This window comes from Anas acuta, chromosome 2 (assembly GCF_963932015.1).
Source record: "Anas acuta chromosome 2, bAnaAcu1.1, whole genome shotgun sequence".
NCBI lineage: Eukaryota > Metazoa > Chordata > Aves > Anseriformes > Anatidae > Anas > Anas acuta.
The window spans coordinates 69516057-69660235 of NC_088980.1; the positions used below are offsets into that span (position 1 = coordinate 69516057).

General features: G+C 41.9%; 1 protein-coding gene across 3 annotated transcripts; it reads left to right on the forward strand.

The window, feature by feature from the left end:
* The first annotated feature begins 39948 nt into the window (after positions 1-39948).
* On the forward strand, positions 39949-105431 carry F13A1 (coagulation factor XIII A chain). 3 transcript variants are annotated; one of them, XM_068670798.1, is made up of 15 exons: positions 39949-40071; positions 44166-44317; positions 50510-50698; positions 61560-61811; positions 68311-68429; positions 74052-74159; positions 76373-76547; positions 83033-83171; positions 89845-89948; positions 90783-90871; positions 91821-91974; positions 92571-92858; positions 96532-96692; positions 99077-99213; positions 103164-105431. In XM_068670798.1, the coding sequence occupies exons 2-15, from the start codon at positions 44167-44169 to the stop codon at positions 103306-103308; spliced, it is 2211 nt and encodes a 736-aa protein (XP_068526899.1). In that variant the 5' UTR covers positions 39949-40071; position 44166; the 3' UTR covers positions 103309-105431. The 3 variants fall into 3 exon arrangements, with proteins under 3 accessions (XP_068526899.1, XP_068526898.1, XP_068526900.1); XM_068670797.1 differs by lacking the exon at positions 39949-40071 and adding an exon at positions 43139-43269; XM_068670799.1 differs by lacking the exon at positions 39949-40071 and having other exon boundaries at positions 44159-44317.
* The last annotated feature ends 38748 nt before the right edge of the window (positions 105432-144179 follow it).

The following is a 144179-nucleotide window of genomic DNA, read 5'->3' on the forward strand; positions in this document are numbered from 1 at the left end:
ATAAATCTTAGTTGTGTAGCTTTTCTGAATTTTAGGCCTTTTAAACATATTTGATGAGTGGTACCTTATGCCATGTAGGAACAACAAAGGACTCTTCAAAACGATAACAACAAATACTGCCAACTTGAGGCCAAAAATCTTTAACACTCTCATTTCTTGCTCAGTATGTGCTTCACCTGCCATCAGCCACTGCAAGTGGCGGGCATCTTGATTTAGTCATTGAAGTAGATGTGCTTTCTGGAGGTCACTGGGGATTTCTGTTCTGTCATTTAGTTCAGAGAGGAGAAAAAAAAAAATGTAGCTGGGTTGTGAGTTCTTTAGATTAATGCTTGTATGTACCCCTTGGGTAATATAGCCCTACATTCAGGTTCTTCAGTTATGTTGGTTTTAGTGCCCAGAATTTGAGGACTCCAGATTTTTTCAAGGATTCTAAGTGGTTTTGTAGCCTCGTTGAATCAAAAGCAATTGCAACAGAGAAATGAGCTACAATAGTTCCAACAAGACTGCAGACTGTGTAGAAACCTGGAACCACGTCCCCTGCAGATGTGCAGAACCAGTGCTGTTGTTCAAAGTTTTGCCCATGTATGTTAGACTCACAGTGCTTGTCTCATGTTCTGTATTGGTATATGCTTCTTGGACAGCTCTGTCCTCGGCCCAAGCTGCCAAGTACACAACAAGAATAGCCACAATCATCTATTGTGAATTTGTTTTCTCATATCAAAACTGCTACAATAGAAATAGGTCATTCACCTCTGATCAGGAACCAAGGCTGACCATAACGACCTGCAGACTTGATTCTTATTTGTACATAGACCCATTTCTATTCACCTGGCGTGTCATCATCAACTTACAAGGCCTTTTGCCTTGCAAGAACGCTACAATTGGTTTTGACATACATAAGAATCAGGAGCCAAGTATCTCAGAGTGCTGAATGATTTATGACCATACTTTTAATTAAAGGACAAATGACCATAGCACCATTTTTCTAATGCCCTTGCCTTGCCTTGCCTTGCCTTGCCTTGCCTTGTCTTGCCTTGCCTTGCCTTGCCTTGCCTTGCCTGGAGTAAAATGGTGAACAAAGCAATGTCTGGGGGTACATCCACATAAATAAGGGCTGGCAGCCTCAGTTTCTTTTGTCACACTCTGAGAACTCTGCAGGTTCCCCAGTGTTTCATATCCAGCCAACTTGGAGCATGGGCAGTGAGAAGTTTGAGTTTGCAGCAGTGTGTATGTGAGTCCTTCTGCATTTCCCAGTTAATGCCATAGCCTGTGTGTCTATTGCAAAGCAGCTGTCAAGCACTCAGAAGTGACTAATTCTACCAGTGAAGCTCCTGACTGCCCAGAACATGTCTTTTGTTCTTAACCATAGCTTCTTGAAGTTCTGGAAGATTCCACTATCTTCATGCAAGACTGTATTGACCATTACAGCTTGTGTAAGACATGTTGAATCATACTGTACAAACTGTCCTTGGTCATGCATGCACTTAGCTGTTCTCTGAACAACCTTCTACTTCCATCAGAAGTTCCTCAGAAGTGTTTTTAAGGTTGTTTCCATCAAGCAGGGCTCCAGGCTCACTTCTATACTCCCAGCTCTTCCTAGAAATACCTGCTATATAAATATATTTATGCTAAATTAGTTTGTGGCCTGGGTTCTCTAATTCTTAGTATCTTTCCATGTGAGACCAGCATTTTTTGACTCAGTTTGGTCCATTACTGATAGAAGATAAGAATTAACATGCTAATGTGAAACATCTCTGTACAAGGACTAGTACAGTCCCCACGCTTCAAACTAGTATAATTGGTTTATATTTTTGTAGAAATGTCTGTTCAAAATTTTGGTGAGCCTTACTTCCTCCTTAGTACATTTATGGTTTTTTTACTATCACCTTAAAAATTCCCATTTCATAGTGGGTAAAAATCTGTGCCCTTGAAATTTAGATTTTGTATAGAAATATCTTTTTTTAAAAAAAAAATAAAGTATACAAAATACTTTTTCTGAAATCGTTTCTGACCGTCTTTGTTCCCTTCTAAATATGAATAGGGAAATTCATGTGCTTTGATTAAGAGTTGTGAATACGGTACTAGGATGAGGCTAAATCTGGCATGGAAACCCATTTCAGTAAAAGCATAAGAAAAAGTGTATTACACTCAGCTCCTGGCCAGGAAATAATGTCTCTGTGTCTTTGCAGAGAGCTCCCTTTTCAGCCTGTAGACTATACTTTCAGATGTTAATAATGACTCTTTAATATTTTTGGCTGAGAAGGGGAGACATTAATATTCTTCCAGAGAGCTCACAACAGTGACTGTAAATTACATGATACTCTGGAAACACAGAGGGAGGTGTTTCCTTCCTTGGACAGTTTAATACCAGGCCTTCATCCCATGATGTATTACCTGTATTTAGCTTGCATTTTGAGTAATACTGTGCCAAATAATGGCATTGTGGAAGCTGCAGTGCCGCTCCTACAGGACAGAGGGCTGGCAGGAGTGTCTGTCCATGCAGGTGAGCTGTCCTTTGTGGCCTGTGGCTTATCCTCCATAAGAGCTATGAGACGTACAGTCTGGGCTAAAATTTTCGAAGTCTTTCTAGGGATTTACCTGCTGTTTTTTAATGGGATTTATGAGGATTAAATCCCTGTCAGTCTTGAAAATATTTTCTCTAATGCCCTTTATTCAGTGCCATGTCAGAAGTTTTGAGAAGTTTCTTTTCCTTCATCTGGGGCCCTTGTTTTGGGCGTGAGATGTTATTATTGGCAGTTTAGTGCTTTTTCTAATTAATCATAGTATCAGATTAAACACTTTGATGACATTAAAGGAGGCCAATGCCCAGACATCCTGGCTTCAAAGTAAGGGGAGAACAGTATGTTCATCTGGAATGTGTTTTACTGGGGACCGTTCTAGGAATTGTGTTTCACTTAACAATAATGAATTGCAATGACTGTTACTTAATCAGGACAAATTAAGATACATTTACATAATGAGAATACGTTCAGCTGGAGCCAAGTCATTAAGTAGTGCTTAAACTCATATTACAGTCTAAATTTTTGGAAGTTTCTGAGTAAATACAAAATGAAGATGCAAGGTAGCAAATGTAATTTTTAATTTTTTTATTTTTATTTTTAATTTTTTATTTTATTTTGTGCCATGTTCTATAGCTCCTAACAACTATTTAGACCAAGTTTTTTAATAGCTTTTTTTTTTTTTTTTTTTTTTTTCCAGTTGTTAAAATGTAATAATTGACAGTTCATCCAGGTGGCTTGGTTCAGAGGATTTAATTTTATTGTTATTAGGTAAAAATACATTTTTTTTCATGTGATTTTTTAAGTGCAATGTCTTCCTCCATTAGTGTTTTTTCTGCACATTCTTGCACAAGCTGCAAAATTGTAGTGTTTGACTTCGGTCACCTGGTTACTGCAGGCATAGACTAGAGCAGCATGCAAATGCAGGAGGCAACTTTCTCAGGTGATGCCCCATGTTCAGTCTGCAGAAACACCAAATCTAGACTTTTTCTGGGATTCATTTCTGAGGTGGATGGGGAGGAACCTCCATGGGTGTGGAAATAGAGGCACCAGAGTTCTGGATTTGGGGAAAAACAAACAAAACAAAACCTAAGAGAAATGGAACAGATGATGTAGCGTAGTGTATTTTCTTGCAGAGCAGGAACAGAGGTTAGGACCTTCCCTATTGGTACTCATGTATTTCCAAGATCTCAGCATCCTGCTAAACCTATAGGGACAAGGAGGAGGCCTGAATGATGAATTCAGTCAGCTTTGTTACCAGTCTGATTGCCATCCGAATGTTGCCAAATAAAAACGGTATCTTCCTGACAAGAAATCAGCTACTGCCTGAAACCTCTGACTCTGAGGAAAAGAGAAACCTACAAGCTGCATGTACTTGCTGAGGTAAGAGAAGAGCTGATGGGCAAAGTCCATGTGATAAAATGAAGTCAAAGAAAGGTTACTGCAAAAAGTCTAACTTTATCCAGACCTGTGATATGTCTTAAGCATGTTAAAAGGTAACAGATAGTCTTAAGATAACAAACAGTTTTGTCCACAAGTATTTTCTCATTGATATTTAGGATCAGGTGCATAGGTTGGTCATGAATGAGAACTAGGAGACATTGTTTAGAAGATTATATATGTACTTATAGGAAAAGAGCCAAAGTTTCTGTCACCTTAGTTATGTTTTGAAGTCACACATGTACTGCTCTGTTCAACTCTGAAATATCTGTCTCATTTGGCTCATCTTACTTAATTAGGTAGCCTTTACATTGCCCTCAGAAGGTCTCTGGTTTGGTTTTACAAATCAAAAATTTGGTAGCTTAGATAGATGGGAGACAGTTGTCACGTCCTTGTATGTCAGTGAGGGCTTGTAAGCACTTACTCTTCTTATCTTCTACATGGTGCTGTGATAAGGGAAAAAAGGATTTGTCAAGCATCTTCATGGGTGTCATATCTGAAGTCAGTAGCATTCCTGTTTTTATTTACTGTGATGTAATGCTATAAAGCCACCCCCAGCTCCAAGAGTAAAAAAGAAAAAGAAAAAAAAAAGAGCTGGTGCTTTGCCATTTCTTCCCCCCCACCTGCAGGGCTGGGCTGAGTTTCCTCGAGGTCTGGGAGGATACACATAGGACGATTTTCTCAGCCTTGCTGCAGTGTGGTGTCTCAGCTGGCAGAGCATCATATAGCCATGAGGCAGCAAGCCAGGTCTGGGGATTTTCATATGTATGTGTCCCTTCTCAGCTTGTGCATTCATTTATGCATGCAGAGGAACCGCAGCCAAGTGCTGCACAGCGGGTGGATGCGGGGGCTCTCTGGGAGGTGGTGGAGGAAGCTGACAAGGAGCCCAGGCACGGCTCTGAGTGTATGCCAGAAGGTAGGCCAGGTTTTACACCTGTGGCTAATTAATTAGTGAGGCCAATAAATAAATAAATGACTTCCAGCACTGCTTTTCCAGCTATGCTGTGATGAGCGGTGGCTGGTTTCCTGCATTAACTTTTTTTTCCACCATCTAGACTCTCTGCTGTGCTGCTTGAGTCAGGGACAGGGAGCAGGGTGGCAGTTCAGTGTCCCAGTTAATTGTGTTTTAAATGTAGCATGGAGAGAAGTTTTTACCTGTCTGAATACCTTAGCTGCTTCCTGGGCCAGCTCCCTAAGATTGGGGAATTTATCTTGCTTAACACATGTGGAATGTTGCACGTAGCTTGAAATGGAGACTCTTATTTCTCCTTGACTGGAAATCTCTTTAAAACCTCAGCACACCCACACACTGAAGGTCGGTCTCATTTGATGCATACCCAAGATCTCCCTGGGTGGTACAACACACTGCTGCCTCTGCACAGCTTTTCCTTTAATCTGCTGTGCTGGACTTTTTTTGGCAGTAAGGCTATTGCAGTCACTCAGAAACACTTTATTTCTTTAAGAAACAGATAAAGGGTGAATTTTTAAAAAGGACATACTCTCTTTCTTTCTAAACAAACATGGGTTTGGGGCCTTACTGTGAATCTGTAGCCTTTGCTAAAGTTTATGTTGATATGATAGATGTATGAAGAGAGGTTTTCCTTTCTGAAGCACAGACTGTCTTCTGACTCTAATATGGTAAGTGTCAAGTCCTTTTTAAAATCACATTTTGGTTATCCAGCCTACTTAACAAAAATGGCATAATGTTGAAATATAGTAAAGGCAAACTATTTTATAGCCATCATAATGGAGGACACTTTGCACTGTAATAATATGAAGATTCCTAGTTAGTGGCATTGGTATCTTCAGGGCTGAATTATAGACTCTTTTCATAATACCTTCAACAAGTGGGTGAAGTGCAGGGGAATGCCTTCATTTTTGGGGAATTGCTTACCAACCCTCTTTGCTGGAGAAGGATGATCTTAACACCTGCTGTTTTGACTCAGTTTCATGGCTCAGTTCTCCATGTTGCCATCTCTGTGTTGGTGTCTGTTTTGGCACTATTAGCTGAGATAAATATGTTATGGAAGAGTGAAAAGAAAAATGCTGGGTGAAAGTGCATCAAGTTTTTAAAGCAAGTAAATCATGGAGAAGAGAGTTACAGAAGACAGAGGTGAGCAGAATGGATCAGCACTGTAAAAACATGATTCATTTGGGGATTTTGTGAGGTCTCTGGGGTCCACTAGATTCTGACCACACATCAGTTTTTCTACATTGGTCCTTCACACGTCATGCTAAAGTCAGCTAATGACTTAAAGACTTAAGAGGACTCTACTAAAATGAAGCTTAAATATAAGAGGTTATAAAAAGAGGAATTTCTTTCCTACAGGATAATAGGATCTCCTTCTTTTGGATCCAAATCTACTTGAGGTCAAACCAATCACAAAGCCAGGTCTCATTCTCAAGGTGTCTACTTACCAGGAATCAATGATGTAAATTTCCTTGATCTGAAACTTTCTTGAAACCTGAGGCCTGTGCCAAGGTCTTTGTTGTATTCTAGGAGGTTTCTAGAGTGTGTGAAAGATGATTTAGTGACACAGCTGGTGAGCAAGCCACCTAGGGACAGTGTCCCACTGGACATTTTGCTTGTAAATAGAGAAGGGCTTATGGGTAATGTGAAGGTTGGAGGCCATCTTGTGCACAGTGATAACAAATTAGTAGAGTTTGTAATTCTTGGAAAAGTAAGGAGGGGGATTAGCAGAACTGCCACCCTGGGCTTCCAGAGGGCAGACTTTGGCCTGTTAAGAAGACTAACTCGTGGAGTCCCTTAGGAGTTAGTCCCAAAGGGCAAAGAAGTCTAGGAAGTCTGTACACTCTTCTAGAAAGAAATCCTAAAGGCACAGGAACAGGCCATCCCCACATGCTGAAAGATGAGCCAGTACAGAAGAAGACTGGCCTGGATGAACTCATATAGAAAAAGAGGATTTATGACCTTTGGAAGAAGGGGTGAGTCACTCAGTAGGGCTATAAAGATGTTGTGAGGCTGTGCAGGAGCAAAATTAGAAGGGCCAAAGCCCAGCTTGAGCTCAGTCTGACTATTGCTGTTAAAGACAATAATACGTGTTTTTTATAAATGAATAAACAAGAAAAGGAGGACTAAGGAGAATCAGCCTTTGTTGGATGTGGAGGGAAACAGAGAGAACAGAGATGAAGAAAAGGCTAAGGTACTTAATGCCTTCTTTGCCTCAGTCTTTAGCAGTCAGACCAGTTGTTCTCTGGGTACTCAGTCCCTTGAGCTGGTAGATAGGGATAGGGAGCAGAATGAAGCCCTCATAATCCATGAGGAAATGGTTAATGACCTGCTACTCAGATGTACACATGTCTAGGGGGCCAGATGGGATCAACCTGAGGGTACCGAGGGAGCTGGTGGAAGTGCTCACCAAGCCACTTTCCATCATTTATCAGTAGTCCTGGCTATCAGGGGAGGTCCCAGTCAACTGGTAGCTGGCAAATGTGATGTCTGTCTACAAGAACAGACAGAAGGAGGATCCAGGAAACTACAGGCTTGTTAGTCTGACCTCAGTGCTGGTAAAGCTCATGGAGCAGATTGTCTTGAGTGCCATCACACAGCACGCACAGGACAACCAGGTGATTAGGCCCAGTCAGCATGGGTGTATCAAAGGCAGATCCTGCTTGATGAACCTTATCTCTTTCTATGACAAGGTGACACACTCAATGGATAAGGGAAAGGCTATGGATGTGGTCTACCTAGATTTCAGTAAGGCTTTTGACATCATTTCCCACAGCATTCTCCTGAAGAAGCTGGCTGTTCAATGTCTGGATGGGTGTATGCTTTGTTGGGTTAAATCTGGTTGTGTGGCCAGGCCCAGTGAGTTGTGGTGAATGGAGTTAAATCCAGCTGGAGGCCGGTCACTAGTGGTGTCCCCCAGGGCCAGTTCTCCTTAATATCTTTATCAATGATCTGGACATGGGATTGAATGCAGACTCAGTAAATCTGTAGATGACACCAAGTTAGGCACTAGTGTTGATCTGCTTGAGGGTAGGAGAGCTCTGCAGAGGGATCTAGATAGGCTGAACCAATGGGTCGAGACCAACTGTATGAAGTTTAGCAAGGCCAAGTGCCAGATCCTGCACTTGGTGCACAACAACCCCATGTAATGCTACAGGATGGGGCAAGAGTAGCAAGAAATGTGCCCATGGGAAAGGGACCTGGGGATATTGGTCGATAGCTGGCTGAACATGAGTTAGCAGTGTACTCGAGTGGCTGAGAAGGCCAACAGCAACCTGGCTTGTGTAAGAAACAGTGTGGCCAGCAGGACCAGGGAAGTGAGTGTTCCCTTGTACTTGCTCTGGTGAGACCACACCTCGAATGCTGTGTTCAGTTTTGGACCCCCCACCACAAGAAAGACATTGAGGTGCTGGAGTGTGTCTGAAGAAGGGCAACAAAGCCAGTGAAGGGTCTAGAAAATGTCTTATGAGGAGTGGCTGAGGGAACTGGGGTTGTTCAGCTTGGAGAAAAGGAGGCTCAGAGATCTTGTTGCATTCAACAGTTACCTCAATTACCTTAAAGGAGGCTGTAGTGAGGTGGGGATTGGGCTCTTCTCCCAAGCGCCAAGTGATGAGGGGAAATGACCTCAAATTGTGCCATGGGAGGTTTAAGGTTGGGTTTTAGGAGAAATTTCTTTACTGAAAGGGTTGTGCAGCATTGGAATAGGCTGCCCAGGGAAGTGGTTGAGTCACCATCCCCGGAGGTCTTCAAGACGTGTAGATTTAGAACTTGGTATCACGGTTTAGTGGTGAACTTAAGTACTAGGTTAAAGTCTGGACTAGATTATTTTAGAAGATTTTTCCAGCCTGAATGATTCTATGACTCCTTTCCAACAAACTGTATTGGAAATCTTTGAGTCATATTTGTACTTAGAATTGATTGAATGTTTAGATACATTATGACTGGACAAAATATTGAAATCTGTGTGTGACACTAAAGTGCTTGTGAAGGAGACCTATGGTAAAGTTTCTATTCTAGTGTTCTTTCATGTTCTGGGTGACATCTGAAAATCAGCAGATAGCTGCTGCTCTGGAAGTCAAGAAATCTCAAGTGAGAAACACGGATGACAATATTGTCAGAATTGGCATTTTCCCATGATTTTTTTTTTTTAATGACCAGTTTTGTACATTCAGATAACAAGTTGCTGTTCTGTGCAACTTCTTGTTGATCTCTACTATGAATAGCTTGTAGAGAGCACTGGACATGCACCAGAATACAAGTAACAGTTCTAGGGGATTAGAAATGCAAGGATGGATCAGAATGCTTTTGGAACAAGTTAGAGGCAATAACCTGTACTTATTCCATAGCAGAGCTTTGTGATCCCAACATTATCTCACCTCTGAAAACAAGTAAAAATTACCGTGCTTCTGATTCTCTTGTTCTACCATGGCAAAATGTCTGTAAGTAGTGCAAGTCATGGAAGGTCTGAATGTATCTTCAAACAATACGATGCATCATTGCTCTATGGAATAGCCATGATTCAATCATGTCTGGTTTCTAATTCAAGTCTCAGATCTTTTAAAGATGCTGGCATTATTGTAGATGAAGGTTATAAATCATTTTGAGAGGAGCAGACTTAAGATAGAGACATTTTCTCTGAGGAGACAAATTTAGAAATATAAAATTGATAAACAGCAATCAGTATATCTGAAATATCTGAGCATATCCTGTTCAATTTCCTCTTCTTGCATAAGCGTAGTCAAGAGCATTTATGGTTTTTCCAGAGTGGTATATGTAGGTTAGAAAGCAGCCTTAGGCCAATTATTAGTGTGATAGTAACGTAATAGCCTGAAGTCCTGATGCTGACCATTGAAGTGTTTCTTCAAACTTTTCTTTTTGAACAGGGATGACTATAATGGTAGTAACAATCACACTTGAGGTTCACATGAGAAAGATATGTCTGTCTAATAGGTCAAATCTTAGTTCTCTTAAATACACAGTCACTGGGTAAATTTTTTGTTATAACCTGTTAGTGAGAGCCTCCAGATTATTCAAATTGTGCTTGTTAAGGCTGGCCTTGTAGTGCTTGGTCCCTAGCTGACCAAATGCTCTTGCTAATGGAAACTGTTGTCTTTAAAGAAATTGCATCTCTTGGCCTTTTAGTGAAGAAAGTAACAGACTTCAAAGATTAAACAAAAAATGTAGCTGTCACAATGAGTGAGGTTGTGTTGCTTAATATTACAGTGTTCCACAGCTGGAGAAAAATGACTGTCATGGATTGCTGAAAGAAGAAAAAACAACCTTCTACCACCTCTTCTGACTGATAAGTCATTTTATAAAAATCTCACGCAGGCAGAGAAGTTGTTCGGTTCTAAAAGCTGAAAGAAAATAAGGTGGAGGTGAACAAACTAGCTTAGGTTTTCTGGAATTCTGAGGAAACATTTGTGTCTTAAACATTAATTTTTAAGCACCATTTGTCAAAATCTCTTTGTGCAGCTCTCCATTACTTACTTGATAAATCTATTACTGATGTTGTTATGCCTGACAAGAGCAAAGGTACCACTGCGCAATTCAGATTTCTGCTCGAGCTGGTGACAATGTGACAGTAACCACAGCAGACTTCCCAAAACTTTACTAACACTGTGCAATTACAAAAATGTTGGTCTTTTTTCACAAGCCACTGTACTTCCAGGAGCAGTTAAAAGTTTAACCTCAGCCACATCATGTGAGGCTGGTGTTAGCTCAGGAATTAAGTCTCCTTATGTCCATGCCTCCCTCCTTTTACCCTCCACACTGAGTGCTATCTGGCGACTCTATTTGTTCCCTTGATTCATGCTCTTATTGTCAGCAGGTTCTAGGTCTTTTTCCTAGAACATCCTTATTCATATAGTCACTGCTTCATATTTGTCTTCATATATGTCACTGCTTTCCTTCATGTCAATACAAACCCTTGGCTCTAATTTCATGCCACATGTTAGAGCTCTCTCATGTCTCTGTGTTTGTACCAGTTGAAGTTGTGCCATGCACTTGTGCTTTAATACACATGCTGTTACAGGGCAGAACTTTTATTGGCCTATCTTATATTAAGGAGCTATTTCTAGTCATGGTCTACATGGGCAGACTTACAGAGAATTTGAAAAAGCATTTGACAGCGTGAATTGAAAATATTTCATGCTATTTCATGCAGCATGTTGGAGTATAGATTAAAAGAAAAGAAAAAAGGTTATTTTAAAATGTTTTACTTTCTAGATATCTTCACACATTTACATTGAGGAACAGTCTAAAAACTTAACTGTCTCTCTTTAAAAACTTCATTTTGAATTTGAAAACTATTAAAAACTATCCCTGTTTTCCCTTCCTTTTTTCCTGCTCACTCCTCTTTATACATACACGTGTTCCAAAAGCATACACATATATCAAAATGATAAATGGAAAAATAAGCACAAATAATTTTTTCTTAACAGTTGCCTTCCTCCCTCTCCCCCGCCCCCTCCCCCACAAAAAATAGCAGCTATTTGACAGTATTTTCTGCAAATTGAATAGTTGAAGGGATAAAGTTGGGTTGTGGTATCTTTGGGTTTATACTATTACTTTTGTTGGCAATTAATATATAAAATTCAGTTACCTTCAGTAGGCCTTGTAATTATTTTCAATTCCTCAACTATTTTTATATTGACTATTTATTTTGTGCCAAAATAAATAGTCAATATAGTAGTTAGCTACTATCCAATATCTCATCTAAATATTACCTGATCTTATTAAATAATAATATAAAAAAAAGCAAAGTAGATATTCAAAACTTTAAAACCTGGTTTCTTAGGAAATGAAATGTTGGTTCTGTGGGAAACTATTATTTCGAATGTATTTGTTCAAATTTCAAAGGGAGAACTGAATATTTTATATTTCTTGAAAAAAATTACTCAGGTTTGAAGAAAGGGCTATGAAAGTATCTAGATTAGTGAATACCAAACATTTCCTTTTTTAAAAAACAAACAAACAAAACAGTGGTTTTGCTCATTGTATATGTAGTTACTGTTATGTTTTAGCAAGATATCTGTAATATTAAGTGTATGTTAATGGAGTGTCCTAAAAGAGGCTTGTTAAATTAAAACTCTGTACCCAGTTCTCCAGTGCACTTTTTCAGGATGAATTTTTATAAAAACAGCATGGGCTGGTTTAGGACTAGATGTCAGTCATCAGTGACAGAAAAAGGGCCTTTCACAGATGAATGGCATCTGGGAAAATTCTGTTGCTTGTAGAGGAGGGGTGAGCAGCTGGCCTCAGCCCTGAAGATCAGGAAGGAATTTATCACATACACATGGTCTCATAAGATGGTATTCAAAATTACATGTTCATCCTAAAGTAAAAGAGAGATGTTTCAGTAGTGTGCTAAAGAAATACTCCAGCTTTTCCTACTGTAGACTACGTGTAAATCACCACTTTATTATTTCAGTGTGTCTTTTGAAATTTCTCTGTTCAGATTATCTTGCAGTTGGGAATTCACATGTGCCTGCAACCCTCCAGAGGAGAAAGCGATTTAAAGGCTCTTCTTAGATTATGATGGGAAGTGGAGAACCAGACTTCAGGCACAAACTGGAGAGGACTTTGGGGCCAGTGTGACATCCTTTGAGATAGTTGCAGCTCAAAAGACCGTTGAAATGAGCAGAGTCAGAGTTTGACTAGACACTGAGAAAGAGTAGCTCAGGTCAGTTAATCTATCATATTACAAATGGGGATCTATATGGTGTGATACTGTTTCTCTGCCTGCTCTCAAATTGTGCAATTGAAGGGATAAAGTCTTCGAATATGTCCTTGCCTGAATAGTAGCTGTTCTGATTTGCTCAGTGCTCTTGATGTAGGACTCAGGAAACTACCCCAGAAAAAAACATGGACACAGTGAGAGAAATATTTATGTTATGTATCAGCTTATAGAGCTCACAAGAGTAGTATTTTGGGAGGAATAGGAAATGTATGGAGAGAGAAACCAAGCTGTTCAAGGGTATGAACCAGTTTCTGTCCAAGCAGCACCTAAATAGATTTGGACTCTTCAACCTGTTAGTGCCATGACAGACATTGATAAAATCATGAGTCTGATCTCCAAAACCAGCATGTGACTTCAGATTTATTATTCTTAGTTGCCATCTAGACACCCCAAAACCTGAGGAAGTTTCCTTTGCTTTATATACAACTTTTGTGACATTTCTGAGCCACAGCAGAAGGTGATTACTTTGCAGACATTTAGAAAATCATGCTGGAAGGGGATGCATGAAATAGAAATATTCAAAACTACATGGGAAACGGAGCCGATACCGGTTGGAATAACCAGTATACTCAAACGGATGAACTGAAATCACAGGCAATATGTTCACTACCACCTTTCCATTCCAAAGAGAATTTCAGTGTCAAAGTGGTGATATTTCAGTACGTCACTGATATAGCAAAAATAAGGAAAGAGAACTGTAATTGTTGAAAAAGACATTTCTTGTAAGTTAAAACAACAACAACAGCAACAACAAACACATCTCACACTTTTTTGGAAATGATCCCCTCCATCTTTTTTCCCCCTTTCATCATACTCACACATACTTGTAATCTCCTTCCCCCAAATCCTAAAGGGCAAAGCCCTCAATGGGTGGTTAAGAAATTAAAAAGTCAGTCCAGCTACACAAGAGAGGATATTAACTGATGTCAAAGTTCTTGTTTGGCATCCCTGCAAGGGTACAGGGTTGATGTATTTCTGGAAGATACCTCTGTGTTTTTCCTTTAACCTGACTTCTGAGAACTCTCCTCTCTGACTTCTGAGAACTCTTGTGTAATTGCTCATTTCACAAATCTCTAGCTGTACCAGAAAAAAATGTTGCCCTGAGGTCAAGATTCAGTTGTGTTGTGTCATCATTGAAGCCTGTTCTCATTTTTGGTTCTGGCAGGCTGGCTACCTGGCTACATTGAAGGTGATCAGTATGACCTCCAGTCCAGTTGTGGAGACGTAGACAGAACATCCACAAGCTGAACTGGATCATTTGAATGCAAATCTGAATATAATAAATACATGTTTGTGGCTTCTTACACTGATCTTGGAAATGTAATAGAAATTTCCGCTGAAAATTTCAGCTGATTCATAATGGTTATTGCTGTGGCTAACCAGGTTTGGACTGGGTCTGCTCACTGAATTTGTTGATCCCTTGAGCAAGAAGCCTTGCAGTAGAAACAAGCAGAAAGCAGAACAATTCTAATGGAATTTCCACTTAGAAAATTTCATCTGAGCAACAGTCCCACTTGCCATTTCCTTCCATCATATTTGATGGCACCCAGCACTTTGTACAGTCTGATCAGGTAACCATGGATTTCCTCATGGCTTTAAAAGAAAGCACCAGCCAAAGTTTTACTCCAGAAGTAGCCATGCAGCTCAGAGGGTAAAATTAACTAATTAATGATCTTAACTAATGATCTAAATGAAGTTATTCTTTTGATACTGTTGTTATTGGTCCTGTGTTGGTGACACAGACATTTGCTGTGAATAAAGTGACTCAACTCCTTCCATACTCAAAATCAGAATCAGAGCTCTGCATGTGCCCTGAAGTGCTAGAGTTCTGATGTGTCTCAAAGAACCCAGGGCAACAGGAAGGGAGAACTCCTGAATAATTCAGCAGTGAGGAAATCTTCCTCTTATCATAAAATTTTCTTTACTTAGCACTCTAGAACACGTTCTGTCTTATGTTAAGAGTTAGAGGCAGGTTCATGTCTATTTTTTAAGTCAACTTTTAAATAGAACGTAATTTATGTTTCCAAGTGTGGGGATACAGAAAGTGTGTTGCTTATGAGACATGTTTGTCCTAAGTCCCATCCTTGAGATGTTAGTCACATGGATTAATTCACAGGGACTTTTCTCCTCTGAGAGTAATGGACCATATCACAGTGAAATGCAAGCAGCTAGAGTTACATTTGATTTTTATCAAGTATATTTGAATGATCTTTCTTACCTTGGCAACAGCATCAGTGCTCCCTGTCAGTCCTTCCAAAAGCAGTTTCTCCTGTTGTAGTTTCATGGCTCTTTTAATTGCAAATTAGGCTAAGCCAGATTCTTACCCAGCTTTCATTTAGGAAAAAACTCCCACAGAAATGTCTTTGGGAACTTGTGTAAGTGAGGGTTCAGTAAAAATGTAAACCAAAAGATTTGGTCTGGTTAAAGAGCTATAGGCAACTGAAATTTTTGTAGGAAGGTGTCTGCTCTCTTTGGGTGTTCAGTTGAGTGTACCCTGCACACTGAGCACCATCACATGGGCATTTCTTTGGAGGACTCGTAAGGAGAAGCTGAGATGTGGCCACTGTGTGTTAGTCACTAGCATGTTCACATGTGATCTGTATTGAAATAATTTTGATACTTGCAGTACTTTTGTCCTGCACATGTATGTGCCAAAAAACATGCTCACAGTAACTCAGAGACTGCATGGTGCTGTGGTTGGTAAAGGTTTATACACATTATTTGGCTGCAGCTTTGCTAATCATACTTGTAAGCCATGTTAATCTTCCTAGAACATACCTCAGTAGAAAGAATCAAGAAATATTTTAGACATATTTGTGAAATATATAGTGCAGCTGCTTTTATCTATTTATAAAGACAGATGCTTTGGTTAGAGCTCAGGTTATTTTTAGTTAAAAGGTGACCATAAAATTGCAGCAAAAGTTAAATAACCTCAAGACACTAAATGCAAAGTCTTGGAACTTTCTGGGGCTTCAACTAAGTCCTTTCTGTTCCCTGGAAAAAACAGTAATTCCCCATATCCTTTGTCACAGAGCTCCTATTTTGGTTTTGGCAGAATAGGAGAAGATAAAACAGTGACAATGTCCTGAGACTTGGTTTGGAGTGTAGGCAGCTCATTTAGGGCAGGAAGGAGAGGAGTGTTACGAGGTAGGTTGATTTATAAACTGCTGGTATTTGGAGTTACCTGTAGGATTGGGACGTGTTATCCTATAAATCACAGAGAGATGGATGACTAGATAGAGGACAGAGGAAGCTGCAAGAGAGACTCAATTATTAAGAATCTCTACAATTTATTGTGTTGTGATCACAGCTAACCCAATGGACATCACCTTCACATGGTAGCACAGGTCATGTAATATATAACTGGAAGGTTCCTGCAAATCTGCAAGGGACTGTTGCTGACCTTATTCCGATTTGATTTACAAATGTTTTCTCAAGAAAAGGAAGTAAAGGCCTTTTTTTTTTTTCTGTTGCAAAATATTTTAGGAAAACATGTGGGGCAAATAATATTTTCTTTATTGTTCTGTAACATTACTTTCTTCTCTCTCTCTCTCTCTCTCTCTTTTTTTTTTTTTAATCAATATGATGTTTTTGATTGTTGTGAAGAAAGGGTCTTATTCTGGAAAAGCTCAGATCAATATGCTTCACTCTCCTTTTAAAATTTAATTTCAAATAGGCTGCTGCTTCTTCAGGGTTAGCATTTTCATCCACAACTTTTCTGTCTACAGGTCTTTGAAACAGGTGGGAATTTGTCTCTCACAACTTTTGACTTAATATTGATGTTGTGACTTGGAATGAGAACTCCAGGAGAGAGCAAGACAAGGTGTCTGGCTATTGTTGGCTGGGCAGCCTTTTTGGCCTGTGAGTCTCAGCTCTCCTGAGCCATGTGGACTTGGGCTTGATGCTAGCTTGTCGGGAAACCTGTGACCTTCCTGCACCTTCTCATCCTCTCAAAGAAAGCTCGGGAGGAGTAATAGGTGGGGAACGAGAGTAGGAAATTTTTGAAGGGCACAAACATGTGTCCTCGATTCCACTGCCTTTTGGTGAAAAGTATGTCCAACTGCTGTTTCTAAGCTCATAATACTTTTTCCAGGAAATAATGGCCTTACAGGAAATCTTTTTATTTTTATTATCATTATTATTATTTTTTTTTTATGCCTGCCTGTATATCTTTGTGGTGGAAAACTTTGTTTAGCGGTCAGTTGACAAACTGAAATGTTTCACAGAATCAGGTATAGGCTCCATTGACATTTTCATTCCAGATCTATTATATTCCATTCAATTTTGTGGAAGTCAAAAAGATAATGATTTTATCCAAACAGTCCAGTTAGGCTTTCTGAAAATCATTCACATGAAATATTTACAGGGGACTTTGTTTCATGAAATATTTGTAAGTTTGTAAGTTATTTGAAAGTTTTAAACCACTTTAAAAGTGGTTTAAAAGCATTTGTTTTATTTTTCCTTGATTCAAAATTCAAAATCTAAATACCAGTAACCTGGCATTTATTGCATGGTGGAAAATTCATCTTTTAATTTACTATATTTGTAATGTGGAAATTTCCTGGCTTTTTTTTTTTTTTTTTTTTTTTAATAATGGTGCTCCCTCCAGCTAAGTGACAACATTCCATCCTTCGTTTTCAGATTGTAAGGAATATTAATTGAATGTGATACCCTTCTTGACCTCCTGATTATGCGTAGTTAAACAGCAGTGTTGTTTTGCCCTGGACTTGAATACGTTTTAATTCTAGATAAAATAAGTCATTCTACATGGTGATACATAAATATTTGTATTCTATAGGTGTTAATAATACTGAAATACTAAAAAGCAGAGCTGTGTAATTACATGCACTTATCCTGCACCATTAAATACTTGATTTCTACTCAGTCTGAAACCTGCTAAGTCTCTGAAGAATCCATGAATATCCAGAGCACGAGCTAGGAATGGAAATGTCATACTGCTGAAAAGGAGAGATTACCAGCATTACAACATCCTGTACAGCTTTTGCTTCTCACTAGAAGATTCTGAAATGAAGAACTGTTTTAGCTTTCTTTTTGTTGTTGTTGTCATTGTTTTTGTATGTGTATTGCCCTCTTGCTCCTAAGATCTGTGGAGAAGGTAAGATATACAGTATGTTGCAGAAATCATCCCAGTAAAACAGAGATGATACACTAAAAAGCCTCCTTAGCACAGTTCTTCCAGTTACATATCTGGATTGTGCATACAAATTGGAGGGCAGCTGAAAAATTTTTGTTTTAGATACCTTTCCTAATGGATTGCATTTCTGATGTGCAACAAAGTCAGAAATGACAAACTGATTCGCAGTTAAAATTTTCAGTGGTTCTTGGTCCTATGATTCTCATGCATATGGTCAGGTTCTGCCCTTTGTTTTACTGTTGCCTTCCACAGCACATCAGTGAGGTGCCCAAGGTGGCCTTCCTTTTGCTCACCTTGAGTGAAAGCATGATTTATCTAGCAACCATGTATGGTAAGTCAGCCTAGCACTGGTTCATTATTTCAGTACTTACTTTGTCCCTGCTGGCATGGATAGTCTGACAACATATTTTGGTGGTCTGTCATACTGACTGTTTTTCATGTTTGCTCAGCTGGCTAGGTATTTATTGATTTGTATGGTGTTTGTCACAACAGCAGGGAAAAATATTTTGAGCTGTGTTTTGGACAATGTCTGCCTGAAAAGCTGCAAAAATTGGCAAGGGAAATTTAAAGACCTGAAATGACTTTTAAATCTGTTATCCAGATATATCCTAAATTGAAGGAATATCTTTTTATTTAGACTTGTGCAGTAATGAGAGCAGCTGTAATTCTTTTGTGTCCATAAGTAGGACTCACTGCCAGTAAAGGTATTCAGTCCGTGACTTAACTGTATGTTGCTTAGGTTGAACTCAGAAGGAAGAAGATAAAGGAAAAATGAGACTAAAGATGTGTCTATCAGTAAAGTCTTCAAGGCTCTCATTTACATTTTTGTTAAGAATGGGACTGCTAATGATAATGGGCATACAGAGAAGAATCAAGGGAAGGAGGTGAGGGGGGTGGGGGAAAGAATATAAGAGATTATTAAGAAGAACCTGGCTTGAGAAAAGGTGAATTTGTTGTCTTATGAAAGAGACAATCTTTTCACTGGATGAAGATTATATATATAAATATATGGTTTTGAAGACTGGGGTGGGGAAACTGAGGATCATCTAGATTTATCTCTTTTTATTAATGTTATGTGTTTGTAAGCATAGAGATTTCTTTCTTATAGTAGACATACCGTATTACTTAGAAAATGATCAAGAAAGTATTCCCTGCATACAGAAAACACCGGCTTTCCAAACTCCTCGAGATTCACTTGATGGGGAGAGAGAATCAACTGGTGCTGTAATGACTTCCTGAATCTTAAAAAAAAAAAAAAAAAAAAAAAAAGTGGAAGGGCATAGTGAATAAAGGAAGAGATGTTCATAAATCCAAGGTGTCCTTGAGGAAAACAAGGCTTCTAAGGCTTAGAAGATAAAGCAGCAAGCTCTGAGACTCATGGGGGCAGAAATAATGGCAAACAGGAAAAGAATTAAAAGGCTTCAATCATTAGTAGTTTCAAAGGAACCGTTTCCTTTGTTTTCCTTGACTTAAATGGACACTGATGTGGATACTGGAGAACTAGGCTTAACCTTGATGCAGAGTCTGAAAAGAAGTTTGAAAAAAAATATCTGGGGCTGTTGACCCAAATGATAACCTTGCTCTGAGCATGAAGCTGCACAGAACTGATGTCAGCCCAGAGACCAATGCTGAATATGCCCTTATAGTCCTCACAACCTTCTGCTGACACCAGAAAAAAACATCTGCCACCCCTCAGTTTGAAAGTGATAGCGGAAAGGAGAGAACATCTGGGCTTCCAGAGGACTGAAGTGCTTGATCAGTCCCGGTCCGTTTTTCTTTATTACCCATGCTGTAAGGGTGACTGTCAAACTGTAGTCATCTGAACATTTGACATCTCATCTTAGAATTTGCAGTCTAGTCTCCTGCTCTCTCAAAGGTGATGCATTCCCACCTCCCCAGCATCCCTGAACAAGGTGGGTTGAAGGGCTGTCTGGAGCTGTCCATCTCCATTTACTGCTGAGAAAGCACAGACAACTGACATAGGTAATGCCAAACCTGGAACCTGCCACCTGGAACATGCTGGGCTGCCATTTGATTCACTTTATTTTCTTGGAGGTGGAGGATGTGCAAAGCCTGTTGAAAAATACACACATTCCAGAGGTTAGCTAACATTTTAGTGTCCTTTAATTATTTATTGTTATTGTTATTATTTCTGAATATATCTACCTTGTTATGCTACAAACAGAGAGAGGTATCCATAATTCTCAACCAGTGAGGTGGAGTAGGCACAGGATTTTCAGAGTTTATACGATATTAAAATGGCCCATTGGAAGGCTATGTTTTGGATAGCTAGTCGTTTCCATCCTAATTTGGAAAGAGCTTCCCAGTAGCTCTGATTGCTCTGGTCCAAAGCTACTCCTTCACACCAGAACTGAGATGGATGGTGATCCAATGTCAGATGCATCTGTGTGAGTTGGAAAAAGTAGGTGAGGGTGATTTGGGTATAGTGATCCCTGAATGCTAATGAAAAGAAAAACATATTTGGCATCATTACAAGTCAGGGACTCTGAGGATTTCAATATTGTGTCCTTTTTTATGACAATAATAAATTTGTCAGTTAGGTAGGGAAACATTGTGAAAAATGAATATCTTTTACTGCATTCAGAGCTGTTGCTCTAAATCCAGCAAGATAATGGCCAATAAAACTTTGAGCTGGGAGGTAGAGTTCTGCATTGCTAAAGCCTTCATTATGTGTGGCTTTAGAGAATGTACACATGTGCCAGAGTGTCTCATTGTTCTTTTGCTGTTTTATTATTTTGTCAGTATCAAGTGGCTCTGATTCCAACTATGAAATGCAAGTTTACCTCCTATTGATCCTGCTGTCTGTGTATAGGTCCTTAGCAGCTTTGCAGAAAGCTGTTAAGAGCAGTTAGCTTTTATTTGCAGCTGAACCATACTGTAGTTTGTTCCCTACTGAAATACATAGCACCTCAGTACACATGCGCTTGATTAAATCTTTCTTTTCGTTTTGTAGAGGGTTGTAACTGAGATCCCCCAATGGTAGTTTCTGTTGTGGGCCCATAGGATAGCCAACTGTAGTTTGACCTGTCAAGATTGCTCTTGTTTTTCAGTGTAGAGCAGATTCCTCATCAGTTGTTAGGCTGTGAAACTCACCACTAGGTTACCTGCTCCAGCTTCCTGAATTTGGTTTCCTTTAAAAGTTTGACAAATCCAGTAACTTCTTGTCTGATGAAAGTGTGTATGTGGTCAGGCCTGAGTAAAACTAGCTCTTCTATAAGTGAGATCAGTTTTCAGCACTCAGAGAAAGTACTCCATCTCATGAGAAGCAAGCATCTGGGTCTGTAGGTACCTCACATCACCAATCCACTTGTTGGTTCTTTCAGTATTATAAATCCAGTTCACAGTGATGACACTTCCCCTGTGGTGTCTTTTTTTTTTTTTTTTCAACTGGTGTACAACTAATATATATATACATATATATATATATATATATATAGTAGCACCATTCCTCAGGTCCTCAGAGGGAGGGGGTTACGTACACAACAATGGTTTCACACTGCATTGAAATACTGCAGCTTTTAGGGTGGGATATGTAGGATCTTTTTGTAGTGCAACCAGTGCTATGTCAGGAAAAATGTAGCTCCTCAGGCTGGAGCAGAGCTAATAGGAAAGGGCACATGATTGCATAAAAACCCTTCCCAAACCAACCATGGAGTATTTTAAAACTGAAGAATGGTGTGATACCCTTTAAATGAATGAAGAAGTCACTGGTTTAGCATAAACCATACAATGTTCTAGCAAGACTAAGGATCTTATGCAAAACTATGATGATTGTTTGTTAGTGCAGCAGTATTGATACATCCCATCAGAGGGATTCCGTAAAGGAATGTGTCATGTGGGAAAAAAAATCTTGGTGAAATGATGCTTGTAGAAAACATTGAGCCTTTGCTCAATGAGCTTTTGCATTGAGCTTTTGACTGCTTACAAAGCATATTAAGAATAAGACTTTACAATTTATAACACTGTACTGGCAGGAGTGTGGCAGGGAAGCTGGGGATGGGTGGACTCCTGCCATTCTCTTCTCCAAAGAACACTTTTCTGGGAGGCCAGCAATATACTAGTTGTATGTCCCCTCCTTGAGTAAGGAAAGCCCAGTACTGGTAGTGCCTCTGTCAGAGGATCAGAAAAAGGAAATTGTTATTGTCTGCGACCTCTTTCCTGTCTCTATCACCTTGTCTATAGTAGGTAGTCTCAGCACAGCATTATAACATGCATCTGTCTGAGACAGTGTTACAGGAGTGCTGTACCAAAAGTGTAGGGAGATTTGTGGATCCCCACAGCAAGATACAGCACAGACATGCCACTGAGAAAACTCTTCCTGAGGTCGCCTGGCCAGATTTTGCTACTGGTCATACACACTGGGAGAAATGCTGTAGTCTTCAGCAATGTAGTGTCTCTTGGAAGCATACAGGCAATGGTGGAGGACCAGACTTTTCTTTTAGTCTAAGGAGTCAGAGGCAAATGCAGCCAGAGGATTATAAAGGAGAGAACTGAAATTCAGATTCAGAGGATTATTTTTTTTGGTTTGGTTTGGTTTAGAGACAGACATTAAGGTTTTGAAGACAGTGGAGGAATTTATTATATCTGGCAGTCAGATGCACTCAAGTTTACTGTGGTTAATTTTATATAAATAAAATACATACCAAAATCACTTAAAACAGAACAAAGTTTCATCCTTCCTTGTCAGTGCATTTGTAAACAATACAGTATTAAAAAATATACTTCTAAATGTGTGTTACTGTTTCCACTGTAAGGATGAGCAAACATTTGCACCCATGGGGAGCAGTGTTCCACTAAATATTTGGCAATTAGCTGCAAACAGCAGAAAGAGATCCAGATGGTTCCCTGATGTCCACGTGCTTTTGATAACCCAGTGCTCTCTTTCTCCGCCGCAGCCAGGGAACCTCCTTCCTTTAACTTCTGCTCCCTCTCCCAGGGCTGGCTGACAGACTACAAACTGCCTTTTCCAAGCATCCCCTTCAACTCATCCTGTCTTTGCCAAAATTCTGGTAATTCCTCTCAGGCTAAGAGTTGTCAAACTCCATCTTGTCTCTCCTCACCCCACCATCCCGCTCCCCTGCCATACGCCTTTCTATGGACAAACACAGGAGGTTAAATGCCTTCAGTTGCTTGCTAGCGTGGCTTGCCATGTTGTACAGCCCAACTCGGAATACAGCATCTGTAGACAACTGCCACTGAAACTCTGTCAGATGATTTTGGCAAAGAAGTAAATGGGAAGGCTGGGTTTGAGCATGAGAGTCTTAAAGCTTCTGTGCTGGTCTCCAAATTGTTGTACATTTCTCAGGTTCTGGGGCCAGAGCACTTGAAAGGGGGTTTTGTGTGGGGTGGGTAGACTTGGGTCTACGTCAGTTCACAGGAGGGAGACAAAAGATAGAGAGGGCCTCAGCTGGGGGCATATGTCCTCCACAACTCAGCATGGGTTAATTCTTTCCTGATGTGAGGTGAAATGTTCAGCCCCTCTTTTCTCTTTTTGGAATGCTTTGCCCACTGCTAATTTTCATCTCAGGCATAAAAGACCCCTTTGTGTTCAAATGAAAAACATAAAGCCTCACTCCAGAGGCAATTAAAAAATGAACAGACAAAATATTATAATATACTGAAAGATACTCAAATGTTTTTTAACTTTTTCCAGAAAAATATGCCTGCAGGTCTGTGGACCATTGCAGAGATGAGTCTAGAGGGATTTCATCCATCAAACAGAACAATAAAATGACTTTTGATCTTTATGAAAGTGGTGAAAGAGTGGAAATAAAAAAGGAAGGAAAAGGAGCAGCATAGAAGGTAAGAAATAGTGGAGAATACACCAGGAATTCCTGCAATATTTTACGCTTAAAATATGCACACTTAGGTTGTGAACTGCTTCACAATTGTTAGAGAACCTTTCTCAAAATGTCCTGAAATGTCAGGGGCCCGAGAAACTAATTTCTTTTTGGACTGGAATCTGGCAATAGAGAAAACCCAATAGAAATGCCCGTAGGAATGTTTTAAAGAAATAGCGGACACATAATGCAAAGCACTGGTACTACAGATGCCATTCAGGCATCTCCAGGTATGGTTCAAATGTCCAAAGGCTGCCTGAGATTGAAAATGGCAATGAGAAATTTTGTGCCAGAGCAGATATCTCATGTACTGTGACAAGGTTGATAGAAATGCAGTCTTCTGCTCAGACCCAATTCAGATCAAACTTGTACTGTCTGATGGTGGAGAGATCCAGAATGTGTGGCTGATGTGGGAGATTCTATTCTAGCCCTCCCAGTGCTGAATATCCTAGTTCTATGTCACATAGAACAGGCAATAGAATAGGAAGATAGGGCTGATGTGTCCACATCTGCCCCCTGAAAGTTGTTTATCTGGCCTAGGGGAAGTTTCTGAAAGTTTTGCTTCATGCTTCTCTTATGGCCAAACTGCACTGCAGAAAATCAATTTATTAAAACACGACAGAAGTGGGAGGGTAGGGCGAGGCACTGGGATGGGGTATGTTTCTCTTGAAATAAGGTAATTCAGTTGGGTTATGGTGGGACTCTTCCATGGAAAATTAGTCCTGAACAGGATCTTTAGAGAACATTAAACCATCTTTCCTTTGGAAGGAAAGTGCAACTATATCAACATCATCCCTGACAGATGTGTCTAACCCCTTCTCAAAGGTATCCAGAGATGGAGGCTCTGAGTTGGGGCCTCAAAGATTAAATAAGCATTAACATGCTGGAGCTATGAGCAGCTGCGATTACTAGAATTAAGCCTGTATTCTAAAGAGCTGGAAAAATTAATCATCATTTAAAAATATCGGTGTGTAGGCTAATTAGCCAAGTCGCAAAGCTAATTCAAAAGTAAGCTCTGGGGAAAGGTGAGGCGGTAAATATCCTGGTCGTGCTTTTTTTGCAAAATTAAGCTCTCTCTGTCTTTTTTTGATACTGATTTGATTAAACATATGTAAACATCTTAATACCTTTTAGTGTGGGGAAAGAGAGAGGAAAACAGTCAGAATGGAAGGCATTCGGTGGAGAGTTAGAAGTAAGTTACGTTTTGTTTTCATTTCATGTGGGGTGGAGTTGAGCAGGTGGTGTGTGTGTGATAAGATGGTACCTAGTGATGTCTCTCCAACTTCTTACCTGCAGTGACTTGGGAGCCACTATGTTCCTGTTTACGGGTTTGCAAAAACTGCTGCTGAAAATCTATATTTATTACTAACTAAAGTTTATCTTGTTTTAATAGCTGGCCAACTGTTTTTGTCTCATTTGTGCTTACTATGGCCTTCTTTTAGCATCTTTTCTGTCCAAAATTGCTGAGGGATGTATGAGGAAAATTATCTGTGAACTGTTGTCTTGGCTTCAGAACTGGGTCATGAGTTAGTGTCTGAGAATTTGGTCCTTAAAACAAAGCTGTCAGCAGGAATCATTGAAATTGCTCAGAAATACACTGTTTAAAAATTCTGTTTGTTTTTACCTGGACAGCTTCTTATCCAGCTCTGTGGGGATTTGATTCAAAGTCCAGTACAGCCAAAATAGACCACTGTTCTTCCTTCAGTAAGGCTGGGATTTGGACATGAGTTACACTTGTGTTATAGTACAGGCTTAGTTCTCTAACGTACCCTCATCTCTCTCTGAAATTTTGCTCTAGAGCCAATGTAGTTAAGGCTACACAGTTTTGAGCTGAGTGCATCCTTTACAGATATAAATCCCTTTTCTAAAATGGGAAAAAGAGAAGTATATTGTGACTGACAGCTCAATCTGAGCTTTGCATCTAAGCAAAACTCCAGTCCGCGTGCAAGGCAGGAAGTGAATGGCAGAGCTTCAGAAATAGAACAGAAACCCACATTCTCCTTGCAAATGCACAGTTCATGGCTCCCGCAGGGGCTGTAGCTCAGCCCCCTGCAGCAGAGGCAGCAACGCGAGTGTGGAATAACACGTTACAGCTATGCTATAATATATATTCACAATAGGGCTGCGTTACAGCAGGTAGGAAGCTTGTAACTGCTTGGAATGTCTGTCAGAAGGTTGCCTTAATGTAGGGTGTTTGCTTGGAAATGGAGCTGAATGCGACAGAGCGGGAACTTGAAGGCACAGTCTGGTCCTGTGAAGCTGCAGCTAGGTTGGGCTTGGTGCACGCAAAGGGGAGGTGAGCCAATATGCAACACCTTCAGCTGAGCGTGAGAAGAAAGACCTGGCATTTATAACTAATGAGAGGAAGGCAAAGTAGCTCCAGGCAGTCTGGGTTCCATCCAGCACAGTCTGCCTTGCTTTGGTGTTGTTTCTGTTACAATGGGACTTGGTTTAAATTAGGGTAAATATGGGCAGTGAAATCCAACTCTTAACATAACCCAGAAAGGGCTTCAGAAGACCTAGCATGCTTTTTCTCAATTCCCAGGGTTGTCACTTTGTTTCCTTGCAGAATTCTGTTATTTATACAAAAAATACACACACACAATACACACAAACACATGCCTGCAGATTACTGGGTAGTGGTGGTATCTCATTATGGGATATGGCATGGAAAGGGCCAAGGTGAAAGTAAACCTGCTGCAAAATCCTGCCCTCTGCATGCCATGTTAAGGAAATGGGCTGGGTTGTGCCCTGCCATGAGGTGGTGGTGTGGAGGCTGCAGCTGTGGGAGGCCTGCTGGCATCGTGTCGCAAGGAGCTGTGGCATGGTTTTCTCTTTCCTCAGTGCTGCTGATCCTGCTTTCTGTCACAGGGCTACATGCAGCTCTTTTGGGGCTGGCCTCAGGTTTGGACAAGTACAAGCACCATGTCTTTGTTCATCCACTGTCCAAGATCCAAGTCATCCCCAAAATGCAACGCAGAGGGTGGCATAGGCACATAGTGGTGTCATCTCAGTCTGTCACTTGTAGGGATCAGTGGGAAGACACAGTCTGAGTGCCCTCACCAAACCATTGATGCTGGGAAAGGATTGGAGGGATGGAAGGAAGCTGTATCCTAATTCCACCTGTGTGTCACTGGCTTTTTTTTTTTTTCTCACCTCAATGCAGTTTGCTGCAACAGCAGGCTGCAGGGTCTACCAGGGACTATGTAGAGAGTGCTAAGACTACAGAGGGTTGTTTTTTGCTTTTTTTTTTTGGAATGCATGAGTTTCTAGCACTTGCTGAAAACTTGAAGTCATAAAATCCTGAAATGTCTAGAGAAACAGTCAGAAACGAAAGGCACAGGCACATTCACGCATTGGTATTCTGTCATCACGTTTGACGCAGTTCCTAGTAAATGTGTGTAAGTCTATGTGTAAATATATACACATCTGTTTGTTGAGCATTTTCTCTACTTACTACTCTTAGATTTTCTTATTAGCATGAATAGAATGTATAGTTTCATATCACCTGTATTTGCAACCCATTGTGAAAAAAGAAGTTTTGTGGTAGCTGCTGTTAGTGCATCTGAAGAACAGATATCCGAATCAGGTTTATTCAGATACTTCAAACACATTTGGTTGCAATTACGGGATTTGTAAACCTCTGGAATGTCACTTTTTATTTGCCTGAATGCAAAATAAACAATCCCCTTGTTTGTTCCCACCTCAAAAAAATAATAACCTGTAAATTGTTCTAAACACTGGAAAACACCCGTAGGATATGCAAAATGGAAAAACAGAATTGTCAGCTTTCCTGAATGATTAATCCTGGATTTTAAACTAGACAAACAAAATCTCATTTCAAACATAATCATTTTCAGAAAATCATGACTAAATGAGAGGACAGCTTTCCATTGTCCCAGATTATTTTGTTTTCATCTATACTGCATGGTATCCTTTGCCATGATTAATCCCAAAAGAGAATGCAGTGTGAAGCAGGTTATGGGAAACCGGTCTAATGAAAGAAGGCTTGCAGCTCTTAAAAACACAGCCATTCTCAGGATGCTACCATTTGCTGTTCAAACAGAGTGAAAGGGACAAGCGCAGGATGCTCAGGTGCTCAGCTGATGGAGACCCCCCATCAGCTCCTCCTTGTGTGCTGTGCGCTGCTGCCATGCAACGGCAGAGCTTTAGGTTTGGGGATGGTGGTGATGGTGGTGCTGCCACCCTTATTATGGTAGAGCTGTGCAAGGATGTGCTTGGGCTACAAATGGGAATTGCTTGCCCTCAGCCATTTCCATCAGTAGGAGAAGTTTTGTACTTGTTTTCTTACTGCGTGTAACAGTTTTCTCCGTCAACAGTTTCATTGATCAAGGTATAAATGAAGGTAGGGAGCTGACATTTGCTGTCCTCTCCTTAGAGAGAGGAATGCTGGCACTGCAACCTCACAAATGAAAAAAATAGATGAAATCACATTGTTCCCATTCTGCAGAGCAGTCAGTAACCTTTCTAAGGGGGAAGGAGGTAGCTTTTAAAAATTACGTTCCTTGGGAATTACAGATACAACTACTATTAATGTTAGCAGCGATTTTTCTGAGCAAGTGTGTACCTTCCTAAAAACGTAACTCTGGCAAGTGGAAGTTCCCACTGTGCAAATTGATCCCAAGGAGATGGAGGACAATGGGGCTGGGGGTGGTTCCACTTCTAGAACAAAGGCTAGACCCAGCTCTGTTAACAATAAAGGAATATCTGCACGTTTTCATTTTTAAATGCTCTTAGAATGAAATGCGGATTTCAAGGGGTATATATATATTCAGTGCAAAGAATAAAAGGCTATTCACCAATGTTTTAATATTATTCTGCAATAAAATAACACTTTCCAGAGCCAGTCATGACTTTAAGCCAGATCATGGCTAAAAATATTAAGGGAAGGATCACCACAGCAACAATCACATTGCTCCCCTTCTGCAGAGGAAGTGAAAAAAAAAAAAAAAAAACCACAAACTTTGCCAACCTGAATAAATTATCCAGATTATCAGAACTCTAAGGAAAGCTGTACATAATCAGCTTTGTGTGCGTGTGTCTGTGAGTGTGTGCACATGTGTTAACTGGAGTGCAGCCTGTTAACTATGTATGTGAAAGGGAAGAGCTCCAAAAACAAGCCCAAGAGAAAAAAGTTACCTTGGTTGTATCCAGTGTGAAGCTAGGAAATGGCTGCTTTGCTCACACAGGTTTGGGAGCACAGACATGTTTTTGCTCCAGTCTGGCAGCTGTTCTTCTGTGTTGGGTATGGTTTGCTTTGCTGAAAATCATCTCATTAGCCAGGGAGGGAAGAACAGGAATGGAAAGGTGGTGGGTAGGAGCAGTGTGGTCACTGCTAGACTTGAAGCACCTTGTGCAGAGGGCTGAACTGGAAGATGCCTCTCACCAGGCTGCAGGTATGGTCACTGGAGGAAAGGTGGCTTTTTCAGGGTCAGGCCAGAGCAAGGATTGACGTAGAGTAATGATAGTGATGCCAAGATCCTTGGCAATCTCAGAATGCATCAAAGACTCCGAAATAACATTAGAGAACCCAAAAGTGTGGGACTTTGAAGCATAGACAAGCAGGGTTTGGTAGGTTTTTCAAAGTCCTGTTTCTCCTGGTGTTAGGAAGAACATTTGTTTTGCTGTGCTGGTCCTGTACTAAACCCTGGATTGTCAACAGGCCAGCAGCTGCCATCATTTTCTGGCTTGGGTTTCTTCTAAAAACGTGCCTCAGTTTTTCCAGAACCACACATTTTAAAGAAATGGGGTGTAACTAAGCATGATCTCTGTCTTTGGCCTTTTATATTGTTCAGACTCATAGATGTTTTGCAAAGGAGGTGTGTGCTGCTGCTGAACAAATTTAAGCCTGCTGCTAACAGACTTGATTTTCTTAATTCTGTTTTGTGCAGGCTGGTGCAGACTTGAGCTTGGCTAGAGGAGCTAAGCAATGCCAGCCGTATTCCAGCACCATTTGGAGTACCTAATGAATGATGAGTCCAGTTGGTACTGTAACTGATGTTTGCTGTAAAGAGTGATTTATGACAAAGTTGGTTACTCTGTAATATTCTTTTTTTAAAATGCAAATTTTAAAATTTTCTTGCAAATTAATTTGAAGAACCCTATGGACACATCTACTGTATGGTCTCTTCAGTGTCATTTGCTATCTGCCACCTTGCTGTTCCCACTGTGGCTCCAGCACTGGCAGCCTGCTGAACTGTGGAGACTTGCCACATGGCACATGCTTTTGGGTAGGATTTTGTCCTGGCTCACAGTGACACTGAACTATTTGCAGTGGGAGAAAGCTAACAGCAGCAGTTGAAGTTCATGAATCCTCTGCCACCCTTGAACAAGGACAGGAATCCCAGAGCTCAGGGTGTTTTCATGGAGGCCTGCTGCAGTCTTGATGTGTGAGTGACTGGATGAGATGAAAGCACATCTGGATGGGCCGAGGAATACATATGCACAAGGATTTATTTTTATTTATTTATTTACTTATTTGTATTATATTTAATTTGCTGCTTGTACATTAGGATTTTTCCCTATCTTTTTGTTTGTTTGGTTGGTTGGTTGGTTGTTTTTTTTTAAGGTTCATTTGTTTTTCTGAGTAAGGAAAGATATGAATGGTGCAGACGGTTAGATGAATGTCTACTAGGATTCTGTTATTGTGTGCTGGATCTTTAAAAATAAAGTGCTCCCCAGGCTGCTGTCTAGGAGGGATTGCTATGCATCAGTGCAAGATGGCCCTTACAGTGAGTTACTCACTTGTTTCTCTCTTGTGTAGTTGTTATTTCTCCCCTTGTTTGATTTAATTTGAAATAAAAGCCATTGTGTTTGTAGGAAATTTTGATTTAGGTGTTCACAAAATGGAACAGGATTAGGTCTGTGGAAAAGATCAATGAGGAAATCTTAAAAGAACAGCATGCTGCTTCAACCACCACCCCATTGAAGCAAGGTCTGGGCAAGGTGTCTTCTGTGTACCACCCTGATTTCCCATTCACGATGTAGATTCTGGACTAAACAATAATCCATGTTGATTTTCTTTCACCTTGAAACTCCTTCCTTCTGAACTAAGGTCTGTATAGAATTATAGAATCATCTAGGTTGGAAAAGACCTTTAACACCTTGGTCTAGAAAGCTGCATGGATTCCCAGTTCCAAACCTCATGTCTGGGTTCCTAATAGTGAGATGACATCTAAGAAGCCACTGGTGTCTTTCATCCAGTTTCACTAGAGATGAAAGGCTCAAATATTAGGGATTTATCTAGACCACCTGTGGGTAAGATGCTTCTACAGAACATGTATTTTTGTCAGTTTGCTCGTATTATGGTTTGGGAACGAGACTCAGCAGCCACTAAGCTGAACTCAGCCTCATGGGGTGCCTTCCCAGGGGCTATTTTATTCTCTCTGTTGTACCTTCCTGTAAAATATGATGAGAAATCAATAATGAATAAGAGGTCCCTAATCTCCATGGATACTTCTCTCTGCATGGTGTCAAAATATGAGTTTGCTGTTTATTTTCTCATATTATGTATATCATTAATTTACTTAGAAAGAGGAGGGTAAAGAAGGAGGCTATTTGGGATTGAGCAGCAATTTGATGATGGTTCACAGCTGGACTACTGGGATGCCTCTGGAGGCCTGTCCCATACCTGCATCCCTGAGCTTCTCCTCATCTCTCACACTTTGTTCTGTGCTCGCAGTAGGGACTTGGGTGAACGCAGCCGCTGCAGCTGCTCATAGACCAAAAGGTGACCTTTTGAGTAGCTGTGGTATGATGCATTATTTAGTGCATTTCTGGCTAAAATGGAAATGAAATTACTTCATATGCAGAATGATTCGTTTATCCTTTCACTTAGATGTGCAATGCTGTGGTGTGCACAATATTCCTTGTGGTTTCTTCTGGGTAAAGCTTTGACAGGACAGCTACGGCACTTGGAAAAAATGGTTGCTACCTAAAAGGACTGTAATATCCAAATGTAGTGAACTTTAGTTTACAGGCAAAAAGTTTGCAAAACCCAACTTATGTTTAAATGATGTGTAGGAGTGAAAGCTTCTTGATGAAATGCATGTCTCTAGACTGTCAGCTGATACTGGTAAGTATCATAACCAGCTGTTAATTCAACACGAAGTACTTTATTTCTTTCAGTTAATCTAGAGTCTCTTGGAAGATGCCATAATAGGGCATTCATTACAGGGATGCTTAATGAATAGAACATTTATCTTTTGTGTAGATAGAGTCTTCAACAGCTGCCTCTCAATGATCTGTGATAGCCAGCCAGTGACTATGTAGGCACTCTGTATTTGAGGGATGGAAGGGAGGAAGGCAGATGGGAACATTTTTTGGTGTCTAACTTTAAACTTCTTATATGGTCTTCCAGACAGAGAATCAAAGAAGCTGTGGCTGGAGCCTACTTCTGCCGACTGTGAATGAAAACTGCAGTATTCTCTGCTGCAAGTCCATCTACTCTTGAGCCTTTAAAAAGATCTATCTAATAGTTTGTTTCCCTTGGAGTTTCCAATGACATTTATGAAGGTTTGAAAGCAGTAGATAAGTAGCTCTTATCACATGCTTCCAATAAGAGAGCTGGATCATCAAGGTAAAAACTTTTGATTTGAGAATGGCCAGTTTTCGCTGGGAGTTGAGCATATGAAGGAAACTGGGGGAAAATCCAGTGTTTTGCAGTGATTTCTCTGAGCTCAACAAGCACTGAAACATGTGATGCAGGAGAAATCTGCACAAATGAAGAAGTGCCCATGAAACTATGCTGTCTCTTCAGAGATCCCTGTAGTAAAAATTATCCACACACAAAAAAAGATACTTCTTTCTGTAGGATTATTTTATTAGGACAAGATTAGGTGGTGTTAGACAAGTAAACAGGTATTTCTTAAATGACTACACGTGTTTTAATTGCCTGTTTGGCATTGTCTTAGTAATTGCAACAAACAGCACAAGATTACAAAAAATGAGCACCTGTCTACTCAGGAGATAAGCTACCTTTAAAAAGAAAGAAATAAAACACATCTGTAATTTCTAGGACCCAAATTAATTGAAATGACCATGATAGTAGAAGCATAAACACCTGATGAGCTTTTGAGACACTTCTTTGGCATGTTCTTAGTGACTCTGTGCTCTTATTTTCAACCACAGTGTCTGCTCATCCTATTACAGCATCCTTCAAACCATCCTTCTCTGAAGAATCCAGTCTGGGAGGAAAGCTGAGCACAAGCTGGTAAGCATTTGCTGCAAGGAGTTCTAAGTGCTGTGGGATTTAGTCAAACAGCAAAGTACAAGCTTCTACTATGACTCATCTGGTGTAAAACTAGTGCTAAGTATTGTACATAATTAAGACAACATTATTACAGTGAGATTGCACTTCTTTTTTTGGCACGGCTAAAGTCTTGAAAAGGTGTAATGTTTTCAGCCTTCAGAGCTGTGAAGAAGATGAAGAGTTCTGATGGGTGTTCATTCTGAAAGATAGCATAGCTACAGTGAGCTTAGATCATAAATTGCGTTATTTCTGAAGGTCTCCATGTATATTTCAGTCTTCTTCATGAAAGGCTGTGCTTTTGTGAGAATAAACACAAACCTTAAAGTAGTATTCATCAGATAAGACTTGCAACAATGGTCTCTATAGACGTTCCAAGGGTTTGCTATTTTTTATGCCCACAAATCACATATTTTATTTTGGGACACATTTCTTAAAGAAGTGCTATTGGTATTTCAAGTAACAGACACAAAAAGTTATATTTGCCATCACATGCATCAGAGAATGTTGGCAGCAGTGGTGTCAGAGAGCCATAGATTCACTGTTTGAACACCAGCTCTCATCAGGTACAGAACAGAATTATTAGTCAGCCAGTGGCCCTACAAATGGGAAAGGTTAAACAAACAGCTCATAAGAATTTGCCTACTTGACACAAATTTTTCCTTCAAAGGTCCACGAATGAACTTTTTTTACTTTTTATTTGTTATTTTTTATGAGTGCATGGTCTTGATTAAAATTTATTGTTCAGTGATGCAAACAAATTCAGCTTATTGGTTGCTCAAAAGCCACTTACACAGTTTACTTGCTTCTCACTATCCCTAACTAGTAACTGCTCTTTATGATTTCATGATATTGTTTCTGTTCATTGATTAGCTGTCTGACTTGTAAACAGGAGGTGGGAAATCAGACTACAAAATGGTGACACGGACCATTTTAAGGGATAGAATTTTGAATAAATCTATTTCCATCTGTGTTTTCTGCTGGATTCCTTTGAAGCATGTTTGTGCTCTTGAAAATACATTGGCTTCTGCTTCATCCTAACATTGCCATCACTTTTCTCATAATTTCCCAATATCTTTTTGTGTGAGTTGAACAAACTAAAATTTTTCATGGGTCTGTTGATTAAGAATTCTAGGGTATCTTTCTGAGAAAATAATTGTTTAATATAAAACTGATAGATCAACTTCCGTTTTGTTTGCACAGCTCTTTTCCATATGACTTTCCAATCTATTAGTAAAGCAAATGCTCGAAATGCAATCAACCATTGATGTTTTGAAAGGAAATCAAAAACAAAGTAAGGGTTGAAGAAAAAAATAAAGTTGAAGAAAATGGCTTGAAAAGTAAAGAGTGAAAGATTATATAATTGCAATGATAGCTTCAAAAGTTTGTGAAGATTACAGCTGAGAGAGAGATGGGCCAGAGAAAGCTCTGTAGCTACAGAAGGAATGTCAAGAAGATAATCTGTTTAAGGATCTTCATCCTAGCATGCATTCTTGCAGGCTTACAGCTTAAAACTTTGAGGAGGTTGATCTTGGGGGGACACACAACCAGCAGTGGAATCCTGGGAGAAGAGGGACAAACCTCAATTAAAGAGCACACTTGTTGACTGTGGTTATTATCTTGGACTTTGCACTGCTTTGACAGAATTTACAGAGCTTCTGGACAGAAGAAAGAAATACTAGGCAGACCTACTCCTTATACACTTACTCCAGTGTTATAACATCAGCTGAGCTGTGAGGGACCCTGCTGTGAGTGCTGGAGCTTCCTACATGATGCAGTGTCTCTCAGCTACTCAGGCTTTTATCTTAACTTCAACCATGAGCTCACTGTGAACACAAAGTGAAAAGTTATTTGTATTCCACTGTGCATGTTGACAGTAATTTTGTGGATGCAGCACAGCACTATAGAAAGAGACAGGTATGTGGAGAGCTTGGAAGGCATTAATTTCTTCTTACGTTCTCCTTTTCAAACCACACTGCAAAAGGTTACAGTGGGAATAACAAAAGAAAAATCTTGCAGACTTCACAAAAACCAAAGCCTACAGCTTGTGCTGGATGGGTATATTTGGCACACATCTGTGATTATGAAATGACTTTTAAATTGCTTTTGAAATTTATCTGGATAATGATTCATCCTTTCAATTTCCTTTCTCCCTCCAGAACATCCGCCATTAACAAACCAACCAGTTGTGATGTTGTACAATCCACATTTGAACCTACTTCTCAAAACATTACACACTTCCTTAAATAAGCAATTACTCGGCTCATTTGCACAAAGATATGGTCAGTCTTGGGACTGAAAGATGAATCAACAACCCTTTTTGGCAACCATCTTTGAAACAAATCAAGAAACAGTTGCACTAGAGACTTGCTGAAGTGGGCAGAAATGCAACAACAACAGGCAGCTTAAGTGTTTCTGTACACAGATATTGTACAGCCTTGATTGAGCTGAGCACATCACAGAATTTAGGCATATGCCTGAAGATGGAATTACTTACAAGCTTGAAGTTAAGATGTGCTTAAGTGTTTTGTTGTGTATGGGCCTACACTACATCTGTGTTTGTATTAACAGGAAAAGCTGTTCTACAAGACATTTGGGCATTTTAAAATGTATTTTTGTTCTGAACTGGAACAGGAAGTTTTACCCTGACATGAAATTTAGGAAATCTTTAATTCTAGAAATCTTGTAATTGAGCATACTTGAAACATTGTGTTTCAGTAATATTGAAATGCTTTGTGACATGAAGATTGAAATATTACATGACCACATATGGTACTAAATTAATGAGAACCAACTGTCAACCAAGCATGCCGGGATTGTCTGGGTTGTGTATAACCCGCGCCCTGGATGCAGGAAGTGCTCTAGCTTTTTAGCTGAGGTGCAGTGCTTCATTAACACTGTTCAGCCTAGCACCACAACAAGGATATTCATCTAGGCATGATGCAGATCTGGAACTGCTACTCCCTACTCTGCCCCAGTGCTCCATGTAGGGACATTTCAAGTGTCCTGCACCAGGTCTTTGACATGAGTGCTCCAGGGACACAGAACACAAGATTCCCTGTGTTTGTGCTATAGCTGCTTTGGGTCTTCATTTTCTTTTCAGCTCTGGCCTGGCTGTATCCAAGATGACTCCACACAGTCCAGGAGCCATGGCAGTTTGGGCATAGCACAAATGGTTGACCTTCATTTGTATCTGGTGCTGTATGTGACAAATTAACCCTTCTGGAGTGGAGGCTACAGTTCTGTAGGAGCCAGGATGAGTAAAGGACTGAGTTGCAGCTACTGGACTCAAGCTGTTTTTTTGCAGAGACTTCTGAGGTTCCCTTCCCTGTGCTCCCCAAGACTGTCCTGACATCATAGTACCCAATACCTGGGGGACTGCAGCCTGGCTGCAAACTCAGAAATTAATAAAATAGCCAAATCAAAGTTAAGCAGGTTTTGGTAATTTCTCACAATCTGTTTTTCCATAATCAATAATCATTTTCTCATGAAATGTTTCAGTGTTGTGAAATCAGTGTTTAGTAGAAGGAGACCATTGTTCTAGAAAAAAAATCATACAGCTTTAGGAGTACACAGAAAATCATAGAATCACTGACTCATTTAGGTTGGAAGGGACAATTAAAGACCATCTAGCCCACCACCCCTGCCATGGTTGGAGACATCTTTCACTAGATCAGGTTGCCCAAAGCCCCATGTCCAATGTGACCTTCAACACTTTCAGTGAAGGGACACCCAAAATTTCTTTGGGCAACTGTTTCAGTGTCTCACTACCCTCATAGTAAAGAATGTATTTCTTATGTGTAATCTAAATCAACCCTCTTTCATTTTAAAACCATTACCCCTTGTCCCATCACCACAGGCCCTTGTAAAGAGTCTCTCTACATCTTTTGCATTAGCACCCTTTAAGTACTGAAAGACTTCAATAAGGTCTCCATGGAGCCTTCTTTTCTCCTGCTCTCTCAGCCTTCCTTTGTAGGAGAGGTGCTCCAGCCTTCTGGTCATTTTCTTGGCTCTCCTCTGGATCCACTCTAACAGGTCCATGTCTTTCTTGTTGGGATCTCCAGACCGGAACGCAGTACTCCAGGTGGGATTTCACAGTCACAGAGTGGAAGGGGAGAACCACCTTCCTCAATGTGCTGGCTATGCTTCTTTTTATGCAGTTTACAGTTGGCTTTCAGGGCTGGAAGTGTACACTGTGAGCTCATGTCTAGTTTTTCATCCACCAGTAACCCCAAGTCCTTCTCTGCAGGGCTGCTCTGAATCCATTCATCCCCCAGTCTGTACTGATACTGGGAATTACCCCAATCCAGGACTTTGCACTGGGCTTTGTTGAACTTTGTGAGATTCATGCAAATCCATTTCTCAAGCCTGTCCAGGTCCCTCTGGATGACATCCCTTTCTTCTATTGTATCAACTTCACCACTCAGCTTGGTGTCATCTGCAAATTTGCTCAGTGTGCACTCAATCCCAAATTGTTAACAAAGATATTAAACAGTGCCAGTCCCAGTACAAACCCTTGAGGGACACCACTTGTCACCAGCCTACACCTGGACACTGAGCTGTTGAATGCAACTCTCTGGATGTGGTCATCCAGACGGTTCCTTCTCCACCAAAGAGTCCATCCCTCAGATCTATTTCTTTCCAATTTAGAGACAAATATGTTGTGTTAAACCATGTCAAAGGACTTAGAAAAGTCCAGGTAGATGATATCTGTTGCTCTTCCTTTGTCCACTGATGTAATCATCATAGAAAGCAACTAGCATGATTTGCCCTTGGAGAAGCAAGTTGGGCATCTTGAATCACCTCCTTGTCCTGCATGTGCCTTGACATTGCATCCAGGAGGATCTATTCCATGACCTGTTCCACAGATCCTCCTTTTAAAAAATGGGAGTGGTGTTTCCCTTTTTCCAGTTACCAGTGACTTCACCTGGCTGCCATATGACTTTTCAAATGTGTTGGAGAGAGACTTGGCAACTCCATCAGCCAGTTTTCTCATTCCCCTGGGATGCATGGCATCTGGCCCCAGAGACTTATGCACGTTTACTTTCATCAGGTGGTCCTGAACTTGCTCTTCACTTACAGTGGGAGGGACTTTGCTCCCCAAATCCCCGCCTTGAGGTTCAGGAACTTGAGAGAAAAAGAAAGTAAGACAAAGTCTGGTGATTATATTGTTTGCTCTCCCTGTCTCTAGATGTGATAGCTGTTTGAAAGAGAGTAGATACCTGCCAACAGTCTGTGAAAGGGGATCACACAAATCATCAGTTTCCCCTGGTCTTCAAGTTCTTGTTCCTTTTCTTAGTCTCATTACCTTATAGACCAAGTAGAATTGGTCCCTAGTGCAAGAGCTTTTCTTTGGGAACATGGGATTGAAAACACAAAGTGATACTGAGCCGGTTGTTTAACATCTTTCATGTTTAGCATCTTTCTTTGCCCCAGACATATGGTGAGTATGGTGAAATTTGTTCAGACAGATATTTTAGCTGAAATAGCTTTCCCTCCATAAGTCGATGGGTAGTCATGGCTTTGCTTTGATATCCTATCCTTTTCTTTGGAGCAGAAATATTAATCTAAGGGCTGCAGCCTTTGTATCTCTGTTAGCTTCTGTGTCAACTGGCCACAGCAGAGAAGATGTCTGCTCCCATTTTTGAGAGATGTTCCTTCATCCTTTAGGGCCTCAGCTTCAGCAAAACATAAAACAGTCAACTTAGTTGGAGCCCATGAAGATCATCTCTTATGAAAGACCTCTTTGCCCTAGCTTGTCTTCTGTCTTGCTCTTTCTTTAAGAAACTAAGGCAAGCCCTAATACCAAACCAACTGAATGCTTTGTATTCAGATGTTAGTAGGAATAGGAGTTGGAACCTGTACTGCATGTTCCTAACAATGTGATTCTTTTTCATATTTTGTTGCAGTTATTACATTTACATTTATGTTTCGGTCTGTGGAAGAGAGAAACCTTCACAGATGAGCACAAAAACACTAAACTCATGAGCTGGTATGTACTTTAGTGTGATCTGATACTTATTGTAGGAAAATATTTTACATAATTGGCAGTGGCAGCCACATATTCTGAGAGAAAAAAAAAAAAAAAAGAAGTGTTTTGAACTGTATACCATGTATCACTGTTAATGATTTTGAGCAGTATCTCAAAAGGATAATTTAGCACTTAAAAGTCATGCCTCAAAACCAAGATAAAATCCTTTTCTTTTTCCATGTCAAGGCTAGGATTCATTTCACCTCACTATAGACATTGTCAGTATAGTCCTACCGCATATGGTAGGACCCATCACCTCAGGCTCCCTTTGCAGTCAATACAAGGAACAGGCACTTTTAGGCCATGATTCATCTGACCTATTTACATGTCTGCTGTAGGAGGAGATGAATCATTGCCTAGAGTAAATCTCTGTGGAGGATAAAGGGAGCCTAAGATGGCCAGCTCAGATGTAGATGCTTGTATGGATCTACAGTTTGAATTTAGGCTTGCAGTTTGGAACATTTTTTTATTTTTTTTTCAGAGTAGAGTTAAATTTCCTAAGCCACATTTTCCTAACAGAATGTGTGTATGAATATATAGATATGTATATATATTTTTTCCTGCAACAGAAACATTTGCAACAATATCATTTGAAAACTGGCCCTATATCCCCTGCTCCAAATGTTCCACCATCTGAAAAGCTGCCATTTTATCTCTCCCTGCCTCTGCCCCTCTTTCACACATACAGTCATGTATACACATGCCATGTTTCAGAGCTGGGCCTTCTGAATTTTTCAGCATTAACTCAAAATATACTTCTCCATGAGTGGTAGCCAGAGCTGTTACACACAGGCAGATATATTAGCTGTTTTTGGTTTTTAAGAAATCGAAAGCAAAATATGGAAACAAAACCACCAAATGAACATTTCTGACATTTGCTTCTGTTTAAAAATATCATTTTTTATTCGTATTTTCTTCTAGTGTCTGCTCTACTCTGCCTGCAGGCTTGGTAAAGCAAAGCATCATAGGAAGAGAGACATCAATTTCTGGGAGACAACTGATGATGTGGAGGGGGGGGAAGACAGACTTGATTTTCTAAGAAACTGTGCACAATCAGAAATAAAGCTTTGAGAAGACAGGAGAGAGGTAAGGGTATATTGCATGTAGAAAATTAAAGTAGAGAGTGTCTGGTTTATTGGAATAAGGATGATGTCTTTCCAGGGATGATTATGCACATGCTGTAGTTTAATGTCTCAATGCATCTGAATTCCCATCTAGACTTCAAATGGGCACAAGGGTAATATTAAAACAAAAACAAGAACGGAAAAAAAGGAAGACATGCTTGCAGAGCATTACAATGCTTAGCTGCTGCTGAGGAGTGCTCAGTGTAGCTAAAATAGTGGTAGGCAAAATATCCCTACTATCCAGCCGTTGGCACACAGCACAGCAAGCCATTTACATGAGCACCTGGCTGATCAGTTTGCTTGTGACAGTTCTTGGCACATCCTCTTCTCTGGTTTGGCTTCTCTAAAGCTTTATTGACTCTTGTGTTTTGTGGGATTTTCCCCCAAAACCTGTGTCTGGCATGGGGGTACTTGAAACAGCAACGCTGACTCTGATGATAACAGGAAACTGAATTTTGGATAACCTTCCACAGTGCAAGCTTTCCAGTCATTTAAGGGCTTTTCTGTGGTGATTAGGAAGAAGGGTTCTGTCATCCATCATCCAGGGTCCATTGCAGACAGTGAGAAGAGCATCCACAACTGCAAAGGTCTTGGGCAAAGGCCACGAGTGTTTGAAGGCTGTTTCTGAGAAATGGGCATGGACTCAACTCTTCTGCAGTGCAGAAGTAGCTTCATAAGGAAGGAGTGCTCTTTCACCGGTCATTCCAGAGCATCATTCATTAAATATAAGGCCCTACAGGAAAAACAGGCCTTTGTGTTCTCCGTTCCCCTCTTGCAGCAGCCCTGACGTCAGTAGTTTCGAACCATGGAAGTTAAATTAAGGCCAGTACAGTCCAATAGGCAAGGGAGAGCAAATGCTAGGAAGTCAAGGTAATGAGAAAATACCTGCCATCTGGAGCTGTCATAGGCACGAATTTACATCACTCCCCACAAAATAAATAAATTACAGCCTATAGAACATTACTCTCCCTGGACACAGAGCCCCGCTTCTGCTGCTGCTGCCAAAAATTTTGGTCTCCCTGCTTTCCCAGTGATCATCAGCTTCTTTCAAAAGCTCCAGAGAGACCTGGAGGGGCTCAGGGAGACATCTGCAACCGCTGGCTGCTTAAGCACAACGGCTGGGCTGGGATTGTTCGGCTGCATCCACTCGCTGCCTTTCTCGCTCTGACTGAAAGTTTTCCTCCCAGCTCTGACAGCACCGCAGCCACTCGGGGAAGCACATGACTGCCTCGGGAGATGGTGTTTCTTATTTGTGTTGCAGACCTCCAGCAGGCATGGCACCGAGGCAATATTTACATCAGTTTCTGTAACGTCATCACAGCAGCTGCAGTTTTGGGAACTGAAGCACTGGCTGGAAGTGGAAGGAGAGGCACAAGCACGCCACACAGAAATCAGACTGGAAAAACAGAAATTCAGCAACCAGCCTCCTCCCCCAGAAAGCTCATTGTGTTCCTGGGTGCCGGGGGCACTGCTTGCCCACCAGATGGTTACTGCAAGGACCATCTGCATAGAAGTGAGCCCGTGGAAATTGCAGTTCAGGATGACAACAGGACCGGGTCTCTCCCCATGGGGTGTCTGCACCCTTGGAGGAGCACAGCAGGAGAAGTGGAGTCTCCAGGCAAGGTTGCTTTCTGTGCTGTATGCCTAACAGCCTGCTGGAGGAACTGGGGGAGAGATTGAGCTCTTTGGCTATCAGACAGTGTAGCTCAATGCTCACGTGCAGATAGTGAAGCTGGCTCCAAAACCACTGCAGTCTGGTGCTGAGCCTTGGCAATCAGACCTAGCAGGCTCGCTAGCCTGGCTGCAACAGCGTACTTGTGCAGCAGTGCTGCTTCCAGGTCCCCTGTGGGCATCTCTGCCTTGTGCTGTGCCATGCATCTGTCCTGGCTTGTGTGGTCTCTACTAGGAAATTCACAGGGAGCTCCGATGGGGTCTTCTTTCAGATTTTTTATCTGTTGTTTCCCATTACAGGAATGCCATTCAATGCTCGCCTCTTCTGTCTCCTGGCTTGATTTCAGTGGCAGTAAATGAGCAGAGGTTTGAGGCTTCACTGATGTTATGTGTCTGGAAGCCATAGCTGGCTGAAAAAGGATGGAGTCCCATGCTGTGTCTCCTCACTCCTTCATCTGTAACTGAGGCAAATAAGTGCCCATGGCTACTCATGAATGTGTAAGAGGGGCTCTCCTCTGCCTGGTTTGTGTATATACCTCCATGTTCCTAGTAGACTTGTGCCTCTGCTACCAAGCAGCAACAGCTAACAGAGCAGTGGGCCTGAATTCTTCCTGGTGGACCTCTTTTATTCCATGCAGTTCCAGTGGTTTGTGGAGCTACATCTGACAGAGGATGTGTCAGACAGTCCCCCATTATGTTAGAGTTTAGTGGAACTGAACAAAGTTGGCACAGAGCTAAAATGCTTACCCCAGGTACTGCTCCAGACACAGTTTGTTAGGTTATATTATCATGTGTAAGAGCAGGAGGTCATCTGCCCCAGACAGAGCTGGTTGGTGCCAAGTGCCTTCACTCTCCTGAGCTGCACATGGGTTCAGGGAAGAGGTCCCTTCTGCTGAGCCACCAATGAGCTCTACATGCCCGTGTGCCCCAGAGTCCTCTGAAAGGACTACTGTGAGGCACCAGGCAGAGGAACCATCACTGTGTCTACTTTAAAATACTCTGAAAATGAACATCTAAAGTTGCAGTACAGGCACCCCAAGATAGAGATACCATTAAAGATTGGCAACTTGGTGAGTATGGCTTCTTGGTCTGTGTCCCACAGAAAATCCCTTCCAGTCTCACACTTCATATGCTCTTGTGCCTTGAGAAACTCTACTCTGTCTCTCTAAGAACTGAAACTACAGTGACCAAGCTGTTTCCTTAGCCCGAGTGCTCTGAAATGCTCCTGATGAGTGGGGTTGGGGTAAGATAGGCAGAGAGAGGGAGGGAGGAAGCAAAGATGTGCCAGCAGTGGTGGCAGATCCTCGGAGGTGGTGTGGGGAGGGCTTGGCAACACTGTCAGCACTGTCCTATTGCAACAGGAGGGAGGAGGATATACAGAGGTTACTTAAAAGCCCTCAGCTTTTTCCAAGCTTCTATTTCACGTCAGAAAATCTGCAAAGGAGAAGACAAAAAAAAAAAAAAAAAAAAAAGACTATCTGAAAAGAAGGTACTCTTGCTAACTAGGAAACTTCCTTTAAGAGCTTGCTGCTATTAAATAATTGCTGTATTTTGAATTGGTGTTTTCAGGAGCTTTGGGAAGGAGCTATGTTCTCAGCCATGAATATTTTCTTAGATGGCTGGCACGGCTTTTTCATTGCTACATGCTCACACTGAAATAGATGTGAAAGCAGTTTTGACTAGCTCAAAAAGAAGTCTCTGATCAACCTACATCTGAGATTTCCCTTAAGGTTGTTAGTGGGAGAGAAATAACTGGATAAGTGCTTTTTTTCTTTCATTTTTTTTCTCTCTCTTTCTCAAAAGTGGATTCTCTGTATGCAGAAGTTAGCCTTTAGGGTGTTTATGTGCATAGAGACAAAAATACAATATTCCAGTAATCATCCACAGACTGTTGTGGGCTGTAGTGTTTAGGATGATTGCAATATAACTTAGAATGTAATTTTTATTAGGGGTAGGTGGTGTGTGATGTATTTCCTGGGAATATAATTTGCAATTTAGGACGCAATAATGTTGTTTTGGAGGGCAGGAAAGCCGATGATTTTCCACATTTTTACCTGGATTTCCCAAATGTTTTTAATGCCTTGCTTCTCTTAGACAAATACTTCACTGTAAGGCTTTCCTTTCTTCCTTCCACCCCCTTCTTCTCTTATTCATGTGTTTTCACAAACACAAAATGCTTTCCAATCCTTAGAGAGCTGTACTCCATCATTAGACTGATGTTTTTTGCCTCTCAGTTTTTATTTATGTGATTCTAAAAATGTGTAGCTCACTGGCACCCCACACTGTTTCTGGTTTCTCCCATCTTACATGTGCCATGCTGTCTCATATTTGCTTTCTCCTTGCACTCTTTCTTTCTTACATGATATTACAACATTTTTAATACAGGATGTCTGAACCAACAAGCACCGACAAAGAGAAGAAAAAACCTCCATTGAATGGGAGAAGAGCCCTCCCATCAAACAACTCCAATGCTGAAGAAAATGAGGTCCCTGAAATGGATGCTTTTGGATTGATACCTAGAGGATTTAATCCAAAAGGTACAGTGTACAATTAAGACATAAATCTACTTTTACGTCTTCCATTCTTACCTCTGTCTAGGTCTGTGAATCACAACCTGAACACTTCTTGCATAGTATTGTAATCTGAGTCCTACATACTTCTACAGTTTTTTACATGTTTTGATCTCAGATAGTTTATTGCTGCCCAAGAAAAAAAAAAAAAAAAAAAAAGAAAAGTAAAAACACCTGTCTGTGTGGAAATGTTACCTTAAGTGATGGGCAGGGAAAATTAGGCATGGAGAAGTTGAGCGATTGGTTTTCAGCTTGAACTTTGGGAGTGGTTAAAAGGCAAGAATAGGTTTTCCCAGTTTGATTATAATCACAGAGTAAATTTAGGAGGAATTCCTCTTGTCTTTTAAATTTGTGGGTGACAGTTCAAGGGCTGGGCTCGGTGAAGGCTCCACTTTGCAGAGCTTGCAGCAGGGTGTCATTGAACATCTGTAGTTGGAGAATACAAATATGAATGTAGTTTCCTAACCAAAGTCATCATTACCTGTCACTGCTGCCAGTAAACGTGGTCCTGTCACTGTTCCTCCTAACTCTTGGCCAGCCCCTTTCCTCCAAGAAATTGGTGGTGAAGCAGGTCAGGACACTGGGTTAAAACCAGGCATTTTTGACAGGAGAAGATGTAGAATAGAAAGTTTAATTTAGTAGGGTCTGGTTCCAGTTTCACCTGGCTCATCTGTTGGCTTCAGGCATGGCTGTGGCAGCACTGGGGTGAAGGGAGCAGCAGGAGCTTCGCCTTTTAATGGCTCTTCTGGTTTGTACAGTCTTGAACTGACTGTGAAGCTGCTGCACAATGTTTTTGCTAGATGTTCTAGATGTTCATCTCACTCATAAAAATGACTAAGGGTATAAAAGGAATCCACAAATTGTTAATAATACTCCTGTGAAAAGCGTCTCAGTTTTTTGGTTGGGATAACAAAACAGTATCATTCGAGGGATAGGCAAATCAGAATGCATTATCGATGCCAAATTTTTTGAGTGAAACTGAAAAAACATAAATAATATTTGGTTTAGAAGAAAATACAATTGGCTTCTGAATGAATCACCAAGCAAATTATATTAATGTTTGGCCTGTTTGAGGTTAACAGCAGAACCTATTGAACGTGGCCACTAATAGTAGCAAGAGGTAATAATACTTAGTACTCATATGGGACTTTTCATCAAAGGTTAAAAGAGTGCTTAATAAATGTAGACAAGCATTAAGTGCTACATTTTACACATTGGGAAACAGGCAAAGAGATTTTCAGTGACAAGGACAGAATTTTATTAAAAATCATTATTTCTGTAATTCTAATAATATGCCTTAAGCACATGTCCCTCCACTTTATTACACGCACATATCTTTAAAAACCATTTCTTTAGAAAAATGCCTAAGCAAACCAACTGGCATGTTAAGACTGTAGAAACTTTGCTTGAACTTCTTCAAACAACCCTGTAGCTCTGGGGAAAGTAAGGGTGTTTAAAGTGTCAAATGTAATGTAAGGTCTTGACTGGGTATCCTATCAAGCCCATTATTCTCACCGTGGCTGGAGATGTGTAAGGGTGTGTGGTACCTTGGAAGGAATGCAGCTTATAGCTAAAACCCACCAGTACCAGGGGAAAGATTCATATTGCTTTTTGATGTGCTTTATATGAGGCTCTGAAAGATGTGTGGTGCTGGTACACAGGAGCCTCTTGCTTCTCAGAAATGCAATGGAAACAGGAATGTGAGGTCAAGCGTGTTGAGGCAGAAGCCTGCCATGTGCTTAAGGTGATTCTTAAGGTCAGGTAGGTGAGAAAAACAGCCCTTGTCCAAAGCAAGAGTTTGTGTGGGCATAGGATCAGCTTGACTATGGGACTGGTATGGCTGAAAAAAAAAAAGAAAGTTTGAGCATAATGGCAAAATTCACTGTATGGATGGATCAGCTCTGCTATGCAGTCCAGCACTGCGATGCTTGTAGCAATAACATGCAAGGGATGACCTGAATGGGGGGGAAAGGGAAGAGAATGAGCCATAGCAGCATTCCTGTTTCACTGCACATCAGCTGTGATCTACTCCTGTGATGCCAGCTGATGTATGTGTGGTCCTGGACACACCATTTTGGGATAGGATGTTTAAGTTGCCTGTCAGAGCACGTTAAAGGTTTATAGCCAAATGCTTTCCACACGCAGCTCAGACTGGGATTTGCGTTCAGGAGCTGAACCTGCCCAGAGTACTTGCAGCACTCGGGGATAAAGTGAGTCTGCAGGCAGAGCTGGAGCAGCAGGGCACAGCAGGGCAAGGCATGTCCTTGCAGAGGATTGCTTGTGCCACTTCCTTTCCCTTCTCCTTCTATACTTCTTACTTCTGGGTTGTCCAAGCCTTTTGTAGTGATTCTCATATCTCCTTTCCCTAACACCCTGATAAAAGCAGGCAAATGCTTTTATCTCAGCTTTTACAAGTAAGGTGTTTTATAATCTTTGGGGTAGGATGAGACATCTGCTGTAAACATTTAAATGTTGGTGTCTTCAGCTGTGTCAGATGACAGCCAACACACAGGCAGCCCAGGTGAAGGTGAGGACATAGTTTGACTGGACATCATGCCCTGGTATTGCTTCCAGGGTACCTTTCTCTCAGCTCCACTGGCTGCAGCAACCAGATCTCACTGGTTTATGTATCAGGCTCACATCATTCAGATGCCTAAATTTAAAGGACTCAGTCTTGAGCTGAATCCTGCCCTTGATCTGTGCGGTGTAGGTGTCTACAGCTGAGCTAGTCACCCTTGTTTCCCTTGACAGCCAACAGAGAGAAACAGGCATTTTTAGGGTGTGATTCATTTGACCTATTTTAGCTACTACTCTAGGATGAGGTAAACGCCGAGCTTGACTAGCTCTCTGCTGACACCCACTTCTACGCCGCTGAATCACAGCCGGGGCGACTGGTGGAGGCTGCAGGGACAGCTGTCTTCCCAGCCAGGTCAGTGGGCTGCCTGCTGCAGGCTGCTTGCTGCAGGCTTCCTTAGCAAAGAGCCTGTGTCTGTGAGGACGCCTGTGCTGCTTCCTCCCCCTGGCTCTTCCTAGCCAGCTCATCTCACCACATCGTGTTATGAGTGGGCCTGACACGTACAGCCTGCTCGGTGGGAGGACACAGCCTTGCGGCCGCACGGCCCACAACCTCCACATGCGCCCACCTTTGCAAAGTTTAGGGACTCACCGAGGAATCGTGCTTCTCCTGATAGCAGAGTGATGGACACCTCCTTTGGAAACTCCTACTGCTTGGTCTGTAATCCAGAGCCCTTTCTCTCTGGGTCTCCAAGAAACCCTGATGTTTGAAGGCTATTCTTGGTATAGAAAAGCAGCTCAGGCTTGTGCTCATTTTTTTCCATGCAAATTTAACATTACAAAAGCTTTAAAAAATATTAGTCTGCTGCATCTTTTGCAGGAAGCTTACTTGCATGAAATAGTGGATGAGGCTGTGAGCAAACCATCACAGTCTGGATTTCAAAAGGAGCCTTCGATGGCTGCCTACTCCTCACAAACAGATGAGCAGTGAAGCACACAGTGCCTGGACCCTTCCTTTAGATGACATCTCCCCTCCTGGTGATGATGTTCATGCATCCCATTACCCTGCTCACATTTTGTCCTCTGTAATTATCATTACTGTAATTAACACAGGCTCAGTCACAGGTCATCTTCATTTGGCGAGCTCAGAGAAGTTCATTTTAACACTGAGAGTAGGAGTGAAATGTGTTTTATGCAGATGTGCATGGCTGTGTTTTGACAGGAGCCTTGTAAAGTCCTGGGAAAAATGAAGCAAACGCTGAGCTGACACCCTGGGGTGACTTAGCTTTGTAGTTCCTTGAAGGGGCAAACTTGCAAACGAAGGGCAGGGTCTTTTGTTTCAGAACACAAGATGAAAACACAACAAATGTTCAAAAGAATTTTTATGCCTCCCTGGAAGCGAGAAGAATCTGAGCCAAACTTACTGATAGTTTCACTTCTCACAGAGCTGCAATATGAAACTTTTACATAGAATGTTTTCAGGGTGGGGTTGGGAGAGAAAACAGGAGAGACTTCCCCCTGCCCTGTCTTCACAGCCCTCCAGGAAATTTGTGCCTCACATAATTTAATTATGAGCTTTGTCAGCATTATTATGAGGGAACACGGGTAAGTTTTGCAGGGAGGGAGGCAAAGACGTTCCCCATTTCATAGAGGGTCAATGAGAGTGATTTCTGAGCAAAAAGCATTTACAGTTTCACACAAGAACCATCTCTATTACTTTAGCCAGCACTAAAGCCAGTGGGGATCTACAAAAGTTACTCCAGAAGCCTAGAGAATTGAGCAGAGAATAACAATAACATTGCCATGGGACTTTAAGCCTGTCTCAGCCTTTCTGCAGATGAGGTTGACAGGAGGCAAATGGTTTTTGCTTCAGTTCTATAGAGCTTTTCCATGAAAGGATCTTTATCTTGGCATGTCCTCGGGCAGTTTCCTTTCCTTTTGTTTCCCACAGGGCAGGTTATGAGCAGCTGGCGGTGACAATGCACCAGAGGGACCAGATCCTGCTGCCCATATTTACCTCCTTTCCAACAGCTGTCACCCAGAGCCCAGGCTGGGTGACTCGGCTGGGGCAAGAGAAGAACCACTCTGCTGCCCAGGGCATTGCTGCCCATGCACTCCACTAATGTTTTGAACACATGCCTGCAGAAGGACAGGGCTAATGCCCACGCTACTGCAGCCTGGAGGCTACACACCAGATAGGCAGCGGCTCTACTGCTTGCCCAGAGCCTGCCTGCCTGCTGTGTCTTCCTGCCTCCAGGGAAAAGCTGTGCACAAAGCCATTTTCTGAGGTTCTGTGAAATGGGCCATGTTTAGCTCTCAGCAGTTTGGATATCCGACTCATTCGCTGAGTGCATCATTCCTGCTCACAGTGTACTCAGTAGCAGGCCAAATTAGCTACCATTGTGAGTACACACAGCTCTACCAGCTGCTGTAAGTGTGCACCTCTTTTTGCCAGGCATGAGTTTGGCTCTGTAGCATCAGTATAAAATGCAGAAATTAGCTAGTTTCTAACTGTCAGCACCTGGAAATGCAAGCCGAGAGCTGCAAATCAACCTTCACTCTTCTGTCTCTCTCTCTGTGGCAATAATGGTCCTCCTGGCAGAGTTCTCCTGCTTATCTATCCAAACATGTAGGAAAAATGATGTCCAGTTCATTTTGATGTGCTTGCTCACTGTTTGCTGGAACTGGCTGTGAAACTAGCGAATACATACAACTTAAATGTGTGCATGGAAAGAGCTGTTGTGTGAGAAACCTCCCAGTGCGAAGATTCCCAGTGTAGTAGTCATGCAGCTGGTGGTGACTGCCAGTGCCTTTGGCTATCCCAGTGCCTCTTCACACTGGTCATTAGCTGAGCAGGCTAACTTCTGGCATCTATAACCCTTCAGATAGCTCTGATTTGAAGGGAGTGAGGCGTGTACTTTGCCTGTGCACGTTATAGATACCCACTGCTGTTAGCCTATAACTTTATACTGTAATTATATACTGTAATGTCGTATTGAGTTTTCATAAAAGATGCTAATAGCAGTGGAGGTGTTCTGAGAAGCTGAGTCTAGACACATACAGTACACTAAAGCCTTATTTAATACAGACATCCAAGCTCTCATCTGCATGTAAGATCATTAACTGCCTCTCATGCTCTGCAGCACTTGGTAGCAGTCATACTTTATAAACATTAATGTATTTAGGCATAAAAAAAAAAAAAAGAAGTGAATTTTGTGTTTTACAAATGGAGAGCTGCAAGAAGGGAGACATGAAGCCACAGCTGTCAAAGGCCCACTCATTATACTGGCAAACTAGTGTCAGTGAGGTGCAGACTCTCAGAAAGCTGATGCCAAAGGAAAGACAGAGCACAGCTCTCCCTGGGTGCATTCAGCTTTCACCCCATAGGAACCTGCACTTTCCACAATTGCTTTCATCAGTCACTAGAAGCCTTACAGCCTCTGCAACAACAGCAGGTGGACGGAGAAGTTTCAGTCCATAAAACCCTGCTTGGACAGGAAGGTGTGAGCCTCAAACAGATCCAACGTGCTCCACTTGCTGTTGTTTCTCAATGAGGCAGTGCTGGGGAAGTGAAGGACAGGGCCTTTAGTGATGGTGATATCAAGACTGTGACTTTTCTCTCTGCTCATTTGTATGCCTCTGCAGATTACCTGCGTGTTGTGGACATTCATATGTTCAAGGAACCCTATGAGATTAACAAGCAGCAGCACCATACTGACAAGTACTACAACCCCAAACTGATAGTGCGTCGAGGGCAGCCTTTCCAAATCCAGATCGACTTCAACCGACCCTACAAGCCAGAGACAGACCAATTCTGGCTGGAGTATTTGATAGGTAAGTCCCTGGCAAAAGCTGTTTTTTCAGCAAAGTAAGTCTGAAGAGCCTCTTATTAACAGGAACACATCAGTACTTAATGTCTAGGTCTTTTCCGGTTATGATTGATAAACCATAAAAATATGGTTAATCAAAGGCAAAGAAATGTTTTTCTAAACAGGCTGTGAACCCTTGATCAAGAAAGAATCAACTGAATTACTTCTGAGAGAAGCAGGAGCAGTATTTTGGGGCTTTTTGTTTAGCAAGAAGCTGTACTTTATTGAGCTTTCAAAGATATCTGTGTAATATCATATGGCAATGCTGAAAGGTAGGTGGAACAGGAAACATCTATCATTACTGTTTTGGAGATGCAGGGAGGAGGAGTCTCTTGTTTGAGGTGGGAGAGATGCTGTGTATGAACTGAGATAACAAAATGTTGAATACACAACAGGGAAAAATTAAGCAGTGTGGAAGAACTGAAGGCCTTATCATTTCATGGCCTACATTTGGAGCCAACCTGCTAACCAGGGAAAAGATTTAGAGATTGTAGCATTAGACCAGAAACCTGCTTGGGATCATATCAGACACCTTCTTGATTTACTTCAAAAAGAGCCAAGAAAACATTTTTTTTTCTTCTTACCAGGAGATCTTCCTCAGAGATCTAGATCCTAATGTACCCGTAGGCTTATAGAAGGTATAGGACTACACTTATAGGACTAAGGGCATAACCTAGCTAGAGAAGGGGAAAAGTATTTGATAGGCTGTGGCTTATTGCAGTGCTCCGAAGATGGCCCCACAAAATGCTGTTCCAGACATCACAGTTCTGGGAAAGCCCTGGTTTCATCCAGAATGATCTGTGAGTTTCTGTGTCAAGACATCAGTGTTCCAACTATAAACTCTTAAAAATAGGTTTGAATTGATGTTGCAATTTACTTTCCTGAGAGATACAGTTCCAAAATTTGTAACATCGATTTTTTTTTCTACCACTGAGTTATGATGATGTGGACATTTATTAGATTTGTTGCCTTTTAAAGCTAGATGGGCGTTTATCTCTTAAACATATGTGCAGAGAAAAGGTTACTGTCTGCACTTTTTTTTTTTTTTTTCTCCATGGGTCTCTTCTTTCTAACTTAAATTAGGGTTGGGAGGCATGTTATGACAGTCCAGTGAGTGATTGGCTGAACAGCCACAAACGCCTTTAAAAATTTAATATGCATAAATATCATTAGTTCTTTTGGGATTTAATTAAATTCAAGACTGTTCCCTTAATCTTTATATGTTTAAAACAAACAGCTGTAGCAAGAAGTGGAAAATGGAACATTTGTTTTTTATTGCATTGTGTGCTGTTTGCGTTTGTTTTAATCCGATATTCTATATTGGAAGAAGAAATTTAACATTTCTTTCGATGTTGCACAGTCCACTTAAGACAAGCTATTTGTTTATTTTTGTGTTGCTCTTTCCTAACACACTTTTGTCTGCAGTTTTACCCTGAATCTCTAAACCTGAATAAAAAAACCTGCATCCTCAGCCACATCAGGAATAGCATTAAACACAGCCTTAGCCAGGACAGATTTTGCAACAAACTCAGTAATGAATGATGATTTTGGAGCCAGCCCTGGGTGTGTAGTTGAATTCTCTTTCCCTCCTCATTCTTCACTGTTACTCTCTCTTCTGTGAAATGGGAACAGCAGCACTGATGTCCCATGTGTGGTGACAGGAAATCATCTGAAAAGTGCTGCATAATCAGGCTACAATACAGTACTATTGCCCTCTCCTGTTTTTTAAGTGTCTGCTTCTGTGAGCACCACTGCCCTCTTGCTGGAAGGAATTTAGCTCACAGATATTCAACTAGGAGTTGAGATGTTCAAGCTCCTCTTCTAGGAATCAGTTAATATGTAGTGTTCCATGATTGCTTCTCTTTATGCACATGTGGTCAAAATACAGTGCATCTGTCCTCAGAGGCTAGTAACAGAAAGCAAAATAACATTCCTGCAATGAGAAGGAGATTTAGGGTGCTGCAATCACTTCATCCAGAGGTGATCTGTTTGACTCTTGCTACCTCTCCTTCTAGTGGCAAGTCCAATGTTTAGTGCCCTTATGGGGAGAAGGAGGAGATTTCTCATGCTTAGGAATGGGCGCTGAATGCTGAAGGTTTCAGTGCTGTGCTGTCAGATCATTGCACAGAGATGTGCCTCGTTTATACCCAGTATTGTTTGTCTGCCTGAAGAGTGGGCATTCACCTGCCATAATGTCAGTTGCCTGAAAACTAGCACCCAGTCCAGAAACATTGCCTAGGCTGCCTTTGTAAGCAGAGGAAGCAATCAGGCACCTCCAGGTGGCAGTTTAGCCCTGCTGTCTTGAAACGGGAGGAATTCTCTTCTGGATATTTTGTCTTCCTGTGTTGACTCTACTCCACAGACTAGATTTTGGTCTTAAGATCACTAAAGACAGGGGAGGTGAATCCTACCCTTCCGTACAATCAGGCAGAAGCTACACCTAAGGAATGGCTCAGACAACAGCCTTACAGTAGATGCAGCTTGAATGTTTTTTCAAAGAAGTCACGGAGATGCCTGCTCGAAAGTACTGAGTTTGAGAGTTAAAGTGATGGACATGAAGAAGTACTGGCAGGCTGTTGTAAAATCAGCTTTCCAAGGAGCTCTTGGTGTGCCTGAGCAGTGGATTGCAAACCGTACAGCAGAACTGTAGAATATCTAGGTTGGAGAGACCTCTGGAGGTCTCATGTCCAAGCCTTTGCTCAAAGCAGGTCCAGCTTGCTCAGGCTGCTCAGGGCCTTGCCCTGGGGGCAGTTTTTTTGTATACCAAGGGTGAAGAGATTACCCCTGGCAATGTGGACCAGACTGTCCATGAGATGTAGGATCTTTGGTGTGTTTCAATGTGTTTTAAGGTACAAAGAAACTTTTGGTAGGGACAGCTAGCGCTGGCTCCCAGGGAATTTGGCTGGAGCTGAGAAAACATCTGTTTTAGCTGGGCTGTGCCTGCAGCAAGTACTGTTTATACAAAGTTATTCAGAAATTATTAGTCCCCAGCCCTTGAAGTTTCCCAGCACTGACATTAATCCATCACAGAATTGTTATCCATTGAAGACTAATTTTGCTCCTGAAAAAATACAATGATGGTAATGGCTTGGTACTCTGTGTATGCAGAGCTTTTCTATTTCCTTTATTCCCTAAAATTTAGTTTTTACATCTCTCTCTCTTTTTTTTTTTTTTTTTTTTTTTTTTTTTTGTTCCTAATTTTGCTTCCTTTGCATCATTAAAAAGATGATTAATGAAGCAAGTAGAGACTGCTTAATCCTTCTAATAGATAATGAATGAAGGGTACCTGGGACAAATTCTTCTTGCGTCATATGAAATTGGGTCCCAAACACTCACAGAACAATCTTTAGTATAATTTTTTTTAATCCACAGTCCATATAAAAACCATTCACACAGAGACTAGAATTCATAGGATTAAATTTACAGACAAATATATGTGTGTAAATATATAAATACTTCACCCAATCTCTTGAAAGAAATTTTGACTGACTTCCTTCGGGGAGGATTCCTTAAAACTAAAGTCCTTTTTGCCTTAACAGACTGTTTTCCATAGAGTAATCATCAGTGAAACTGGCTGAAGTGCTAACATGTGAATTACTGTAATTCAGTTTCTCATATAATGCTTCATTAAATGAGGACTGTAAATGTCTGCCAAAGTATAGAAAAAAAATGAGTGTACCAAAAATCCACATGGAAAAATATCCACATATAAAGAGCGATGGGATATTATCCCAGTTCTTTCGCTGGATTGCAGCCCTGCTTCAGTACCAGTGGTTTGGGAGCTGCTCCATCACCACATATTTCCTTTCTTGCAGTCTGCTTCCTGGCTTTAATGAGAAGAAAGGTGAACATTACCTCTTGGGAAATACTCATTTTATTGGCCTGGGGATGAGATAAAAGAGCCATTCAATTTGAACAATTTTGGTTTGCTTGGAGACCTGGGGAATCCAGAGGAGCCAATGAATCCTTCACCCATCTTGATCCCTCCCAGCTCCCACCCGCATGGTGACTGGCTACTTTGTGCAGCTCTTGGTTGTACACTGTGCAGGGTTCAGCCTGTCTGAGCATGGCACACCTGGGGCAGCCAGCCTGGCATGAGTGCTGCAGTTTCCACAATCATTGCTGCACTGGCAGTGACTTCTCTGAAAAGCAGATGTATGATTAGATGGGCTTATACAGCCTTCAATCTTGCTTTTAATAGTAGTTTCCTGTACAAGGTTGTAAATCCTAGAGAGCTTGATGAGTTTATATGGTACATCCTTACTCTAATGATACATTTCCCCACACCCTCATAAATTGTTGTCTATTTGCATTTTCCTTAAATGGCTTCATAAATCCATATATATTGGTCTAGTCCTAAATATTATTATGAACCTTTTATTCACTGGCATACTCCTCAAATAATCATAGATCCCAGTCCTCTAAGCTACTATCACCTTTCCACACATTTGGGCACCCACGTACCTGCCCGTATATACTTCTCAGGCTATAAATCATCAGCTTCTGGACTGAGATGAGACTGGAGATGTACTGTTCCTTTTTCTACAATCCCAGGCCAGGTCCATAGGACTAGCTATAAACAGATGAAAATAGCTAAGAATAAAAGATGTTAGAGCTGATCCCATATTTAGGTGACACCAAATTCCCGCCTATAGTCAGAAGCACATTTGAGTTCAACTGAGTAACCAGGGGTACAATGATGATCACCTCAGAATCAATGGTACCCTATTTTCCTGTTTAACAGAAAACAACAAAAAAAGAATAGATATAGAAAATTAGATGATGTGAACACAGAGACTGCTGCCTTTCTCACATTGACTTCTGTTTTCTCAAGATGGCCCCATTTTGAGGAAGAAAGAGTAATTTATTAGCAGTGGAGCACAATTCCTAGCAATTGATTCCAGGGAGAGAAAAGACCTGTTTGTCAGCTCTTAGCAAAGAAAAACAAAACTCTCCGCTTGTTGAGTGAAGGCATTAGGGTATTTCTTTTCTCCCCTCTGGAATTCCCATCCCGGTCCTGGAGGAGCAGAGAGGAGGGAGTTCCTTGAGATGCTCCATGAATTTTCTATTTCAAAGGGATCTTCATTCTGCTCTTCTTTTGCACTGCTGCAGCAATATCAAGTGGCATTTAAAAATCTAGCTGTATTTTTCAATGCTTTTTAATAGCTAAGGCACATGACTCCAATGTGTGTTTTACAACTGTAAAGTACTCTTAACATACACTCCTGGGACAAAGTGGTCAGATGTTAAGGATTCCTATCTGGAGCCATAAGCAAAAATTATTTGAAGATATTTAAATTTCCTATGTTTCCAAGTTTGTATGCAGCACTTATGAAGGCAATGGGATTTGATGATGGAAGGGAACCAGATGCAATTATTAAAGCAGTGACTTAGAGACACTGCTGTTTGTTTGTTTGTTTTGTTGTTTTTGTGTGTGTGTGTGTTTTATTTTTATTTCATTTTTATTTTTATTTTTATTTAAAAAATTATGTATAAGTTTATCGTTCTTGCTTGTTATTTGGGATTATTTTTTTTTATTACAGCATCTCTTTTCTTTCTTTTTTCATTTTTTCCTTTCTTCTTCCCTGTCATCCCACTGCCTTCTTTCTCCTCTCTCTTTTTTTTTTTATCTTTTTCTCTCCCTCCTTCTCCTTCTCCTTCCTTTCCTTCTTGTTCTTCTTTACTGTATTTTCAAGCTCCAATATATTTATCAACCTGTCACAATTATTTTATTTCCAGAGCTGGCAATGAGATAGATTTGCTGCTGTTTGTGTTGAAAAATGTATCTAGATAAAACAAACGAAGCTATCAGGGTAATTGTTAACCTTACTGTATATGATGTATTTCCCAAAAGGAGACAGATTCTTCAACTCCTTTAAAAGACAATCTTCTAACGAGGGTCCCTAAAAAGGCTGTTGAGAAGTAGTTTGTTCACCTCCCTTTCTTTTGATGTAATCTTCTTCCATCAAGAAGGAAAAGTCCCCTGACACTAACTATATCTCTCATCTCTGTGCTACCAAGTTTTCTCTCCTCCCTGCCTTCAGTAAATCAGCCACAGACTTGTGTAGGGCCTGAGAGCACCCGTCAGTCCCTCCACAGGCTGTGCTAATATCTAGGAGCTATTAAGTGCACACACACACATACGTGGCCACTGGGAATCGAGGGAAAAAATAAACTCAGTGGAGACAGGAGCTTCCAGGTGGCTGGGCAAGAGAGGAGGAAGAGAGTCAATCGAGTAAGCCCTGGTCTCCTGTTAGTAACTTGGAAGGAAGAGCAGCAGTGGGACTTGGCAGACTTGGGGAGCTGGAGGAGGAGCGCTTGTGTTTTGCCGACTGAACTTGCTGTACCTCTCTCTCGCTCTCCCTCTGTTGCTGTAAATCCCTCTCTGGTGCAGCAGTGTTATCCAGAATTAAACACAGCTTGTCTCCGTGCCTGACAGGCCCAGGAGCTGACATGCTAAGGAGCTGAGGCATATGTTAAGGATAACTCATTTTGAGTGCATGTGTGTGTAGCCACAGTCCTGTTTTAAATGGCTTATTCTTCCACTGCTGCATAAATAGACTTTGGCAGGTTTTAACAAACAGTGCACTCTTCTTTTTGCACCTGTAAAGTGTGCATTGGGAGTGGGGAGGATAATCCCATACATGCCTACAACCACACATGCCTCAGTAATAGTACATTTCACCATACAGACCTTGGCTCACATGCTTATTTACTTTTAAAGCCTGGTGATGCAGCACTGAGAGAGACCAGTGCTCCTTCAGTAGTGATAGCACCTATTTTGCTCCTCTTTTCATGCATGCCTGGAAACCCCAGGAGGTGCAGAGCTGAGCTGAACTGCGACTGAAGTGAGTAGGAGCTTTAGGAGCCAAGCTTGGATAGCTACAGGAACCAAGGTGGGATAAGAAAGGAGGAAAGAAGAACCAAAGGCCTGTGAACTGTGCAGCAAGAGAAATCGATATGTTTGTGTCATTAAAGCTTCTGTAAAAAGGAGCTTTCTGTAGAAGCAGAACAGGTTTCTGGCAGTATCATGGCTCAGTACCTACCTCTGCAATGAAATGCAGAGAGCTGGAGGCCCCTGAAAGAGGGTCACTGTGAATTCTCTGCTGCCCTGTCCTGCCTTCAAGGCAGGACAGTCAGCAGCTGTCATTCAGTACTGGATATCTTCCAAGCTGTAAAAGGAGCCTATAAAAAAGGCACACTATGCCTGACAGTAATAGTGCAGCAACCTCCGGGCTTTCTGAATTTTCAGACTGAGTTTTCCCGTTTCTGTGTACTGTTAGAGAGAAGAGACAGGGACATCCCAATGGCATCGTATCATACAACAACTTCGTCTTTCACAATTTGCTGTGAGATGTCCTCATGTGAGGGCCAGGGCCTCCTACACCCAAAACACACGTGAGCACCAGGGAGTGAGGCAACCATGGAGAACTGGCTGCAGAGCACGGTATAGGCTGCCAACTCCTGGAGCAAATCTGAGGGATGCTGAGCCAGCTGATGCTGCTGGCAGAAACGCCCTCCTGTCAGCATAAGTAGAGTTTATCCTCACTACATGGCTCCTGGTCCTGACATGCACCCAAACACACCCTCCTGCCTCTCTGTGGGTTGGGTTAGCATGAGATCCTTTAGGGAGTACTCTGCCAGGCATTCACAGGCTTTTGGTAATGAGTATTTGGATGTCATTGAATCTCATTCCTTAGAGACTCTTAACCAGAGAGTGGAATCACCACTGCACATTATCCGTTCTGTGAAAGGCCTGACATCACAGATATTCCAGCTATGAGCCAAAGTTGGCCCTTCTTTGACATTGCAGTCAAAAATGTGTGCTCAAGATGTAGATAGATTCCAATGGCCAAGTCGACTTGAGACAACTTCCCTACAGTGTTGATAAACATAGTACTAAACCTACACAGGGATGTTTTTGCCAGCAACCTCGGCATGTAATGCCAAAGATACTCAGCTTCATAGTCCTCTAGTATCAAGACAACAGATGTGTGTATATGAGACTAGTGTGGCTGGTGCTGTCAGGTGTCTAGATGTGTGATTACAAATCAGCTCTACAAGCTCCTTTCAGAAGTAACAATTCCCTTGCTCTTCCATTTGCATTTTGGTATTCATTTCAGAAGATGAGGGAAGCTGTCTTCTTCTCAAAGAAAATGTTGGAAATTGCTCATTATGCTCTTGAGGGCTCTGCCCGTCTTCCCAGCCTTCCTCCTGGCTTCAGGCTTTATGCAACTGTTAGCAAGCACCCAAACCCTGCCTGCCAGCAGCAAATAATATTTGCTTATATATACTGTTTGTAACACCTGCAAATCATCCTGACTTCTAGGATATCCCTTCCCTGGCATCCCTGCTAGGGTTGCAGGCGATATCCTAGAGCACCTTCTCTTGAAGGACAGTGCAGTGGCCTCTCTTACTGCAGAGGTGCAGCTATGGGGTGCAAGCATGGATGCTGGGCTGAAAGGACATTGCATACTCCTCAGCAGCAGCTACAGGTGCTCCCTTGCCAAGCATCAGATAGATAAGGGTGTCTTGTAGCTTTGCATAAGAGAGGGACTATTGTTGTTTTGAAGGGTAAATGGGGTTTCTCATGTAGGGGCTTTAGAAAAGTGAGGATGCCAGAGGCTTGGTACCTTGCTAAGCCACCTATGAAGTGCAGGTGAGGAGGTTTCCATAAAGATGCATTACAAAGACCTCATGGCCCCTTTGGGATACTGTCTGGTTCCTATGGGCAGATTTACTGGGGAGAGATTCTGCAACTTCCCCATTACCAGCACACGTGGGACACGATGTGTTGGTGTGGAGCCCCTGCTACAGCACACCTCCTTCTGTCCCCAGTAGGGACAGAGGCTGACAGTGTCATTTCCTAAACATGCTAAAATACTGATCTCTCCCTTCCTCCCACCTGTCTGAAAGAGGAAAATAAGGTGTTTTAAAAAGTACACTTGTTAATGGTTTTAGAGGGTGTCAGTTCAATTACTTGGTTTGCTCTGCAGCTTTGTTAGAGTGGACTGCTTATAAAAAATAAATTAAAAGAAAAACAACAACAATTATGTCAAATCTAGAAGCAAAACATCAACTGTAGAGGCAAGCTGGGTCATACCCAGTTCCACTACAAAGAATAAGAATGTGCTCAGCTCTCAGATCACAATTGTTAGCAGACGCAAGACTCTCTGTTACCTCTGTAGGCTCTTCTCTCTAGACTGTCTTTCCTTTGATGGCTTATTTTTGAAGTGTCCTGTGCTTTATCTTCTAGTGTTTTCTATTGATTTTGCTCTCTTATTCTACTCCTTCTTTCTTCTGTAGGTCTCTTGCCTCTGTTGCATCCCTCACTGATCTGAGTAGGTTTCATGGGTTACAGCATCCCTGGCCTTCAGAGAAACTGGGCTATTTATTTGTACTGAAAATCTGTAAAATGGAAGTTTATGTGTACTGAATAATATTTTGGATGAAGTGCAGTAGGCCCAGATTTCTTAGAAACACAGAGTTCATGGCAGCTCACAAGTTTCAAATTCAAAGCTGGAGTTGCCCTTTTCCAAAATGTAGCAGTGTTCAGTTCTGTATTTATCTCTACATCAACTGTGTAAAAGTAAGCAAACAAGAAAATCAAAGTCCCTTTGCATTTAATTTTGAAGCTCTTAAATAACGCCTATGAAAAATAGAGAAGTCTGTCTCTCTACTTTCGTGCTTTTTGCTACTATATCTGTGAATGAGAGTATAACTTTAAGCCTAAAACCTGAAATGAAGAATAGATATGAGAATGATTTAAGGAATTGAGTCTTCTCACAAGTATCTTTTTGTCTACACTACTGGTTGGATTCCAGATAAAATTTGGCTCTGCCTCCGGCTCAAGGGCTGTAATCCTTCCCACCTAACTTGAATTCTGGCAGTGTACATGCTTGCACATAGTTTATCCATCTAGATGCTTTTTATACTTGGCAAGTAAAATAATCTTCTCTGGGGCATGATTTGTTTTGATATGAGGCAGAACATCATGCACAGTACTTTGGAGGTGTGTCGTGCTTTGGGGTCCATTGCTTGCAGAGAAAATTTGGCTATGCAGTCCAGATGCATTCATCCATACTCTGGATATCCAGAGTCAGTTCCCACTGCAGGGGCTTGCAAGAACTGAGCACTGGGCATCCACTGGCAGACAGACTTGTACATGTATTTGTATGAGTTGGACTTGATGATCCTTAAGGGTCCCTTCCAACTCAGGATATTCTATGATTCTATGATTCTATGTATTTCCTCTGCCTCATCTGCGTGGGTATGTGTGAAAGAGCCACTGCTTGTTGGTGCTGTAGTGCAGTGAGAAAAGGAGGGCTCTGCTCTGCTACAGAGCCCCAAAGCCAACATCTGTGCCCCAGTAGGGCACTTGCACATTAGCAAAGAGGGTGGTGGGTGCATCTGAACTTTGGAAGGAACTCTTATTCATGCTTACCAATGACATGGCTAACTCCAAGGCTGGAGTACAGCTCACTGTGCTAGGATAAACAGTTTTGAGCCAGGAAAGCCTAGAACAGCCCCTGCTCTTGTTGCCACAGGGACACTCCTGGCAGTGCCCAAGCCAGATGGACTGAAGCTTTCTGGAGCAAGATGGGAGGGGGTGCCTGCATAGGTTGCCTGTTGGGAGGCAATGTGTGTGCTTGGGTGGCAGCAACACCAGGCACTGTGTGAAGCTCTAATGGAGGTAGGTGGTCTCTGCCCGCTAACATTTGCCATCTCTGCTGAAAATAGACAAAGGGACAGAGGACTGTTGTTTTGAGAGTGCCTTTGTTTCCCAAGGTGAACCATTTCATAGAGTTAACCCCCTGTCTCTCCAGGTCGCTACCCACAGCCAAACAAAGGCACCTACATCCCGATCCTTGTAGGTGATGTTCTGAAGCCTGGGGAATGGGGAGCCAAGATTATCCACAAGGAAAACAATTCCATTCGCCTGTCCATCATGTCCTCTGCCACCTGCATTGTTGGGAAATTTCGCCTATATGTTGCTATCTGGACTCCTTTTGGCATCATCCGGACGCACAGAAACTCGGCAACTGACACTTACATACTATTCAACCCGTGGTGCCAACGTAAGTAGCTTATCATTGTCAAAGATTCACACTTTCTGCTACCAGGCTCATTGGTTTGTGGGAAGGGGTGGTCTGAGAAGGGGAACTTGCAGCCAAGGTTGTTGGAGACCAGGCAGTTTGGATGTGGAAAGGGTACAGTTAAGCTTACCTAGCTCTGCCAAGAGGCAAGTCATGCAGGCTTGGGGGCAGCTCTGTTGTTTTATGAGGCTAAGTCTGTTTTTACCCATGTAAGTAACATTTCTCATAGTAAACACATCCCAAGGCATTGCTCTGACTTCAATAAATAAGCATCAGTGTGAGCCTTCTGCCTTCCTTTGTGTGCCTTAAAATGACAAGTCAATACAGACATGTTTTTGTCCAGAATTTGGCATGGGGTGGGATGTGGCAGAGTCCCGTACTCAACTGTTGAGTTACATTGCTGGTTGCAGAAACTCAGTGGGAGCTGCTGCTCCTGCACAGGTCAGATGCACTCAGTCTGCTGTAGCATGACTGGTGGCACCTTGCTGTTACACAAAATTTGAGCTTATAACTTCCCCTTAGTGGTGACTAATTACCAGCAACCCTGTCCCCTGTGAGGAAAATAATATTTTGCGAATGAGCCTTTTTTTTTTTCTTTTCTTTTTATAATCCAATGGGTTAAACAACTTTTTTTTTTTTCTCCTCTAATCTCCCTGGATCACAGGTAAAATCAGTCCTTCTGCTGACAGAAATGCACTTTACCCAATGAACTCAGCATGTCTTTTTAAAGAGAAAGCAAAGAGGACTGGTGAAGTTTGGCTCACCAGCCTTCTGACAGACTGTAGCACTGTGCCTCAGCTTCTGATTCTCATAAGGCTCCAAGTCTGCCGCATATATTGCAATATATTTAGGCCACCAGCTAACTTTAATATCCTCCTGCCATCCTTCCTTCATCTTTCAATGTTTTTACCAGAGTATTTTTATCAAATAATCCCATGCCAAACAAGGGCCGTCTTACTGTGTGACGAGTAAGTTTAGCATTATTAATGGAGCCCATTATTCAGCTGCACTACTGTCAGTACCTAGAATGATTTGTGCTGAGTTCATTACTTGCCCCTGGTCCAAGGGAATATAAGCAATGATTAGCTTATGCATTATTTAGGAAGATATATGTTAATGCTGAGTAAAGCAGAGTTAGTTAAGCAGGAACAGGAGGGAAGGGCAGGGCCTAAGGCCCCACGACACCATGAGGGACTTTTGAATGCAGTGTAGAGGTAGGTGCCTTAGAGAAGCATGGTCAGAATTTATTCTGGAAGGAGAGAGAGTGGGTTACAGAAGGAGTCAAAGGTGAGTGAGCAAATGTGACCCACTGATGAGCAGACAAAGCTGCTCAACATTTGTAAAGTCACCATTAGCCTGTCACAGCTCCAGCTAGGGAGGTGTGATTCTCCACTCTAAAGTAAAGCATCCCTTGGTTTTAGTCCTGTTGTCCCAACAACCAATGTGTAGCCAGCATGGTGACGATGCAGTGGGTCAGCACCTCTTTAGAAAGGGATAAAACATAGAGAAAAAGCTTCTCAACTTCCCTCATGACTCACATACAATCAGCTAGGAGTGTATGCAGCCATAAACTGGAGAGAAAATGTAATGTGGGGGGCTTGGCTGCCCCACTGTGGTGTGATGGGGACCACACAGGCCGATTCAAGGTGCAAGGCAAGGAGTAAGAAGGGGAAAATCAATCTCCTCTTCATACCTCCTTCCTCCATCTCTGTGTACCCACAGCACGAGGGCTTTGCTCTCTGTGCACTCCTTCCCTCACACCTGAGCTGAATGGGGCCAAAAGCGAGCAAGATGAAAACCAAAGCATGTGAGCAAACCTGCAGAGTTCCAGATATGCAGCAGCAGCTGTTATCAAGGCTGACAGGGAAGCTCTGGTGCAAGAAAGCAAAGGAGAGTCTCTGGGCAGCAAGAACCTGCTGTGAGGGTCACCCCCAGAGGATCATGCCTTTGTCCCTGCTTACATATCCAAGTGTGCCTTCAAGTCCTGGCCCTTGCTGGATATTGTAGGATTTATTTTCTGCATATTTCATTTGGATGAAGATTTACTTTCATTTCTTGCCCCTGCTTTCACTCCTAGGTAGTTTGGACTAATTGGCTCCTGTACCTGCCTTTTCCTCATTGCGTTAGAAAAGCAGGCACAGTGTTTCTCCATGCCCCATCCCCTGGCTGGGAAAGATTGTGCAGTGGAATGACAAAAGGGTATAAAAACTCAGGCAGTTAAAGTGCACAGAAAACAATAGTTTGAAAATCTCCTAGACTTGTTTGCTGGGTTAATAGCTAAGCAGAAGAGTCTGAGTGAAAAGCCTCATTAAAAAGAGAGAAGGCTGATGCCAGGAACGAATGGGGATTGTTATCGCAGGGAGCAGAGTACAGGCTCCATCAGTGTCTAGCACAGCTCTCCGACTCATCATTTTAGAGAAACATCAATGTGTCTGTATGAGCTTTTCTTTAAGTCATAGGCATTTGTGCCCTTTCTTATTACTTCTTTTTTCACTGTAGTTCAGTTTTGACATATTTTCCCAGGCAGGGATGCATTTTTTTTTCTGCTGTTTCAGAACAAGTCAGCATACTTTACCAGTAAAGCTACAGAGTAGCTTCTGTATTTTGCTTCCAAAACCATCAGATGCTTTCATATGATTTAATCCCCTTAGCTACATTTAAGGCTCATCACTAAGAATAGACATGCAGATGTGGGGCCTGATCCTGGAAAATGATATACATCAACGCCAAACATTTGGGAATTCAGCAAGCAAGTGGACTGAGATTTCAGATGCTCAGGTGAAAATTGTGCCAGTTAATAAGCAAGGTAAAGCCTGTGAAGAGAGGCAGCATTATCTCTTCAGCCAGCTGACATAGCTGGGAAAAAAAAAAAAAATATGCTTTTGGGCATGCAGAGCCCTCTTCAGTTATGAAATAGGAGATACAAATGGTAAGTCATTAAGGATAACTTCTTGGAGTTTAACTTCACTCTTAGCAATATCAGACTACATGAAAGCAAAGAATGGCTCCTTTGATCTGTGAGCTCTTTCCAAGGAGGTGCTGAGCCCAGTGACTTTCTGATTTATGAACACTCAGTGCCTATCAAGAAAAGACCTTGCATGGCCTCTTGTGGCTCTCACAGGTGGAGATGCCTAGGGTATGTGAAACTTGCAGACTCCACAGGCCAAGGGTATGTATTCCATTCACCCAAATTTTCTGCAAAGTGTTTTAGATATAATCAATTAAATATATTGCATCTTTAGTGACTCAGTTGCATATTTCTTCTGCTCATGTCCTTCAAGTGTTCTAATACAGTTTGAGGATTAGTAACATGTGGTTGACTTTGGTCTCCTCTTATGTGTTATATGGCATCCAAATTTGGCCAAGTTAACATTTTTTGGTGTTTGTAGCCATATCTTAAGTTTTACGTTTTGTATCAGAGATTCCATATGACTAAAATTCACAAAGAGCTTCATATCTCTGCTACATCCATGTAGGCAAGCACTGGCAGTTGCAGGGCAGCACACTGAACTTGGTTCTGAGTGAAGTGGATTTTGCAGATATCTGTTTTTAGCTCTTGAAGCTCTGTGTTTGCCACAGCACTGTACTCCTCCCAGCAAGAGCCTTTCCAAGTTCCCACGATGAAGGGAGGCTGGGCGCTGAGGGCAAGCCTCCACCTCCACCCATCTGCTGTGCTGCTGCGCTCAGCGGTCACTGTGTATGGGAAGAAATGGCATTTCCAACTCCAGCTGGTTGCTGTGCTGGGGCAGGGGTTCCTCAGGTGCCCTGGTACTGGGCAGGAACCTCCCATGCCCATTCACTTTCCCAAAGGGACAGGACTTCTCTGCACTTCTTCCACTTTTCACAGGGAGCCCATGTTCTGTGGGATACCTCACCTGCAGGCTTCGTGTGAAGTGTATTTTCACCTTATCCATCTTCAAACAGAGAAGCATACAAGCTGATTTGCTTCTTTGTAGCACTGCTGGTATCTTAGTAGTTTCCCAGGATAAAAAGTGAGGAGAAAAGCCTTAAACTGCTAGAGAAAAAGAACAAACAAACCCAGAACATTTCCTTGGAATTCTTCTGTTTGTCAGATGTGAGCCTCCACTTGCACCAAATAATTAGGAGTTGTACTATGTAGAGCACGCTTAGCATCAAAGTAGTCACAAATGCCTTGTATTTTCTTCTAAACAGTCTCAAGGGTAGTGAAAGCTGTCAAAAATCAAAGCATCTGGCTTCTCTGTGAAACAGAGGCCCTTTTTACTTTATCAAAAAATACAAATATTTAAAAATAATTGACAGAGAAGTTAATCAATTTTCATCTGATTTAGCAAAGATCATGCAGTCTTGAAATAACATAAGCGTCTCAATTGATATCAACCAGATCAATATTGATATTTATAATCCCTGAAAGAAAACAACAGCTGTCAAGAAAGCATGTGCACACACTCCACTGAATACATAACTGTTCAGAAGGTGTGGGTTCGCCTCCTTGAAATGCATCCTTTGTACTGTTTGTACACATGTGCTTCAATAAAACCCAAAGCTCAGGGAGTCAATACATATAATCGCTCAATCAGCAAATCAAGCAGATCCATCCTAATGAAACAGAGCCTGCGTGATCTGTGACATCTGCAACATTTTTGGTAGGATGTTGTGCAAAACTCATTTAGAGCTGGGAGCTGGACCTCAATAAAATCATGTGATATGTGGTTTCTGAAGTATGCAAGCCCCTTCTGGCATTAATGACTGCAGCTTTTTTGATTCGCTGTCAGGTTTTTTAACACTCTCTGTCACCTTGTAGGCTCTCAATGTAAACCTGTGATCTGCTTTGTGCCTGGGTGCAGGCTGACTCGGTCGTAGGCAGTACCTGGCTTATAAACAACCCTTGTTATGACCCAGCCCTTAGAAGCCACATGGGTAGCACCATGCCGCTGCATGAAGGGTCTCAGACCTGCCTGCCTTAGGGAAAAGCAGATAAAACCTGCTGCTTTTCCGTCTACTCTGATTTTGATGTAGCCTGCAGAGCTTGTACAGCAGCCCTGTCGAAAGCATAATGGCAAGCACTGATCTCCTCGAATGCATAAAAACCTTCCTACATTTAACACCTGCTTCCATATCATTCCTTGCACACCAATGTAAAGGTCACAATGTTATGTATCTACATGTAATCCCTTCTGTATGTATAGAAACATGGATATAAATATATCTTCACATAAAATAAAAATTCCAACAGCGTCAGGTGTACAGACTGGCAAAACCCTTCACTTAACTGAAGTTGGTGTGAGTTTTGCCATTGATTTTTCAGAAGGCTCAGATTTTAGTGATTTTCTGCTGAATTGCAGTTTTATGGCAAGTGAAGAAGCTTTAGATGAGGTTTTGAAGGAATTACAAATCTGATTTGCATTTCAGAAAAATACAACAAATCAGTAGGCTTTTAAATGTGGAATGATCATATAGTAATTTGTAGCGAGATCCTGAAGAAATCTACTGCAGCAGTGGTCAGTGGTAGTTTTGCATTTGCATGTATCATGCTATTGTAGGTTATTGCTTCCCTTTAACTTGCTCTCTGGTGCAACATTACTGAATTCTTCTAATTAATTAATTCCCAGACCATTAAATGTTAAGTGGTATCTCTGAGTCACGAAATACTAGCACTGGCACGGGAAAGAAATCCTCAGCTGTTCTAGCACCACAGAATCCCTGTTTCATACCTGCCTGTGAGCATCTGAACAGTTTCACATAATTCATGTAAATTCAATAATTTACATACATTAAGAATGGGTTATTTAAGGATGTGAATACCCTTTTCAGGATGAGGTTCCACACGTACACTTTGGAATGATGTAAGACCAATCTAGGATGTACACTTTGTTTATGTTTTAATGAAGACCTCTTCCAATTGCCTGCAGTTTTCACTTGCACATTCAGATTTCTCCTCATATTGGCTGGTCAGTCTAGTTACATGGGGGCGGCACACCGCAGTCAATATCTTATGTACAGAAAAAGTAATCACACCCTTCTGTTAATACTCTATAAATACTATACTCCATTTTTTTTTAATGCACTACAGATTTTTCTTTAGATCTCTTGACTTGAACTGTTTTCCATTAACATTAATAGGTTTGAAATTGTTCTTTGATCTGTTTGTACAGATGCAGAATTGCATCACGGTGCTCGAACTTTTAAATTAGTGGTACACAGTAATCTTGGAATTCTTGATAAGATGTGACATTTTAATCATACTTTGCAGATCTCGAGAAAACAGGCAAGAGCTGTCAGCAGTTTTGCATCTCGCGTGCTTTTAAGTTGTATTATCCTATTTCTAACTGGGGTCACTATCTCCTTATATTTGTGCTCTGCTGAAGCAAGTGATGCTTTGTTTGATGGATGATGGGCACTTCTCATCAAATATGACTGCATTGTATGCTAAGATTTTTTATCTGCCCTATATAGAAACTAAGTGGCTGTGTTAATGCTTGTTTTGGATAAATTGATGCAGAGGATGCCGTGTATCTGGATGACGAGAAGGAAAGGGAAGAATATGTCCTGAATGATGTTGGTATTGTTTTCCATGGAGACATTGACGAAATAAAATTAAGAAGCTGGAGTTACGGTCAGGTGAGCTATTTAGACTTTCTCTGGCTGCTCCCAATAGCAAATAGCAAATGAATTTAATTGACAACAGACAGTGGCAGAGACTGTGGGCTCTTGCTCTGTTGCGCATTATTGGTCTCTACTTCAGAAACACAAGAGGCATACATTTAAAATTGTATGAAGCAGGTGTATACCTAATTCAAAAAAGCAACATTATAATAGCTAATATTTAAAGGTCCTGTTTTAGGAACACATTTAAGATACTAAGAGGCTGCCTGTTGAAAGTTACAATCATTAGCTGAGATTTTTACTACACAGCAGCATTTCTGCTGCTACATTACTGCTACTTCAAGATCAAACTGATTTAGGGAAAGAGATTTTTTTACTTATTTATTTAGCAAGAGGTTGCATTCCTTTTTGACTCTTCCTTTCAGTTCTAGCAACTTGGTGAAAATAATTATCATCTTATTGGGGGTCAGCTTTTCATAGATTTCCTATTTTCTGGGTTTGATCCCAGAGTTTTAAATTTCCTCATCACAGTGACAAGTGCATATCTTCTCCCTTTGCTGCCTGGACTTGACAACACTGGTCTCCAGTGGCTTCTTGCAGCCTTTGAGAAGCACAGTCCTGGCTGGCTGGTGTGTGGTGTTGATGTGCCTTCAATAACATCAACCCCTTATTGCTTGCCTGTTTTACCTCACCCTATTTGTAATCACTAGCCAGCCTGAAGATCACTGTGGGATTTGTGGGATTAAAGAGTTAAGTTGTTGTGTGAGAAAAGGAAAAACTCATTCAACAGCAACATCAAAATTAGCAAAACTAACCCTAACTGTCACCCAAGGAGACTCCAATGGACAGTTATTGGACATGGCTCACCTCACCTCCTGTTTTTTCACAACAGCACAATTAAGAAAGTATTGAAGTACTTCCTTCATGCCACAGTGATGGATCCATTCAGTTTTTTGCTGCCCCTCCCTGGTGCAGCCTTGCAGAAGGGAACCTTCTTGCTTTGCTTTCTGTCCCTCAGCTGAAGCTTTAACTGGATGGATTGACAGTGTGCTTGCCGTAGAGAGCTCTTTGAAGTCACATCTCTTGTTTCCTTGTTTAAGGGTTTCATCTTTTTTTTTTTTTTTTTTTTTTTTTTTTTTTTTCCTGCCGAAGCACTGCCTTAGGAAGCTTCTGTCTTTTCACCTTTCCTTTGGTTGTCTCAGCACCATTGTTTGTAGGGTCTAAAAGTGATCCTGTCTGAGCTAAAGATAGTCCTCAAATAAAGTAAGGGGGAGGTAATTCCATAAGCGGAGTGCACTTCTGAGAGAGATATGTGGAACCAGATCCCGAGGCCAAAGCTGGGTGTGCGTTTAAGTTGACCAAAAATGCCCCCTCCTGGCCCTTCCTTCCCCCTGCAAGTGTTTGTGCAGCCGTGCAATGAATCAGACTGGAAAGCTGATCTAGCTGAACATGCATCTCCTTTATTTTTTATTTTTTCCCTTGGGTTATTTTTCAGGCTTGCTCTGTTCCTAGATGTGGGATTCACTCTGTGACAGATGTAGGGGAGGGAGAAAGGGGAATGAGTGGCTGGAGATGGAAGCCAGCTTCAACCGACTGCTGGATTTATGTCCTAAGATGCTGAATTTATGGCCTATAGTGGTTTGGCCTGAGGTGCTTATATTCTGCAAATCTGGCACCTTTCTGACACAAACACCAGCCTCCCTTGAGAAACTGCATTATTTATTTGGTTTTGCTAGGAGGCAGCTCTGTCTGGGAGATTAGGGCTGTTCCATATCCCTTTGTCATGTGCTTTCCTTCCACTGCTGAACTGGAACTGGAGAGCTTGACTTCCACCCTGTGTTGTGGTGCACCTTTTGTTATCCCCTGTCCATGTGAAAGCTGAATTTGGCAGGTGAATCAAAGGGGGCCAAGCCCAGGGTTTTCCTGGAGCCCATCATTTTTTATAGAGGAGTAACAAACATCTTAAAGTTGAAAGCAATGGAAAAATATTCTCCTGGTTCAGTGAGATGGAGGATATGATGTTCCTGATCTTACCCTTCCAATTCCCCACCACTAAATATGTGTGCCTTTCTCATTTTCAGTAATCCTGGATGTTAAGACTAAAAGCATAGCTCTGAGTGAATGAAAGTACTAGCAGTGAATCCTATATTATGGGTATATCCTACATATATGCATTTTGTATAGATGATATATGGCCCTGTACAACAGTCTCAGTAAAAAGTGCATGGCCACATACAGTCATAGAGGTGTAAGGTATATGGTCTTACACAAAACTACAGATAGAATTGTGCATAGTAAAGTAACATTCTTAGCCTAAAAAAAAAATAAATAATAAATGCTTTGAACACTGACAGCTGAAAGTTTTAACTCCAGTTGTAAATCAAAAAGGAGCTTGCAGTTCAAAACTGGGTTACTAGTGGGAGATAATTCTCCCAGCTGCTGTCTTTAATGAGCAACATCAACTTGAGAGGAGGAAAGGCAAGAAAAATGGACCCAGGAAGGAAAAAACAACAGACCAGTTGAAACATGGCTGTAATGAATGAGGATGGAAGTGTTCCTTGTAACATGGCTGTGATTCCTTTCTTCTGAGAATGTGCAAATTGCCAGTCACTAAGAAAAGCCCAAAGGGGATTCAGGACAAATTTGGCTTTTGAAGAAATCTAGGCACATAGGAACTCTGTAGTTGAGAAATGGAAGTTGGATGCTATATTGATCTTTTAACACAGTTAAAACACAGTGAAAGATGTAAAATAAAACAGGTGGGCATGGTGTTGTCATTGCCATCTTGAGCTGGCTCGTGTCTACATGTTGAGCCACATTAGCATTGTAATGTGTACATTACAGTGTAAATATAATTTTATGGCATGTGAATTTGGTAAGATCAGACCACAAGCAACTGTGGGAAATGGCACTGACTTAATTCAGCCAGTGCAAAAGGTGATGCAGCCCCTCTTACTTGGACTTAAATAGTTTTAAAGGTTGTCTCTCACAAGCCAGTTAGCATGAAAAGATAGGGCCTGCTGAAAACCAGTCTCACTAAACGCAATGCTCTATAATGCAATGTGTGTGTGCAGACAGAGCCTCTTTGCCCGTTTGCTTTCCTACCTCTTGTCTTCCTTCTGCAGTCTTCCTCAGGTGGCTCTGCCAAACTTTGTTTGCCCTGAATTTGGTTTATTCCCATTGCTGCTTGTGTAAGCAGGCAGTGCCCATTCCGAGCCCAAGTTTGCTGATCTGTTCTGGCTGCTTACTGCTGCTCTGGTTCCTTTGACATTTCAGCCTTACAAGTGTTATATTTCTGTTCTGCTTCCCTCTAGATAGCATCTTCATGCCAAGATTGAGAGCAGGAGACTGATTTAGTTTGATTTAGTGCTTTTAAATCAATGGACAGTGAAGGATGGTGAAACTGGCTTTAGCCCATGTTATTGTACTCTGCATCCTATGCTGATGCAATATAGTGTAAGGGAGCATGTATGATACTGCGAGGCAACTTTACAGCTTGTCCTGTGACCCTCCCCCTGTTAATGCAGTTATTTCACAGTCATTTATATAATTGTATAAATGCCAAGGTGGAAGGTAACAACTCTGTTGGCAGTTCCTTTCCTCTTTAGTCTTTGGGTATATGCTGGCAAGATTGACAGTGTCTCATAAACTGTAGATGAGAGAGATTTAATTTGCAAGCTAAACTTCTTATTGATTTAACTCAGCTCTTAGGCACTGCTGATGACTTGAAGAGCAGAAAGCTCTTTTTGATCCTGGTGGAAGTAATAAATCATTGGACCAGGACAGAAGAAAAATGAATTTGAAGCAGGAAGGACCACTATGAGGACCCAGTGTTTACACTGGGAGGATTCTCCTTGGGAAGGAGGGTCTCCATAGCACAGCCATTCACCTGACTTGATTTACAGCACATACCACTGGAGCAGAATGGAGAGCCTAGTTGCAATTTTTCAGCCTCCCAGGAATGATACAATATTAGGAGTATGTCCCTGGGAACCACTGCCCACTCCCAACCCCCCCCCCTCCCCCCCCCATTTCCTTGCTCGCCTGAACACCATGAATTCAGTTTTGCTCACTAAGACTACCAGGTGCTCTTAAGCAGCAAATGTCTGCTCCAGAGAAAGCAATTCAGTGACAGTGTGCATGGCAAAGTCCAGGAGCAGGATGGTGTGCTTCCTTGGAGGATTTTTGCTGAAAAGGATCCATACCGCAGCAGTTGGCAGAACAATGGGAGATAGACAGGCAAAAAAGAAGAGGACTTTCCTTGGGCAGGAGATGGCTGAGTGATTAAGGTGCTTCTTCCTTCACACAGAGGCATAGAGATGCCCCTGCGTGAAGGGGCTTATGCCAGAGCTCAGCTGCTGAGCTGCTGTCTATAAGAGAGAGGCCAAAGGGTACATGGGCTCTCCAGGATGGCACCCCCATCCATCCCATCTCTTCTGCAGCACTGACAGCAGTCTTATTTCTTCCAGACTTTCTTTTCAGCTCTCTGGCCTCATGCTTCCTCCTCTTTTGCCTCTCCCAGGGCTGCCAAGGCAGCAACCTGGCCTGGGCATTTGATTGCTTTTGGCAGGAGACACAACTCATATCACCCTCATCTTCTGAGGAACCTTAAGTCAAGCTGGAGACAGTTGCAGCTGTAGTTGCAGCTCAGCCCAAGAGCAAAAATCCTGTTTGCATGAACCACATCCCTAAGAATGCAAACATAGAACATAAACATAGAACATGGCAACGGGACAAGCTGAGTGGAGTTTCTCTTACAGACTTGAATGCTAATATAGTATTGTGTTTTCAGTGAATCTGGAAGACTTTTTCTTTTTTTTTTTTTAATAATGCATGTTTCCTTGTCCCCTACCATTTTCTGGGGGACAGAAGCATTTTCCTTTGCTATGCAGTTTCTCCTAAGAAAAATGAAATATATCACAGGGCAGGTTCTGTGACAAATGGTTTTTGGTCTCTTTAGGCACCTCTGCCCTCAATTCATTCCCATGCTTGTTCATGCTGGATCGAAGAAACAGTACCTTTCTACTCTATTTTTGAAGAAGACTACTTTAGGTCACTTGGTATTTTTGATATCTAAGTTTCATAGACCCAGATTAATCAATATAATCAGCTTTTGGCTTGATAATTTTAAACATATTTAATATCTTACTTTAAAATTTAAGTGTTTTCAAATTAACTTTGGCAAACAGTTTATTGGTCAACAGTATTGTACTGGCTATGTCAGAGAAGTCCTGAAATTAACAGGTCTGGAATCTGTGAAGGACATGGAGTCCTTAGTGAGCAGACTAGCTTCTTGTAGTTATTATAATAATACCTTCCTATTATATACTTGTTAGCACTTAAAATTTTATGTCCTGTCAGAAAGGCTATGTTGTCATTTTAACCTTCTAGAAACCAGACTGAGATTGAATTGAAAATGACACACTCTTTTCCCTTAAAGTATCTCACATTTTTTGCTGTACATGGACAATTATTCTAGAAGAAAACTTGTATTTTTAAACACAGACCTTTGACCTGACCAGATAATTTTGAAATTGATCAGCTATTATAATAATGAAAAATAGCCTTGTGTTTGCTTTCCAGAATAAAAGTGACTCAATTTTTCCTCTGTTTCTCTTTATCTTTCCTTTCATCTAGTTTGAAGAAAACATTCTGGATGCGTGCCTTTTCCTGATGGACAAGGCAGAACTGGAGCTGTCTGGGCGTGGAAACCCAATCAAAATCTGCCGTGTTGCTTCTGCAGTGGTATGCAATTGATGCCCAAGAAGTGTCAGAAGTGACTCTTTAATCAAAGCCATGCTGGTTTAACTGGCCCTTGTGCCCTCGTGTGCTCACTCTGACAGGTGTCAGATCAATTCTCCATCCTGACCTCTGGGTCTGGCATTTTATTTCACTCCACTAAAGGTGAAATATTTATGTCAGTTCATCATCTTTTTCCTGAGAGTGGTACCTCACTGGAGAGAAGGCCACTTTTAGGCATTGCACTTTCAGGCATGCTAGCATTTCTTGTGGCACTGTGCTCATTTTCTGGTAGCTGAAATAACTGAGAAAGTTATTTCTTCCATGGATGTTGAAGCAGCATACTGGATAGAATTTGAGATGAGGAATTGAGAGACTTTACATGGATTCCAACAGTGTCTGCAGTGGTGGGTGTCTCAACTCAACCAGGATGTGAAAAGCAAAGGCTGAGTTTTTGCCTCTGCCTTCTGGAGATCTGAACTGATGCCCTCTGCTTCCCAGAATAGTAAGCTGGTAATTGAGCCAGTATTATTAGGTGTTCTTCCAGGCCAGCTGCTAAAGTAGTGTCTCCACAAAAGATGGTCACTGAAGATGAATGATCCTTTAACCCACTTATTACAGCATTTTGAAATATGAATTGAAGTGGGATGTCCACCCTCTCATTTAATGCCACATGCTGATTTTTGCATATCACAAGTTAAGTAGAATAGCTTCAGCAAGAAAGATTGAGAGTACCGTCACTTCTCTTTGTCTTTTAGCCTTCTGGTTATTTCTTTCACAATAGATACTAGAAATGTAGTTTCAGGCCTCTTGGGACAGAAGTAAGAATGGATTAATGCAACCTGGATTGCTGCATTAGCCACTGGGCTAGTAGATGCAAAAGGTTCATTATGCAGAGCCCCTGGAAGCCCTCTGGGCAGAAGACCACAATGCTGATGAACCCAAAAGGGTCTTAAATACGACTTAGGTTTTGAGCTACTCAGCCACTTTAGGTAGGTGGAGAAGTTTGCTATTGGAAATCCAGGAGTAAGTGGACTTCGGGTATCTGCAGGATTAGGCTATAGCTACGTGGGAGTTTTGGCCCTCTGAATTCTGGACCTCAGTAAGAAGTGGCTAAGACGTGCTGAAGTCTCACCTGTGTTCCTTACTCTCATTCTTGCTCAAGATGTGGCATTTTAGAGCTGAGCTTATCTAGGGATGTGCCCCCATGCTGGGATCCTTCTGAGGCTTGCTGAAGTTGCAGAGCAAGCAGAGTTGCTCCTCTCTTCCTCTCTTTGCAGCCAGATCAAAACACTGTCCTGTCCTTGAAGTGCCTCTTTTCCTGGCATGTTTCCCACAACAGTGAGATGGGCACAACCCCTTAACCCTTTGGTTATGACTCTGAATACTTATCTTCATTCAGTTCTAAGGTTCACAGGAAGTCGATTTTCTAATTATAAAACAGTAGTTAATCCAGCCAAAAGCTTTCAAATGAGAATTGTGATTTATTTGGCTGGCATGTAGCTGTTCCACATTAACATAATTAAAAGGTACAGAGCGAATGAGCTTTTTGCACAGCCTCAACTGGTTTGGTTTAAATTGCAGCTAGGAGATGTATTGCTCGTTAATGTCTATCAGTATAGCCATTAGTCAGCAAAACTCCGCACTTTTGTGTAATCTTACCAACAGAAAACCTACACAGCAAATTCCTTCTTGTTTTCATGTGTGCTGGACCGAAGAAATTAGTTTCCACTCTAAAAATAACAGTGGACTGATTCTCCTCCCAATCCACTGTGAGTTGGAAGTGATTTTATTAAAATATCTGGGCTGATACGGACAGGAAAACAGATGATGTTAAGAAAGAATCCAGCTTGATATTTCTGAAGCTTGTTTAGCAGTTTGTAACTGATCATGTTACTAAAAATACATAGCAGTGAGCATGTTTAATGTTAATAAAACTTACTAAATTAGCAACATGAATACTCGCTGTGATGATTTAATTTCACTGTGTTTTTAAGTGTCTGACCTTGATTCAAAATTGTTTAGTGATGGAGAATCTACTACAGCCCTTAGCAAGATTGTTCTGTTCATTTCCTACCTTCATAATTAAACATTTCTCTTATTTCTAGACTAAACTCAGCTATATTCAGTCTCTCACATCCTATCTTTGTCTGCTAGCTTAAAGAGTTCTTTATTGCTCAGTATCTGTCGTCCCTAACATTCATTTTCTCTATCTTTAGATCAATTCCAGGGATGATAATGGTGTTATTGCTGGATCCTGGGACAATACCTACACTTACGGGGTTGCACCTTCAGCCTGGACAGGAAGTGTGGACATCCTCTTGGAATATTACAGTTCTAAGCAGCCAGTGCGATATGGCCAATGCTGGGTCTTTGCTGGTGTCTTCAACACATGTAAGTATCAGTGAGAAAAGCTGCACACTGCTATGCAAATCTTACAGAACAGCATGAGCTTTTAGGTTAAACTAGCTAAAACACTGTGGCTCTGTGATGTACAGGAGTAAATAGTAGAGATACTTAAAAATACATGGCTAAGATAGATGCACTTTACATACATGTAAATACCTGGCATTTCCTTCAGTTTGGCTGCACCTTCACAATGATATATTAACTATTTACTTGTACAGTAAAATATATTAATTGAGTCACAGAGGGTAAGTTTGGGAGAGAGAAAGGTAGTCTTTTGGCATGCTCCCCATCTCTGTTAGGAAATCTGAGATGAATAGGGAGGCTTGTTATCTAAGTCTGCAGCATGTAGCTATTACCCAGTATGGGGTATGTGATGGTGTATCTACTCCATAAGAGTTAAAAATTTACTTATCAAGAACTGTTCCTAGTAAGACATGTGCAGTGTCCTAGCACCTATCTACTGAGCACTATTAATACTTTCTATGGAATTTGTAAGCCAGAGTTATCAGGAAAATGTTGTCCTGGTTTGTGAATTGTCTAGCACTACAAGGTTAAGTCTTAACACACTTGCTCAAACTTAGAGCAAGTGTTTTCCAATGTTTCAGCAAAAGAGACATATCAGATTTGAAAACCATGTAGGGAAAACATTGATGGATTGATCCTTTTTTTTTCTTTTCTTTTTCTTTTTCTTTTTCTTTTTCTTTTTCTTTTTCTTTTTCTTTTTCTTTTTCTTTTTCTTTTTCTTTTTCTTTTTCTTTTTCTTTTTCTTTTTCTTTTTCTTTTTCTTTTTCTTTCTCTTTTTCTTTTTCTTTCTCTTTCTCTTTCTCTTTCTCTTTCTCTTTCTCTTTCTCTTTCTCTTTCTCTTTCTCTTTCTCTTTCTCTTTCTCTTTCTCTTTCTCTTTCTCTTTCTCTTTCTCTTTCTCTTTTTCTTTCTCTTTCTCTTTCTCTTTCTCTTTCTCTTTCTCTTTCTCTTTCTCTTTTTTCTTTTTTCTTTTTTTTTTTTTCTGTCTAGCACTTGCTAACAGCATCATCTCAAGTGGAAACTCCTAAAACACTGGAACATGCCAGAGTGTAATAGTGGTCAAGAAAGATGCTGGTAGTGTAAAAGATGTACTTTGTATGGATAATTGGGACCAAGCATTGGAAACAATGCTTGTGTCAAGCGCCCTTTGCCAATATAGAGCCAGTCACATAGTTCTTATGCTCATGGCACCAGCCAGTAGAAGTTGAACACAAACTAAAAGTGAGAGTCTGGCTTAAGCCCGGAGGGTCTCCCCTACAGGCACCTACAGCTCATGCATATAAGTATCAAACTGGAGTAGGGACCAGATCAGCCTAGGACCAGGGGGACACAATGGGTATTTTTGCAGGCTTGGGCTCTACTTTGCATCAAGTACTTTTCAGCAACAGATGAAGATCTAAGCTTTGCTTCTTGTATTTTAGATGTGAAGATGAAATTGCAGAAAAACTCTCCATGAAACCTTTCCCCTTTTCATCTCTCTCAATATTGCCACATGTTGCTATCCCCAGGAGTAGCATTGTACTTTTCTTTACATTATTCTTCTAACAAAAATGAAAGATGTTAATGTCCCATCTTTTGCAGCAAATGTGAAAATTACATAATTAACATGTTACAAGACTGGCTCTTCACCCTCAAGCAGCCCTGAGTGTCTCTGTGTTTTCATTTTATTTTTGCCTGTCCCTCATACATATATTTCATTCGGTGCATAATTTTCCTCCAATCTGGTTAACAGAATTTCATAGCTCAGTTACCTGGGGTAGTTCAAGAGCTCTTCAAAACAGTAAGGACCTCAGAAATAAAGCACCGTTCTGACAACCCAGCCTTCTGCTAGCACATGCTTCTTACAGCTATAGGAGAATTTCAAGTTTCAGGTTTCTCTGCTTTTCTTTCAGATATCTAGAGAGGTTCATGCTTTATTTTGGGGAGTATCTGGCTCTATCCTTGGACACATGAAATAATTCATTTTATTTCTGGTGCCATGGGAAAATCAGCAATCATGCACATCCACAGAACCTGAGAGATGTCTACTTCCTTTATTGCCTGAGGTCATACGGTCTGCCCTTGATACTCCCGAGTCTCTGCACAACACAATGAGTTCAGAAAAGGCCCTTACAAATGTTTCTTATAGATGCAGTTCATCATAGTGTCTTCCACAGTCTACTTTCTCTTCTCTACCAGTGCCTCTTCTGGCTTTTTTCTAGATCACAAACACATGTATGGGTTCTCAGACTTTCTCCCTGCACTGGGTGTGAATCACTGCTTCACGGTATTTTGCCTGTAGGGCACTGTGAAACTGGGGCAATGCCACAGAGGCCTGGAGCCTACTGTATTAAACGAAGAGGCATATCTATCTGAGGCAAAATTAGGATCCGTCTGCTGGCTAATTTACTCAAGTCAGAGATCTGGGACTTTGTACTGTAAGGCTTGTTGATGAGTAAAGTTTGGTGAGCATTATGAAATTAAAACACTGTCCAGTGGCTCATCTGATATGTAGCCATTTACATGTCCAGCTACTGAACACTCCACAGAGAGGACAGCAAAAGCCTGAACAAGCATGTTGAACTTGAAGTATTGTTCTGAGTTGTGTTTTGAGTCATTCTCAGCTGCCAATGTTTTATCATTGTGACCAGTCCAGCTTTCCAAGGTTACTATATTTTACACTCTGGATAGTCTTCTGTTAAAAATGCTAAAACATTCTGAAAAATGGTCATTAATCTTGAAATTGTCAGACAAATTATTTTCAATGAGCCCTGATGGCTCATGTGGTGGAAGCCTGGGAGGACACTTGAATTAAGTTTAATCAATAGGTACATATGGTATTGGATGCATCCAGGTAATTTGTCATCCAGTAACTTGAAATGAATGTGCAGTGCTACTCTGTATGGAGAGTCACGGTAGTGACACTAATGAATATACAAAACCAAGCAGTAGCAGAAAGGGTTGTTCAACACTGCAGCATTGGAACTATTTTAAAATAAGATTTTAACCTAAATGTTTTCCTTAAAAAAAAAAAAAAAAAAAAAAAAAAAAAAAAACTCTGTTTTCTGCAGAACCATGTTGTTGGCTCCTAAATCAGAAAACAGGTTTCTTGGCTGATCAAGAGGTGCTCTGCAGAACAAGTTCAGTCACACTCTGATATCCAGTTGGAGGGAAAGAGGTTTTTAGTTCCTCATTATCTTGCCCCTTTTGCTCCCACTTAAAATAAAACCCAGTTGGGTGTTTCACTGTGGCTCTTGTTGTCCTGGCAGGCTAGGACACAAGACCAACCTTGCTTGCTTGATCTCTCTCTGCTGATCAGACACCCTGACTGCTGTTTCTGGCTTTGCTAAAGCTTTTTTAAACAAAAGTTTCCCCCATTTAGCGCTTCAGTCTCCTTCCTTGTACTCATTTCAATGCTGTTGTGTTACTGAGAGGTTGAGGAATATCTAATGACTCCCACCAGAGGACCTCTTCTCAGCTGAAGCTCCTAAACCCCCTCGTGAATCAAGCATATGGTTTATAAAAGGGTGTACTGCAGGGCATAGAGATAACTCAAAGAGCCAGCCCCAGAAAAGGGGCCCTCAGCCCCCCAGCTCTCCTCCTTCTTCCATGTGAGGGCATCTTCCAGGCCGCTCCCAACACAGCCACCTTTGGCCATGTGCGGGCCACTCCATCCCAGAGGCTTGCTGAGGTCACAGTGGCCACCACTGCCCCGACTTTGCCCCAGGCTCTATAAAACAGGACCCCTGCAGCTGGCCCACCACTTGCTCAGCTACTCAGTCATCTGAGAGCCAGTGTACGCGGCAGTAAGAAGGCTAGAGAAAAGAGCAAGGCGAGCGGCAGCCCTCCTCAGTGTGAGGACAGCGATGGGGTCTGAGGAAGCACCGAGAAGGAAGGCAGCTAACAAGAAGTGTCATGGGCAGAGGGAAAGCGCCTGCGGCACAAAAGACACCAGTGCCCGAGGGACCTCTGGCGCCCAGCCCACAGACAAATATAAGCAATATCATTGGCACCGCAATGACGTGGGGAACAGGCCAGCCCCTCAAAAATACAGTGGCAGAGGGGCTGGGCCTAACCATTGGTGCAGTGGTGGTGTGGAGCAAAGGCAGGAGTGTCAGGCAGACAGCCGTGGGGAGCAGAGGTGTGCGTATCATCTGGAACACAGTGTGGGACCCTGCTATGGCTGTAAAACAGATAGCAGTGTTGAATCCATGCATGGAAATCAAGCAGACAGTGGCATGGGACCTAAATGAGGAACTCGATGACCCCCTGGTTCGGCACTCTGGCCTGAGAACATTCTGGATGGAAGGCATCCCGTTTGGGCAGTCCCAGGCAAGGGCTGGCTTGTCCTTCTGCCCAACACTGTGGAGTCCATGGAGCTGGGTCCACAAGAAGAGGTGGAGGAACTGATGGAAGTGGATCCACCTCAGCCAGATCAGACCTGGGGCTACCACAGAATGTCTTTGCTCTGTGCCATCAATGCACACCAACCACATCGCAGCAGGGCCCGGCGAGCTCCCTACTCGTCGTCAGTCAGGCTCCATCCCAAGCATTAGCTTGGAGCCCCAAACACCATGGACGTCCTGCAGGCTTTCCTGCAAGACGTCCCAGCAATAAACCACTCTTGCCAATTCTCAGGGTTTGTGTGAGTGCTTCTTTCCCATCCCCCAGCCCTTGTGCCCGAGGTAGCATCCCTTCTGCACAGAGCCTCGAGGAACAGCACAAGAGAGGACCCAGCTTCCTTCGCACTGCTGCACTGGGGTGACAGGAGGAGTCCCCGAGGGCCACCATGCACCTTTAACATTTGTGAAAATAGACTGAGGGGTGAAAATAGTGTGTAAGCAATTATAGGTGGCTAATTTCTTATATTAGGAGTGAGTTTCTGTATCTGAGTAATTTGTAATGACAGACATGGAGAAAGCTGAGGTATTCAGCAACTTCTTTGCCTCCATCTGCACTGGTAAACGGGCTTCCCAAGTCTTTCATTTCCCTGAACACGTATGTAGATGGAGGCTGGGGGAGCAAAGTCGCACCCACTGTAAATGAAGAGCAGAGTAGATTCGACACCACCTGGTGAATCTAAACAGGTACAAGACTATGGGACCTGATGACATAAATCCTAGGGTCCTGAGGGAACTGGCTGATGTAGTTGCCAAGCCTCTCTACTTCATAGCTGAAAAGTCCTGGCATTCAGGCGATGTCCCTGGTGAGTGGAAAAATGGAAACATCATGCCCCTACTCTTCAACAATTAAAACAAAGAATTGAACAAAGAGCACTACTCTTCAACAATTAAAACAATTAGGAGACATTTCTTCTCAGAAGGAGTGGTCTGGCATTGGGACAGGTTGCCCAGGGAGGTGGTGGAGGCACCTCCCTTGAATGTCCCTGGGGGCATTCAAGGAAAGGTTGGATCTGGTGCACAGGTTCAGTGGGTGACATTGGTGGTAGGGGGATGATTGGACCAGATGATCTTGAAGGTCTTTTCCAACCTTAATTTTTCTATGATTCTATGATTCTAACTTTTTTTTGGATGAAAGTCATCTTTCATCTGAACAAGCTGAGATGATATGTCACTCTGCAGCCCCACTTTCTCCGTGAGGCTGCGCCCCATGTCTGTTCCTATCTGCCAGGGTGCACCATAAAACAAGTCTAATGATGCACTGCTGTACTTCAGATATAGCTGTAGCTTTTCCACATACCCCAACTTTACCACTTGGCAACTGGGGAAAAGAGTCATCAGCTACTTAGGGGTAGAAGGCTTTTTTTTTTTTGCTTTTTTTTTTTTAATCCACCTTTTAAGATCTTCTGTGGGAAGGGACTGTTGATTCCAAAGTACTACAGGATACTATTACTTAGCAATCAATAAAAATTCTGTAATGCATTTTGTTCAGACTCTGACGTTTCACTTGCAAATAATGCAGCTTTCTCCCCTTGTTAGCAATCAGTTTCTGCTTTATTCTTTGTATTCTCCAGATCCCTTCTGATAACAGATGTCAAACAGGGAAACTCCAAGTCAGCCACAAGGAGACATTTTCAATTCATCTTCGTTTCAGCACAGTCTCTCCTGATTCTCCTGGTTTACTGATAATATATTCTGTATGTCTTGGAATCTCAAAATTATTTTTCTTCATACCACATTTGATCATGTAGTAGACCTATTGCATCCAGATTTGCCCTGAAAAGCTGCAGAGTTGTCAGTATGCAGGGCTATTTGAAAAAAATTAGTAACTGGGTGCTTAAGTTATAGTGATTGTATAACTACCTATCTTTGCTCATCATTCTGGGGTCAAATAAAATATTTAAAATATTCTATATAAAGCTATATAGGAGGAATAATTTGGGTTGATTTAACTGAGTTTTCCTATTTTATTTCAGTTATTAATAAGTTCTCTCTACTTATCCTGTCATCCGTGAGCACAGGATTTGCTCCTCATATTTGTCCTCATTACATTTCTCTGTTTGCCACAGTTCTGAGGTGCTTGGGGATACCTGCAAGACTCATTACCAACTATTCTTCTGCCCATGACAACAATGCAAATTTACAGTTGGACTTCTTTCTGGATGACGAAGGGCAAGTGGATGCCAAATTGACAAAAGACTCCATCTGGTGAGTTCTCCTGGCAAATACCTGTAATGTGTCAACCATATATGTAGTAAAAAAAAAAAAAAAAAAGTGTGTGAGAGGAGAGAGGGAGAGAAAAAATATTTGTGATTTATTTATTTCACTTTTCATTAAAGACCACTGCTAGCTTACAGAAAATAGAATGAATACACTGTTGTTAGGCAGATGAATGTGAAGTGCTTGTCATATAAAGAGATAAGCCCTAGGGTATCTGTGAGATCACTACTAATATTACCATTCAGTAGTGCACATTTAACCACAATGAAGGAAACTTGAAATGACTTTGTGCTCCTTAAGGACAGGCTGGTCCTCAAAATGGAAAGGAGCACTTCCATCGGTCCTGAGCCAGCTACAAAGAGATACCTCACTATCTATGGTAAAGCACACTTCTTGTTCTGCTTCCACCCAGTTGTCATATTTTTCAAATAAATCCCATTATTTAAATCCAAATTCAGTTGAAAAAGAAACAAGCCAAGCTATCACACAAGTTACTGAAATGCTACCACCAGATTTATAAAAAGAAAACTCCCTGGGAACAAGAAAAATAATCTACATACAATTTTGGAGAAGGAAGTCCTCTACCTTTCTCCTCAAACTCTTACTGTCTCTTGTCTGACAGGAGAAGCGTAGCACATATTGATTATATGCTCTGTTCAGTAAAAATTATGTGAGGGTTATTGGGCCTCAAGCCTTTCCTCCTCAGAGTGAAGCAGTGAATGTGACCCCTGTATATATTGCTATATTCAGGAGATACTTGTCCTATTCAGTGTTAATTTACTTGATTTGTGTCAATGATATCTTCACCTCATCAGCATAGCTACTCATCAGCTTGTTTCATTAACAACTTAATCCCTGGAAGTCTTTATATTAAAACTGTAATAAATCCATTCTGTAGTGGATGAAATGACTGAACTTGTTGCTGTAACTAAGTAATTTCCATAATCTGTTACCAAAATGCAATCTAAGGTTCATTTACATCTGTAGCCTATATCACACCATCACTGGAAATAGGGGAGACTGGAAGAGACCTCTGAAAGTCATTTCATCCAGTACTCTGCTCAAAGCAAGGTCTGCTCGAGCAGTTTCCACCTGGGTTTTGAAAACCTGCAAGGATGGGCACTCCATCCATGGGGCAACCCATGCCAGTGTTCAAATATTCACAGTAAAAATGTTTCCTTATGTTCAGACAAAATTTCCTGTGCATTACTTCTTGTCTTGCCTTTGGGGCCACTGAGAATAGTCTGTTTTTGTCTTCCGCCCCAGCACCCTCTCTTTCTAATCAGTTACTTATATTTGATTAGAGCCATATTATACCTGATTAGAAGGTCCAACTATCATTGAAACTTTCCATCTCCAGGCCAAACAGTGCCAGCCCTCTAAGCCTCTTCTGATATACAACTTCTGATGTATCAGCCATTCTTCTCAGTTTTCTGTATCTGCAAACCTGCTGAAGGTGCAGCTGGTGCCATAATCCAGGCCATTAATGAAGATGTTGAACACTATTGGACCCAGCATTGACCCTAGTGACACAGCTAGTGACTAGCCCCAGGCAGATTTCATGCCATTGATCACAACCCTCTGAACCCAGCAGTTTTCAGTACACCACACCTCATTGTCCACTTGTCTAGTCTATACTTCAGTAGTTTGTCCACGAGGATGTTACAGAAAACAGTGCTAAAGACCAAACAAATGAACAAACAAAAAATAACCAACAACTATTGGTTGGCCTCCCCTTGCCCAGTCAGTCATTTTATCACAGAAGGCAATCAGGTTGGTTAGACATGGCTTCCCCCTTGTAAATGCATGCTGACTACTGCCAATCATCATGTCCTTACTATTTTTTAAAACATTTTCCAGAAGAATTTGCTCTATCACCTTTCCAGGGATCAAGGGGCTTATACATCTGTAGTTCCCTGGATGCTGATGTTTCTCTTTCTTGAAGAAAAGAGTGCTATTTACTTTCTTAAGGTCCTCAGGAACCAATCACCAAGACATTTCAAAGGCAAATATGAGTGGCCTCCCAGTGCCACCAGACAGCTCCCTCAGAACTTGTGGGTTCATCCCATCAGGTCAATTGGACTTGTGTGTATACACAGAATTTGTCTGAATATTCCCTAACTTGATTCTTTACTTTTTATAGTGACAGTGATATAGCAGTGGAACAGATTGCCCAGAGAGACCGTGTTTACTTCTCCAGAGAAATAGTTTACAAGAGTTTTTTTTGTCCAGAGTTTACTTCTCTGGAGATATTCAAGACCTGCCTGAATCTTTAATATTCAAGATCCCGTGCAATATGCTTTAGGTGACCCTGCTTGAGCAAGGAGGGTGGACTAGTTGATCTACAGAGGTCCTTTTCAACCTTAACCATTCTGTGATCCTCCTCAATGGCTGATAGAGGATCATTGCACTAGACTTTCCACAGTGGGTTCAAATGCCTATTATTCCTGAAGGCAAATCTTAGCAGTAACTAAGAAAAAAAAATACATTGAGTACTTTGACTTTTCTTAGTCCACTGTCACCAGGTCTGCTACCTCATTCAACAGTGGACCCAAGTTTTCTTTAGTCTTCCCTTTGTTACCAATGCACTTGCCTTTCTTGTTGCCCTTCACATCTGTTTGATTTGACATACTCTGATTTGTGCTTTGTTGTTCCTAAACTTGTCTCTGCATGCTTAGACAGTGTTTCTACGTTACTTCTGGGTAACTAGTCCCTGATTCCGCTCATGCACTCTCTTTTTATGTTTAAGTTTAGTTCAGACCACCTTGCAGGCCTCATGCTACTTTTGGTTGATTTCCTGCACATGGAGGTTGACCAGTCTTAAACTTGGAAGAGGTGATCCTTGAAAACAAATGAGCTCTCTTGGACCCGTCTTCTATTCAGGACTGCCTCCCATGGGATTCTTCCAAGCAGGACCATAAACAGGCCAAAATCTGCTCTCTTGAAGTCCAGGTTTGTGGTCCTGCTGTCTTGTCTGACTTGTTCATTCCTCTCCAGATCCTTAGGGGTTCCCAGCCTGCTAAGCTCTATTTGATCTGTGTGGCAGCAGGACCTCAGTATTTCTCATGGGGCTGGTCCTCCTATGGCTCAAAGAGCTGTAAAGGAACGGCCAATCATTTAAAATCACACCTGCCTAAAAATGATGTGAAACAAGATTCAATGATTCACCATTCAGACTGTATACACCCAGTAATGGATCACTGCCATGCTTCAGACTTTCACTATCTTACCTCCTCTTCTTCTTCCCTTCTCCTAACTGATTAATGAAACAACTCTGATCCACTTTTGACATTTCCTTGTCCTTCCCTACCTCTCCTTTTCCTAGCTTTTTTTCCAAGGCTTCTGAATTCAGTCCTGTATTTTTCTATTCTTTTGGGCAGGAACAAAGTCATCCTTGTTCCACTGAAATCCATATACAACTTCACACCAGCATTTTGTCCTCCCATCCTCCATTTTTTTTTTCTTCTGTGATTACTTTTTGAACTGCCTTGTTCATTCCTTTTTATCCTCATGATGCATTTATTAGTACATGGTGCACATAACCCTTTGGGCATAATTTAATATATTACATACCTCTTTTCATTTCTCCTCTGTGTCCTTTCTCTTCATTACTCTGTAACACTCCATGGTTGCCCACATGCAGACTCTTATATGGCTCGTGTCTTAACCTTGATTTTATTTTTAATGTCTCTTTTACTTTTTTTTTTTATTATTGTTAAGAAGACAAGGTCAAGGGATTCATAATGATTTTTTTAATGGATTTCTCACTTTTATTTATAATCTCTTGCAATCTGGAAACAAAACTCTTTTTCTTTATTAATATATCATTTCTATTGCTTTGTACTGCTGTAGTTAATCTGTCTTCAGGTTTTAAATACTCTCAGACTTCAGGAGCACTTGGAGCCAGAATTTTCAGTCCAATCCATCTCTGAGTGTGGGGCTCCCTCTGAATGCTATCTGACATTTATTTATTTTTATTAAAGAGCATTTTTTCCCTTGGGATAGGAAACAATGACAACAACAAAACACAAATACAGAATTACACAGACTTTGCAAAAAGTTATTTTTATAAAGCTGGCCAGATTTGGGCCCATCAGTACTGCTTCTGTCCCCTTACTTTGTTCTCCTTGTCTTTCTTAATGATGATAGAAAGACACTTAAAGAATATTTCTCTTGGATGGAAATCAAGACTCACTCCTACTGTGAAGTTCAAACAGACCAACATCAGTACCTCAGAAGTCACCCAGCCCCATGTGTATTCACCCATGTCCTGTGAGAGAGCCTTTCTGAAATCTCTGCTTTCCCATTCATTTCCAACTCACTTTTCTCTTAAAGTCTAGCTCAATCCCAATGCCCAAGCTTATTAGCTGATGAAAGGGCAACAACTGTTTCCAGCATGTGGCTGCCTCATAAGCAATACCAAGTACCCTTCTTAAATTGTCTTCCAGGCATAAAACCCACCCGGTCATCTTTTATTAATTTCCCCATTGCTTTGTTTAGTCTATTCGTAATTATCTCTGTAAATATTTAATGGTCACTACATTGATCTGTATAGCCATTCTTGCTTTCTTTAATGTCTCAGGATTGCTGTAGAATACAAGAACTACAGGTTCAGTTTAACAAATTATGGCTTCAGAGCCAGATCCTCAGCTGTGCTCATTTCTGCCAAAGTGAATTTTCTGCTACATTTTGGAGAGGGAAATATTCCCCTCATCCTCCTTTCCTTAATGTTTGTGCTTTACAAACAGTGCATTTCTGTCCATTCACATTCAATAACCTGATGTGTATTTGTTATTTGCGTGGCAGCAGACCTAGAAGGATTGCTGTCCTGTCGCACTCAAAACTACACCAATAGAAACCAGTGAGAAAGGCCCAATCCCCTAGGGAGAATATAGAATGATAAGATACTGCATTATCTAATTACAGAATTGAAGCAGAGTTGCTTTTTTTTTTTTTTTTCCACAGTGTTATTCTCCCCACCTCTCCTACCCCCCACCTTGTTTTTATCATCTTTCCCTCCTGTCTGCTCTTCAGGTTGTTCTTTTGCAGAACATAAAGCCAATGACACATCTAAGTTTGATTCAAAGTGAACCAGTGAGTGCTTCAGGGCAGGTATTGTCTTTCTCACATGCTGGCATAACAGCTTTCAAAAACCCACCTACCATAAAGTGCATCCCCATCCTCTGGTAGCCCTCAGCTAAGCTCTGTGAGCATGATTCAGCATTGACTACTCTCAGCAGCATCAAAAATTCTCTGAGTGTGCGTCATTTTCCTTGAATAATTCTTTTTTCTGTAGTGGTGCTTCATTAACTCTCTTAACTGACAAGTTTTACCCTGATCCAAGCTTTCATTTCCACTTTGAAAAGTCTTGTTAGACAAGCTTCAGATCCTTCTGACTCTGCTTTGTGGCTGGTTTTCACCTATTATTAATGAAATGGTCAGAGATTAACAATCCCCATTTCTGTTGCTAATATCATTGCATGTACTAGGGGCTGTATCAGCAGCTACACAGATGTAATTTTATTCATATCTGCTGTAGGAGATGTATAATTTGCAAGCAAAATTGCCCCTTTCTCTATTTCTTCCTTCTCTTTTTTTTTTTTTTTTTCCCTGCAGTAATGAAATTAAAACACTTTGCTGGCTTTACTGCAAGACCCTCTTTGTACATCGCTTTTCTTCTTTGCTCATGCTCTCCCTTGAGCATGGGTAACATTGCAGGAAGAGAGTGACAAGATTTGTCCTGTCCATTTATCTTTGAAATATTCTGGGCAGACTGGGATGACGCTGTAGTGTGTTTTTTTCTTTTGCTGAGCATCCTATCAGATGAAGGCATTTATAGACTGAGTGCATAGATTAATCACTCCGATAAATACACCTTCCAGCAGTACTGTCCTGGTCTCTAAAGGTTTTTTGAACACCTGGTCCATGATAGTAACAGGTGGGTGTTATGGAAAGCTGTGCATTCTAGATCTGCCCTCTTTAATTGGTGTGAAAGACTGGGGAGGCCTTATAAGAAATCCACAATGAGTGTAGTTTTATGAAGCCTGTGTGAGGTCCTTTTCTCAAACAACATGGAAACCAGTTGAGCATGTTTGTTATCAACCATGAAAACAAAGTTACACACTATACTGTTGAGTTGATCCTAAAATCTCTTCAGTGAAGGTACCAAAGCTTTAGTCTTACTAGTTACAAAGCAGAACAAACTTCAATGGCTTGAAGAAGATTCAAAGATTGATTTGGAGAGCAAGTTGAAGTAGAGGTGGCCTCCATAGATAGAAAAGATTATAGCCATCTCACAACTCCATTTTTAGGGACATCTGGCTGGAAAGGGATTGTAGTGTGTGTAGTTCTTCATATACCCCAACAACCTCCAAGCACTGGAATATTTTCTCAGAGATATATGCATTCAGCACACAATAGAAGAACAAAAAGTCTTCTTCAACTTACATTCAAGGATCTATAATGAAGGATTTTCATGATTTAACTGAGAGATCTCAAACTGTTAGACTTAAAAATATATTATTTAAAAAGAGCAGACTTTTTCACATCTAAATTGGCACATGTTGCTATTGAAGCAATGGCAGATCATAAAGACACAGGTTTATTTTGGTGTGTATGTTTCTTTCCAATAATTTAATATCTTGGTCTCATCTCTTATAAGGAACTATCATTGCTGGAATGAAGCTTGGATGACCAGACCTGATCTTCCTGTTGGTTTTGGAGGATGGCAGGCTGTTGATGGGACACCCCAAGAAACCAGTGATGGTAATATTGCTTGAGATCCTCCTTAGCACTCTTTCCAACACTTGGGTTCTTTGTGGCAAATGATGAGGTGACAATAGCTGACCCAGTGCCAGTATGTTGCCTGTGACAAACTTTTAACCAGATAACCACACTCAACTTCACTTAGGGTTTTCTCCTGAATTGTTTTGAGCTCTAAAATAGATCTGTCCTTATTACAACACTGCTCATGACACACGTGCACAAAATCTTACATGAGAAGCGTCCTGCTTTGTACAGAAGAGATGTAGTTCCATTGCTGAAAGATGGCTTTCAAATTTTTAGAGAACCTATACAGGAGCCTAATCAAATGAGTTCTCTTTCATTATATATCAGCCAGTTTCTGCATCCCATGTTAAACTGCCTGAGCAGGCCGTGGGCAGGAGAGAAAAAGTGAAAAGCCACTGCTGTTTCTTCCCAGTCTTTAATTTTCCAGTTCTTGAAAGACATCTTTAGCAGATATGAAGTGAGATATTTCTCTGTCTATAGATTAACTGATCTCTCCCAATATTATTTGCTATAACCAAAATCAGCTTTAGCTTCATTTAAAGTACTTGAGACTTACAGTGCGCTTCATGATGTCACTAAGGTACCGAGTCATTATATAGTTTCAGACTTAAGTCTGTGTTGTTTAGAGGGCTGGCAACAGAAATGAAGCTTTTCACTTCTTGGTCAGGAATCCCAGTAAACTATTGAAAGTGTTCACCAAAACCCAAGGATTCTTTTTCTTTGAGAAAGGATAATATTTTTACTTTTTTTTTTTTTTTTTAATTATAAAAATAACTTTATCTTTCTTTCCCCCCTGCGCTCCCCCACCAGGTATGTACAGATGTGGCCCAGCTTCAGTTCAAGCCATTAAACATGGTCACGTTTGCTTCCAATTTGATGCTCCTTTTGTCTTTGCTGAGGTATGTACTTGAAAAATTTTAGTTCATTGAGTGGTATCAGTGGGACAATAGGTGAGACAGAAGATAGGCTCCACTGCAATTTGTGGATTGAGAAGTTACTTGATATATGAACCACGTTTAAAATAAATCTCATAACTATATTTTTACATGCAGGCCAGTAGGTGTGATATATCTCTAATGAACAACAGAGATTTCTCTAATCTCTGCTCACCAATGTAGTAAGCAGAAAAAGCTGTTCCGATCAAATTTCAGGCTGTGGTCTTCTATCCTTCCCAGATTCCAGATGTGCTGGGAAATGAGTCACTAGGTTTAGCTGCTCATCTTCATCCTTTGGGAGTTGTGACCTCCTTCTCAGGCTTGCCAGAAAACCTGGTTATGTTAAGGCTTCCTTGCTTATTTCAGCCAAAATTTGGTGACTTTAAAGAGGTCCTTGTTCACCACGTTTCTTTTGGCTGCAGTGTATAGATCTGAGGCAGTTTGGTAGATCTGAGAAGAGTATATTTCCATGAACAGTGAGAGAGCCTGGCCTGGTGTTTTAACCTCTTGCACCACCAGAGTTGGTGTGCCCAGAACTGCAACAGACGTAGAGCAACTCTCTAACTGAATTGTATATAGCTTTGGACAGAAGAGAATAAGGATATTTTATCTATGAACTGTTCCCCTCTGGCATAAAGCTTTTTGATGCAAGGAATATGTAATCATGATCCCCAGGTCCAAATGGTATCTCTGCAGCCTACTCAGGTTTACACAGGCTATTGTTCTGGAGTTACAAATACTAAAATGCATCTAGTCATTATTGTAGCATATGCCTAATTTTAAACATGGGATTTCAGAGTGAATAATTAGTGGGTCTTCAAGTTGATATTTCATGGTTTTGGTGGGAGTCAGAATGGCTTCCCTGCTTTCTATACTTCCATGCATCTCAATCCTTTTTGGTTTAATTTTGTAGGTGAATAGTGATGTTGTTTACTCAAGAAGGGAAAAAAATGGAGCCCAAATTATAGAAAAAATTGACACGACCCATATTGGGAAGTTGATTGTGACCAAAGGAGTCGGGACTGATGAAATGGTAGAGATTACTGAGGAGTACAAGTTCCAAGAAGGTAACCTGAAATGGAGTGGGAGCATACCAACAGAGATTTACCTCAATCAGATCTTGAACTGTAAATTTACAGACCTCTGGTACTGAGGTTGCTGCATGGAAAGCTGCTGACTTGCCCTCTGGAACTCTTTTTTTTTTTTCTAGCTTCACCCGAGCAACACTGCAGATGCCTTGAGAAGAGCACAAACCTTGTTTGCTAGTCAGAAATGCTTCAGACTGAGTAAGCTGTAGTGAAAACAAAGGGCAATCATGAGGTAGCTTGAGCATACAAAACAATTTAAGGCTTTCCGTACAGCTGTTTAGACATCTCTTACTCAGGCCTGAGACAAAAAATGTCAGATGCTTGCATGAAGTAAATCAGTGTAGTTCCATTATTATCAATTAAGCTGCATCAGTTTCTTGGATATAGCTTGAATCTTTAAGACCCATCTTGCTTGGAAGTTGTGAAGTTCTCCTAATACTAACTTTACCACAAGAACATTCACTGTCCTCATCCATTCATTTCAACTACCAAAAGGTGTGGGAAATGAATCCTTGTGAGTGGACTAATGCACTACTCCTGCTTCTCTTCTTAATTTGTTTTTCTTTTGTTTCTAGGTTCAGAGGAGGAAAGACTGGCTCTGGAGACTGCTGTTATGTATGGTGTTAAAAAGCAAAGTACCCAAGATGACATGTATCAGCCACAAAAGGATGTTGAGATGGATTTCCAAGTGCAAAAGGCAGTCCTTGGCAGTGACTTTAAAGTCACTATAACATTCAGGAACAAGAGCCGCAACTCCTACACTGCTACTACATACCTTTCAGGCAACATAGTGTTTTATACAGGAGTCACAAAGAATGAGTTCAAGAAGCACTCTTTCACTGTGAAACTGGAACCCCTTATGTGTAAGGCTCACATAGTTGTTTTCAAATCTGCTAGCTTTATTCATCTATGTCACTTTCACTAGTGTCTTTCTATCCATGGATAGAACCAATTCTAGTATCTAGGGGTAGGATACACTATCGGGTATCAGGAAGCCCTGCTTCCAGCTCTGGCCCTGATAGCAGGGTCATTTAGAGATGAGGCTGTTTTCTTCAGGCTGTTGCTCTTTGCATAATGCTCTCCTACACTGAGCTGCATGTCTGAGTTGTTCCAAATGTCCATCTGGCTTTGGAGGACAGGGTCGTTCAGGATTTGTATATTTACAACAATCTAAAACGTGTATCTGTAACTGGATTAAGCCACTATACATCACATCAGGGGTATTTGTCAGCTGCACACGCACCCTGAAGTTAGGTGAGTTCTTTCCATATGCAGCAGTTGCTTTTCCCCGTGCCCTCTGGACTGTTGAAGGAAGATCTTGCCTCCTTCTTCTCATGAGAAAAACAGTTCCTGGCAGCCTGGCTCACATGGCTTAGGGAAGGAGTTTGCACTGCTTAAAGTAGGGAAGAGGGATGTTCTGCTTTTTTATTTTGGATGTAACCAACCTATTTCATGGCAGCCATGGCAGCCCCATTTGGAAAACAGTAAGTACTGAGGATCTGCTGTTCTCCACAACTATGGAGCAGGCTGGTGTCAGAGCCCTGGCTTCTCCAGCAGCAAGTGATTGCCAATCTCTTGTTCTTCTGACAGGCCCGTGCTATTGGGTCGGTGCCTCCAGCTCAGCAAAATTAATAAAAGCATGCCCTTAAGCAAGCTAATTGAGAGGCTTAGAATCCTCCACTTGAGTTCTCTACTGAGAAAGTCAAGAGCAATGACTTTGCCTTCTTGATGCTGCTACTGGGCAAATGCAATCTCTGCTGAGCACAGCAGGAGTAGCAAAACGTCAGGAGCCCATAGGGTGGGCCACCTGGTCTGGATTTGGTGCTGGATCACAGCACCTCTGGCTGACCTCTGAGCTTCCTCACCTGTCCTGTCTATCTGTCCCAGCTCAGGAGGCTCTGTGAGTCCTTTCACCTCAAAGAGGCCCAGTTTCATCTCAGTGAGATGCCTCTGAGCCCCTCTGCTTTCTCCCTCACTTTAAGTGTTTTCTAAAACTGCACATTTTGATTTGGAGTTTATTAATCTCCATAAGCTAGGTGTCCATTTATAGGGATCTGCACGTGAAGGTTAATAAAAATTCCACCTCCAGTCTACCTCAAAGCTCTGACTGCTACTTGCTGTCAGGTTCTTTCTAACTCCTCCAACTCACTTGCAGGTAGTTTGGAAACGGTCTGTCTTTGTGCTCTTGCACTAAAGGTCTCTGTAAGCTATTATCACCTGAAATAGAGCTTTTGTAGTGTTTTGAGGTTCATCTGTCTCCTCTGTGCAAGAAGTGAAATGAATAGGTGATATTTTAGGCATCACTGAGCCTCATCATTCATTTTTTCTAAGTAAATAGTTTCTGAAAAGCTTTTTGAATCTGTGCTGTAAACTCTAAATTGACCGATAGTGAGTGAACACAGACCAGAGAGATGCACCTAAGAGACTAGGACATGACTTTTGTTTTTGTTTTTATTTTTATTTTGTATGTATAGAGAAGTGTGTCCCCATCACTGTCTCTGGCCAATGTGACATTTTAAGGTATTAAACCATCTTTCTACCACCTTTCAAAGTGGAAATTAACATATAGCTGAACTACAGTCATCAACTTGCACAGCACTTTGTCCAGCAACAGGACAAAAAGATCCCTCACAAGTTATCTCTGACGGTGCTACATAAAACTCAAACATGTATTCTTTTGCATTTGCATTGGAAAGGAGTGTGCAGGCAGGAATTGTGTCAGAGCAGATGGGCAGTGTGAAGGGTGGCAGTGTGATCATTTGCAGCTGTGTGAGAACAGTCTGTCAGAGGAGTTGTGGTAGGATACCTCCTGAGGCACTCGAGCAGAATTTGTAGGCTTCATTCATGGCACTAAGGGTAAATGTATCTGGAGGTATCAAACTATTACAATATAATAAAGAAGTGTTAAAGGCATTCTTCCAGACTGTGCTACTGAAAGAATGAAGCAAACTAAGTTTTCAAACAGGAAGTGAATGCACGATTTTCAGAATAATGATTAAAGAAACTGTGTGGGTTGAAAACATCTTTGAGGATTTGAATAGCTTAAACCTTCCAGTGCCTTCAAAGGTGCTCTCACATCTATTCAGTTATATTTAGTTTTCTCTTTTTTTTATTTTGAGAGGCTGTAAGGCAGCTTGGTGTTGTGTCTCCCCTGGCTTTCCCAGGTGCAATGAGAGGTACTGGCAACTTACCAACACAGCCAGTGCTAAGGAAATGGAAGTCTATTATTCTTTTATTTTTCTTTCTTTCTTTCTTTCTTTCTTTCTTTCTTTCTTTCTTTCTGCAAGAATTAAATTTAAACAGAAATATTTCTTTCCTTCCACTGTAAATTCCACTTAGGTTGTAACTAATTTATTTATTTATTTACATGGATGAAAAATACCTTGCCTCATTTATAATTTACGATTTGTGGCATTATGGGAAATTGTTTTAAAAGAGATACAGAGTGATAGGGAGGGAGGGGGAGCACATCAAGCAAATTTAAAGCTGGCCTGGTAAATCCAGGTCAGGTGGTTACCTAGGGAATAGCTTTGAAACCAAATCAAGGAACTGTTTTTGATGTAAGTGGATCAAAAGAGTGAAAAGGGGTGAATGTGATTTACCCAATTGAGTTCAATTATCTCAGTGTGTACAGTGTATGTCACAAATACAATACAAATAACAGATAACAGTAATAATCATAGTTAACAGGTGGGAGATCTTGGTATGTTTACTAGGGTTATAATGAATGTTTATAGAGGCAAGAGCTCCAGATCTATATATTCTGCCTGGTCACTTAGTTAGCAGATCTGCTTCTTTGCATCACATTCTCACACCATTGTTGGCCTGGGAATTGCAGTTCAATATGGTTAGAATTAATGATTCCCTGCATCTCAACCATCTAGCCCAGGGGGACTTGTTCCTTCCAATAATTATTGTCAGGGAGCACATGAGAGCTCTCTGGAGGGTGTGCTGGCGACAGGAGGCCCTGCCTGCTAAATGTTGCAGGCAAGCCCTGTGTAGGACAAAGGTAGTTATCCAGACATCCTGGAGAGCTAGGTAGTCTCCCAGGTAGTCTGCACATCCCTAAATGGCTGCTCTGGTGGCATTCCTGGTGGCATCTCTCTGCTGGGAAGAGAGGCAGAGAAAGTACAGGAATAAAGTGAAAAAGCAAAAATATACAAGGACAGTGCTTAAAAACTGTTTTAGACCTTTGTGTCCAGCAGCTAATTATTGCCAGTGTTGCTTATCACTTACTTTGTGGTGGTGCCTGGGAACCTTCCAAAGTGGCCTGGGCCTGCAGTGACGGGCAAAGGGCAGAGGCTGTACACAAACCTAGCTGCTGCCTCAGGGAGCAGCCTAATTGCAAAGAGAACAAAAACAAGAGAGGGAATGATGAGGTAAAGAAATGAAGGTAGTTTGGGCAAGAGAAGAAAAGTCCTTCTTTGGTGCTGGACCACCTTTCTCCGAGATACTCATGTAACTGCCATGAGAGGAGGAGCAATTAGCCATTAGATTGCTTCAGATGCATTTTTTTCTTTTCTTTTTCTCCCCTAGCTAGTGCTTTCGATGTTATCATCACATCAAGCGAATACCTGAGTGATCTGCTGGACCAAGCCTCCTTTCATTTCTTTGTGACAGCACGGATCAATGAAACAGGGAAGATCCTGGCCGCCCAGAAGGCAACGGTCCTCGAAATTCCTTCCCTGCGGATCAAGGTATCTCATGGCTGTGGCTTCTGGGATAGGGGACTGTGTTTTTGCCTTCAGTTACCACCTGGAGTGTATGAGGGTGTATGTTAGCCTGAGTAGTCTACATTAAAGACTGAGGCTGACAGCGTCACCTATAATAGAGAGCTAAAGTGATCTCAGTGGAGGAAGGAGGTGAAAAGATCTGAGAAAGTTGGAGGAACTCAAAACATGGAAGAGAGATTACTCAGTCAAGTCCCTGAAGTCTTTGACAACTTGAAAAGTCTGTTATATTTAAAGCAATGCAGTACAGATACCTCTTGCTGAAAAATGAAGGGCACTACTGCTGAGGAGAATTTGCTTGGCTTGTGCAAGTTTTGTGGAAGCTTCCTCCAAAATTGAGTGTGTAACATCTTTTGGAATGATACTTTCATGATATTCCTTTCTGCCACTCTGTGAATGCACTGTTAGTGGAGTTTCAAGTATTTCTGCAGTTGGTGGCATGGTAACTCTGAAATTACAGAAATGTGGTGATTCTGATAGGACAAGGACCCTGTGTTGTATAGCAAAGACTGCAAGAAGTCTAGCTGAGTTCTCAGTTCATAACTGGGCATCCAAATAGAATGCCTTATTTTCAACAGTGATAAGCCTTCATCTGCTCTGAATCATGTCATTTGGGTCATTTTTTTACCTGCTAGTACAAAAAATTAATAATATCAGAACACCTGTTCAGGAAACTTTTTATAAACATGAGTGCAGATCCCTAAAACTCAAGACCTTGAAATGAATCTAAGTTTATACAGCTTTTGTCTCCCATATATTTATTTGAAACAGTGTTCAGGTTTCCATATAGTAATATATATAAAAACTACAAGCGAAGTTTGAAAAAAAAAATATTTGTTCTGTTTCTTGGTCTGCAGAAATGATCTGATCAGATTATTGGCATTTTCAAATACAAGTTTTCGTTTAACTGAGCATTCCAGAAAGGAGGTGAACAAGATAGATAAATGCTATCTTCAATACCCATCTTCAATAACCAAATGTTAAAAGTAGAAAGTTCTTTCAATTCATTATGTAAACAGAACATCTTATACAGGATCCTCAGTTTCAGCTTCAGAACAGTTTATCCTCCCTGCTTTTATGAGGAAAGGATGCTTAGTATATGCAGTAACCATGTCTTCTAGTAAAACTCTGTTTCTTCTCTGCTTCTTTGTGTTGTGTGAATACAATCTGAAATTTTAATAGATGGATTTTTTTAAGCATGCTTGTGTGTGCATGTGTGTATACATATGTATTTATATAAGAAACTTTGCTTTATTGCTTCATAAAGAAATCTGAGGAAACTATCTTCCTAGGTCTCTTCTCAGATTTCTTCATTGGGCATGTTTGTCAGATTGGAGTTCTTAATGTGAAAGTAAGGGAGAAGATTGAAAAGAGTATTTCCTCTTGTGTCTTCAGATACAGCTTTGATCTTTCTCTGGTGGTCTGAAAAGATTGTCAGAGTTAGCAGTTCAGGAAATTACACCTTATAATTTAGCTTGATATTAGGTTACAAAAATAAGTTCGGCAAATACAGGTCATGCTCTCAGTTGCATATATGGGAATTCAGGAAGATTTTGAATCCACCCCATGTATCAGTGATCTTCACATATCTAAATGGGCAATTGAAATAAGGAAGATATAAGGCTCCTAATGGGCTAGAACTTCTGAATATACCACTTTTTTTTTTTTTTTTTTAAACTCACATGGCTAAAAGCTATTGAGAGTTTAGCTGGGAGTGTCTCATCTGTTGCTCCAGTCAGTATTATTGGTATTTGTTATGGAACAATCCCTTAGACCAGAGCCTTTCCAGCTTTTGCAACTGTGAGACTCTGTAAGCATTCGCAGGAGGGATGAAGACCCCAGGATAGTGCTTTAATTTGATTGCAAAGATACTTCTTTACCTTAGCTACCTTTCTCAAGGCCCTTTAAAGTCTTTCATGGACCAGCTGGGATCTACCAGCCGTAAGATGAAAACCCCTGCCTGAGCCATGTCCTTTAGGGCTGGCAGAGGGCCTAGGGAGGGGTAAGAATAAGAGAGAGGCCCTGCTCAGCCAGCCTCTCCCTCGGTTGAACCCTCAGCCACAGGACTCTGCAAGCAGATTTGTGTTTTTCCTCTGGAAACAAGAGCCTGCCCCTTGACCTGTCCTTGCAGGGAAATTGCAATGGGTAGAAACACCTGTAGTGGTAGAGCCTATGGGCCCATCCAATTTTCTTCTAACTAGACTTTCTCTGCCTCGTGCTGTTTTGCTACATGCTTCGTTCCCCCTCCTTTTTTTTCCTTGCAGGTACTGTGTATTTAACCCCACTTATTTCACCACAATACATTTTATTATTATCAGCTTGTGGAGCTTTATCTTTCCCTTGTTGTGCAGACTCAAGGTGAGATGGTAGCTGATAAAGAAATGTCTGTGATTGTGGAGTTCACCAATCCTCTGAAAAAAACCCTGGAGGACGTCACGCTCCGCCTCGAGGGACCTGGAGTGCTGAAGACAATGAAAAAGGAGTTCAGGTAGGGAAGCAAGCACAGCTGGCTGGGAGTTCATCACCTTCTTGCTTATAGGAGACAGCTTACAAGAGACGCTTAACTAATGCAGTGCTGAGTAATGCAGACACTCTCCTTACTTTAAAATTCAATCCACAGGGGAGCCATAGGTCTCAACAGTCAGAAGGAGTCAAGTTGTCCCTTGTGCAATGAGGGGCAGTGATAGCATTTCATCTGTTCAGTACTGGTGTTGGAGAGCAGTGTCGTGGTTGTGGGTAGCTGCTAATGCAGACAGAGTTTATGTTTTCACTGTATTACATAATTTTTGGTGCTTGACAATATTACCTATGAGCTGCTAACACAGAAAGAAAGAAAGAAAGACAGATTTATCCTACACATGAAGTGTTTACTGCCACTCACTCAGTATGTGTAAATCAAGTCCAGTGCTGCTTTTCAAATAGGGCTTTTCTTCACTCGTGTTAATCATGATTATACAAGATGTACAGGTACCTCAGATGATCTTTGCAAGCTTATGTCAAGACACAAAATGTGTGTTGGATAGAGAAGAGTTTGCTGTGATAGCTGTAGCAGGTCTGCAAGCACTTTTTCCCAAGCCTAAGGAAAAGGAAAGTCTGTCAGCTGCCTTCATTATACACAATTGCACTTCATGCTGACAAAGGGGTACTCCTATGATGAACAAGTAGTTCTCTATACCCTCTTTCCATTTAAGTTCAGTGTTATAAGCTTGGCATTAGCCAGTTCCAGGATGTATAACTGGGATCGTTGGAAAACTTTGCAGCCATTGCTTATTCTTGGACAGCTGAAGTGATGCTATCTATCATTACCTGTGCTGATGGTCCCCAGGTGTGTGCAAAAGGAGTTTGAAAAATTGCCTGTGCTTCAGCAGCTGCATAATTTGTCAGTATTATCTGCAGCCAGTAGGGGAGGTCTGAGCCTGATGGCACCTGGGCCAGGAATAAAGAGATCAAAACCAGTCTCCAGAGTGGAGCTGGACAGAAAAATGACTGTGGAAGGACATCATACTGCGCTTGCTTTGTGCACGTGGTATGTCACAGATGCTGCTGAACATGACTCAGCACGGTCCACCTGAGTTACACAAGTTGCAGCAGTAGCCCTCATTGCTGCACAGATGTGCCAGCCTCCCCTGTTGTTCTGCATCCTTCTTGTTCCAAAAGATGCAGTGGGCTGTTCTCACCTTCAAGGATGCAGGAAATGTCAGGTGCATCAAAGGCACAGAAATTAGGGAGAAACATGACTCATGGAACAAACGTCATTTTCCCTCAAGTCACCATGTTTTCCCCTTTGTAGTAGTGCCCTTGGCATCATTTAAAATGGAAATGGATCAGCTTAGTCATTTTAAAATCTGTGATGTACCTTCTCTGAGATGAATGAAGGCTGCAGGTTATACACACAGAGGACAGAACAGGGAACAGTTGTAGTTTATTTAAATAATAATCACATTTGCCTCCATGCATTCGGAGTGATAAATGGCTCCGGTGTGTGATGGCTCAGCATATTACACAGAACCATTCATCACTGAATTCTCTCCCAGGAAAATCAGATTAGGGTGGCTTTACTATACTTGCAAAGAGAATTAAACCTATTCTAGGCTTTTCCCTTCTACTTCTTCCATGTCTGTCATGGAATGTCATATATGGGATGTATCTCTTGCAATTGTTTGTGGGTATGCAACTCTTGACTTCACTGTATTTTTAAAGTAGCTTTTCTATATCATATGGACAATTACATAAAATAGGGATGTGTGATCCAGCTGATACAACTTTATACTAGGAATTAAGTGGCCTGGGGGCTTCTGCCTTGACTATTTACAAGGACTGTATATATAGTGATATTTAGCTATCAGCTGGAGGCAGATGAAGAACACAACTTACAGAAAAGCCTGTGGCAACAGCAGTCTCTACATGAGGCACGGTCTTTACATGACAGATGAGAATTAATCAGGCAGTGATGGATATCGTTAAAAGGATTTTAGGCAAGCAAGCATTCACAATAGATTGTAAGTCACTTTGAGTGTTTCTACATATCAGACCTCAGCTAATATTAGAGAGAAGCAAGTTGTTTTATAAGTAGGACAGTAGAGAAATGGGAAAAGGTAGATTTGTTTCCCAGCACAGCTGTTGTCTTCCTGCAGATATATATATGTGTGTGTGTATATATATATATATATGTAACATATATACACATGTATATATGTTACATATATATATATATACACACATATATATATATGTACACATATATATATCTGCAGAGATAATAGAACTGTAAGTCAGAGACAATAGCACTGCTCCCACTGGGGCACTGGGAAGATGTGGTCTGGAAACCTCCAGCCTTAGAGAATCTGGCCCCCAGGTGCTCAGGAAGGTAGACTGAACCTTGCTGCATGGGAAAACTTCTAATACCTTCATCACTTTCTGTACAGATCATCCCTTGCAGATCATTCGCATAAATTCTAAATTAAAAATGGTATTTAACCTTGCACAACAATTGAAGTCATTGCTTTATCATACTATCATTTTAGTGGGCATCTGATAAAGCAGGCCAGCTGAGGGGAACAGAATATATCTCATTAAGAACAGAGATAAAAAGAGGGGAGGCATTTGCTAGAAGCAGTCTGCACATGCAGACTAAAAATGTGAGCTTCCTCTGCTTTTTCTTTTCTAAAACTGGCTACGTGCCCAAGGATACCTATGACTGTATATGCAAAATGCAATGTAGTGCCACGTAGAAATACCCATGCTAACCTCTAAGGAGTTAGAATGCCTCTTATTTTAGCAGGGACAGACATGCACTGAAACAAATACACAGGTGGGAGGATCCCAGGCTTGCTCATTTAGAGTTAATAGGTCTCCTTATCTTGTGGCAACTTGTGCTAAGTCTGAGCAGTCCTTTCTGTTCTGATCCTGGCATAGGACAGGACATCTAATAGCCAAATCCTACAAGATGAGAATTTGCAACTGTGACTAAAGTTTAGGCTTACTTTACTCTCACTTTATTTAGCCGTTTAGAGTACCATACCCATGTGAGATGAAAACATTGGCTCAATTCATAATCCTCTTACTTAATGTTGAGGAAAAGAACATTCATTTTTATAGCTAGCTCCCCACTACACTACCTCTTCCTTTGGTTCCCTTAGAGCAGCTGTATCCTGACATCCCCCAAACATAATCAATCAATATCAGCCTTCGAAATCTTGTACACAAGGTAGTAAAAGCTCTGAGAAAACACAGATACCAATATTCAAGGCTCTCTGTGCATCTTGATTGTAGTGAGAACTGAAAATCAAGAGTAGTACAGAATACAGTTGATTTATACTATGATTTATCAGTAGTCATACATAATATAAAAGAGTAACTGCTAACAGCAGGACTCCCAAGAACACTTTAACCTATTTGTATGGACATGAAGAAGTCATTTGAAATGGCTAGTGAGGAGATCCCCTGATGTTGTGCCTATGGCAGAGGGGCTCAGCAGCTCATCAGCACTGTGCCAAACTTGCACGATGGGGATGCCCTTGCTACTTCATAGTGAGGACTTATTTAACCATTTAAGGAATCACCAACAGGCTATGATCTATAATATACAGGTAAAATGGAATTTTAAAGTAGAAAAAATATATGATGCCTATAAAGAAGATCATTCTGAAAGTGATCATGAGGGGAAGTGACAGGAGGAAGAGGAACCCTGATTCATTTTGGAAATTTAAAATCAGCCTGGAGGAAAGGCTAGAAAAGGCTTTGACAGAGTAAGCACTGAGAAGAATGGAAAATGGAGAGAATAATTTATAGGACATTTATAAGAATGAGTGAAACATTTAAAAAAAAAAAAAAAAAAAAAAGTGTAATACTGCCCAACTTAAGTTTCTCCAAATCTGGGTCAGGTTGAGAGCATTGGCTGACTGATGACAATATTGTTACTTTCCTTTTTACCTACAGGCAAATCCCATCGAACTCTACCTTGATCTGGGAAGTAAAATGCATCCCAAAACGGCCAGGTTTACGAAAGCTGATTGCAAGCCTGAATTGTGATGCTTTGAGGCATGTGTATGGTGAGCTGAGCATCCAGATTCAGAAACCATGAACCAAGGTGCTGTCTTCATCCCTTCATTTAGCTCTTATTATATTTCAATATATTTCAACATAAGAGGAGCAAAATAGAGACAGAGGTAGAAATCTGCTTTTTTTTTCTTTTTTTTTTTGGTCATCATTTGTGTTGCACAAAATTTGATATGAAAAAGTAACCAACAACACTGGGAAGAGAGAATGAAAAACGATTTGAATGGTGAATGATTCAAAATTAGATACACGTAATCAAAGGCAATTCTAGGACATATTATTGCTGTAGTTCACTTGTATTTATGGATTTTAGCTTTAGTGCTGCAAGGGAATCTGAAAGGCTTCATTCACCAAAGTAGTCTGAACTTTAGTTTTAATTAAGGCCTGATATTTCAGTGAAAAGAAAAAAGGAAGAACCCAGTGTTATAAATTCTTAGAGTGAATTACACAACCTTATGGTAGATCATTCAGGCTGCAATAAAAACAGGTATTTCTAGCTAACAGGACTGCTTTATCCTACAGTGTTATAATTTTCCAGTTCATGGACTGCATGCTTTGCTGGAATCATCTCTCAGGGTTTGATATCTCCAAAGTATTTCCAGCTTTCTGTTCTCACTTGCTGCTTCACTATGCTTTTTCTCTTGCTCTTTCATGCATGCTTGCACCCATACAATACTCACTTTGTTTCATGCCCTTTGCCCATCCTGTATGCTGTTAATTTGCTATTCTGTTCCTTTGATTGCTGAAAATAAGTAGTTTTTCATGCCCCTGCTCAGATTTTGTCCCACCAAACTTGCATTTCCTGGTCACATCTCTTGCATATGGTTGTGCTCTCCATCCTTTTCTGCCTTTTCTTCTCTCCTAAGCCTCATAGTTCCATTTTCTATGTGTATGTTGAGGGGGTTCCCTGCTGCAGAGCAGTCCAGGCCACACCAACTTGTTCATGGGGCAAGGGAGAGAGGAGTGAAAGGGACTGAGAGGCAGCTTTCCAGCCCCACAAGCCTAATAAATGTCCTGCACAGGAACTGCCACCTGAGGATGAACCTAGATTAAACCATGCCCAAGCATTCCCTGGGAATCATGACCACTGTAAAATCAGGACCTGTTACATGGAATACCCCAGGAAGATTTAGGGATAGAAGTTCAGCTTACAGGAATAAACATGCATCCTGAGAAGCAGAAACTCTGTAAGCTGGGTCAGCTTCCTGCCTTGCTTGGAGCATATTCCTCTGTGAGATGCAGTAGGGCCTGCTATGGCTTCATTCCTCTCCTGAGGCCCTTCTGGCCCAAAGACTGGATCTATGTTTTCCATTAGTCTCCCATGTAGGTGCTATTCCGTCCTTAGCCATGAACTTCCGTGTGCTAGGCGAGGAGGGGTGTGTGTGTGGCCATTTCTTATCTCTCCCGAAATCCTTCTCAGGATATTTTTTGAAATGAGGCAAATATGTGCAAGCCACAGTCACATGCCCAGGTGCAGTGACTCTCCCCTGGCCAAAGTGTATAAGAGCATATCCCATATTAAGAGCATGGTTGAGATAACTGAGCTTTCAAAGAAGTTAAAAGGAGCCTTGTGCTCGTTAAACACTGTGGCTATATTGTGCGTGGCCATGTCATTTTATGGTCTCATTAGCGAGAGAGCAGGAGAGATGGCATGCCTTCTGCTCCCCTTCTTGCCACACATCGCTTTCTACAAAACCGGTGACCAGTTGTTAAAAATAAGTAAGCCCAGGGGAGGAGAAATGCAAGCTGCTCTTTTGCTAAAGTATGTGGAGCAACGCAAAGATTCATATCACACCACCTCACATGCTCAGTGAGTAACCCTGGATCCAGGAACACCAGACCTTTTGGAGCTTTTGCTTCAAGCATGGTTACACCTGTATTGTGTACAGCTTACGGGACCATGTTTATATGCTCTGCAATGTCAGTGTCTCCTACAGAAGTCCTCTGGGGCACGAGGGACTGAACAGTATGTTGTAAATGCACAGTGACAATCTCTGTTAAGTAATTAAGCAGTTCTACCACAGTCTACATCATCTAATAAAATTATCCATTTTTTGCTCTTGCCTATAAACCTGCTTTCCATTCTAGACTTTTTATTACTACAGTGTAATAGGAATTTAAAATAAAGCATATCTGATTGCACTTGCATCATGTGTTCTGTGTTTTAATCAGTCACTTCTTCTATGCCATAGCACTATAGACACTATTTGCTGCATCTTAAGTTTAAGAGTAAGTTGAAAAATTTGCTTCTGGGCCATGCTGTTGAAGGTGCCTTTTTGGTGCTAGGGAGAAAGCCCTAGCTTTATTTAAATATAAATAACTAAATAAATGTACAGGCTTGGTTTGACTATTTGCCTTTGCAAATGAATTGGAAGAGCTGACGATTTCAAGAGCACAACACTGTGCCAGCAAAGAGAATCCCCAGTTTCCCCTGGAAATTACTTTAACATGTCAGAGCCCATTAAAGAGGCCGATGTGCTCCTAATGAAACCTTACCTGCATCCCACTTCTAAAGTGTGGTCTTCTCAGCTAAATATTTTAAGGCATTTTACTAACAGTCATTAAACCGAATAAAGTTCACTGGGAGATTGGAAATATTTTAAGGTAGTTTACAGAGGGTTATGTGGGAGCAAAGAGAAGTTCAGTGATGACTGTGAAGGAGGCCAGTGATGTCAACAGCTCTTAGCATTGCTGGCCAGCTCGCTTGGAACAGAGCTGCTTACAAAAACCTAAGGACAAACGGAGGATGGCCTTTAGGTTTTCAACCACTTATCCCCTGTACATGGGCTGGTACCTGACTAAAATCTGGAAATGCAGTGAGTGCTCTGGTAGGTCAGCTTGGCCAAACAGGGATCTTCTAGAGCTTAGGTGGAAAAAAGAAGCTTATGGCCGCTGGAAGTGAGGTCAAGTGAGGTGGGAGGACTGCAGAGATGCTGTTTGCCATTGTAGGGAGAAAATTCATGTGTCCAAAGCTCAATTAGAGTTGAAGATGGCCAGTACTGTGGAGGACAATAAAAAGGGCTTTTTCAAATATGTTAACAGCAAAAGGAAGACTAGAGAATACGTTGGTCTATTACTTGATGAGGATGATCACTTCACAAACAGGAATGTAAACAAAGCAGAGTCATTTAATGCCTTCTTTGCCTCTGTCTTTAACACCGATGATGTTGGAGGACCATGGTTTTGGTAACCATAAACTCACAGTCAACCTCAAACTTGTGTGGCCTTTGCTGCTCCAGCTGGATGCATAGAAGTCTATGGGGCCTGCATATAAGTCTTTGAGGCCTGATGGGATTCATCGCAGGGTTCTGAAAGAGCAGTGAGTGAGTGACTGAGAGCAGCAGAAGTGTCAGAAAGCAAACCTCCTGGCAGTCACTGGAGCTGGACACAGGCTAGCAGCATATGGATTCATCCCCTCTGCAGGTAAGTCTGCAAGCCCACACTGAGGTCCACAGCTAGGCTTAGAAACAAGCTTTGTCTGCAAATCTGGCAGATCACATGGAGAAAGGAAACTCAGAAGGTGGCTTGGGGACTGGAAAACTGGGAACTGCAAGGCAATAAGTAGCTGCAAACCAGCTGTATGTGCTAGGAGAAGATCCAGGCTGAGCTTGGCAGTTTCCCTAAGTCATCTGCAGCCCAGCCCAAATGTGGTTTTGTTTTTCTGGCCTCCCCAGTACTGGTCAGGGAATAAAAGTGATCCCCTGTGACTGTTCACACAGCTTCTGCTCTGGTTTCGGCTAACACACAGCTGAAGTATTCTGGGAGCAGTGCACTAGGTTGAGGCCGGAGCAATATGTAGGCAAGGCATGATGGACAGGAAGGTCTAAAGGTTATTATGCAGCCACTATCAACTGCTGCTTGCTGTCTCCTGCAGCCATAAGCCTTGCATATTAATTGTCTGGCATTTTTTTCAGAATCCACTAAATTATGGAAACTGTATAAACCAACTTCCAAACTGGAAGGTGTTAATGTGTCAGCTTACTCAAAAATCTTCTGAAGCAGATTCAACAGCAGCTGGACAGATGAGGCTTTTGTGCTTCCTGGTGGGATACAGGGCATACCTGAACTGTGGGTAGGGGAGAAGGGAGAAGAATGAGCACTCTTGCTCTCAACTAGGAAACTATTTTGCCCATAGATGCATGAGTTACATGAATTACAGAACTTGTGATTTAGAAGCCTCAAGAATTAGGTGCTGAGTTAAAGAATACATCAAACTAGTCCATACAAAGGAGACTGAGCCCTTGTCTGATGTTTGTTTTCTTTCCCAATAAGCTCATAAAATAAAGCTTAATTTACAAAGTACATTTACAAAGTACTTAATTTACAAAGTAAAGTCTCCAGTAAATTTGAGAGACCCAAGTGGACCATGACACCCTGAAACATGAGAAGTAGGAAATGTCTGGTACAGTGAAAACTGCACCAGCAGCAAGTGGCATTGCAAATGCAGGTGTTTTGCTTATGTTGTGGTAGCCCCCTTATTGGGCACAAATGCGTTGTTGCCTCTGGTTTAGTAGCTTTGATGTCTTTCTCTTTGGTGAGTTTTTGTAGCTTAGTTAGCTTTTACCATATACCACGGGCTTGAGCAAAGATTTCCCCAGGTATGCTACTAACAGATACAAAGAACCATCTCATATTTGTTTTGAACCTGGTTCTCTTACTAATCTCTTTTGACACTGTGTAGCTCTGGTAATGGAAGAGTCAGGGAGAACTTCCCTCTCTGACATGCTGTCTGTAATTTCATAGACCTTTATACTGTGTTTCCCTCAAATCCCCAGTATTTTTCATTTAGTCACTTTGTGCATGGAAGCTGTTCCACATCTGTGATTGTTCTTTTTTCTGTCCTCGGAACTTCTCCTGGTATCATGCAATTTTAAGTACCATTTAAAAGCAATTAATCTGCTTTGAGTATCTGTATTTTGAAAAGACACTACTAATGAGTAGTAGTAGTAGCCTACCTGTGAGTAGCCTACCTGTGCAGGTAGAAGGCGGGTCTGTTGGGATCCAAGTTCATTAGATTAAACCGGGACTCAGCTGCAGCTGAAACAAATGGATTTAAAACTTGCCCTGGTTAAAAGCTCAGAGTTGAACACATTTTAATCTTTTGTTGCATTATTTCATGAAATACCCCACTATCTCACACAACCACCAATGTGACTGCCTTGAAAAGACCATGGATCAGCCTTCTAGAACAACTTACTAGTATGAAATAGGGCATTAATATTTGAAAAACATCTGACTTTTCATCACTGTGTAGATACATAGGATTCTGAGATGCTCTTAACTTTACCTGTATTTTGCTTTTCTTCAAAGTAAGTACATTTCAATATCACAAGGAGTGTGTGGTGTCCTTCACGTGGCTTTTTTCTCCTTACAGAATTCCTCTGTTTGGAAATAGCCTACAGAATAATAGTAATACGCTATGTGAACTTCTGACAACTGAACAGTCAAGACCTCACGGAGTGAAGGGCAGCTACGGGGAAATATAAGTCAATCTTTGTATGCTTAGGCTATATTTGCATTAATAAGATTAACAGAAGCAGATGTGTAGGCTGAATCAGCTCATGTTGAAAAACTGATAGGTATACTGCATTTCAGAGAGTTCTTATTGGACTCATCTGAATGGCTATCAGCACTTGCAGGGCTTTTGGTGCACTCTTCAGTCACCTCTTCAGACAAAATTGAGCTGAAAAACTCTATGCTGCAAGACCATTTTGATGCAAATCACAGCACTGTACACTGTTACTTCAAACACATGTTCCTGGTCAGAAGGTGTGAGACATGGCCAGGAGACCAGCATCTGTGGTAGCTGCATGGCCAAGAGCTGTACAGACAATTCAGTCTGTGTCTTGAAGCCTTTGATATTTCCCTGTGTAGGCGTACTGCTACAGAGGTACTCATACCACTACTGCTCACTTCATAGGAGGTAGAAATAGACTGTACACCGTAAGCAACAGTCATAACACGTGTTCAGAAGCCATGGTGTGAACTCTTAATAGCACAGCTTTAAGGAAAACTGTCTCTACTCTCCCACAAGTCCAGTTTCTAATCAGCAGGAAAACCTCATGCTGTTCTAGAGTGGCATACTCTAGTCCAGTTTGAGCTCTGAAGGCACCTTTACATGAATCTAGCTACAGCTAGATCTAGCTAGATCTAGATTTGGGCTAGATCTAGCTGTAGCTAGATTCATGATTGTGATGATAGATGATTGTGATTGTACCAAGATGCATCTTTTGGGAATTTGCCTCCTTTTAACCAAATACAATGTACATCAACAGTGATGCAAACTGGCTCCAAATCCCATTGGCAGCCTTAGTGGTACTTTAAGCAAACAGCAAGGTAAACTTCTAAGTTTGTTGGGTTTGTTGTCCTTTATACAGCAAACAACTTGAGCTAATTTAGTTACTACTATAAAGATGTTTCAAAGCCTCTGCTGCCTAAACAGTTTAGTTTATAGAAAGACATTTTCATATACTAAAGTAAGCTTCGCATAGGGTCATTATAAACCCCAGTGCAACATGCTAGTGAATTATTTTCTGCTTTTGAGCAGGTTAAGTAAGGTAGACACAGTTTTCGCATTATAAAACAATGTGCTCCAATCAGCTAGCTCTGGAAGAGCTTTTAACTAATAAACCCTGCTCCCAAAGCTCTGTTGGCCTCATCAAACTTACTGATGTCCAAGGAAAAAAAAATTGCCCTTGTGTTCAGAGACACTTAGCACTGGGGAAGTGTCATCATCAAGCTGCAAATTAACTTGCATCCAACTGTGGTCACATCTGAAAGTGTGAGGCTAGGCAAATGAGAAAAGCCATCATTTAAGTGGAAAAAGGAGGGAAAAAAAAGAAAGCAGACTTCACACTGTGGGGGGTCAGGGATATAAGGAAGTAAAATAAATATGCAGTGTTTTACTGCTGTCTTTCTAGTGAAGTTGTGTAACATCAGGATGCTATTGTAAGGCATAGTTATTTTGGGGATTTTTTTTTAATTTTATTTTTTTTTACTTTTTTACTAGGACAGAGCATTTAGTTTGTTCAGTCTTTAATTAGCCTGACCTCTGCAAACCCAATGAACTAATGGTCAAGGTAAACACACTGCATTCATCTTTGCAGTATTTTAACACCTTACTGGTACAAGCAAAATGAAACCATCCTTTTCTCTCTCCATCACATTTCCCACAGCTCCTTCCTTCTTAATTTGTCTCTTCAGTGTGGCCCTGAGGCTACTCCAGTATCATGCACCCTGTGTTTGCCCTGAAGCACGGTGGGCTGTGCATACTGGAAGGTGTCCTGGGGGCTGGTGCACCTCCAGTTCCTCACACCAGTTAAAATATTTTGCAACTCTTCTTAAAGGAGTATGACCTCAGTGCAATGAAGAAGGAGATCCTTCTCACTGCCTTTTTGTCAGTAAATGATTTCTGCCAGTATACAGGACCCCTTCACGACAAGTCATTTTTTAAAGGCCCAAGAAAATAGCTTGCAGTGTAGGCCAGTTGTTAAGAGGTGTCTTGCTTTCAGTCTACAGCTTCCTCACGAGGGGAGCAGAAGGGCAGGCTCTGAGCTCTGCTCTCTGGGGACAGTCACAGGACCCAAGGGAACAGCATGGAGCTGGGACAGGGAAGGGTCAGGCTGGGGGTTAGGGAAAGGTTCTTCACCGAGAGGGTGATCGGGCACTGGGTCAGGCTCCCCAGGGCAGCGGTCACAGCACCGAGCCTGCTGGAGTTCAGGAAGTGTTTGGACAACACTCTCAGACACATAGTTTGGTTTTTGGGTGGTCCTATGTGGAGCCAGGAGTTGAACTTGATGATCCTTGTGAGTCCCTTCCAACTTGAGGTGTTTGGTTCTGTTCTTTTCATGTTCAGTAGTTTGGGTGTTACGTCCTATATGACACAGAATGCTGATAATCCATACAATGTGATTTTTAAGTATTAGTCACTGATTGCCAGAGAACAAATAATACAACCAGGGACAAAAATGGGGAGAGGATCAGAACAGATTATATGAAAAACAACACAAAGGTCAGCAGGCAAATTGGTTTTATTTCTGATGTTTATTTCAGTTTTATTTCTGATGTCCATAATCTGTCACCAAGTGAACTTCAGTTCCTTTATGTCACCAGTGACACCAAATATTGGTATCTCTCTCCCTGAATCACAAAAGGGACTTGAAAGCTCACACAGCTTCTTGCATAGCAAACACATCTATTTCCTTCTGCCCCATTCATCCTCTCCTTTCTTCATGCAGATGACATAATAGGTTTGGACTGGAGTTGATGAGAAGAAATTCAGTTTTTACCCCAAGCCTTCTGGAAATACCGAGGAAGCAATCCACCCTGGCAATATTGTTCTTCTCCTTGTCAGAGCTGGAGTTCTCCTCTAAAGAGAGGTACTAGGCAGCTGCCAGGACAGCAATTCTGATATCAGGAATTAATTGGATTCCTACCTGTGTAGGGATTGGCTCCAATGGCTCAGTAGTCACTGGAACTGCCCAGACTCCACTAACAGTTATTTTCCTTTCCTGGGAGGTGCCAGTGTAGGTCCTTTGCAGCCAGAAGTACACTATGCTTTGGGAAGTCCCAGATCAGGCATCCAAGTCACCAGCAGTGCAACATTTGGAGTGGATGCGCAAGTCCAATTTCACTCACTTCAGAGGACTTCTGGCTCACCAAAATTAAATGCAAATCTTTAAAGATTTTCTCTGATCAAGTAAACTGTGTGGGAAAGTTTTGTCTTAAGGTGAATGTGGTTTCATTTTATTTCAGGTTTCTTCCACTGTATTGCAGAACATTGTAACAGTGACATTACAGCAGAGTAGCAAAACCCATGGAATGTGCTCACTTTGCTTTCAAGCAGATTGGCTGCAAGGTTTTGGCCAAGTGCCACTACTGATAGCTTGAGTACTTCAGCTTGTTAGAGCAGTGTGAATCTGCTCTATCACATCTTCTGTATTGAACACAGAATGGATATTACCCAGCCTCCAAGCAGAAACCACCAAGAGAGGCAGCTCTGGCTTTAAGAGCAAGAGCAGCATCGCACAATTTATGAGGAGCACATTCAGCAGTACCTACAGCATCAGATCTTAGTAGGCCAATTTGGATTCAAAAGAAAGTGGGGTGTATTTTCCTTTTGTCTATGCGAATGCTTTTCCATGACAACAATAATTTTACTCGGTTTTCCTTTCGCTGCTTTTCATGATTCTAAGCAGGCCTGTGTTTGAGAACTCCTGTAACAGGTTGCACGATTTCTGCTTCTGTTCTGGCTTTTCTACTGCATCAAAGAAACTGCTGAGAGCCCAATTTGTACCTGCTGACCAGGATGCTACTGCACAATTTACTCAGCGGATTGATTTGTCAAATAGGGTGCTACTTGATCAGATCTTGAACTAGATCCTATGCAGTTATGAAAAGCAACATTTAATAGGATTTGCAGAAAGAATGAGCTAGGGGGCACTGAGAAACAAACCACAGGCTAAAATAATAGTGCTGCTGAGCCACATGCTGCCCAGCCAGACGCAGGATAAAGCTACAATCTTCCCAAGATTATAGCAGCTGCATTTCCCCTGGTTCTGTCTGTTTTGTGCATGGCTGGCAGTTCTGAGCTGACAGATCCAAGCATGTGTAGAGGGTCTGGGAAATTTGCCCTTCCTATATATTCACCTTCCCCTAATCTCTCTGTATCTACATGGGAGACATTAGCAGATCACAAATTCAAGTGCTCAGAAACTGGAGTGCATGACTGATCTTGCCAGCCACTTTGCAGCACTATCATGGCTTTTGTACATGTTAGTCACACACTTTTTTCCCCCAGACAGTCCTTCCAGAAATAGGCCAGGACGGGTGGACAGTGTGGTGGGGCCTGCAGGAGGATAGTGAAGTGCATGCAGCTCCTGCCTGCTGGGTCCCCATCTCATCTCCTGCAGGGGTGGGAGAAAATGTAGTGGGTGAGGGAAGGGATTAGCAGAAGAACAAGATGAGGGTAACAACTGTTTAGGCTGCGTGTGCTCTTTGCCACCATCCTCCTCTGGTGGAGGGCTGATGGCTCCAGCTGGGATGACTGATTAGGTGTTTGCAGCTCTGGGTGATTGATTGCAGGCGCAGGGCTCCCGTTTGCAGAGGCAGCATACTCGTTGCTTTGGGGAAGTTAATGAGGGTCACACGCTGAATCCATAAAGTGCGGCAGGAAATCTAACTCCTCTCAAAAATCTGCTGTTAACTGAGCATCCCAAGTTTGGAGGGAACTCTTTTGACTTCTCACCACTCTGTGTCATGGGTAAATGCAGTCATGAAGATTTGTGAGCTATTTGGACTTTTTCAGGAGGTGTACAACAGAAAGCCAGCAAAGAGAGAGTAACTGCTTTCTGAGCAGTGCTTGAGGAGCTGGCTGGGAGGAGGAGCAGGGCAAGCTGGAGCTTGTGGTGCTCTTTGGAGCCTTTCCCCAGCCCTGACTGAGGCTACCTCACCTTCCCCGGCCTTACCAAACGCAGGGCAGAAACCTCAGGAATGCTGCAGTCCCCACAAAAAGCAGAAGGAAGGGTTGTCACAGAGATAAAGTGCAGAAAGCAGAAATCCTGGCCAAGGCATGGGATATTTTGGACATGATTCCAGTGATGTGATCCCTTCTTTCAGCCCTCAACTTCTGTGGCAGCATGCATGCAGAGTAGTTTGTGGGGCAGTTTTGGAGTATCCCTCTCTGCTCTGGGCGTGATAACAGTGACTGAAGCAGTGGGCCATTGAAATAACTAACTTCAGAAGGACTCTGTTGTCTGGTTCTTATATTTTATTTTATTTACGTATTCATAGACTTTATGTATCCAGACAGTCATAACACAAGTAGAACAGTTTTCTCTTCCAGTAGGATTGGCACTTTGAGACAAATCTCAGCCTAGTGAGCTTCCTTAGGGAAAGTCATCAATGGCAAGGCTGTCGGGCTCATACAGTCCAACTGAGCATATGTAGCAGAGTCCAGAGATGTTCAGTCCCTCAGCCCCACAGCAAGCTTACCAGCTTGGGGCTAGGTTGTGACAGAAATTTGTGGTGATGGAGTTGAAGCCTGGATTTAAAAGTTACTGTGTCTGGCATGTAACTGAATTAAGTTTGGCAAGTACCTGTCCCAACAGGGATCAGAAATTCCTTTCCCCTCCAATTTACTTGGCCATAAACACCCATCACTGTAATCATCAAGGGGAGAGCTTGGACTCTGGGCTTCTGTCTCTGTTCCTTGAAAATAAAAACTAAGAAACATATGAGAACATCAAATAATTAAAACATATCAGTGTTTGTCCTCTTCCTCATTTCTTCTGCATCACAAATTTTGAGATCTTTTATCAGTGCCTGACTCAGTTACAGGAGGTCTCATTCACTCTTGCAAGCCACCTTTGGTAAAGGACAGGGGTCATCGAAGTCAGGTACAGGAGCAGCAATAGTCTTGCCAGTGTACACCAGAAAAGATAGATAATGACACAAAGAAAAACTGGTAAATATTCTTCAGAAGTCTGTTTGTTCCCTTGATGTCACATATCCTGACTTTAGGTTGATTTCAAAAAGGAAAAAAGAAAAAAGAAAATCAAGGGCATTAATTGGAAGAAAATCAAAGATTGTGAAAAGGGAGGGACCATAACTCCATACAGTAGAAAACTGAACCTACTGCTGAGACCAAAGAAAGGGGAATTTTATATATATATATATATATATATATATATATATATATATATATTTTTTTTTTTTATTTTATTTTTTATTTTTTTTTTGGCTTATAAATCATTCAATCAAGGAAGGTGGTAAGGTCAACCAGAGAGGGATCTGGAAGGTGGTTTAGGATAAGTTAGACTGACTTATCTCTGAAACTGGTTTTTGAGCATCTGCATGGAAGTCAGTTCTCTATTCAGCTCTCTATTCCCTGGTTTTACAGCCATCATAATGTTTGCTAGCGTGGATCGGTGTCTTTCAGGAAGTGAAAGACACTTGTTTCTGAAAGATACCAAGTAAAAAATGCTTAGCTCCAGCTGGCTTCAATGAAAGTACCTTGCCCCTCTCAGGAAGACATGCATCTTATCCAAGCACGTACAAGAGCAATGATAATGTGCCAGCTTTTAAAAGAAAAAATATTAACTAAGTTTTGTTCATAGTAAAATGAGGGAGAGTAGCTGTGGTGTTAAGAGTTGGAGTAGTTTACATCAGGTCTTGGTTTGGCTTTATGCTCTTTATTGACTAAAAAATACCATTTGACTGAAACAGGGATCTACTTTTAATTAGCCCAGGTTGGATGCTTGTATCCTAAATGAATCTTTGATAGATTTAATTTAATGCTAGTGCAAATGCTGAACTAAGACACTGCTGTATTATCTTTGACTCAGAAATTTTGCCGGAGGAGTAGATCAAATTAGCAATAGTGTGTCTCAGGTACAGTGAAAAAACATCTCCATGCTCCAGCCAGGTTTTCTTTTTTCATCAGAGATCAAAGTTTTTACTTTTATGTCAACCTTGGAAGCACCTTTCGCCTGTGTTTTCTCCCTCAACACATTTGTTGGTCCTTTTGCTACACTGAAGGTTGCTCCAGTATGATTTGGAGTGATCTGGAGCAGCATTGACACAGCTTTCTTGGCACACTAGAAGAACATGCAGTAAGGTTGTGATGCTTTCCATTCAAAATTAGCCGCAGCTATACTTCCATAAAAGCCTGTTTCATTCTATTGCTATGGCCTTGATGGTTTTCTATTGCCTTTGAGTCAGTCACTTTAGTTGCTATTGATTGTAAAGAATTACCAGTTGGTTTCCCTTTCAACTGAACTACTTATTTTTGAAAATGCATGTAGAGATTGTTGACGTGAAAATGAATCAATTTCTTGGTAAGGTACATTATATATCCTGTAGCTTGAATTTTGGTTTGGTCCCCTGGAAGTTTGACAGGAAGATCTGTAGTACCTTTGAGCCTGGCTCAGGTATTTGTTTGGCTGGGTAGCCCTGAGTACCTTAGTGAAGCTCAGAAATCAGATATTGAGATGGGAGGGCAAGAGCAACAGAAGCCCAAGGTTCAGTGCTTCTGGCTCAACATCATCTGTCCATTGCCAAAGCTGTTTCCCTGCATTCTTGTTGATTTAGGCAGTCTTTCAAGTTACTCTTGTTAAATGTTTCTGCGCTATCTACCACAGTGCGCTCAGCTTCTCCAGACACACATGCATTACACACACAGCTACACACCCATCCTCAGGCACCTCTGAGGCAGTCAGCTGTCCAACAGTGTTGAGCACTGGCCCCTTAGGATGTCTCAAGTTGGGCCTGCAAAAACAAGGGTGCGAACCATGTGAGATAATGTCCGGCAAGATGAGTTTTAGTTGTAGAGGACATCAGCTTTCTTCACCTCATGATGGAGAGAGAATAACCCTCCCTCGATTCACAAGGATGCCAAGCTCATGTTTTTTTTATCACCGTGTCGCTGAGGTTGGAAGGGATCTCTGGAGGCTATCTGGTCCAACCCCACTGCTCAAGCAGGGCCACCTACAGCATGTCTATGCTTTATGTCTTTTCATCCTTCCTACCTTGTGAAGGGCTCTTCAAGTGCTATTGCTAAGAAACAATCTAATTTAACACATGGCAATAATGGGGGTAGGTGCTCATATAAGCATTTCCAGGATCTGACCAGTAACAGCAGGGTTGAATTTATGCTGTTAACTCCAGTCTATACCACAGACTTGGCCGATCATTCTTCCTCTCTTACTGCAGTGCACTTGTCGCAGAGGTCCCTGTCCAATCTCCATGCAGCCCCAGGGGTACTCTTAAATACCCCTTGCATGAGAATTATCATCTGGGATGGAGCCCTTCGGGGTCACTGTTCATTTGTTGAATTCCCTGTGCTAGTGAATGTAATATGCAGAGTGCTTGCCTGTGTTTTAAAGACCTGCTTACATTTTAAAAATAACTTTTTAAAAAACAATCCCCCCTTTACGTTCTCCCCTAAGCCAGACAATTCACTCATGTCCTGAGTTATATATCGCTTTTCCTCATGCTTTCCTAATAATGGCAGTGGTATTTTTCTGAGAAAAGCTCCTTGCATATTAACCATTCCTCTTCTCCTGCAGCTTATTTCCTCATTGGGATCGTAATTCTCTGCAATATCTTCATTGATTTCTTCTGGAAATGTTAATAAAACTTAGTTCCTTATACCTAGTGATCTATAAATGTAAACTGTCAAGATTTTCAAAAGTGATTCGTGATTTTGCAAACTCAGACTGAGACACTGCAAGAAATCTTGATGGTTTTGTTTGTTTTCTTTTTTTTCTTTTTTTTTTTTCTTCCTTCTCCTCACCCCCTCCACTCCCCCAACAATGTTCTTCTGCCTTCTGAAAACAAGGTTTTCCCCTCTGAAGTGGTTCAGGTCAGATGCCCCTTGTGAAGTGACCAAGAGAATGGATGTCTGCCGCAGGGTAATCAAGAAGCTTCTAGTCATTGGCCTACACACCTAAATATGGAGCCTCATGTCCAAATCAGCATGCAGAAAATACCTGCAGCAGTCTGCACCATGGCAGTGCCGCAAGGCCTCTCCACTCTTGGCACAGTTACTGAATGTGTCCTTGCAAGGCTTTGCCAGGTACCACCCCAACCCACCCCCCAAAACACCTTCTCGTTCTCCCATGCAGAGCCTTTAACACTTAACTTTCAGCCGGTGAACCTGCCAGCAAGGTTCCCAAACAGATGGTAAGTCTCGCACATGACAAGAATTTCTATTTCTAGACCCATTTTGCAGAACACAAGAGCTCTGGAAGAGGCTTGCTCACGGCCACGCAATGAAATAACAGAGCTTTGAGTAGCAGCCGGGATGGATGCTCTGACCTCCCATGAGGATTCTTCTGGCCTCAGGACCAAGGTGGGGACCTGTCTTTTCACCCAGGAGCATGCTGCTCCTTGAACTGCTGTTAGACAGCCACCCTGGGAATGCAGGGCTTTGGGCAAGCCAAGGGTCATGTTTTAAAAGAACTGGGTGGCCACAGGCTATATGAGGTGAATTCGCAGGCTGTGCCTGACGTTCAGCCCTGGGTTTCATACCCCTGCATTAGAGGACAAACACATTGCATAAAGGAGTAAGGAAAGAGTGAGCAAAGCATACAACACAGTATGCATTGCCTGAAGCAGACAGCTGGGCTCTCCTCAAATTCTGGCTTTTCTTTTGTTTTAATCTGGCTCTCTGGCACATTGAGAGGGGCTTGCTGGCAGGTGCAGTGCTCTCCTCTCTAAGAAAGAGGAAGACTTTGGTCACTGCACAGCACTGTGACAGCTTCATGCTGTCTCCCTTGCTTGGAAAGTTGTTTTGTGAATGACATTTGACAGGTGACAGTCAACTGTGATAGCTGGTCTGGAAACCAGTGCAAGGAGGTCCCCAGTTTGAGGTATCGCTCAGAAGAAGAGTGGATGTCCTCAGCCCCTCCGTACAGCCTGAGCAGGAAGAGAGAAAGGGAAACACCACACAAGAGCTGGGAGAGATTGTCCAACAGATCAGCTGAGACATCTCCCATTTCTTCAGGCTGAAACGGAGGAGGAATTTACAGTTGCAGATTCAAAAGGCAGCCATAGGCTGCTGGGAGAGATGAAAACCAAGTTGTTCAAGGTCTTCTGAACAAGCAGGACACACGTACTGTTGAGTACTTTGGTCACCACAGTTGAACAGGTCTACTGGATGGACCCCAGTACAGTCCTTGTATGGGAATTGTTCCCATGAAGGCAGAGAAACACACCTGTACCGCAGTGGTTTTGAAGCAGGTGTCTCGTGGGAGTAGATCCTTCACAAACGAGCTTTTCCTGGGCTGTTTTAATAAATCAAGAAAGAAAGCATATTCTGACCAGCAATTCCTTGTTATTATTTCAGCTAACTGCGAACTCTGCTACTATTTTGGCTCAGCCACCTGCTCACTAAAGCTTAGTTTGTTGCTAAGTGTCAAAATACCCTAAATCAGAACTGGTGTCTCAGCTAGCAACCAGGCAGCAGTAACACTAATGAGTCTGCAACACAATTTACATACAGGATCTCATTGCCTGCTACTATAAGAAGAGCAACTGTAGCGACTAGTAGGTCTGCACAGACATAAAAGCACAGACATAAAAATCAATCACAATTCTGGTCACTTTTTTTTTTTTTTTTGAATGCATATTCAGAATGTTTCAGCACCATATATCACCCCTTGAATTGCTGAAACTCTATATTTGTAATACGGAGGAAGTCCTAACTCAAGTCAGTATTGGTCAGATATATTGCAGAGAGAGTTTTGGATTTTGCAAGGCTTTTTGTGTTTCTGTTTTTACTAGAAATTAGTATTTTTACAGAGCAAAGGCACCAGTAATTTTAAAGTATCTGACTTGAAATGGTATGGTCAGCAGGTCAGAATTTGCCTGTCGAGATAAATGGCTTATGGTAGTGTGTCACTTTGCTCGTGCTTGATTTGAACCCCTTGGCTCTGAGTATGCCTAGTATGACTAGAAGTCAACAAAGACTGGTTGCAAAGCTCATTAACATCACTGGGACAATGTTCTTGCATGCAGGAGGATGAGGCTCCAAACATCCAGATTCTCATCAGCAGTGACTCAGAGACCGGAAAATATTAACTCATAACAACGTAAACCATGATATTGATGCTTCTGCATGCAATTTGAAGTCTGGAGTGTCTTGGGGCTTAATAGAAATTGAGCTGTGGAGGGCCAGCTACAGTGGCATGACCAGTAGGGTGTGTAGGACGTTAGTAGGTAGGGGTTCTCACTTGGGTTCCTGGGTTCCCTTCCCTGGAGGCACTCAGTAACATGCACGCAAAACAATGACATTCAGCCTTGACCTTCACTATCTGAAAACACAGAGGGAGAGGTGGAAAGGAAAAAAAAAGGGGGGGGGGGGGAGGAAAATAATCCCTTTCTTTTCCCTTTTAAACAAACAGACTTGACCCAGCAGGCTGCCAAGCAGTACAGGCCTGCTTTTCCTCTTCTCTCCACAGCCCAGCAGGAACCATCAACATCTCAAACTGTGCAGTGGCGGGAGCCCTATCCACCAAGTCAGCTCGGCAGAGAGGAAGTTTCAGGCGCTCACAACCAATGGGCCCAATTCACAGATGCCAGTGGAGCTGTCAGAAGTTGGCAGGATTCAGGCAGAAGGGGCAAAGGTTCTCAGCTGGGGAAGGAGGGATGGCAGGTCAGAGCAGGGGAGAGTAACCTGAAACACCCACAACCAGTTTACTGTTACTCTAGCAGAGGAAAACTACGTATAGGGGCACATGGTAATTCAGGTGTAAAAATACATCTGGTCCTGATTCAGCAAAACATGAAAGCACTTTCTGATCTCTAGACATGAAGCTATCACATACATGCCAAGTGTGAAACGTGTTCATCATGCCAGGTATATACTTAAGAAACACGGCTTCCTAGGACGAAATCTTCATATCTCCAATAGTGACTCTGCTATTTGCCCACTGAAAGAAGAAGAAAGAAAAAAAAAAAAAAAAAGAGAGAGAGAGAAACAGAAAGAGAGAAAGCGAAAGGGGAAGAGAAAGACAAAGACAAAGAAAAATAGAGAAAGAGAAAGGAAAAAAAAAAGAGAGAGAAAGAAAAGTAGAACGGGAGATAAAAGTGATAAAGGGAGAGAAAAAGAGAGGAAGAGAGAGAAATTGGCATGGAGAGAGAAAGAATGGGGAAGGGAGGTGGGAGGAGAGATAGTAAGAAAAAAGAGGGAATGGAAGAACAAGAAAAGGAAGAGAGGGAAGTGACAGAGAAAAGAGAGGAAAAAAAGCTGGAAGAGAAAAAGAGGGGAAGAAATGGAAGAGAGGAAGGAGAAAGGAAAGATGAAGAGAAAGAAAAAGCAAAGTGAGAGAAAAAGAAAATGAGAAAATGAGAAAGAGAGATCAAATGAAATACAGGAAAAGAGAGAAAAAGAAGAGGAAGAAAAAGAGAAATGAAAAAGAAGAAAAGAATAGAATATCCTTTGGGATTAAAAAAAAAAAAAAAAAAAAAAAAAAAACAGTTTTGAGCACTAGAAACAATGGGAATTTTATCTGAGAATGGCATTTGTGGAGATTATCACAGTCTGAGACCATTTCCCAGAGGGAATCAGAAGGCCTACATGTTCTTTTAATGGTGGTGAGAGTAATCCACGCATCAGTATTATGCTTACCCTTTGCAGAAAGCCAATGCATAGCCTGGCAATCTAAAGTCTGGGTTCAGCTTTTCTTCAAGTAGGAAAAAAAAAAAAAAAGAAAAAAAAAAGTAGTAAAGCTGTGGAAGAGGAAAAAAATGAAAAATGGAGACAAAATAGAAATCTAACATTACTCTAGGAAAAACCACTCCTGTGTATGCAGAACCCAGAAGGTTTAGCTCCCTGAGCAGTACCAATCAGAGTTACTCTAGGAGAAATCCTGTTCCTGCTGACATCAACTGCACTGCCGCTTTGGACTTCATTGACACCACAATTTAATGTTTTCTGTTGCAAATGAAATGCATGAAAATTCAGTGTATGTATCACCCCAGAAAAGGATGGCTCAAGAGTACTGAGGACCTAATCCTCATCCATCTTGAAATCTGGCCACTCTGTCCTGCAGAAACACAGCTAAATACGTTTCTGACATGCTGCTCAGAAAGATACCTTCATATATAGCTACCAGTGAAATAAAGAATAGTAATAACGCCAATGCTCTTATCCATAAGAATAAATAAATAAAATAAATAATAAAATAAAAATAAATAAAATTCATCTACTACCTCCTTTCTCCAACACCATGTGATGTACAGTATAAAGGTATTTAAAACAGCTATAATTAGTTATAGTGTAGCTTGGAAAAGTCCTGAAGGGGCATAATAACAATAATCAATGTAGTACTGTGGGATGAGACCTTGTGTTATGGCTAGACCTGCACTTTGATTCAAATGATATTCTTTCTTAACCAGAGCCCTGAAACCAGGGTCATTCACTTTGTGTGGCTGTAGCTGATGAGCCATGAAGTGGCAGTTCCTCTATCACTGCTCTGCTTCAGATATTGAAGTCCTGGCCCGGTGTCAGATCCACACACAGCCTCATGTGTTCTGGCAAGGAGCTGGAGAAAGTACACACGCTTCCTTAACAGAGCACTCTTCATTCATAAGCAACAAAGTCATCAGTACTACATAACAGTAGTGGTGATACTACATAATTAGACAGAGTTTGTAACACCAAGCAAAAAAGCAACTGCCTAAATTTCCATGAAATGAGATATTGGTCCTGGAGACATGAATGGAAAGAGAATCAGAAATGCACTCGTGAGGATGAGTCATGGGTTTAACAGGATGCTGCCAGGTAAATATTTCTTTTCAGTCTTCCTCATCCTACTGCCAGGACAGCAGCTTGTCTTGCTACACCTCTGAAAATCAGCAGGGCTAAATCCTCATCTTGCAAATGCCAGCTGAGCACCCCAAGCCACTATTTCTTGTTTCATTAACTAAGCAGGAGAGCCTCCCTGCTGCTCTTGGTCCATCAGCCACCACGAGTCACCAGTCATCTGCACAGGGTAGTTTTCAAGCTCTAAAGGACCAAGGGAGGTGAGGCTTTTGCCTGAAGCATGAAGCTTAAATGGTTGTGCCAGGATTGTAACCATAGCATTGTCTTCAATGAAAAGGCTACTTCACCCCCACCCAAGTTGGTGGTGCTTGGCCATTTCTGCCTGGGCGTAACATACACCTTGTTCAGTCGTGGCAGAGGGTCATCTGCCCACCAGCTCCCCAAAGACTGGAGGATGTGTAAGCAACACAGCCTATAGAGGGTGCATTTTAAGGAGGGACTTCTATATTGGAGCATGGTTTGGGCCTTCAAGCATTCCTCCCATGACAAGAGCTTGGAACAACGCAGGGAAGGTTTGAACTAAGGACCAAGAGAATAAAGTACATGAAAGTTAACTAGGTTTCCAGAAGTATCTGTATAAAGACAAATATGAAAAATCATGCAGTCATCTAACCAGCTACCCACCAGTGATGGTGGCCATGTGAAGGACTGAACTGCCCAGTTTCCTGCTTGTCTTTGTGATGAAGTATCTACATGAAGCAGAGCAAACCTATATTTGAAGACATTAGCTGGGAAGAGGCATCTTTGGACATTCCAGTCAGTCAACAGCACTAGCTTTCTAAAGGCAATATGGTGTGAGATTCTCTAAGATCAGTACAATGAGAATGCAGACAAGAAAGTTGCCAGACACCATCTCCTTTGTGAGAAGTGCAGAAAATATCTCATTCCTCCTCTCATCATGGCATCCATTCAGGCCTTGATGACAAACAAGTTTCACTATTTTGGAGTTCTGTGCTAATTCATGGGAAAGGATTTTGTCATATCCTTTGCATAAGTCACAGTGCTACTGTGTTCTGCAAAACATTGCATGTAGCTGTGGAAATGTTCAGCTACGTCCAGTTCGACAAAAGATCCATGGATCCATAGAAAAACATCAATGTACTGGGCACCACCAACCTTGTGCAGCTTAATGGCCTTTTCTCTGAGTGTCCTTGGACCATGCCATGACCAAGGGACCCTGAGGCACTATCCAGCATTCAGGCTACAATGGACAAGAAGACATGAGATTTAGAATGCTGCTGCTCGACTTGAGCTGCAAAGATTCTGCTGCAATCTATACCTCTCTCCAGATGATGTGCAGGAGGTAAAAGAAGGTATAAAGCACATTAACCAGGGCTGCTGTGCAGACTTTAAAATAGGGAGTTATTTGAGTCAAACATTTATTTTCTATTATGGTGGTGCCCTCCCCTCACCACATTTGGCCTTGACCAGAGCAAAGTCTCAGTTGTAACCTGATTATATTGGCTTGAGGTAGAAGGTCAGGTCACATATGACTGTGTTTCAATGATTCCAGCAGGTTCTGTTTCTCTGGACATGGACCCTTATATGGGAGGGAAACACATCCAGATCATGGTACACTGTCACTTGTGTCCTCCAGGATGGGTACAACAGAGACTTTTTTGAGGGAATGAGAGAAATGGTTGATGGCTGGTCATCACAGCATGAAGCTGCTCCTCCTGCTGCAGGCAATGGTAATTCTGAAAGAGAATGGGTTGTTTTTTTTCTCACAGAGAGAGGATTTTAATGAGGGAGGCTGAGTTGGTGGGACAGGGACAGGACAGTTTGTTGTGTGAAGAAAAATGGAGCAGAGAAGAGAAAACTACAAGAAGGGGTGGAGCTGGAAATGATGGGGAGAAAGAGAGAAAGAATGAGGGGCTCAGGTAGGCTTTGGTGTTACAAGCCATGGTGCAGAAGGATACAGTAGGTTGTGGAGACAGAGGACTCTGACACTGGGTACTCTGCCCTGCCTGTTGATGTAGGTGTTACTCTGGATAGTTTCAGGAGCCACCACGTGTAGCTTGACCAGCCAGTGCATGGTTTTGAAGATCTCTGCAAAGCTCATCTACCCTTGGACCCAGGGAATGGCATGAATGCACATACTAGCCAAACTGAAGACCACAAGTACCTCTGAAGTCAACATTATACATCCCGACATTAGTGGGCCACTGCTGGGAAGCATGCTCCTACAGAAGAAAGGTGCTCGTTACTGAATATTAGGATGGTGTAGCAGATGATAACAAGTTTAGATGCTCCCACATCCTAAGTCCAGCAGCAGTGAAGCAGTGATCTACATACAGATCCCTAAGGAATACATAGGACCAGGACAACATGTATGGTACTTTCTATTGACACTTCCACAGAATTCAAGGCTTTTTTGGTTGTTTGTTTTTTGTTTGTTTGTTGCTCATGGCCTTTCTGATCTGGAGGTGGTTTCTATGTATATTTAGTAAACTCCAACTGTTGCTAAATGTTTACCTCAATCATTCATAAACTCATGTAAACCATAAGGAGCTTCACCTCCCCCAGGACTAGTTGCTGCTGTGTGAACACCTGCCCCTGCTGCTTGGTTTGACTCTGATTCCCACTGGCTTCATTTGGTGCTTCCCTCATATCTCACTGGTGGGGTTTGCATGATGCACAAAGCTGTCAAGGCGTGGTGGATATCAGGCACGCAACGCCATACAGAGACCACACAACTGCTGTACACTGATGCAGTGGTAGCAGTGGGCATGCTGAGTACGAGGCCTCCTCAGCAGGCATACCCTGGGCTGTGCAGTGTGAACGTTCATCTCATGCTCCTGTAGAGAGGACACAGGCAGTGATCTCAGCAGGCTGCCCTGAGCAGGGCAGTGCCAAGATGGTTAAGTTGGCTGCTGTAGTCATTTAGTTTACAGTTCTCTGCCTGCTGACAGCCACACCTTATTGCATTATCGTTCATCACCTATTTAGAAAGCAGGTTGCTGGGGCTGGGCCCCCCTTCATTTTCCATATCCAGCACTCCCTTGTTGTGGTCCATGACTTTTTGCTGGGGGACAGGTGGGGTTGCAAGGCTCTGTCAATGAATGGTGATTCAGCATATATTAAGGAGCAAGGGGAAGGGAGAAGCATTTGAAAATATTGTTAAGTCACAGCTTTTCCCTTCTCCTCAGGCTCTATTTTCCCTCTAGCTCCCTAATAAGAACGTTAATCTAAAAATAATATAATAAAGAAGCCTTCCACATTGACATGCAAAACAATCTTTGCTCAAAAGCTGCAAGATGTTATCAGCTTGTGGAGCCTGTCAGCAGGTCAGCACTGTGACTGAGGTTTATTAACGGGGATGACAAGGTTGTGCCGGTCTGCCTGTGCCAGCAGCAAATCACAAGGTTTCTAATTCAGAACCTCTTATTAACAACAGTCCCTGTTCCTTGTTTTTATTTGTAGGACTGATTGAGGGCACTGTAAATCTGTAAGTGAGCAGTCCAAGGACTTGAGTTAGAGTCTGGAGGTCAGTCTTGGAGGAGAACAACTTTATAAGTATGTGTGATTCCTGTGATTCCCCTGGTTTACTGTGATAGAAGCTCTGATAAAAAGAGCATGCGAGCTAATACACAAGAGAACTAGGTTGCTTGCAAGGTACTGGTATTCTGCTCTCTTGCCTTTAGAGAGTGGCAGTCTTGGAAATACACAACTGTCATGTAGACCTTATCAGATAAAAAGCAGTTTGCCTGCAAAGACAAAAAAGAAAAAAAAAAAAAGGAAAAAAAGAAAAAAAATATTTATTGAATTCTGGTGTTTTGTACCAGATGACTCATTGTCACACTTTTTTTCCCTCTTCTCACTGAACTAGAATCGTGTAGCAGGTTATCCATTGTGGCTTGTTGATAAGATGAAAGAACAAATTTAAACTTGAAGATTTTGTTATCCTATCAGAGATGAGGAACAGTTTTACATTTTTGTCTCCGGTCAGCCGACTGGCATTTGGAAGAGTGCCATTTAGCATTAGTGGTGTCAGACTCAAAATTTAAACATTAGAGTATTTTGTTTTCTTTCTGGGATCCTCAAGATGGAGAAATGAAGGGCATTTGCAGTCACCAGCTCTGTTTGTTGGATTTTAGCCAAGAACATTTACATAAATATCTTCCTTGGGTATGATATTTAAAAATCACACAAATTACAGTTTTGTTCATTGTTTCCAAGAGTCTGATCTAACTCTCTAGGAAGCTGGCCAGAGAATTCTTTGATTTCAATGGGAGTTGGATCAGGTCTCAGCATACAACGGACAAGCTATTCGTTTAGTGCAAAGTCAACAGAGCACAACTGGCTTCCATAAAGATGTGCCAATTTACAGCATGTGTGGACCTGGCAACATACTGTTCCTCAACAGCTGAAAAATACGCTAACTCTACAATCACAGGTTGGTACTAGGATTTTGATGTCAAAACATTCAGATTTGAGCTGGTGGGACAGCAGGTGGGTGAATAACAAAAAACAAAGTGGTCTGCTTCTTCTCAACAAACACTTTTACCTCAGTTATTCTTTCATGTGAGTGTTAAAATCCTAAATATTTGCATATGAAACATTTTGGTGTGCACCAATCTGAAAGCAACACAACGTAGCACAGGCCATTCAGCAGAGCATATCCCCTGGCTTTCAGACAAGATGCAGTAATATAAGCATGTTTGGCAGATATGAAAGTTAGACAGACAAGTTAGACCAAACCCTTTATTACTTGTCCTGGAGAATTTCTAGATCTTGTTAAATTGCTTTATTCATTTTTTACTAAATGAGAAAAAAAAATATCTTCATAAAGAAGGATTAATTTGTATAGAAATAAGATGGAAGATTAAGATGAAAGCACTAGTTTATTACAAGTAGCTGTTCAGCTTATGGAAAAAGCTAATCAGTTAAATTAATTACTTTAATGATATAGGCCAACTATAATAGTTTTGATCACATTAAATAATGACACAATGCTTATGAGGCAAAGTTCAGTTAGGAGGAGTCAACACAGGCAGCCATTTTGGCTCAAAGGGGTGGCTGCATCTAACAGACAGCAGGATTTTATGTATACAGAATTAGGATAAAGAAAATTAATTTTTAACCAACCTTGAGGACCACAGAAAGAAATTACCGCACTCCTTGAGGAAACAGAAGTGCAGTTACCCCCATGGGAAGAGAACTAGACTTCATCTCTCAATGAAGCTGAATTTCACCAAGATTCGGTAATTAAACTGCATTCTTTAACAGTGGGGATATTTGCAGCCAAATGAATGTTTCTTCTTGTTTAATTGATAGAAAGGCACATTTGCATTCAGTGCTTGCCAGGGCTAAATCATAGCCACATCACACTGTTGTCTACTCAGAGGCCAAAGACCGTCTAGATGAATCTGAGTACTCCATAGAAGACACAGGTCAAATCCCACCGCCTCCACGCGTGCTGAGTGATAGTGCCCGCTCCTCAAACAATGCTATTAATCAAGATGGGCCCTACTTGACATTGGCTGTTCTTGTGAGCTGAAGGGAAATTTTGAGTTAGGAATAGCAAACCCTTCAAGGGTATGTGTTCCACAGGCAGCTTATTTGTATTAAGTTGCACCGGTATATGCTGAAGAAATCATTTGCCTTGGACTCTGAGACAGTTTGATCTCAGTTGTTAGAGCCTGGGCAAGCTCTCAGATGGAACGGACCACTGTCATACAGTAACTGTGTGTCACGGGGGCATTATGAAGAGCTAGGAGGCATTGGGGGGATGGAGACATCCAAAATTGCTTGGGATATATCCAAAACTTACACCATTCCCCAGGTGATCCAAAGGCAGTCTCTGAGATGCTCCTTTCCTCCAGGTTTTATAAACTAAAAATGGCTTCTGCGTTGCCAGCACCACTAAGCCCCTAAACTGTCATCAGTGGCCTTTTGGTGTATGAAGAAGCCAGTCCCGAAGCGGACACTGGCTGTAATGCTAAACTGGGTCAGCCAGCATCTCCAGCTGCCGTCTGACACCCAGAGCTCCCAGTGCAAAGCAGAGCCCTGCACAAGTTCCCTGGTTCAATCCCTGCACACACCACAGGACAGTGCTGGTCATCCCACTGGGTGTGTCCGCTCAAAGAGAAGATGCCACAAGCCTTAAGAAGAGGAGGAAGGAAAGATGCAACAGCAAAGGCTGGGGAAGGGAGTGAATCTGTGAAGAGGAAGGAAAGAGGGAGGAAAGGAATAAGGAAGGATGTGAGCCATTTATTAAGGCATCTCAGTGCATCGGTAGGAAGGAGAATATCTGTGTCAGAGAATTATATTTGCTCACTCCTTTCTAAATTAAAACCTGTAAACCAGAGTGAAAAAAAAATAATAATTGGGAGAAACAAGATACAAGTGCAAAACAGGAGGCAAAATGTGCCTGGTAATGAGGAAGAGGGACCTCCATCAGCCCACAGGGTAAAGGGGGAAGCAGATGCTGCTTTCTGGCAGTTTGAGTGAGAGGTGATGTCAGGAGGGGACAAGACTTGCCACTTTTTATGGTTTTCAATACCCACACAGCCTTTTTTTATCCCATTACAAGGTCATTTTGACTGCAGAAAAGAACGATAATGGATGTCTTGCTGCTTGTGTGAGAAGGACAGCAAGGCAACAGCCAGCAGAGGGACTCTGATGGATCCCAAGTGGAGACAGAAACTCACCAGTGCTCTGAGAAATAACAAATGCTCTCCCACAGTTTGTGTGCAAACACCAATTGCTCCTCACCTTCTGAAGACCCCTTGAAAATTGGAAACACTGAACAATTATTTTCTGTAAGATAAACAAGGAGGCTAGTTCCGAAATGGGTATCTTCATGGAAAAGGACTCTTGACAATTGCTTATTATAATGTTTTTATCAAAGCTTTAATTTATTATAAAATTATCAAAAGGAATTGTAATTTCTATTATTCCTTCAGAAATGCCTGGAGTTGTGTAAGGGGACTTGCAGCTCCCCTAGGTCTTCCTGCCCTGTGTTCACAGTTTGAGCAGTGAATAAATGATGTTATGGTGAGAAGCCTGTTTTATAGCCCCTGAGGAAAAAGATTAGGTCTTACACAAACTGTGGTTGTCAAGGACCACCATGACATTTTCTGGACAGATAACTGGAGTAGCCACCAATTGGTCTTGTCACTAAGAGGTGAAGCAGCTAACTTATAGCTGCAAGTTCAGACTCCTGTGACCTCCTTTGGTCCAGCTGCATGAACTTCCACACAGACTCAAGGCAGCAGCACATACAGAGATGGCAATTACTTTTGTATGGAAGTTTCCAAAACTCCATGGCAGTAAAGCTGGTATTGAAAAGCTTACTTGGTCTGCCTTTGTTCTCTCTCTCTCTCTGGGTTACTCATCCCATTACTATGTTCAAGGGCAAACTCACTAACCTCCATACGCCCATAATCCATAAGAGAGACAGTTGAGACTCCAGCTTCAGGGAAGAGCAGCACTGAGTAGTTGGACATAAATTGGATGAATCCTCAGGTTGTGGAGGGTTGACATTATCCGCAGACATCAAGGTTATCTGCAGGATGGAAGAATTTAATTGTCTAAAAGTGGAGGCATAAGTCAAAATGCTGCATCTTTGGTTTTAGTCTGGACCTTAACATATGCCTGTGTCTAACCCTTCCCTCAGCAGAGCTCTTTGTGCCTGGGTACTGGCTCATGCAGCTGCTAGTTCTCAGAGTAATGAAAGCTGAACTGAGTCTGACTTATGACAGTGTTTTAAAAACAAAAACAAAGAAACAAACAAATAAAAAGAGCAGACACAAAATGTGCCAATGTAAAGTGGACTTTCAGAGACATCACAGATTAGACAGCATCTTCTGGGGCTCACCAACGTCAGAGCTTGACATGAGTCAGAAAATTTTGAATCAATGACTTGGTTTCATTAATGGGATGAAGATGCAATGCCTCTTGGAAGAACATTATTTATTTCAAGGCCAAGGAAATGTATGGTGTGGCCTACTCCAAGAATTAGACATCACCTTCCTGGCTGCATCTCCCGGCAGTCATCAAGACACGATTACATCAGGTTGGCAGCACCACCTGCAGCAGCAGCTAGAATATAATTCTATGATTCCAGCAGCTGTTCTCCCCATCTTACATCATTTTTATTCACTCCCTTATTTATCTTCTGTTATATATTGGTCTTTGTGCTTGCTAGCTAATAACCATATTAGCTAAGACAAAGACATCTTTTACCATGTGTTATCCAAAAAAACATCCTAAAACTAATGCCCTGAGCAGTGAAACTTAGTTAGCAGCTTGCCAGATCCTGTAGCAGCTGTTTTAAATCTGTTTTTCTCCAGACACATTGTTAGAAAAATCAGTGCTGAAGACACTGTCTTCCATGATGGACTTTATTCTGTTTTTGTTTTGTTTTGTTTTGTTTTCTCACTTTGAATATGGTTTGCGTGTTATCTCTTTAAAAGAGTAATCAGAATGATGACCCACTCCTATAGGTCAGGAAAGATTCCCAACTCTTCCTCTGCCCCAAAACAGGACAGAACACAACCACTCTTAAAATCATCAAGAATATAACAAAAATGAATTTTCTGTCTCTCATAGCTGAATGGAACATGGGAAAAGATGTTGATACAATAAAATTTACTGCTTTATATTTCAAACACTTCAACCACTTGCCCCTCCCTTCTTGAATCTTTAATAAGAAGCTGAAAAGATCCTTAATGGTGGCTGTTACTACAAAAGCAAGCCACCAATCACTTACCATAAAACCCCGAATCAAAGTTGATTGTTTAATCTTGTAGCAGTAAACCCAAGCCTTTACATAAGATGTAAATCTTATTCCCTCTTTAGCCCAAGACACTCCTTTATCATCAACGCATATGCATCAAAAGGCAAAATTTAGCCTGGAGTATCTCTTCTTTTATGATCTTCCCAGCAAATATTACTTTTCTATCCCCTGAGGCCATCTGGATATCCTGAAGAAATTAGAGACAAAGTTAGAGCAATTCTCAGCTCGAGTGATTAAATCAGCTTGCTGGAAACCCAGGATCAAGGAAGAGCGTTTCCCTTCTAACTCTCTGAGCTCCTGGTGGGCTCAAATCTGGGGCAGGAATGAGCTACTACCCAAGTCCTTAATCACAACTCCTTAGAAGTGGTGTATGTGTTGTCTACTGCATCACTGTCTACTTGCAGCTCCCAGTTACAAAAGTTCAGAGTAGTTTTCTCCTAAGTTGATCAGACTAATTTAGATGGCACTAATTTTGATCTCACTTAAAAAAAAAAAAAAAAAAAACACCCTCTGTGTGCCATGATTTTACATGATTTTCTTCCCTTTAAGAAAAAAAAAATGTTAAAACTTAACTGATGCAAATTTTGCTTAGTGTCTGAAATATCCCGAATGTATTTCAAAATAAATCCTTTAATTCTGCCTAATTTTCCTCAGACCTGAAGAGTAATGAACAGTTTTATATCCCCCACCAGTTCTTTAGCTCCCCAATGGAATTCTTCTCTCCATCTTTCCAAGTTCAGTCACTTTCTCAGGAAGCAATTTCAGCCTAGTAATACTAATAGCTTTGTGCCTAGCAGTTCCACACAGTCCTCTACAGTTAAGAATGTGGAACAGGATACGCAAGAGAGATTTTGGTTTATGGTTTTTGTTTGTTTGTGTATGTGTGTGCATTGTTTGTTTTTTGTCTCTTGCAGCAAGTGCCACTATAACCTCAGCATTATCTTATGTCTGTGAAAATGTTCCTGGGGTTTGTTACACTGCTGTCCTCTGAGTCTGTGTATCTACAGTATCTTTACCCTTGCACACATTGCAGAGCTCATCACATCAATTGTTTAACCTTTCTTGTAATGAAGTGAATGTTCTGCTGCTCACACAGCTGACCTTTCTGTGTAACACTTTGAGATCTATGGAGGGAAAACAGACCCTGTTGGAAGAGCTACTGGGGGAGCTTTTTCTCAAATGGTAGGCATCAACATACAGTTCCCGGCATCCAGGAGAGAGATCCCACTTGGTCCCCTGTGAAATGTAGCAGATGCTCTGTTCTGGTCCAGTCAGCCCGCATGTGAAAGGACTTGAAGAAGCTTATAGGTAGTAGCTACTGATGAAAGGAGCATAATAAGCTGAAGACAGTTCCTTAAGAACATACAGGAATTAAAAATCAATGAATAAATCATACATGTGGTCCCAATTTTCATCCCCATTAGTTTAAATATAATGATTGATGCAACATTGAAGTCTCTTGGCCTCAAAATCACACTGTGTTTAGGTGAGCAGAGAAGAAGACCCATCTTTGAGACAGATGGCTGAAATAACCTGGACCACCACACAAAATAGAGCTTGCATACTATGGCCATTGAAAAGCTACATGGTGTGGCTGGAGATGCTTTATAAGGTGTGTTTTGGTGAAACATATGCCTGAGAACAGAAATAGTAAGAAAACAGGAAGAGGAAAGGAAGAAAATAGCCTATGCGTAGCAAAAGAAGGACATGATAGAAAGGGACTCAAGTGAACAAAAAGTACTGCTTTTTCTGGCTGGGGGAAAAAAAGAAAAAAGAAAAAAGAAAAAAAAAAGAAAAAAGAAAAAAAAAGCACCACCACAACAACAAAAAACACCACAGTCCAGAAAAGCAGAAACTTTATTTCCTGTTTGTGAAATCTTTCAGTTCAAGGAATAACAAGATGTTTTTTTCCACAGTGGATATATTTTGGATCACATAAGAGAAACAACCACTGCCCTCAACAATTTCTTTAACAGACTGAAATCTAAGATGAAGCAGGTAACAAAATGAAGGGTGATATTCAAGGAGATCTGGATTTTAAAGCCCAGAAACTCCAACACAAGGAACGCAAAATTAAATATAGGCCAGATACACTGCTGGAGGGTCCTAGTGAGCAGAGCATGGGCTTGGATTTGAGAAATCTTCAAATCACTTCAAATTTAACTTCCATTTCACTGTGCTGACCCAAACCCAAAGGAACTATATTAGCACAGCACTATTAACCCAGCACTTCAGCAGATGAAAAACAGAACAAGAAATTAAGGGGCTTGGTAGTCCAGACCAAACTTTCATCCTACTTCCCTCTTGGGGTCACAAAATGACTAGTGTTCAAAGCTGTCATCAAAATAAGGACACCACATAACAGGCGAATATAAAGAAACTTCCTTCTTCCAACATCCTTCAGTAAATAAATAAATATGCAAGCCCACTGACACAAAAATAGTTTGAGATAATAAGTTTGATCCCAGGGCTTGCATTCATGATATTAGAAACACACTACCTAGCCTGCTGGGGCAAGAAGACTACCACCCATTCCTGCTCTTTCATGTAAGGGTCAAATCTGTGAACATTGTCATTTTAGGAAGCAATAGGGAAATACCTGTGAACTCTCCCACAGCTATCAGGAAGGGTTCCTCTGAAAAGGTGACGTGACTGATAGCCCAGGTGAAGTGCCTCTACACCGATGCATGGAGCGTGGGAAACAAGAAGGAGGAGTTGAAAACCACAGTGCAGTCAGAAAACTGTGACCTAATTGCTATCATGGAAACATGGGGGGATGGATCACACAGCTGGAATGCCAGCACAGAGGGCTACAAGCTTTTCAGAAGAGACAGACAGGGAAGGAGGGGCAGGGGTGTTGCCCTCTGTGTTAGGAAAGGGATTGATTGCAAAGAGCTGCCTCTGAGAAAGAGCCACAGACAGGCTGAGAGCCTGTGGGTGAATGTTAAGGCTGGACCAACAAAGGACACCTTGTGGTCGGGGTTTGCTACCAGCTGACTGATCAATGGGAGCCTGTGGGTGAGGGCTTCTGACTTCAAGTACGAAAAGCATCACACTCGCATGCTGCCATCCTTTGATGGGACTTTGACCACAGGTCTGGCTGCTGGAAGAGCTGCTCAGCAGGCTGTGAGCAATACAGAAGACTCATGGAGTGCACTGGGGACAAATTTCTGGTCCAGGTATCAAACAAACCAACCAGAGGAGAAGCTTTGCTGGACCTGGTGCTCTCCAATGCAGATGAAGAGGGTAAGATCAGAGTCAGTCTGGGCTGCAGTAACTTCATCCTGTTGAGTTTGTGATCTGGAGAATTATGGGCCTGGCTAAGGTCAATGTCAGGATCCCGAACTTTTGAAGAGGAAAGTTCAGCTGTTTAAAGACCTAGTGGATGGGATCCTCTGGAACACTGTGCTCAGGGACGAAGGAGCTGAACAGAGCTGGCAACTGTAAGGATGCTTTACTTGGAACACACTCCCTGTGCAAGAAAAGGAGCAGAGAGAGACGGAAACCAGGATGGCTGAGCAAGGATCTCCTGGTCAAAATGAGGCACAAAAAAGAAATGGACAGGCAGTGGAAGCAGGGATACGTGGTCTGGGAAGAATACAGGAGTGATGTCTGGATGTGCAGGGATGGGATCAGAAAAGCCAAGGCACAAATAACCTTGGAGGGATTCTATAGGTAGGCACATTGCTCAGAAAAGAAAGGCCAAGGAGAGTGTACCCCCTCTGATAAGACAGAAGGGAGAGCTGGTAATGACAGATGTGGAGAAGGCTGAAGTACTCAACTTCTGTGCCTCAGTCTTCACTGCCAGTCAGGCTTCCCACATCCCTCATTTCCCTGAACCTGTAGGTGATGGCTGGGGGAGCAGAGTCCCTCCCACTGTAAGCAAAGAGCAGGTTGAGGCCACCTGATTAAACTGAACAGGTAGTCTGTAGTCTTTGGAAGCTGGCAGTTAGACGATAGCTAAACACCAAGAAGAAAGGGCCACCCAAGTTTTCTTTTAATCTGAGACTTGGATAGCACCTGCAAACCTGAAAACCTCCTGTCACTTACAGCTGTAGAGTATAAATATACTGGTGATGCTAGACTTGAGTCACACCAGAGCAGTTCGAAGTGTGGGCACCTGGGCAGGCACTGAGATGAAGCAAACCATATGTGCTGGTGCTAATAGAGCCAGCCTATCTCCAACCCAGCGCTGTGCTGTACCAAAGGTTTTTAGGAACAGGCATAGCAATCAGTAAACTTCATAATTAAACCATGTAGATAGTATAATAAATAAACTCTATAATTTATTATATAATAATTAAATCTGATCTGTGAACTATGAACTCTGGCATACCTATGAATTTAACTGAAAGAATGGGAAAGATTAACTTCCCTTCTTGGCCACATACCAAAATCTTCTATCCCCCAGAAGCACCAAGACACCTCTCATGCTCTTTTAAGGTTTGAGCAGAGGGAGAGGAGAGTTCCTTACCTGTCCACAGAGAAGAGAGTTTTCCTCTGTGGTCTCTTTCTGAAGCCTGGCTGCAGCACAGGGCCTCAAGACAGTCTGATGAGGACAGCCTCGGTAGCCCTTCTGGCTTGCATTGTCCCACCATCAGCAACACTTCAGTGAACATCCACATCGCCCCTACACCTCCACCTGTCATAGTCCTGGCAGGGGTGACACCCCCAGGCCAGGCACACACCCCCATGGCTCCCAGCTATCAGTGGCAACCTGTGCTGCCATGTCTGGCAACAGCAGCCTTAAAAACACATCTAGCAACCTGTTTAATTAACAGTGAGCTACAGAAAGACGTAAGAAAAAGGAACAAATGCAGATCTTCTAAGAAGCTTGCAGGTGCTTACCCTTCTTTCCCCACTTGGCCAAGGTTTTCTTTCCATTCATAAACTTCCCTTATAGACAGAAGAGGGTTTCCCAGCCTGTGTTTCTTGTAAAGACACAGCACCTTATCCCGGGTAGACTTCGTGCTTAATTAAGAGAATAGGTTGTTGCTGTCATGTAACAGATTAAAAGAAGAAGGATATATTAAAATGATTACTCCGCAGACTTTGTAAAATTAAACAATGCCCTTGTTAAAATATTTATAGGAGAATAATCTTTCAGGGAAGAATGCTAAATAATCATGTTAAAATTAACCACATCTAAACACTTTTGAGATAGGATACTCTAAAATAAAATTAAAAAAACTGAAAATCCTGTACCAGCAGTAAACCCTACTCTCAATTTTCAGGCTTGTATCTCTAAGATTTCTTGTCAGATTAACCTCAGACTTTACACACACAAAAATCCTCCTCTGACTAGATAAAATAATTGAAAAATTGAAAGGAGAAAGCAGCTTCTTTGCAGAAAGTCAGAAAAAAAAAAGAGGCTTAAAATGTAAAGCTAGAGAGAATCTTAACAGTGGAATCACTGGAGGCTCCATAATATATGAAATATTTTTGGTTTTAAGCTCTATGCCTCACAGTTTCACTGTACTGTATTTATAAACTGTCAGACTGCTAGATGTCCTATTGTTTTTCCTGATTTTTTTTTTCTGTTTTGAGACCTTCTTTTGATGAATGGCAGAACCCCAAACCCTTATGGCTGTAACAGGTGAACCGTTGTCTCACTTGTTCTGTCCTCTAATACACTCAGAGCTGGCAGATGCAGGACATTCCCAGATGTCCTCAATGAACCACCAGCTCTCGGTAGCTTCCTCCTCAGGGACAAATATGTTAACTGTGGGACTGGAATGGAGACCCTGCAGGCAGGCTTCACCTGGTAGACTGAAGGTCTCGATAGCCAAAGATACACAACCACTGCTATACGCTGTGGCAAACCACTCTGCTTTTGTTTCACCAAGAAAAGCCAATTCCCACACAATTATTTCCAATAGCTTGTGAATAATGCTCTGGTGCTTCTGGTCTTGGCTGGCTTTTTCAACACATTCAGCTGACTGGAGGCTTCCCGTTCCCTTTCCCTTCAGGAATACCATGTGCTCCCTTCCACTGTCAAAATTATCTTCTTGCTGGTCCGGTGCAGGCTTGGAGAAAGGTGAAATCCCTGGCCTCCCCTCCCAAGCTCAGAGGTGAGTTTGTGTAATATGGTCAGTTGGCAGGAAAGATGTTTCAAAGGTTTGTCCATGCAGCTCACAGGCATGCTGACCCAAAATATTGCCATCTCTTTGCGTTTCTTTTCTCAGGCTACTCAGCTCAGCCCCCGCTTTCGGTAACAGCAATTCTTAGGTGCATTTTCCCAATTACACAGAGTGCTTGAACAGTGGTAACTTCATTATATGTATTGTATTGCAACACAACACACTGCTTTAGTTCTTGTACTACATTCAGTGCTTTCATGAATTATATTGATTCCAGAAGAGTCTGATCCTACTCTTACTGAAGTCAGTGACAGGACTTCCATGAAACCTGATGCATGCTCACTGTCCGTTTAATCGCTCCTAAGAAAGCAATGAAAATATCAAGTGGCAGCAGGCAGGCGAGAGAAAAGTCTTGCAGTAACTCTGCAGCCACTCAAGTCTTGAGACCAGCCCCAGCACCAGAGCTGCTTGCAACCAAACCCAGCTGATCACAGCCCCACAACACTGGCTTGGTAGCTGGGATTAACAGCGTGCTGATGGGGCTGCATTCACATCCCCTGGGGGCCCTTAGAAGCTGCTGGTGTGAGGTGGTTTGTTCCAAGCCACCAGGGATTGTGCTGCTCCTCTTTCCAACATGAGCTCAAGCTGACCTGGTGACCAGCACCTGCTGTTGGGGATAGACGTTTATTGAAGGTATAAATTGATCTTACTGTGATATGACATGCACTGCTCCAGCTAGTGCTACACACCCAATTTTCCCTTAGCCAGCCTTTACTTCCCTGCTTAGTTTGGCAATCTGGGCTAAAGCATTCCCCTGAAGAACAAAACAAGCTGTACATTTTAGGGGATCTGTTTCCTATACTGGACCTGGGATCTGGGCACTAAGGCTGCTAGCATGAATTTGCTAGAGCATTTCCCAGATAGCTCCATAATTTATTTATTTTCTCCACATTTTGGGGAAAGTAAGGGAAAGCCATTAACAAATTCACACACACATTGTTCTAAACAGGAGTAAATACACGGACATGTTCACTGATATGTTTAACAAGTTGTATAGGAAATCACTAGCTGTTCAAACATGTAATTATGTGTTAACATGCCTGCCTAACAAAGCAAAAAATAGCTACAATGCAATAATGGGATTATGGAATGCTTTTCTGCCTTGTTTGCCTGCAAACTGGAGGTACATTATGATCCGTCTAAGTTAAAATATAAAATGACCTTTTAGGAGTCCTTCAGCAGGTTGTCAATTGTGCCATCCTAGTTCTCTCAACAATCAGATAAACTCAAGAACAATGTTATTTCCTGGCCAGGAGAGTATAAAGTAAGACACAGTTTCTCACATAACCTGATTCCTTGTGCCCCTGAAACTCATACAGCACAGGCAATGCTTTTCCCTGATGACAATTCCAAGCCTAGAGAGCTTTGTTTTTTACCCTATTTAAAAATAAATGCATGCTAATTATAGAACAAAAAAAATAAAAAATACACATTCTACTGTGCTGTGGAGTTCTGCTACTTGGCATGGGCAGTGGGTTCAGTACACTGTTGCTGTGAGCAATGGGGAGGTCTGAAAAGGAAAAATCAATGCCATTTCTTGTTCAATTAAGTTCATTGTGATTCAGAACCACCTCCTCACACTGCAGAGCCTGCAAGAGATCAGTGCTGCAATCACTGCCTTTTAGCAGCTTGCCTTCTCCGTCTGGACCTGCACAAGGCACTCACTGGCAGGGCATCACACTTTGCTCTGGGAAAAAGAAAGAGAAAAGAAAAAAATGTCCTTATGGGACCCTCCAAAATACACTGTCATAAATCATGGGGCTTCAGGTGGGTATGTCACAGAGAGGAAGAGAGGGCAGCTTCCTCGATGAATCACTTTGTTTAGATGTCACACTAGTGCTGTCTTTTTACCCTTCAGAAAAAGTTTGCTCTCCTTGCTGCCTTGCTGAGAAATATCTGCAATACATATTTTGCTGCTTGGTCTCTCTCGGGCTAAGCAGCGTGATGGCCTGACTCAAAGTCTTTTGGAAGTCAATAGAAAGATGCTGATGGGCTCCTCTGGACTACAGATCAGACACGCATATGTCCAGGAAGTGGGGCTCAGTAGTCACTGCTACCAAGAGTTTGTGATGACAGGTTTAAGTTCATTCCCCACATACTTCAGCTATTCTATGGCAATTGTAGGGAAAAAATAAAATAAATAAAATGTTTGCTGTAGATTGGAGCAACCTGGAGATTTTCGAATGTCCAGGCTGAGCCTGCTGAGGATGCCAGGCACTCCCAGGGTGCATGATGCTCCCTCAGCACAGCACCAGCACCCCGCCAGCCTGCTCAGCACCTCCCGAAAGAGGAGGCCAGGATGCTTGTGAGCATGTCTCACTCTAGTGGCAGCACAGACTAACTACAACAGCCTGCCTTTCACGGCTGCTTCCTGCTCCCCAGGCTTGTCGCAGGCCCCTGGGGTTCAGTCCCAAACGGCTGGGCTGTCACCGAGCAAACAGTTCATTACAAAAGCCAAAGGCAGGAATGATGAGGGGTGTCACAGGTGAAGAACAACATGAGAAAGAGACTAACTGTTACAAGGCAAAGGCCTTTGATGCTCACAAAGGTGGGTTTAGGTGCTGGATGTCTGTTAGCTCATGGAAACAGGTAAGTGACACATGCAACGCCTAAGCACACAGTTATCCTTATCAGTTTCCAGCTTCATTATTGCTCCGCACGGTCATGCTGAAGAACGAGACAAGTCCTCAAGGAGGCTGCCTGGCTGTTGGGTTGCTCTATGTAGCCATGAAGAGAGGCAGGGGAACTGCTCTTGACCTTTCCAGCAGCAGTCACCTGCATTGCAGCTGAGCTGTGACAATGGTGTTTGAGTTAGTTGTGCCAGGTGGGGATCATACAAGGCAAATGTGGCCTGAATGCAGGTGCTGAAGAAGGGTGATTTTTAATGACCTTGTACCCAACTCATGCCTGCATGAAACTAGTTCCCGGATCACATCAATAAGAAGCTTTCCACTGAGTTTCATGGGACTTAGCTCCAACCTTTCTTGGTTTCCAGTGTCATAAATATGTTCCCAAAGCTAACAGCAGAGAAGGAGGGGGATGAAGAAATAACATGAGCTCAGTATCTCTGCAGATCAGATTGCAGATGCATCTACAGATCCATTATGCTTTTCCTTGTCCCAGAGCCCTTTTCACATTTGTCTATATTCTTCCTCCCAGATATAATCCTTTCTAGGAAAGCAAAATCTCACTTGAAGCTCTTGCAATGCACATGCAACAAGCAGAACATCTGTCCTGCCAATGTTCTCATCACCTACAATCAACACAACATTTTCCCCCTACCTTAATCCCCCAGTTTCCTTGAAACTTTGATTTGATTATTAAAGGCTGAAGAAGAGAAATTTTGAAATACAGAACCAGTATTTTCCCAAAATTCCCAAAATAGCTGGAAATCTGATATGGCTGGTTCTTTAAATACCTATTTATGGTTTTTTGTTTGTTTGTTTGTTTGTTTTGTTTTGTTTTTTTCCTAGAAGGAATCACATTGACTAATAGAGAAAACTCAGAGTGTTATTTCAGTTATCAAAGTCCTACTGTACCTGAAGGTTAATAGCTGTTGTGGCAGTAGATACTCTATAAATCAATGGAAGAAACATGTGGATCAGAGTATCACCCCACCGAGGAACACCCCATCTCATTGTGCCCAATAGAAGCTGTGGTGCTGACCTCCATGGAAGCAGGCAGCATTCCTATGCCATCAAACTTGGAGACTAGTTACTGATACCTGCCGAGGATAAAGGCATTGTGCCACCAGTGTGTGTGCTCTGGTAAAGCCACTGCCATTCCTGGCTCATAGCTGGCCTCTGAACTGAGATCCAGAACTTGGTTACTGGCACACACCACCAAACTGAAATTATTTTAATACAGTGGGATTCTAGGTTATTTTTGTGCACTCAGACTGACTGTTATCTAGACCAAGATGTCTATTAAGGATGTCAGAGAGTGATCAACAGCTCTGGCATGATAAACACAGCTCATCACAAGCCTTCCAACTCCTTACGCAGTCTGGATTTCATCATAATACTAAGATTGGATGCCAGGAAATCCAAGGATATCAGCTTGTTCACAGCTGTTTTCCAGGTCTACCTACATCCCCCCAGCCTATGATGGAAAGTGTACTGACCAGCCTTATCAGGAAGATTTATGTTTCTTGAAGGAAAATTTCAGCTGCAAAGATACAACGGATTGATGCCTCTTCCTTCTGAGACTGCTTTACTGAAACCATCCTACTCTTTGAAACAACCACAGGCACCTTAAGCAAATCACGTGTCACAAACATAATTGTAGTGGGTGTGATCTCCATCTGGATAGAGCATGCAGGCTCATGTACCTCCCCCCAGCCCGCCCGGGCTCAGCGCAGCGCTACTGCCACAATCCAGTGTAAAGGGGTCGTGCTAAAAGACGCAGAATTTTGAGTGCACACACAGGCACCCTCCTAAAAATATACCTCTGATGAGCATGGTTAAATGCAGACACTACTATTTCAGGAGCAGATAGTACTTTCCTTACTGGATTGGCTGGCACAAACTGATCATGGTCAAGTGACATCTTGTGTTTTTAAGACTGCTTTTCAGAAGGGAAACTTACTGAAGAACAGACACAGAGGCTGAGCTTTCCAAAAGACTCCTCGTGGAGTCTGGCATTCTGTTTTCCCCCTTTGAACATCCTAGAAGTTGAGATCGAAGAGAGAATTATTCTGGTTTTTTAAATTTATAAGAGATCACTTTTCTGTGTCAAATAGTATACAAATACCTTATGTAGCATTTTTAAAGATTTGGTATTGAGCAATCACACTCCTTTTACACCCACTCGACTGTATATTTGTTTTTCTTTCCCAGTTTTATATTTTGAACTACAGCGACAGTTTATATTTTCAGAAATATATTGTCTCAGACATCGAGCAACAATTTCATGGTGAACCACAAGTGCTATTTTATTACTAATTTTGAGGTAGGTGTGGGGCAAATTCTGGTCTCTGGTCATAATTTTGGTTCATCCTGTTTAGCTAGTATCAAACACATCCAGACAGTGATGAAGCCAGATGTCTAATGAACAGGGCCACCAAAAAAAGCTTCAGAAGACTGGCCATTAATGAAAGGCAATTCTTTAATCCCACCTGTCACATTTTCAATGTGTTCTCATTATTTCTCTACTTACAGAAAATCTTGGAGGATCATACTGTGAACAGCTATTCATCTATCAGCCAGGTTTGGTATTTGAGTGTATTTTCTGACCAGCCACCTTTCTCTAGCAGCTGAGGGCTGGGAGCCACAGCAAAAGCCAGGAAAGCCACCTCTGCATGACCACAGTGTCTGTCTGTCCTTCCTCCCTTGTGGGGGACCTGAGAGCTGTGAGAGTATGGAGACACAGGCTCCTGGTTTGTCTCAGCTTCACTAGGGCCATCTCTCACACTGATTTTGAGGGAGAGTAAAGCAAGCAGTTACCTCCCAGCATCGGTGATGTTGCTGCAGGATGAGCTAAGAGCGAATGCAGAGCTCACGCACCCAGAGGAGGGACTTTCAAATCTCACCATGACCACCGAGCCCTCCCCCCAGACTGATCCGAGGCTTGGAATAAAGCAGATTGCTGACTGACGGCACCAAAGGTTCTGCTTTTATCTGCCTTACTAGCCCGCAACCATGCGCTGAGGAGCACACAGCACAAGCTGTTTGAAGAGATGTTTTGCATTAAAAAAAAAAAAAAAAAGGATGAAGGGGAAAAGAAATGCAGCGCTGCAGCCGGCTTTGCATGGGAAAGCAGATCTCTTTGCCAGTCCTCTGCTACTCAGAGCCAGCTCCGTTGAGGTTCAGCCATGACAGCCAGCCCGGAGCTGCACGGGGAGCACATCCACTCTCAGCAGTGGGTCCCCCTCTGGGAGGTGGTTCGGGGGGAGCCGTGCTGGCATGTAATTAGCTGCCCCATGCGCTGCTCCCCACCGGGCTGGGACAGCGCAAGGCTGCCCACCCAGCTGTTGTGCACGCTGTCTGCTGGAGCTGCATCTGGCCAGCTGCCACGGGCTCTGTCCGTCTGCCACAGCTGCAGCCCGTGCATCCAGAACAAGCGGGGCGAGCGTGGCACCGCAGTGAGAACAGGGCATGTGCGGAGCCTTGTTCTCCAGAACAAGGGCAAAACCATGCTGATGGGCATGTTGTCCCAACGAGGGCTGGGTGAGACACCACCAGAATCTTTTCTAAAAACACACAGATGTCTCTTAGGGAGGGGTTGATATTCAAGCATCTTCTAATACCAGGTTGGAAAGAAAAAGGGATAGGTTGACAAACAAATGTCCCCGCTTCATCCTGCCCCTGGCTCCCAGCAGAGCTGACCGTGCTGATATTTGAGACGGGCTGAAACCACTGGCTCTCATTCAGGATCTATACTGCCACAGGATCCTTCCTGGGGCAGGGAGGGAGGTGAGGATGGAGCCGTGTTTGAGTTTCAGACAGATCTGGACTTCCCCAGCAAACAAAGAATATTTAGAGGAATCTGGCTCAGGTCCTTTTTGCCTCTCATGTCATTGTAACTAATGCTTTGAGTCACTGGATTTTTTTTTTATTATTATTTATTTATTTATTTATTTATTTGGAGAGGGGGGAGCAGAAATCCCCTAGAAATGCCTGTTCTAATGAGATTTGTGACCAGATTGGCAGGGGCTCCAGTCATGTCAGCAGTGATGGATGTACCAG

Coding starts and splice junctions, on each gene's coding strand:
- F13A1 (XM_068670798.1), top strand. CDS start 44,167: ATGTCTGAACCAACAAGCACCGACAAAGAGAAGAAAAAACCTCCATTG. Junction 89,949..90,782: donor ACCCCAAGAAACCAGTGATG/GTAATATTGCTT, acceptor CTCCCCCACCAG/GTATGTACAGATGTGGCCCA. Junction 91,975..92,570: donor GGAGTACAAGTTCCAAGAAG/GTAACCTGAAAT, acceptor TTTTGTTTCTAG/GTTCAGAGGAGGAAAGACTG.